The sequence below is a fragment of the Coregonus clupeaformis genome, chromosome 20 (genome assembly GCF_020615455.1).
Source record: "Coregonus clupeaformis isolate EN_2021a chromosome 20, ASM2061545v1, whole genome shotgun sequence".
NCBI classification, from domain to species: Eukaryota; Metazoa; Chordata; class Actinopteri; order Salmoniformes; family Salmonidae; genus Coregonus; species Coregonus clupeaformis.
In genome coordinates, this window is record NC_059211.1 from 19,733,752 (window position 1) to 19,855,647 (window position 121,896).

Consider the following 121,896-nt stretch of genomic DNA (forward strand, 5'->3'; position numbering starts at 1 on the left):
AAGGGTGAGTTTTCTCTCCACTTTGGGCTCTGGTCAGTTCGTGTGTCTGTGTGTGTCGGCGTTGAATGAATGCACCGTTAAAGAACTTGCGTGTGCGCTTTGCTGATATGCTGTGGGATAGGAGTCCGTTCTAAATTTGTTTGCGCTGGTAAACAATGCAAAAAGGGGGGAGTGTCTATAACTATTGAAGAATGAAGATAAGGCCAGGAACTAAGATAAATGTGTACAAATTAGGACATTGCGAATCTATGGAAAAGCCCTCTTAAAGGAGGCGATCATTATGATGGGCCAAAAATCCTAATAACACGTTAGGTGTAGTTAGGTGAGTCCAGGGGACTTGAGGCTGTGGTATATATATTCGATTGTAAGTTACCTCTCAACATGTGGTTGACGAATCATTTGATTGACGTGACCGCTCATTGAATTTCCGCGGAACTCGTGGTAGCAAAAATTTAGAGAACAAAGGAATTATACGGCGCAATGGAGGTAAGATGCTACATGCTACATGCTACATGTTACCTTAGGGGTCCATAGGTATGGATTGAGCCTCTTAAATTGTCTATAGAATAGTGTAGGATTTGTGTCCTATGGTTTGTGAGCTCTGTTAAGTGTTATTGTTTGTCTATGAGGGGTAAAAGAGAGAAAGTACAGCGGGACTGTTAACTTTCTGTTGTCTGGCTTGGAGAGAGCTGGGAGAGAGCTCCATCCACTGTGAAATCGTATTGATGTTTGAACTACGCATGCGTGGGATTTTATGAATAGAGTTACGTAGGGGTAAATATGTCACTCCCCTGCCTACACTCCTCTGCGGGGAGACGCAGACGAAGAGAGAGGAGAAGAGTTAGAGACTAATAGTGTATTCTGGTTGTTACATCGGCTGTTGTTTGAAGAGTAAACTGTTTTCTTGAGACCTATTGAATTGATAAACTAGAAATATGTCGACGGATTAAAACATTTAATAATTAAATAAATAAAATAAAATGTTATTGAGCTATTTATATTATTCCTGAGTTAATTCTTAGCGCGAATGTGACTAGAGAAATATTGAATGGTTGAAATAACTCAGTGACTGCATAAACTACTAAATTCTTGTCGGTTTCTTTGTTATTCTGTTATATGAGAGACGATAAGAGGAAGGAGGAGAGAGCGAGAGAGCGGAAGTGCTGACGTGTACATCACGCGACAGGGTGTGACGCGACAGTCTGCTGCAACAGGATCAAGTCAAGATCAAGGCTAGTACTGTTCTATTTACAAAAACCTACCTTCCCATACAGGATATTTTGTGTGCCTAGCATATTTGATGTTATGACAATTTGACAAGGACTTGGCAAAAGACTGATCAATTGATGAAAATAAGAATTGCATTTTGGAGTTTTTGTGCATGAGTGGGTTTGATTAGATATGAGGGGAATCGAGTACTGACATTATTCTGTACAATTAAGGTAATTGGGTGCTTATTAAGCAATTGGTTTGTGAGTACTGTAGTGTTGTAGGATTAGAGGTCTTTATTTTTTGGATTGCTCTGAAGTTGACTACTTTCATTTAATTTCCTGATTGGATGTGGTAAGATTGCCACTAATCAATAGTTTGGTAAAATAAAATGAACAAATAAATACATTGATGAATAAATAAATTGATTAATTAATTAATTTGGGGAAGAAAAAAATAGGGAGGAAGCCATAGGCTATATAGTCTAAAATAAAAACAATTCACAATAAAGGAATAAAAAAATAGTTGTTACAAGGGGGAAAAAGGACATCAGAACTATGAAAGTAATTACACCTGTTGATATAGTTGAAAATAGTAAACCTTGCAATACCATTAACTAAAGGTTATCTGGAAAAGGGAATAAAAGTTGGCCTGACATTGAACAACCATAGCTAGTGGAAGGGAATTTTAACCCTGACGTCATCAACATGATGAAAGTGATTGAATAATAGAGAGAGGAGAAGCAGAAAGGACCATAAAGATGAATCCAAAACTCCAAAAGTAGGAAGAAAATGAGATGTCTGGAAACTAAGAGTGGAGTGAGGTTCAGGAGGATGGAACTTGAAGATGAAGATGATGAAGAAGATGATGATGATGATGAGCAGAGTGATTGAGAAGAGATCATGGGTGGATATGACTCTGTGATTAGAAGGAAGTTGGCAAGAGAGGAAGGAAGAAGGATACTAGAGATTCGATCTCTGAGGAAAGTGAAGATGGAGAAAGTGATGAAGATTTGGAGATTAAAGGTGCTTCATATTCAAGAGGATTTTATCCTACAATGACTAGCACAGAAGAAATAGAAAGAGATATAGACTGATGTGTATCATGCCTGGATGAAGCGAATAATTTAGAAGAGACAACAAGAACTGGAACAACAACTCAAGAAGCTGAAGATACAGAAGAGAGGAAAAACTGCTGAGAAAAGGATCCCAAGAATTGGAGGAGAAGAATACATTGAGGCCAAGGAAAGAGGGCACCAGTAAGAAGATGATATCTCGAGGACAAAACCTAGAATATAAGCCTTTGAAGAATACCGATATGTCAACAACAAGAAAGAACAGGACCAAGAAACTCTCAGAAAACTTGATGAAATACAACTGGGGAGAATAAGAAGGAGAAGAAAAGCTTTGGTTATGAAGAATCAGTGTGCACTAAATCAACAATCACTGCTACAGCTTCAACTGAACAAGGTCAAGTGCAATTGTACCAGCCACAACTAGTGGTACAAGTTGTTTCATATCCATAGATAGTTTCTGGAAAGAAAGAATTTCAGAGGAAGATACAGGAGCAAGTGAAGATCATCTGGAGGACAGGTGAACCCTTATAGGGGCAAAGAGCAAGGATTCTAGGGGTGCCTAGAAGATCCGAAAGGGGGGTGTCAGCTGGTAGCACCAATTAGGGAAAAAGATCCAACAATTGAAGTGAAAACAAAGGACTATGAGAAGTGATGGTGAATAGCGGAACAGCTTTTATCTGTGTTCAGCCTGAAGAGGTTACACATCTCACTATGTAAAATCAACTAATTAGGATAGGGATTTGAGGGAGTGAAACAGTTGATTATTCTTAAGGAACCAATTGAGCTCTGCTATGAAAATGAAAAAATTACAATACCCATACTGGTATCAGAACATATACCTATTGCATTGTTGGAAAGAGATGCATTGTGTAAGTCGAACTGTACAATAAGATGTACACCAGACGGTTGTCTGGTAGAAGTGCCAAAGGAAAAGGTTTACCAATTGTTGATGATGACAGAGATGGATTTGTCTTTAGTATTCTGGATTGGAAATCTCAGTGAAGATTCTTTAAAGAAGGCTAAGGTTAGGAGAAAGATTATAAAGGAGTAGGGTTTTTGGAAATCATATTTGCTTGAAAAGGTTGATTATATCATAGGAAGGAGGACAATCTGTCTGAAAAATAATGTTTACAGGGGGTGACTGTTATTCTTGGTTACATTCCTACACCAAGAGGTGAATAAGATGTCAAACTAGGCTAAAAGATGCTCAATCGTTTGCCAAGTCTGTGTGTAAAGAAGTCATAAGCAGATGGGGACTTCCCGGTCACATATCCTAAAATTAGTGGGAAAGGATTTTGTGAATAAATCAGTAAAATGGTTTTTCTAAAATTAGTGGGAAAGGAATTTGTGGATAACTCAGTGAAATGGTTTTTGAAAAAGTTAGGAGAAAAGTCAGATTAAAAAGTTAAGAAAACTAGGGTTGAAGGAACTCTAGGACAGTCAGCTAAGCTTCAATGTTAGTAGTAAGAGAGAGAGAACAGTGGTGAAGGGAAATTTAGAGTTTAGTGGGAAGATAGATATGGTAGGAGTTTAGATCTGTTAGGAGCAGTTGCATTGAGAAAGTATGCGTTGCTGAATGATGAGAGAAGAATGAAGATTGAGGGTGATTGTAGTATCTATATTTACAATCCCCAGCAGGAAGATCAAGGTGATTATAAATGTATTTTTTATAATCAACAGTTTGAAAGTGAGGGATTAGAGTTAGGACTGAGAGTTAATGTAGTGACACTAGTGGTGATAGATGGAAATACAAGTAAAGAGTTCAAAGCCTTAGGGAGAATGGGTGAATTAACAACAATGACATCAACACTTCAGCATATTATAACAACAGTGAGAAGCAATTTAACTCTTTCAACATTGACAGTTATTAAAGCTATAAATATATCACATTTGATTACAAGGGAGCCAATCGCTCCAGCACCAATTTTAGAGGAAAAGACAGTTATTAGGGTTAGGATGGGTGATACAGCTCATCTTCCTTGTAGATGTGAGAGAAGGAATGTGTAGAGGTGAGGTTCCTCTCATATGGAGAGATAATTATGGAGAAGAAGTGTTGTTATGAGGATAAGAAGTAGAAGCTGTTTCACCTAGTGAAAGGAAGTATATTTTGTAGAACGATATGAAGTGCAAGAGGGTTATGAGTGATTGCTAACTTATTTTGAGTAATGTTATAGGGAGAATACTATCATGGAGGTACAGGATGAGTTGTTTGATTTTAATGGAAGACGAGAAGATATATCTGATCAATACAGTTCGTTAGGGAAGAGAGAAACTAAATGGAAGGCATATGGATTTAATTCTTCTGTTTTGGAAATTAAAGATGGATGGGCAGGTAGGAATCTTTAGTTCAAGGAGTTACCTCATTCTGTAAGATAAGTGAGGAATCTTGAGGGTAAATGTCTGTTGAGAATTTCAGCATAAGGAAAATGGGGTTGAATTTTAGAAGGGAGCTAAATTTCTGTCAAGTATGTGTCAATCTTATGTTTTATAAGGGATGTTGTATCAGCAACAATCATTAAGAGAGAAAATAATGTAGTTGTGGAAACATTTGTTTAGGCCTAGGTTTAAGTGTTATTGGTTAAATGAATTAACCTATGTGAATTTGTTGGATGGGAAGGAAAATCAGTGAACAGCGCTTCATGAAGCATTGGAGGTGAAACCAGTGAGGGCTAAAAGCTGTTTTTGTTCTAAGAAAACATATGATGGAAAGAGGATGTTTAGGGGAATATCAGATGGTGATGATTATATGATGATTTGGGGTAAGCAGGAACATAAGGTTAGTAATGAGAAATATAATGTAAATTTTGAGGTTTCATTTAGTAAGGAGAGAAGTTTTTGAATGGTAATGTGACTATTGGGGATTTTAGAGAAACATTAGGGGTTTGTGTGGTGAGAGAGAATATATTCTTACCTATGGATGGATAGGATGTTGTTACATGTTGAAGTTGAAGCTTCCATATGAGGTTTTAAAATTAAGAGAGGGGAAGAAAGGGACATAGATAAATCTGATTCTGAAAGAGAGAAGTTTCATAGTCTGGGAAGCCTACCATTGGAGGATAAGTCTAGGAGAGAAGTGGGGACTTTTTTCCATGGTGTGGTGTAAAATTTGGGAAGATAACATAGATAATAATACCTATAATTTGAAGGGTTTTGCAAATGAAACGATAAGAGGGTTTAACCTTCTGTCAAGACTCAAAGGAGTATTGATAGATAGATATCAATTTTGTATTTTTCAGAGGTTTTTCAATATTAGTGTGATTTTAGTATTTTGTTATGAATCAAAAGGGGGAAATAGAATGTGATTCATTTTATATATCATTTTTATAGTCTTAGTTGATATTGATGTTTTAATTTGAATGTGTTGTTTTGCAAAAGATACTGTTTGGTCTTTTCTTTTCTTCCAGAAGCATATGGGGGAATATGTAGAGATTCAAATACTCAAACAAGGACTATATGAAGGGACAATATGAAAGGAGAATATGAATGGACTGGAGGGTGGAACAAGGAAGGTGTGGAAATGTTCAGATTCCATCATCGACGATGCATTGGAAGTCGACACTGCTGAGGAGATGAAGTGTAGTGGACTACATTCCAGTGTCTGTAAGGATATATAGACATATTTGCATGTGTAATACATAATTTGTGTAATATTCTTTCTGTATTAATTTTTGTAGAATGATATTTGCTGTTATTGGGTACATGTGGGGATCTCAGATGTTTTTGTTTATTTCGTGAATGCTTAGGGATATTGGGTCTAGGTAGGGATAGAGAGAATCCACAGGAGGGTTCGATGGGTCGAGTGTGGACATTTTTTGATAGTATTTTGTTTGCTGAGGCTTTCATGTGTATTCAAATTGCATCATAGTTTAAAATGCATTGATAAAGATTCATGAATTGATCTGGAGTACTTAAGTGGTTGCCTGGGGCAGAGAGGCCGTGAGAGAATTTTACTGTCTTGATTGATGGATGGATATTTGGAAAGAAGGCTGCCAGACAGGTTTTTCGCTCTCACACGCCATAAAGATTTGTTCATATTTAATAGAAATGTATTCACATTCCATAGAGATTTGTTCATATTTCATAGAAATGTATTTACACTCAATAAAAAAATGTGTTTTTGGTTTATTGTTAAAGATACTCAATAAGAGAAATTGTTACTTGTCATAATCCTATTCTTTTTGTTTTCGAGACTTAATTTGTCTCGAAGGGGGGAAATATGTAGTATCTGAGGAGTTATGACTTTGCTAACGTTTTCAAATGGAACCTGAGAGGAGGTTTATTCAGCTTAGAGGGAGCATCTGGGGAGCAGTTTTAGAGGGGCACCCTAAAGCAGAGGAAGTCTGTTAGGTGTCCTCCTGGGATTGGTCTGTAGGGGAACACCCATATCAGATTACATAGGATATATACCACAGTTGGGACAAAGGACGACAGAATAATCAGATTTGAGATGGGGCGATTATTCTCCAGGTATCTGCAGGTATCTGTAAATCGACACTGTAACCCTTTGTTATGAATAAACCTTTATGATGAAAATACAGAGTCAGCGGGTTCTCCTTGGTCACACAGCATAATTAGCAACGTTTACTTGACACAACAAAACGATAATTGATAAAACAGCAGCTGATGCACTGAAGACTGTACCATTGTCAAAAAACACAGTGTGCTGTAGGATCGATTAAATGGGCATTGATATTGTTGAACAAGTGGTGAAAAAATAAAAATTCCGGTCCATTTTCTCTGCAGTTAGAAGAATCGACTGATGTCAGTGGGGAAGCCCAGTTGATTGCGTTTGCGGGATATAGAAACATATCGGAAATTAAATGAGCACATTCTGTTCTGCAAGAAGCTAATGGGGAGAACTACAGGTGAGGATGTGTTTCACGTTATTGACAGCTTTATCTCAGAGCACAATCTGGACTCTGAAAAACACCAAAAGAAAGATGCCCACGGTCCCTGCTCATCTGCGTGAACGTGCCTTAGGCATGCTGCAAGGATGCATGAGGACTGCAGATGTGGCCAGGGCAATAAATTGCAATGTCCGTACTGTGAGACGCCTAAGACAGCGCTACAGGGAGACAGGAGGGACAGATGATCGTCCTCGCAGTGGCAGACCACGTGTAATAACACCTGCACAGGATCGGTACAGCCGAACATCACACCTGCGGGACAGGTACAGGATGGCAACAACAACTGCCCGAGTTACACCAGGAACGCACAATCCCTCCATCAGTGCTCAGACTGTCCGCAATAGGCTGAGAGAGGCTGGACTTGTGTGTATTGTTAGTAATTACTGTACTTACTGTTGGAGCTAGAATCATAAGCATTTCACTGCACCTGCAATAACATCTCCAAAATATGTGTGCTCGACCAATAACATTTGATTTGATTTGACATTGAACTCAATACATCTGGTTGGCAAGCATGTAAATTGTTTGTGTACGGAATGTATGGTTGATGAAATAGTGAAACGTGTATTGTTGTAGGTACCAGTGTATGTAGAATAGAGGGAAAGATTAAGGTGTAGGGGGTGGAAGGAATTTTGGAGATGGGGGAGGGTTTGTTAGAAGTTAGTAGGGCTCTTTTTTAAATGTTATTAGTAGTACGATTAGGTAGGAAGGTTTAGTTTTTCTTAATGTTTGTTTCTTTATTCATTGAGTCTGTAAACTGTGATTGAGCACACTCCAGTACAGTAGGTGGCGGCATGCACCTCTAACGTTTGTTTGCAGACCGCCATAATACCATAGAAGTAGAAGCAGCAGCTAGCGTTGTTCTTTTAACTAGCTAACAGCAGATATTGAGGCAGATATTTCACAGGATGTATAAATGTGAAGCATCCGCTTGGCATTTCCACTCACTACCAAATATGATAGTGAGATGAAGCCCACTGGCCGGCATTGGGAGAAGATGGAACAAGAAGGATTTTGGCCGACCTTCTGCACATTTTCTCACCGATGAAACATTTGACTTCAATACAGTTTTCTGTTCCCAAAACGAGTATGTTATGAACAAAGTGGACTAAGTTCTGTAGACTTTATCCTTTGCAAAAGTGTTTAAAAAATCGCGTTGTTTAGAAGGAGTGAAAAGGCGAATTGCGTTATTGCACACGCGCACCTCACAGGTGGCGTTCCCTAACGGAAATATGCAGATGCTGTTAGAACGTGCCAATTGCATCTCGCTAGTTCGTACTTGGCTCTGCCCACCTCTTTGCTTGTTCTGCCCACTATGACTCATCTGTTCCCGTAGGAAACGACAGGCTGTGGTATATCTTGGTTTAGTTATACAAATCTTTGGTAACGTGCTAATGGCGGTGGGAATTCAATTGTGTAGCATTAGCTAGTGGAAATTATTGTTGTTTATGCTTGCTTGACAGCACAATTATATTTTACGTTCTTTAGATGCTAAATTAGCTGGGTTGTTACATCTAGCTGGACGTCTGTGCGTTTCAAATTTACATCTAGTCGTGGAAAATGACGCACGTTGTTCAGGTGACAAATGTCTCTCCGAGCACCACCTCCGAACAGATGAGAACTCTGTTCGGGTTTCTGGGGAATATTGAAGAACTCAAGTTATTTCCACCAGAGTGAGTATTCTGAATATGAAACAATTAGCTAGCTAGTAGCGACGTACATTTTTCATAAATTCTGCCAAATTTGGCCGTCGCACAGGTTGGGGCCTGTCAGGCCGCAGTCCACCCCTAGCTAATAGTAATTAGCTAGCTAACATTAGCTAGTTAGCATACACACGAGTGTGCTTGCTCATGCAACTGATACAGAGCAGGAGCCAAGCTCGCGCCTACTTGGCTGTGAGCTCGCAATTTAGCTAGATGGTTAACTTGATAGCTAGTTAGTAAATACTGCTTACAACAAGCTCATGGAGAAGGATATCTGCGAAGTCTTGGCCCTCAGTGCCTATATGAAACATCTACTTAACCAGCTAACTGTACTGAGAAACAAATGGCTAGTAAGCTAACGTTATCTTGTGCTACCGAATAACAAATCAGGCCTGCAGTCAATACTATAGTAATTATTTGACAAAACAAACTGTCTGGAATCAAACTGTTTTGAATTATCCTAATACTGTGAAAACAAATGGCTCCATTTGAATAACAGGGCAGGGTAGTAGGAGCTAATTAATCTGTGTTCTGTGCTTTGCTGTTTTTCACCTGTCGAATTACACCTGGCTGCACTGCAGTTAAGGTAGGAATTACAAGACGTCTTGATCATCCCTCTGAAGCTCTCGTGGCAAAGACAAGAAAAGACTGCAAGAGATGCAATGTTCTTTCATTGCTCTGTCTTCCCAATTGTAACTAAACCAGACATAAAATACGTTTCATTAGAAAAGTGATAAGTGAGCATTTGTTTTCAGGAAGAAAGTATACTAACAAAGTGTTAGTACCATGTTTCTAATACCCTATGTTGAGAATCTTTGTATTTCTTGCACAACAAATTTGTATTTTCTTCCAGTGAATCTCCCTTGCCTGTGACTTCACGTGTCTGTTTTGTAAAGTTCCTTGAATCTGAGTCGGTTGGAGTGTCCCAGCATCTGACCAACACTGTCTTTGTGGACAGAGCCCTGATTGTTGTCCCATTCGCAGAAGGTTGGTGATCTTTGTCCTATTTCCAATGTTTTCCAACATACTATATGAACTAACTCAAGCTCAACCAAACCCCATTGTTTATGAACATTTAATTTAAAGTAAGATTTAGTACACAAGTCTTACCAGAGATTGACAATATAATAGGGGTAAAAGGGAATACATGTGTAATCTTGCTGTTCTACTATAGCCTATTAATTAAAAAAATATATCTCTCTCATTTGTTTGTTGTGGTTTTCGACATGGACAAGGCATCTGCTGAGCCCCCTCCTTGCAGACTGAACAGGGTCCTCTACTGCCATCAGGAGATTAGACACATAGGCCCCTTCCCACTGTTGTTCTGCTGTAAAGATGAACTATCTTTATCTCCAAGGCATCTTTTCATTATTAGGATAACCACTCAATGAACCATAGCAATAGCAGGGACCAAGGGCCCTCCCTACCCCTCAAATAAAAAAAATCTTAAATCTGGAAACGAGATTAAAGTAATCCAAGTTTGAAGGCCACAATCAGTAGTAGGTATGCGTCTAATAAACTAAAGGAAGCATGCAAAGGTAAATTAACTGATTGCGGCAATGCATGCCTGAGTAAATTTGTATAGTACTCGGCCTACAACCATTTAGTTACTTTCAGCTACTGGCCTGGAAGTTTATGAACATAATTTTGGTTATGATTCACATGCTTATCTGTTATTTGGATTTAACCCACCCAATTTGAATAGCTTTGTTTCGCGGTCCTTTTATACATATGTGCATCTCCATCCCCACATTTTCACTAACTGCAGGTAAAAGTAAGACTGGTTGTTGTAGTGAAATGCTTTATAATGATCCTCTCCACTTGACTCTGAAAGGGTTTTAGTAAGTCACACATTTAACAGTGGTTTTTCTTTTTGTTGTTGTGTTTTACAGTTCTTTTTCCTGGTTCAGCCAGCCCTATATACCAGGCCCTGCTGAAAATGCCACCCAACAGTTTTGTCTTCTGCAGCTTATCCTGTTTCTCAAGTGTCCTTTGTTGTTTTTCTCTGAAAAGATGAAACGTCGTGTTATTTGAAATTAGCTTAATTTCAGATTGCACACCCATGGACCATCTCATAAAATTAGTTTTTATTTCACTATTGTATAATTTTTTTTCTTCAGCATTGGGCACATAGTTAACCATTCTATTCGGGCTTTTGCTGGCATTTTCCCTTATTTGTCAGAGCCTACTCAGTACTCTTCGGCAGGTAGCCTTGAGGTTAGCGTTTGGGCCAGTTCGAATACCAGAGCCGACAAGGTGAAATAAAAAATCTGCCACTGTGCCCTTGAGCACTTAATCCTAACTGCTCCAGGGGCGCTGTACAATGGCGACCCTGACCGTGACCCCACTTCCTGCAGGTGTCTCGGGGAGTTTGGATATGCAAAAAAAAAACATTTCCATTACACACTTGTGAGTAACAGGACGAATATAACCCCCCCCCCCCACCCCCCCAAAAAATATATATTATTCTTTCTGTTAGTTATAAGTTAAGTTAAACTTTACAACACTGTACATGAGTGGTATTCTATGAAGCGAGTTTAAGGAGTTGGCAAGGTAACTTTGGTCAACTCAAGATAACCAGTCATACGAAAGTGGCTTGCCTTTTAGCCAGGTACATTTCTATGGCAACGGATCCTTCGGAACTAACCTGCTCCAGGGCAGACTAACTCGCGGCTTACTCCACTTACCCTGAATGAAATGACTGTGTAACGAGTTGAGGCCCAATGGAATCAGATTCCCTCTTTCTTGCAAATATTGAAGAAGGCTGTTTATTTGAGGAAGATGATTGATTAAATATTTTATTAAATTAATGACAGAATGCATTTAAAACTTTAAACGCACAGTAACACTTTTGTATGTCTTAATACAATTATTTTATCGATAGGAGTGGGGGGGGGAGGTGGTTGTGCATTGATAAGCACACCAACCAAAGTCGGCATTAAAGATAAGTGATAAAATACAGACTTCTAAAAGCCTATTTCACCCCATAGCCTGCTGAATTTGCAATCTAACGTTTCTTTCATTTTCTTTTGTTTAAATAAAAAATGTGTCACCAACTCGCCCAATAGATTTATATTACGGCATTGTCTCAATGAAAAGTTCAGCATTTGCTTAGACATGTGCGACATGCACACACAGTTATAAACCTGCTGAAGTTAGAGGCAGGCGGACAAGCAATATCCACCGTCATAGTATGGATGAAGCCGGAGGTGGAATGTGACGCTAACTAAAGCTGGTTAGCTGTAGAAAACCTTGAGTAGATCTAGCTTGCTTCGTAGGATACCCCTCTGGTGAATACAGTAGCCAATCAACAGCGCTGTAGGCTCTTTGGAAGAAAGAAGCCACCAGCAAAAGCCCCGAAAACAGAATTTGATTGAGCCTTTTCTGTTTGTTTTGTAATGGTAAGTGTTTTAGGCAAAAGTAATGAACTGTTCCCTGCTGTTGACGCCAAAATCATGAACTTTGTTTTGTGTATCTTGATGTTTTTGTGTGCTTTATAGCGAAGCAGCCGTCGCGAGTCGCTTGTTCATAAAACATCTAATGAAACTTGAGAGCACATCCCACTGGACAACTGGCTGTGCTTGCTTACGTTTGGTTCATGACTTAAAAAACAAGTACAGGTGATAAAATCTTAGCAGTGTTGACCATAGTGTGTATTGTGACTTTATTCTCATAGTAGTATTCTGAAATCATACTTAGCAAATCAGGGACCAACATTTTCCGACAACACAACATGGAATGTATGTCTTGCTACATATCTATTGTGGTAAGAGTAGTTAGTTTGAGGTGGTTTGTTTGTTGCTCTGTTTGAGTGTGATGGATGTTTGCAAAGGCCTGTACTGATTCTGTGGTGTTTTTCTCCAGGAGTGATTCCTGATGAGTCTAAAGCTCTGTCACTGCTGGCACCAGCGAACGCTGTGGCAGGATGCATGCCTGGAGGAGGCCTTCTCCCCACTCCAAATCCTTTGGCGTCGGTAAGTATTCTGCAAGAAGTGTGTATCTATTGGTGTCGTATTGAGACCTATCAACTGTGTAACCATGTAAGGCCCCATTTTGACAACATAAAAAGTAGCTGGATGGAAGATTTGTCTGATGTGTATCCCTTGTCCTTGCAGATGGGAGGCGTACCTCTTTCAGCTCTCGGAAATCCGAACATGGATCACATGGCTGCCATGGGCATGTCTGGCAACATGAACCCCCAGGTTGGACATGGCTACTTTCTATTTCACAAATCTCTGTACTTTAAAACGGGTGTAGGTTATAGTATTAATTCTTAAGTAACATGATTTAAAAAATCCCCATCAAAATCTGTCAATTTAAGCTAGAGATGTCAGTTTTTTTGCATGGTCTGCGTCTCAATCCACCGCATCCGACTATGTGGGCCTTCCGCATCCTCGATGGAAGTGGCCGAGCTACAGCTGCCTTTGTCAGACCATGAGACATCCCAAAAATTGGTCCTCTCACTAACGTCTGTAGCTTCCAAACTGTTTGACCTACAAACTAATATAACCGCTGGAAAGATGAGATGCTTACGAACACAATGGTGTTCTCCGTTTTGCTCTCCGACACGTCTGAAGTCGGTAAAGATGATGTACCATCTTCTGTCTGTAGCGTCCGAATTGTTTGGGCTACAAACTAATGACTCCACTGTGGAATGAACATAACAAGATTCAACAACTGAGACATAAACTGAACAAGTTCCACAGACATGTGACTAACAGAAATTGAATAATGTGTCCCTGAACAAAGGGGGGGTCAAAATCAAAAGTAACAGTCAGTATCTGGTGTGGCCACCAGCTGCATTAAGTACTGCAGTGCATCTCCTCCTCATAGACTGCACCAGATTTGCCAGTTCTTGCTGTGAGATGTTACCCCACTCTTCCACCAAGGCACCTGCAAGTTACCTGACATTTCTGGTGGGAATGGCCCTAGCCCTCACCCTCACCCTCCGATCCGACAGGTCCCAGACGTGCTCAATGAGATTGAGATCCGGGCTCTTCGCTGGCCATGGCAGAACACTGACATTCCTGTCTTGCAAGAAATCACGCACAAAACGAGCAGTATGGCTGGTGGCATTGTCATGCTGGAGGGTCATGTCAGGATGAGCCTGCAGGAAGGGTACCACATGAGGGAGGAGGATGTCTTCCCTGTAACCCATAGCGTTGAGATTGCCTGCAATGACAACAAGCTCAGTCCGATGATGCTGTGACACACCGCCCCAGACCATGACGGACCCTCCACCTCCAAATCGATCCCGCTCCAGAGTACAGGCCTCGGTGTAACGCTCATTCCTTCGACGATTAACGCGAATCCGACCATCACTCCTGATGAGACAAAACCATGACTCGTCAGTGAAGAGCACTTTTTGCCAGTCCTGTCTGGTCCAGCGACGATGGGTTTGTGCCCATAGGCGACGTTGTTGCCGGTGATGTCTAGTGAGGACCTGCCTTACAACAGGCCTACAAGCCCTCAGTCCAGCCTCTCTCAGCCTATTGCGGACAGTCTGAGCACTGATGGAGGGATTGTGTGTTCCTGGTGTAACTCAGGCAGTTGTTGTTGCCATCCTGTACCTGTCCCGCAGGTGTGATGTTCGGATGTACCGATCCTGTGCAGGTGTTGTTACACGTGGTCTGCCACTGTGAGGACGATCAGCTGTCCGTCCTGTCTCCCTGTCTTAAGCGTCTCCCTGGCCTCATGCCTCCTTGCAGCATGCCTAAGGCACTTTCACACAGATGAGCAGGGACCCTGGGCATCTTTCTTTTGGTGTTTTTCAGAGTCAGTAGAAAGGCCTCTTTAGTGTCCTAAGTTTTGATAACTGTGACCTTAATTACATTTACATTTTACATTTTAGTCATTTAGCAGACGCTGTTATCCAGAGCGACTTACAGGAGCATTTAGGGTTAAGTGCCTTGCTTAAGGGCACATCAACAGATTTTTCACCTAGTCGGCTCGGGGATTAGAACCAGCGACCTTTCGGTTACTGGCACAACGCTCTTACCCACTAAGCTACCTGCCTACCGTCTGTAACCGGTTAGTGTCTTAACGACCGTTCCACAGGTGCATGTTCATTAATTGTTTATGGTTCACCGAACAAGCATGGGAAACAGTGTTTAAACCCTTTACAATGAAGATCTGTGAAGCTATTTGGATTTGTACAAATTCTTTGAAAGACAGGGGCCTGAAAAAGGGACGTTTCTTTTTTTGCTGAGTTTAGATATGCATTTTTGTGTTCTCTACTATTTCAGGCCCTCTCTGCTGACTTTCTGAAGCTTATTCAGTCCATGGATCCTACTAAGTAAGTATCACCCCCAATTCTGACCTAAAGAATGTTATTATTGAGTATGTGGTGAAGTCATCTGTATTATTTTTGGGTGACTAACTGGGGTTTGACCATTGCAGGATGAATCAAATGGCTGCTGGTGTGATGGTTAATCCTAGTATGAAGAATGACTCCAACAAGGAGATAGAGGAGGCCATGAAGCGGGTCAGAGAGGCCCAGTCACTCATCTCTGCTGCTATCGAGCCTGGAAGTGAGTTCTTGCTAATATAGACCACTTATATTTGCAGTATTACACTTGTATTTTGACTGAATTACTCATTCCTGTCTTCTATGGTGCTCTTCCTCACGTCTTCAGACATTGGCGGTTGTAATGTTAGTCAGTTCCCACAGATTTGTATTGTTACTTTGGAGTTTCCTGAGCTTTCATTCTTCCTCTTTGCAGATAAGAAAGACGAAAAGCGCAAACATTCCCGCTCCAGGTCCCGGTCGAGGCGGAAGAGGTCCAGGTCTCGTCACAGGTACGCCGCTGATGAGAAACGGTATACCTTAATTAAATCAGCAATTTTGGATGTGCTGAAGGTTAGCCCCACTTTACTTGTATATGTATATTCATGAGTAGATATTGGAAAACGTCATCAAACCAGTCATGATGCATCTTGAGTGGTTTGAGTGCATGGATTAGTTGGGACAGCTCTGAGTTCTGGTTAAAAGACCTGTCTAATCTGATTGCAGGCGATCAAAGAGCAGGTCTCGACGGAGGTCCCACTCGAGGAACAGGAGGCGGTCAAAGAGCCCCCGCAGAAGGAAGTCCCACTCCAGAGAGAGGGGTAGACGGAGTAAATCCAGGTGGGTGGCCATCTACAGTGTTTTATTCACAGCGGGGATCAGGGAAAATGTGGTGCATGATGTACCTGTTTCAGGATTCCTTCAAATCATTGTTTGCCTTCAATGTTTTTCCTGCTTTTAGGGATCGGAGAAAAGAGGAGAAATCCAAAAAGCGCTCCAGGACGCCACCTAAGAGCTACAGCAGTACCAGGAGGTCTCGAAGCATCAGTCGGTGAGTGGTTTAAATAAAGGAGGAGTCTGGTTAGATTGACCTAAATGCATTGACCCTCTTGATATTCTGAACATTTCAGGAACCCAAAGACAACCAGTGGAATGTAGGGTTAGATGTTTCCCTCACATCTTTAATTTCTGGTCTTCAACAGGAGACGTAGGAGAAGCCGCAGCGCCTCTCGGTCACCAAAGAAGTCCAGGTCCCCAAAGAGGAAACTGTCCAGGTCCCCTTCCCCTAGAAGGTGAGTGTGGTACATAAGAGGGTCGTCCTGGTTCAGAACCACACTGGGCTACACAGTGCAGTAATCTGTAGGTGTACCTGTCTGTATTTAAACAATCGTTTTTGTTCCCACAGGCACAAGAAGGACAAAAAGAAGGACAAAGAGCGAGAGAAGGACCGTGACAGGGATCGCGAGAGGAAAGACGACCGGAGCCGAGACGAAAGAGAACGATCCACCAGTAAGAAGAAGAGCAAAGACAAGGATAAGGACAGAGACCGCAAATCTGACAGCGAGAAAGGAGATGTCAAGGTGTGCAACCACTGACTTTCCCACATTAACGTCTCATTCTAATTGTATCTGTTATACAGTGGGGGGGAAAAGTATTTAGTCAGCCACCAATTGTGCAAGTTCTCCCACTTAAAAAGATGAGGCCTGTAATTTTCATCATAGGTGCACATCAACTATGACAGACAAATTGAGAGAGAAAAAAATCCAGGAAATCACATTGTAGGATTTTTTATGAATTTATTTGCAAATTATGGTGGAAAATAATTATTTGGTCACCTACAAACAAGCAAGATTTCTGTCTCTCACAGACCTGTAACTTCTTCTTTAAGAGGCTCCTCTGTCCTCCACTCGTTACCTGTATTAATGGCACCTGTTTTGAACTTGTTATCAGTATAAAAGACACCTGCCCACAACCTCAAACAGTCACACACCAAACTCCACTATGGCCAAGACCAAAGAGCTGTCAAAGGACACCAGAAACAACATTGTAGACCTGCACCAGGCTGGGAAGACTGAATCTGCAATAGGTAAGCAGCTTGGTTTGAAGAAATCAACTGTGGGAGCAATTATTAGGAAATGGAAGACATACAAGACCACTGATAATCTCCCTTGATCTGGTGCTCCACGCAAGATCTCACCCCGTGGGGTCAAAATGATCACAAGAACGGTGAGCAAAAATCCCAGAACCACACGGGGGGACCTAGTGAATGACCTGCAGAGAGCTGGGACCAAAGTAACAAAGCCTATCATCAGTAACACACTACGCCGCCAGGGACTCAAATCCTGCAGTGCCAGACGTGTCCCCCTGCTTAAGCCAGTACATGTCCAGGCCCGTCTGAAGTTTGCTAGAGTGCATTTGGATGATCCAGAAGAGGTTTGGGGAGAATGTCATATGGTCAGATGAAACCAAAATATAACTTTTTGGTAAAAACTCAACTCGTCGTGTTTGGAGGACAAAGAATGCTGAGTTGCATCCAAAGAACACCATACCTACTGTGAAGCATGGGGGTGGAAACATCATGCTTTGGGGCTGTTTTTCTGCAAAGGGACCAGGACGACTGACCCTGTAAAGGAAAGAATGAATGGGGCCATGTATCGTGAGATTTTGAGTGAAAACCTCCTTCCATCAGCAAGGGCATTGAAGATGAAACGTGGCTGGGTCTTTCAGCATGACAAAGATCCCAAACACACCGCCCGGGCAACGAAGGAGTGGCTTCGTAAGAAGCATTTCAAGGTCCTGGAGTGGCCTAGCCAGTCTCCAGATCTCAACCCCATAGAAAATCTTTGGAGGGAGTTGAAAGTCTGTATTGCCCAGCGACAGCCCCAAAACATCACTGCTCTAGAGGAGATCTGCATGGAGGAATGGGCCAAAATACCAGCAACGGCGTGTGAAGACTTTTTTTTTTTTTTTTTTTTTTTTTTTTTCACCTTTATTTAACCAGGTAAACCAGTTGAGAACAAGTTCTCATTTACAACTGCGACCTGGCCAAGATAAAGCATAGCAGTGCGATAAAAACAACAACACAGAGTTACATATGGGGTAAAAACAAAACAAAAATCAAAAAAATACAACAGAAATACAATTAATATACAGTGTGCAAATTTAGCAAGTTATGGAGGTAAGGCAATAAAATAGGCTATAGTGCAAAATAATTACAATTTAGTATTAACACTGGAATGATGTGCAAGAGATGATGTGCAAATAGAGATACTGGGGTACAGATGAGCAAAATAAATAACAATATAGGGATGAGGTAGTTGGGCGGGCTAATTTCAGATGGGCTGTGTACAGGTGCAGTGATCGGTAAGGTGCTCTGACAACTGATGCCTAAAGTTAGTGAGGGGAGATAAGCGTCTCCAGCTTCAGAGATTTTTGCAGTTTGTTCCAGTCATTGGCAGCAGAGAACTGGAAGGAATTGCGGCCAAAGGAGGTGTTGGCTTTGGGGATGACCAGTGAGATATACCCGCTGGAGCGCAGACTACGGGTGGGTGTTGCTATGGTGACCAATGAGCTAAGATAAGGCGGGGATTTGCCTAGCAGTGATTTATAGATGGCCTGGAGCCAGTGGGTTTGGCGACGAATATGTAGTGAGGACCAGCCAACAAGAGCGTACAGGTCACAGTGGTGGGTATTATATGGGGCTTTGGAGACAAAACGGATGGCACTGTGATAGACAACATCCAATTTGCTGAGTAGAGTGTTGGAGGCTATTTTGTAAATGACATCGCCGAAGTCAAGGATCGGTAGGATAGTCAGTTTTACAAGGGCATGTTTGGCAGCATGAGTGAAGGAGGCTTTGTTGCGAAACAGGAAACCGATTCTAGATTTAACTTTGGATTGGAGATTCTTAATGTGAGTCTGGAAGGAGAGTTTACAGTCTAACCAGACACCTAGATATTTGTAGTTGTCCACGTACTCTAGGTCAGACCCGTCTAGAGTAGTGATTCTAGTCGGGTGGGCGGGTGCAAGCAGCGTTCGGTTGAAGAGCATGCATTTTGTTTTACTAGTGTTTAAGAGCAGTTGGAGGCTACTGAAGGAGTGTTGTATGGAATTGAAGCTCGTTTGGAGGTTTGTTAACACAGTGTCCAATGAAGGGCCAGATGTATACAAAATGGTGTCGTCTGCGTAGAGGTGGATCTGAGAGTCACCAGCAGCAAGAGCGACGTCATTGATATACACAGAGAAAAGAGTTGGCCCAAGAATTGAACCCTGTGGCACCCCCATAGAGACTGCCATAGGTCCAGACAACAGGCCCTCCGATTTGACACATTGAACTCTATCTGAGAAGTAGTTGGTGAACCAGGCGAGGCAGTCATTAGAGAAACCAAGGCTATTTAGTCTGCCAATAAGAATGCGGTGGTTGACAGAGTCGAAAGCCTTGGCCAGGTCAATGAAAACGGCTGCACAGTACTGTCTATTATCGATCGCGGTTATAATATCATTTAGGACCTTGAGCGTGGCTGAAGTGCACCCATGACCAGCTCGGAAACCGGATTGCATAGCAGAGAAGGTACGGTGGGATTCGAAATGGTTGGTGATCTGTTTGTTGACTTGGCTTTCAAAAAACTTTTGAAAGGCAGGGCAGGATGGATATGGGTCTGTAACAGTTTGGATCTAGAGTGTCACCCCCTTTGAAGAGGGGGATGACCGCGGCAGCTTTCCAATCTCTGGGGATCTCAGACGTTACGAAAGAGAGGTTGAACAGGCTAGTAATAGGGGTTGCGACAATTTCGCGGCTAGTTTTAGAAAGAAAGGGTCCAGATTGTCTAGTCCAGATGATTTGTAGGGGTCCAGATTTTGCAGCTCTTTTAGAACATCAGCTGTCTGGATTTGTGTGAAGGAGAAGCGGGGGGGCATGGGCAAGTTGCAGCGGAGGGTGCAGAGCTGGTGGCCGGGGTAGTGGTAGCCAGGTGGAAAGCATGGCCAGCCGTAGCAAAATGCTTGTTGAAATTCTCGATTATTGTAGATTTATCGGTGGTGATAGTGTTTCCTAGCCTCAGTGCAGTGGGCAGCTGGGAGGAAGTGCTCTTATTTTCCATGGACTTTACAGTGTCCCAAAACTTTTTGGAGTTAGTGCTACAGGATGCAAATTTCTGTTTGAAAAAGTTAGCCTTTGCTTTCCTAACTGCTTGTGTATATTGGTTCCTAACTTCCCTGAAAAGTTGCATATCACGGGGGCTATTTGATGCTAATGCAGTACGCCACAGGATGTTTTTGTGCTGGTCAAGGGCAGTCAAGTCTGAGGAGAACCAGGGGCTGTATCTGTTCTTAGTTCTGTATTTTTGAATGGGGCATGTCTATTTAAGATTGAGAGGAAATTACTTTTAAAGAACAACCAGGCATCCTCTACTGACGGAATGAGATCTATATCCATCCAGGATACCTGGGCCAGGTCAATTAGGAAGGCCTGCTCGCTGAAGTGTTTTTGGGAGCGTTTGACAGTGATGAGGGGTGGTCGTTTGACCGCGGACCCGTTACGGACGCAGGCAATAAGGCAGTGATCGCTGAGATCCTGGTTGAAGACAGCGGAGGTGTATTTAGAGGGTAAGTTAGTCAGGATGATATCTATGAGGGTACCCATGTTTACGGATTTAGGGTTGTACCTGGTAGGTTCGTTGATAATTTGCGTGAGGTTGAGGGCATCTAGCTTGGATTGTAGGATGGCTGGGGTATTAAGCATATCCCAATTTAGGTCACCAAGCAGTACGAACTCTGAGGATAGATGGGGGCAATCAGTTCACATATGGTGTCCAGGGCACAGCTGGGGGCTGAGGGGGTCTGTAGCAAGCGGCAACAGTGAGAGATTTATTTCTGGAAAGGTGGATTTTTAGAACTAAAAGCTCAAACTGTTTGGGCACAGACCTGGATAGTATGATAGAGCTCTGCAGGCTATCTCTACAGTAGATTGCAACTCCACCCCCTTTGGCAGTTCTATCTAGACGGAAAATGTTATAGTTGGGGATGGAAATTTCAGAATTTTTGGTGGCCTTCCTAAGCCAGGATTCAGACACTGCTAGAACATCAGGGTTGGCGGAGTGTGCTAACGCAGTGAATAACTCAAACTTAGGAAGGAGGCTTCTGATATTTATGTGCAGAAAACCAAGACTTTTACGGTTACAGAAGTCAATAAATGATAGCTCCTGGGGAGTAGGAGTGATACTGGGGGCTGCAGGGCCTGGGTTAGCCTCTACATCACCAGAGGAACAGAGGAGGAGTAGAATAAGGATACGACTAAAGGCTTTAAGAACTGGTCTTCTAGTGCGTTGGGTACATAGAATAAAGGGGGCAGTTCTCCGGGCGTTGTAGAAAAGATTCAGGGCATTATGTACAGAAAAGGATATGGAAGGATATGAGTACAGTTCAGGTAATCCTAAGTGTTGGGTAACAATGAAAGAGATAGCATCATTGGAGGCATCGATTGAGCCGGTCTCGCGTGTATGGGGGGAACAAAGGAGCTATATGGAGACAGTTTGAGAGGGACTAGGGGTTCTACATTGAAATTGTATAATAAGAACTAACCCAAACAGCAATAGGCAAGGCATAATTGACATAGGAGAGAGGCATAAAGCAGTCACGTGTTATTAGAGAGAGCTAAGACACAACTGGAAATAGCGATAACGTTTGGGCTAAGACTAAACAGAAAAAAACAGGACAGAGTACCGTGTAAAGGAACAGTCCAGCAGGCATCAGCTGTGCAGCTGAGTGATCATAAGGTCCAGTGAACAGCAATATGTGAGTCCGAGAGCAGTTCAAATTGGTGCTTCAGCACAGCTAGCAGGGAGCTAGCAGGCTAGCTCAAGGCTAACTGGTGCTTGCTATATGGCATTGGTATCAGCCAGCAACAGGTTGCAGCTAGCTAGCTGGTTGTGATGATCCGGCGCTAGGGTCCAGTGATTCCGGCAGAAAGTCCAATAAGCTATGGGTCGATAGCACGCTGTGCAGACTGGCCGACGAATTGTCCAGGCTAGCTAGAGCTGGCTGGTGGATAGTGTAGGCCACGGACAGTGGTGGAGACGCTAACGGTAACTAATAGCAGGTAGCCAATTCAGATTGCGGCTACACACGTTTCAGCTTACGGTTCTTGATGAAAGTTATAAAGAAATAATAGAATCCTTTCCACGTTGGGTGAGGCGGGTTGCAGGAGAGTATATTTAGTTAAAGAGTGAAAGTAAAAAATTTAGAAATATAGACAAAAAAAACAAGAAACGGGATATTTACACAGGACGAAAAATAAAAGCGACCGTACTGCTACGCCATCTTGGATTAGAGGAGAGAGGCCTGTAATTTTACAGAAAACGTTTGACCTGTGTCATTGCCAACAATGGGTATATAACAAAGTATTGAGAAACTTTTGTTATTGACCAAAAACTTATTTTCCACCATAATTTCCAAATACATTTATTAAAAATCCTACAATGTGATTTTCTGGGAAAAAAAATCTAATTTTGTCTGTCATAGTTGACGTGTACCTATGATGAAAATTACAGGCCTCTCTCATCTTTTTAAGTGGGAGAACTTGCACAATTGGTGGCTGACTAAATACTTTTTTTCCCCACTGTATGTCTGTCAAAATAGCTTTTTTTTTTAAACCGACCCTGAATGTTTTTATGTCCTGACTGATCTGTTTCATGTGCCATTCATTCCTTTATTGCTCAGAGCGCTTTGCTCTTGCAGGTGACCAGGGATTATGACGAAGAGGAGCAAGGCTATGACAGTGGAAAAGAGGGAGAGGTAGAGGAGAGGAAGAGTGACTCCGATTCTGCATCCCCTCCGAAGCCCCAGGAGTCTGACGAGAAGCCTGTAGGAGAGAGCGGCAAGAAGTCCAAACAGAACGGAGATGACCACCATGATGAGGAAGACATGGAGATGAGCGACTGAGTGCCGCCCAGGGAGACCCAGCCAGATGACGTTACAGATCACTGAAAACCGCCATAGGCTCCATTCCCTACCGTTCTCTTTTTAAAGGCACCTAGATAACGTCTGATCTTTTAAATGAATACTTGTGGGAGTCGTGGGTTGTAGTCTTATTGGGGACGATGTACAGTTTTTAGCATTTTAGAGACACTTTCCATCTCTAGACTGGTTAGGGAAATTCTTGTTCCTGTTTGAAATAGCCAGTTTATTTCTATAGTGGACCGTGTCTAGTGAGCATGTGTAGGAATTCTGTCCCAAATTATTTTTGCAAAAGATAACAAAAAAATGTCACGTTGCTGTACTTTTAAATTGAAGGTCCTGTTGAATGTGAGGGATTTTGAAATTGGTTTCTATTTTTGTCCTAAAAGATTTTACTAATCTTGAACGTAGAGGAACTGTTTTCTCCTAAATGACTCACTGAAATGATGCATACTTAAACCTTTTACAGGGCAGGGGTTGGTCCCTCGGATACTCACTGTTAAATCATATTTAGCCTGGTACCGTTCTGGTGCAGTGCAGCTTTCTATTCTTTGTTGGAATCCTGACAGATTGACTCAATCTGTAAAGCACTTAATACTGTTGTCTGTAGACATGCCCTCCCACACCTGTGACGATATACTGTAAACTGTAGATCGAAATGAGTGTTTGGATTATTATGATGGAACACCTTGTACTGTCTACATGTTTTACAAAGGAAAGTATATAATAAAACTTGGTCGAAATGGCTATGTTCTGTGGTAGGATATGTTCGATAGCCTGCACCAGTTTTTAAACGCATGATAAACAAATGGTAGACAAGTTAATTTAGACGTGGACACTTTATTTTAGTAAAAATGTTTTTCATATGAAAATAGTGTCAGGCTTATACAAGGTTTCTTGCTGTACAACTGGCATGTAGATGCATGAAAACATAAGTGTTTACATCAGCTCCTGGCAGCTAAAGCCATGGTAAGGAGTAAAGTAACATTCAGCCCACAACAAAAAGTGAAGAAAGCACATTTCCATTTGCAGCACTAACCAGTAGTGTGGCATGGAAGCATGATGGAAAGGTTTATTATAACTACTTGCTACGTCAATAGGGCCCTGATCAACGTACAAAGAAAATGAGTCGGGAGTACAAAGCATTCTGCCATTTCTATTGCTTCTGGTGCTGTATTGATCACACTCCAGCTCAGCAAACCCAGTTGTACACCATACCCAGCGGAACCAATTGAGCACCACTTCAGAGAAGTCCTATTTCATTCCTGAAGCAAGGCATAGTTAAGCTTATTATTGGATTTGACCTTTTCCTTGAAAGTAAAGCCTTGTATATACCTGGCGCGAACATGCGTCCTTTGTCCTGATCTTGTCCACATTGAGTGCCCACATTTTCAGAAATATGTCAACATGTTATTAAAATGTCTAATATCCATCTTCTGTGTCTGCATTGTGACTAGAGTTCCAGATCCCTCCCTGTATGCAAATGATTTGACAGCTATTCTTTCAAAATAATATTGATTTGTTTTAAGACACATATCGATGCCATAAATCAATGGTGCCACCAGTCAATGATTTCAGAAGGGATGATGATGATTTAAATGGTTTCACTGTCCAGATCTGTCTACACTTGTAAGATATCCAGACTCACAATGAGTCTTTTAATTGTCTACACCCATCTGAAAATGTGGGCACAATCAGAATGTGGACAAGATCAGGACAAGGATGCATGTTAGAACCAGGTATAAACAGGGCTTAAAGGAAGAGCAACATTTTGCAATGTTCAGAAGCAAACAGGACTCAACTGAAACTGTTCTGAAGATGGCAACTCTGCTGAATAATCCAGTCCTTGTAAAACTCAAGGATGTAAGACCTCACAGTGCTTTGTACACTTGGCTCATACATAAGTCTGCAGGGGAGAGGTCAACAAAGACTTGACATATGTTTGACAATGAAGACAAAAAAACAAAGCAAAATTGGAGACTTACCAGCACAATATTAAATGTACAAAAATATCCATTGCCACCACGATACAAACCAATGACCTCTTGGGTGAACTCACGTCAACTAGGCTCGGCAACAAACTTCAGAAACTGTTCTTGTCATAGAAGACATCTACCCCCATATTAACAAAAAGAAAAAGAAAAAATACAAAATAAAACAAATATAAAACAGGTATTTACACCTTGCACAAGGAAAAGGCCTGATTTTTGCTACCTGTAAAAATTCCATTTAGGTCTATATTCAATCCGTATCGCTGAAGTTTAGCGCTATAGCGTGATTGAAATGTACAGGTAATTTTAGATTGAGCCGACATATGCAGCATTTACCGTGAATGCAGTCTCCGCTAACGCGGGAACATTGACTTTAAATTGCTATCGTGCTGTAGTGCTGAACTTCTGCGATACGGATTGATTCGAGCCCTTACATTGTACTTCATTCATACCTTATCATCTACAGACAACTTTCACTCCTGGTTAATTTCCTTTAACTGAATTGTACAGTTTGTTACATAGTTTAAAAAGGTAGAATATGAAAACAATTCTTATATGTAATACTTATAATGCCACGCTTGCTGCCAGTCAAATAGGATAAGACAACTTTGCTCTGGTACAATTCAATTTCCTAGCGTGTCTATCATTGCTTTCAGGTGGAGTACCAAAGAGTTGAGTATCGACTGGCGCAGTAGGTCCTCCCCTCTGCTGCCAAGGCCAACTCAGCCCAGTACTGACTGGCTGTAGTGCATCTAAACAGTGCCCAAAGTTCAGTGAAGCTACTCCAAACAAAGCTCTAGACAGTAGCTCCATCTTTTCACTTCCATTTAAAACCTTACACATACAACTTCCTTTTCTTGTCTTCTCCTAAGACAACTTGATGAAATATCAATGCCCTTTCATAGGTGACCCTTTCTGGTGTCCAGCCAAAGGGGTTAAAGGTCAGGGAAGCGGGTGGGGTCCTCTTTGTACTCATTGGCTATGGTGAAGATGGACTCCTCAAACTCGTCGTAGCGGAACTCTTGAAAAGTCACCGTGGCCGTGATGGTTGGAAAGACAGGGATATCTGTGTGGAGAAACGACAAATGTAAACATGTTATAACATCAGGGAATATAGCTGGTCAGCCAGTAGGCGTCCAACTAGATCTCTTATATTGTAGAATATGTTTCCCACTAACTAAGCAGTATACTATACATAGTACTTACCCAGTTTGACAGGGAAACCAGGAGGGAGTTTCATTTGAACAAACTCTCTGAGTTTATTAAAGTGCTTGAAGGGTGCTATCACCTCTAGAACGTTTAATAACCTAAAAATTAACAACAAAAAAGATCAGTCTTTCATTCTCACTCAATAAAGAATGGGTTTCATGCATCACTTCATGCCAGAGAGTACAGTAAGCTACAGTCACTAGCACATTCAATGAGTGATGGGGATAATCATGAGAAAATGAGGCCTCTGCACACCACAAAAGTGAGGTTTTCATTTTTTTTGTGTGTGATTACTGATCAATTAATTTATGTATTGTTGTCTGTCACTTGTTTTCTTTGGTGCAAATAAATACATGCACTGTGTCAATCAACCTTTTAAGCCCAGAATAAGTTAAAACTCCGATTTCAATACTTTATGGGGAAAAAATGAACGTTATTAAAATGTATCCTGTCTGGCAACTACTGCTGTCTGTCTAGACTTCAAGGTCGTCTGGGGGTAATAGAAGAGGAGACTTACGATTCAATGCCCAGAGGGAAGTCTTGACTCATGGCTACGGTCGCTTTGAAGTTTTTCTTGCTATCTTTGCATACCAGGTCTCTTCCTAGATGAGGCACTCTGAAGGAGAAGAATGTCAGTCAGAAAATGAGGTGAACACTTTTGAAGGAAAAAAAAGGAAAGAGAGAATCCCCCTGGGGAGGAGTACAAGTAGTGCAAGGTCTGACTAACTGTGTTCCTGAAAGTAAATTACTGATGGGAGAGAGTGAATAGATATTACATGATAGGGTGAATATGGCAGATCAGCTCAGTTCCTAGCTCTGCACCGTACTGCAGAGAAAATACTTTATGTCCACACAATTTTTAAAATGTGTTGTAATAAATGGTATGGATACGATGCAATTAATAATTTGAACAGGGGGAGGAGACGTGTGTCTCTTTGTTAACAACAGTTGGTGCGTGATCTCCAATGTTAAGGAAGTCTCAAGTTTTTGCTCGCCTGAGTTAGATTACCTCATGATGCAGACCATATTATTTACCAAGAGAGTTTTCATCTATATTTTTCGTAGCAGTCTATTTACCACCACAAAACAATTCTGGCACTAAGACCGCACTCAACAAACTGTATAGGGCTATAAGCAAACAAGAAAATGCACATTCAGAGGCAGTGTTTCTCGTGGTCAGTGATTTTAATGAAGGGAAACTGAAATCTGTTTAACCTCACTTTTACCAACATGTCACCTGTGCAACTAGAGGTGACAAAACTCTAGATCACCTTTACTCCAAACACAGAAACGCATACAAGGCCCTCCCTCGCCCTCCCTTTAGCAAATCAGACTATAACTCTAACCTCTCCCTTCCTGCTTACAATCAAAAACTCAAACAGAACGTACCACCCACATTAAAAAATACTACACTATGGTATGAATACTATAGTATTCACTGTAGTGTTTTTGCGAACAAAAGTCTGTAGGAAAAGTAGGAAAAGAAAACTGTAGTATATACTATAGTATTTACTGTGGTGTTTTTGGACTGTAGTATACTGTAGTATTTTTGCAGAAATTACTGTAGTATTTACTATAGTGTTTTTGTTTTATATTTTACATAAAGTAGAAGTGGAGACTTTCTCCTTGAGGAAACCTACTTGAGAAATAATATACTGAGTAATACAAACGCAACATGTAAAGTGTTGGTCCCATGTTTCATGAGCTGAATTAAAAGGTGCCAGAAAATGTTCATACGCACAAAAATATTAGTTATCTCAAATTTTGCTAAATAAATGTTTACATCAGTGTTAGTGAGCATTTCTCCTTTGCCAAGATAATCAATTCACCTGAAGGGTGTCTCATATCAAGAAGCTGGTTAAACAGCATGATAATTACACAGGTGCAACTTGTGCTGGGGACCATAAAAGGCCACTCTAAAATGTGCAGTTTTGTCACACAATGCCACAAATGTCTCAGGTTTTGAGGGAGCGTGCAATTGGCATGCTGTCTGCAGAAATGTCCACCAGAGCTGTTGCCAGAGAATTGAATGTTCATTTCTTTACCATAAGCCGCCTCCAACTTCGTTTTAGAGAATTTGGCAGTACGTCCAACCGCCCTCACAGCCGCAGACCACGTGTAACCACGCCAGCCCAGGACCTCCACATCCTGCGTCTTCACCTGCGTGATCTTCTGAGACCAGCCAACTGGACAGCTGATGAAACTGTGGGTTTGCACAACCGAAGAATTTCTGCACAAACTATCAGAAACCGTCTCAGGGAAGCTCATCTGCATGCTCGTCGTCCTCACCAGGGTCTTGACCTGACTGCAGTTCGGCGTCGTAACTGACTTCAGTGGGCAATTGCTCACTTTCGATGGCCACTGGCACGCTGTAAAAGTGTGCTCTTCACGGATGAATCTCAGTTTCAACTGTACCGGGCAGATGGCAGAGAGCCCGGTACAGATGGTTTGTTGATGTCAATATTGTGAACAGAGTGCCCCATGGTGGCGGTGGGGTAATGGTATGGGCAGGCATAATCTACGGACAAAGAAAACAACTGCATTTTATCGATTGCAATTTGAATGCACAGAGATACCGTGACGAGATCCTGAGGCCCATTGTCGTGCCATTCATCCGCCGCCATCACCTCATGTTTCAGCATGATATTGCACAGCCCCGTGTTGCAAGAATCTGTACACAATTCCTGGAAGCTGAAAATCTCCCAGTTCTTCCATGGCCTGCATACTCACCAGACATGTCACCCATTGAGCATTTTTGGGATGCTTTGGATCGACATGTACGACAGCGTGTTCCAGTTCCCGCCAATATCCAGCAACTTCGCACAGCCATTGAAGAGGAGTGGGACAACATTCCACAGGCCACAATGTCACGCTGCATGTGGCAAATGGTGGTCACACTAGATACTGACTGGTTTTCTGATTTACGCCCCTACTTTTTTTTGTAGGTATCTGTGACCAACAGATGCATATCTGTATTCCAGTCATGTGAAAACCATAGATTAGGGCCTGATTTCCTTATATGAACTGTAACTCAGTAAAATCTTTGAAATTGTTGCATGTTGTGTTTATATTTTTGTTCAGTGTAAAAAAAAAAGAGCACAACCTGTAGGTAGGTAGGTAGGTGCGTGCTCAGTCCTCTCCTGTACTCCCTGTTCACTCATGACTGCATGGCCAGGCACGACTCCAACACCATCATTAAGTTTGCCGATGACACAACAGTGGTAGGCCTGATCACCGACAATGACGAGACAGCCTATAGGGAGGAGGTCAGAGACCTGGCCGTGTGGTGCAACAGGTCAACAACCTCTCCCTAAACGTGATCAAGACAAAGGAGATGATTGTGGACTACAGGAAAAAGAAGAGGACAGAGCACGCCCCCATTCTCATCGACGGGGCTGTAGTGGAGCAGGTTGAGAGCTTCAAGTTCCTTGGTGTCCACATCACCAACAAACTAACATGGTCCAAGCACACCAAGACAGTCATGAAGAGGACACGACAAAACCTATTCCCCCTAAGGAGACTGAAAAGATTTGGCATGGGTCCTCAGATCCTCAAAAGGTTCTACAGCTGCACCATCGAGAGCATACTGCCTGGTATGGCAACTGCTCGGCCTCCGACCGCAAGGCACTACAGAGGGTAGTGCGTACGGCCCAGTACATCACTGGGGCCGAGCTCCCTGCCATCCAGGACCTCTATACCAGGCGGTGTTAGAGGAAGGCCCAAACATGCTTTATCTTGGCCAGGTCGCAGTTGTAAATGAGAACTTGTTCTCAACTGGTTTACCTGGTTAAATAAAGGTGAAATAAATAAAAAAATTAATAAAAAAAGACTCCAGCCACCCAAGCCATAGACTGTTCTCTCTGCTACCGCACGTCAAGCAGTACCAGTGCACCAAGTCTGGAACCAACAGGAACCTGAACAGCTTCTACCCCAAGCCATAAAACTGCTAAACAAGACTGCTAAATAGCTAATCAAATGGCTACCCGGACTACCTGCATTTACCGTTTTTTGCACTAACTCTCTTGCACTGACTCTATACACACACACTGGACTCTACCCACACACACTCACACATAATTACACTGACACCCCAACACACACATACACACACACACACACACACACACACACACACACACTGCATACGCCCACACACATATAACATGCACACACATGCATACTGACGCCACACACACATACTTTCACACTCACCACATACGCTGCTGCTACTGTCTGTTATCTATCCTGGTGCCTAGTCACTTAACCCTTACCTATATGTACATAGCTACCTCAATTACCTCGTACCCCTGGACATCAACTTGGTACAGGTACTCCCTGTATATCCAGTGCGAACCCCGATGGATCTTCTACTTAAAAACTACACCCCCAAGAGTTGAATGAGGAATTGGACCTTGTATGTTTCCTGTAGTGTTGTCTACACGCACCAGCAGTCCCAGCCGCTCTCTGAGCTTTTCAGCCTACTTGAGTATTTCATATCTATTGCTTCTGATATTGTTATGTAGCCCAGACGGTTGTCTCTTTCCAATTATGTGACATTCGAATTGTCCATTTTTGATACTCTTCTATATATTCCTTGTTAATATGCTTTGACTCCCTATTCACCAGTATCTAATCAACTATCTGCCTGCACCTGTTGCGCACAGCAGGTGTGTCTTCTTAAGTAGTTTGTACCTGGCACTTCCACTTTTTGTATTCTTTCGAGCATGGATTAAATTAATTACATTATTTTTGCATCTCGGCCTCCTTGGGTTATTCCTTTTGAGTGTGAGTACTTTCCGAACACTACAGATATTTTCTCTCCCACGCACCGGCCGCCATTCATTCTAGCCTGAGCGCTAACCCTCATACTGGCTTTCTACTCCCTATATCCATGTTATTTTTATTCTTTATTGTTATTCACTGTGTATTTTTAACTCTGCATTATTGGAAAAGGACCTTTAAGTAAGCATACACCTGTTCTAAAATGTGATTTGATTAGATGTATGTAGACATTTGAGATTAACAATGAGGAAGAGTGCACTCGTGAAAGGAAGCGTGTAAGAAGTGTACTTGTGAGAAGGTGATGGTCACACATACTTTCCGTTTTCTGCGTTGATGTAGTCCTCCCAGGAGATAGTGTTGGGTGAAGGGGCAGTTAGTGACTGTCGCCTCACAGGCTAAAGAGAGAGGGAACACACATGAGTGGCAAGAACAGACACCTGGCAATACAAAGCTACACAGAACAAAGTCAGACATCAAACTGAGCATGGGAGTACACAAATATCATAAAGTCAGACATCAAACTGACTACAAAGAAAACCAAAAACACATTCAGACATAAACAGCACACTAAAAGCAAAAAAATCCCAAGCTAATCACTTCAAAAGGGATTTTTTTAATGAGCTTCTCAAAATGGCTTTATGTTTTTGCTAAATTGTTTAAGATTTTGCCTGTATCCACCTGAGGTGAATGAAATGTAGGATGCACAACCACATTTGTGCCACTAGAGGGCCCAAATACATCACTAATACTGAGAGCGGGAGTGACCGCATGAACAACACACTGCCAGTGGTAAAAACAACTTGATGATTTTACAGCTGCACACAAACTGCATGAAAGAAAAGTGGTCATTTCATTAAAGCACAGACTCAGTCGTTAATTCTCGACACGTGCCTCGTCACCAGCACCTTGACCTTAGGTTATCATCTCTCTGGACATCAAAGTAGCCACGGTCATCGAAATTGTTAAAAGGTTTTAATAAATGCAACAGTTGGACAATGGATGAAGATACTCCAAACGTTTTGAATTTGTATAATCCATCAGATATTGACTGAATACTTACTGGCACCGACAATCAATGAATGGAATTCAGGGATTTGGTGGGAATTCAGCTATTAAATGTAATGTAAAATGTTCTCTTAGAATGCACTCATACATTTTCTTATTGTATCAACAAATAGTTGTTATTTTGTGTTAAAATAAAGAAAATTACATGTGCCTCATTTGCATAAATACACCATGTGTGTTTGCATATATGAATACATCAACATAAAGGTGTGGAACAGGGCAGCAACCACCAAACACTCGCTCTGTCTACCCTACCTGCACTCACCAGGGCTGCATTCAGTACGTTTTTACGTTCTCGAACGTTCAATTGAACGGAAAAGGTGCTGTACTGAACGACCAGTTGAAAAACGGGGAGGTTGGGGAACGCTGTCAGCATAGCAACTGCCCTTTAAAAACGTCACTCATTGCTTCAAGCCACACCTCACCACACCCACCAAACGTACCTCAAAGTCTGTTCAAGAACGTTTTGGGGAAACGTGTCGTTCAGTACAAACCGTTCCGTAAAGTAGCAAACGTTCAAGTGAACTGACCGCACCTCTGTGCTGCCTATACTGCCTCATTAATGACTGATGTTGTCACGTTCTCTTGCAACAAGGGTGTCAATAGCAGGATACCCTCGGATTAAAAATCAAGACGCTTGGCTCTAGCTTACACCTATCTAAACATACTTTACATTGTTTGCAAGATCAAACATAATATTATTATAATCAGTGTTCATTTTCGGAAGTTGCTTTCATTTCAGCGCATCTAATTTGTAAACATTTCAACTGTATTAAATGATTACTTTTTTAAATTCCACAAAAAAATGTACACCCATTAAAATAAAGTTATTGTTCTTCTCTTTCTTGTGATGTAGGTGTCGCGACGGTGCGTTAAATTCCCGACAAAGCTTTAACGTTCTTATAGATTCAATGGAAAGACAATGTTTGAACCCATTTCAGCCATTACCGGAGTGTTTGACAGGTCATTACAAACGTTAACGGGAAAAAAATAACTACAGGCACAAGCAAGAGTATGAAAGAGTTGCAGGAGTAACATGAAAGCACTCAATCCAGCGAGATTTATTAAGTGACAAGTGGCTGAAAAATACAGATCCTTGGGTGGGTGGGGCATGCGCGTTGCTAGCAATGGACACACACAGGCTTACTACCTCACATAGGTTAGCACACCTGGCTCCTCAACAGTAGGCTACTGCCAATACTGAGGCCTTGGCAACCTAGAGGATACCAACCAATGCACGTCCACATACAAACACACATGCACACCCACACTAATACTGAACTCTCTCTAACTGACCCCTCACTATGAGTGGCTGTGTTTTCTGAAACTTGAATTGAGAAGCATCCACTATAATGTACTATGGCCTACTTCAAAAGAAGAAAGACAGAACTGGCACCAGATGATACAGTCAGTATCCCATCATTCAAACGTAGGGTTCCCTTTACTTCAAACTGGACAATGTTATTATCCCTATGCAACCCTGAGCGGTGGTGGATCACAGTGTTTTGATACATTTGCTGTGGCCTCATGATGGGCGTTGGCTCGCACACCTCTCGCTCCCACCGCTCCTGTTGTTGTGACGGGGGCAGAGTACACACAGCCTCCGGCCCGTGATCTCCTGGTATGCCAGTCCGTCTGTCGGCCGTGCCCCCCGTCGCTCCGTGGCACCAGGGGTTTTAGCCTTCATCCACACAGTCAATAGTACAGAGCCCTGCTTTAAACCCCGCTATCTGTGTCCCCAGGCGCCACACTGACCCGCTCTGCTATGCCACCACCGCCGGAGTAAACAGAGGGGGACGTCAGTGCTGGGACGAACTCGGACTGTTATTTTTCCCTCAACCTACTTCTGCAAAACAGTTTACACTGAGCAGGGAAATACTTATACAAACATGGATGGATGCTAAATGGATTGTGTAAGCAGTTTTTCCCGTTCAATACTGTGCTGACCTGACCTTAACCTATATGCTCACAGGTTTTAATACTGGTTAAATACACAGTAAAAAGAAACTTTGGACAACCGATGAAAAATGCTTAAAAACATTTACCATCACAGTACAAGGACAACAATACTACAGGAAGTAAATACCATAGGACACATTGACAACACAAAACCCAGTTCATGACAGGACAGGACCAACGAAAACAACAGAGCCGCTAAAAAGCATATATTGAGCATTGTGAGACTGTGACTGTGCAGTGCTTAGACAAGGGCTCCCAAAGCAAACTCTAGAACGATCTAGAGGCCCAAAGAGAGGGAAAGCACTGGAACTGTGTGTAAAGTTCAGCTATGAGCTTCCATCACTAGAGGGGGCTGCTGTGCCTGGTATATATGCACTAGGGTGGAGGAAGGGGGTAAAAATGCCACAAACGAGGATCAGAAGTGTGGTTTTCATTCCGACAGACAGTATGTCCAAATAAAACTACAAATAAACCCAAGGGGGGGTGATGAGTCCAACTGAAGTATTTCCAAATAAACCATGCAGACGTGTTTTACATCAAAAGAGCCCTATGCTAAGGGATAAGATGTGACGCTCTCGTGGTCCATGTAGCATTGACATGTTTTGGTAGGAGTGACTGGAGGAGAGACGAGATCCCATAGGATGGTGATATAAGAGTGTCAAGCAGTGGGGTCAGAGGGCCTACCCCGAGGGTCCAGAGGGAGAGGAGATTTTCAGGACTGGACTCACAGTTTGGCTGCAGGTACAAGCAAACAGTACCTTCACTTAACACACAGCGCCTAGCTCACACCCCCAACAGGTGACATCATACCAGTAGGCTCCAGCAGAACGTTCTGGATATGAAAATATGGTTAAGAGTTGGATGAATGTTTACATTGTGGCCATATACACGTACTCTGCAGCCAGAGGACCTCACAGCGGAGCTCACCTCGTAGTTCTGCTCAATGAGGTTCCCTCCTTTGCTCAGGCTCTCCATGATGGCCTTGTTCCTCAGGATGTCCTCCTCGCTCAGGTGCTCCCGACGCTTCCGTGACTCCAGCACCAGCCCGTTCACCGAGTAGAAATCCGCCAGGAAATTTCCCACACGCTCCTGGAGCGACAAAGGTCAAGAAAATAAAACCTATTGAGTCATCAATTTCCCTTCAATAAACCTCAAAGGACCAAGACAGACAGCAATACCCCCCCCCCCACCACCACCACCACGTGAACCCTCCCCTCAGGTGAACACCTGTGGCTCTCCCAGGAGGCTTATCAAACACGACCACTATGTTTTGGTTACTCTGTTGCCTTTGAACTTTGTTTTGGGGAGATAGAACGCAGGAAATGTGAAAAGGACATGGGCGTCCTGTACTGCATTGAATAACAAGACTGTACTGTAGATTAGCAGAGGTCACATTTTGAGACGGAGAGGTTGTATTCGACAAAGTGATGTATAAACCAACCGTTTTGTCCTCTCGGAACAGCCAGCCAGTCTGGGCTCTGGAGAAGGTGATGGACTTGGTGGAGAGAGTGGCAGAGTAAACATCACTGCTCATAAGGATGTCCACCTCTTCCTCTGTCTCCATCTCTGACTCCTGGAACACAAGGAGCCACCGCCACGCTAGTAAGCAGGTACAGCCCTCTGATACACACTTCACAGACACAGGGATCATTTTGAAAGGCAGAATACAAGACAGCGAGGGTCATTAGCTAGACTTCTGCAAGCAGAAATGCAAGAGGGTATGTTTGTGTGCGTGTGTGTGTGTGTATTTGTGTGTCTGCGTGCGTACGTGTATGTGCACGTGTGTTTGTGTGTGTACGTGCATGTGTCTCACCTCGTGGTGTATCCGCTGGTACACCTTCTGTTCATTGTCCAGCACCACAAAAGACTCAGAGGGGTTGGCGTCGCCTTTGAAGATGAAACTAAGGTCACCACGCTGGCACTTCATATCTGTGAAGTTTATTAGGGTGGTATCCAGTCTAAGACCAAACAGACAGAAAGGGAAGGAGAGATAGAATTGAAATTCAAACCACTTCATGGGTCAATATAATGTCAATAGCACCAGCAACAGCACATTAAAACAGCACATATTGCCTATAGTTCATTTGTATGCTTATTGCTTAATCACATCTACATAATCCCTCCACACCCCTCAAAAACAAAAAGAAGATTGAAAGAAGCAATGAGAAATAGAGAAAGAGAGAGACACACAGTGAGGGAGACACACACACACCAAGTATAAGGACAAGTACACTTCCTTGTTACCAAGCAACATACAGCGTAAAAGTGAAGCTTTTTTCAATAAAACTAAAGAACTAAAACTTGGTTTCTAAAAGCTCGGAGACAGCTTTTGCGTTAATAGTTGTAGTTGCCATGAGCGACAACCCCCATTTCTATGTTTTCCGACAAAAGCTAGTTTCATGGAGTAGTGGAGGAATGAGGTGTGACAACAAAGAGAATAACTAAACTACTGTATGGGCTGCACATAGACACAAAGTGGAGAGTGAGAGGTACGACAGAGCTGAGAATTTCAACCATTGGAATGTAAATGAAGTTATGCCAAGGTCGGTCTCTCTCCCCACCTCTGGAATATCAAACAGACATTTTGAAAGCCTATTAGACAGCTTCCAACCCTGGTAAATAAATTATAACCCTTCACCACTTTCTCACCACCACACACAAACACTTTCATGTGTCAGAATGATTTGCCCTGAATCTCCAGTGTTGGATAGAGCATGGTAGAGGGGGTGGGGAGGAGGGGGGCAATTAGTGAGGCAGGTAACCTAGCAACGCTTTAAAACTCTTTCATTTGTCTGTGTGTGTGTGTTTGTTTGTGTGCTTCAGTGTGCATGTTTGTCACGTGTGTCAGTGCTGTGTGGGGTAAAATACAGGCCCTTTGAAGAACAACACAGCCTGAACCTGGCTTCTTCTCACTGAACACTGAAGCTTGTGAAGCTCAGCAGAACAGCATACATTAACCAGCCTGCTAACACCAGAGAAGCAATTCTAACTGTATTGTGTACTCCAACTGGTGAATAGTGTTTTGTTACTGGATGGGGGATAATTGAATGTGACTACTCGGCGCTGGTCCAATTATAATGGAGCCGGTAGGTGGGTAGAGTTAGGGCAAAGGTACGTGCTGGTTCTCTATCTAAGTGTAATTATTTGGAGAGGTGCGCAAAGGTAATAGATCTGCAAACAGATTCCGTGCTACTCAGTCACAGCAGTGCGAGAACGGATTTCACGCTCTAGTTAACCAAGCTTGTCGTTAGCCGCCCTGCTGGCGCTACACCATCCCATAAGCTGGGAGAGGGTGTAGTGTTCAAAGCCAGGGATTTCTAATCAACTGACAAGGGCCCTAAAAGCCTGAAAGTGCTTCAATAAAGGGCTTTGTCAAGGCATATTTACTTTTATTATCGTGGGTTTTACCATATCACATTGCCCTTTTCAGTATAATACTGAAGGCTGAGGACATCACTCCGGAGAAGCACCAGTCTAGTAAATGTTGTTGGACAGAGGTGGCTCCTCGGGTATGTCCATAGGGCAAACATCAGTACCTGACTCTTTTTGCATTCAATAAGACTGCATCTCTGCTCTGCCAACACTATGACCAGATGGCTGGGGCAGAAACAGACGGGCACCCAACCAAGACTAAAGATTGGTGATGATCAGTGTATCGACTCAGCAACATTGTGTATTGTGTTTGTGTGTGGACAAGCTGTACATAGCTGTAGCAGCTGAGACCAGTACAGACAGACCGATCTGTCCAAGGCATAGCCAAGGTCTGTCAGTGATACTGTGTTTATTCTTACATGTGTTGTGTTGTTATCTGTTTGGCATGCTTATTTCTTACAATGATATCATCTTATGTCTTATCTATTGGCTTCAAGCTAATTATTGCTTGTTACAACTTCATGAAAACAAGGGATTTGTAAAGGATTACTTGACTTACCTGATGTTGATGCCGTGTTTGTAGATCTTACACACGTCAGAGGGCAGGATTCGGGAGAGCAAAGGTACTGCAACATGGGAAAAAGACATGGGGATGTCGAAAGGCCTAAGTGTAGAAACTCCACTTAATAATGAAAATCACCAACCGCTTCAGAGCCCATGTCAGCAATATGTAGTTCTGCAGTTTAATATGTAATGCTCTTTACAAGCTATGTGCAAGTACGGTATGAGACCACTTCAAACCCTTGGAGGGCACCATCCATGTTCCAATCACCACACTAACATGCCATAATATATTGCTTCATTCTAATGTACAATATTCCGTTTGATCTGCGCTAGTACAGACTGGACAATGTGTCTGTTTGAGACCGTTCTACCCCCAGCATATTGAATAGGGCTGGTGGGGCCCTGGTCTCTCTCAATGTGTGTGCAGTGCGTAACACTTGGGGTGTATTCTGTGAGGCAAAACGTTCAGAACGTTGAAATGGAATGTATAGAGCTGGCACAATTCCCTATTATATCTCCTCTGCACTATACATTTCTATCTGAACGTTCTGTAAAGTTTCACCCTCCTGAACAGTCCTAATAGAAAGGCATCTCCCAATACATTCTTTGGATTTGAGCCCTTGCCACTCAGGGGCACTACATTCCCTGTCAAATACTACCAACTGACACTTACACAATCAACAACCATTTCTTTACTGTTGTGAACAGTCACTTAATCTTTACAAGCAGGTCAATATTTAATGGGACATGTTGACACACTGTTAGCTTGCTCTCTGGAGTCCACTAGACATTTAGCCAAAGAAATGTGGGACATTTGTAAGAGCATTTCTTCTATAATTAATTCAGTGAAATGGTAGGAAGATCAATGGATCTAAAAGATAAGCTTAATTGATGTAAACATTCATAGGCCTTAGTAATGCTGGTGGTGCGACGTTGTAATGACATATAGCCACCACCAGGGGGAGGGTCTGTCTGTGTGGGGATGGCAAGGCCACTCCCTACAGAGGATTACCTCAGTGTTGTAAACAATCTCTCAGCATCGCTTTGTTCCCAACCAGCTGAGCAGAGAGCCCTTACTGACACCCACATAACTGGGCTCCACATTAACACACACACTCTTTCTCTCTCTCTCTCTCTCTCTCTCACACTCACACACACACACACAGTTTAACAACGTCAACCATCCTAGTATTTCTAAATCAATTTTAATCTAGGTAGATGCACTTTGTGTAGTTAAAAATTGCAAAGAAACTGAACCGTTGTAGTGATTTGGCCTGATTGTGGGCAATTTTATCATATACTTATATAGAATGCAAAGCAAACTCACCCCAGCTTTGAAAGTCCCAGTGAAGCTCCAGATAAAAGTCTCCCAGCTGAAACCCCCACCCCCCCCAACAGAATAACAATATGATTATCAATCAAAATATACCAGAGGGAGTAACTGAGAGGAACAGTAGACCTGATAAACATTTCTGTATCAAACATATATTTTCTTGAATGAGTTTAGGATCCAATATGTAGTTCAAATGCTCTGAAATTACACAGCTGGCCCACCTAATCTCAGGGTACTACTGAGAAAAACCTCCAGTGATGTAATATGAATGATTGCGCATCTCTGAGAAATATAATCCCCTGCAGTCAGGAGAAAATCTATCTCTAACATCTACGCCTGCTGCATCACAGGAATTACAGTATAACATTCTCGCATCTAACACAGGAGAGGCTCCAAGGCCAAGCCTAGAGCTGCTCTTTTATCCCCTTCCTCCACCGCTCTCTCCTTCCCTTTATCACTCAGGTTCATCCCCTTGGGGAGTCACAGTTAACCTGGCAGTGGCCTATGCCCAGAGCACTAGATGTTTATGCCCACAGAGAACATCATGCCACCCACAGCGCTGCAAGGCTCCCCAAAGCCCAGACTATCAACTGTGTGTGTGCATGTGTGTGTGCATGTGTGTGTGGAGTGGAAGCATCTGCCTACCCCTGTGTCATGCCATCCAGGGAGGTTTGTGAGAATGTCACCTTTCCTGCAGGTTGACCCTCCCCCTCCCTCCCTTCCCCCAGGGCCCATGTTGCTGTCTGTCTGCATATTCCTTGAGCGTAGGTGGGCTGGGGGGTATGCTTACTGCATGCCGAGGGCTGTACTATGGGGCCGCTTTGTTGTGATTACCCTAGTTAGTGTGTGACTGAGTGACTGAGAGAGGGTCTGGGTCTGTGTGTCTGTGCGTGCCGCAGAGTGGCATTTCTGACTGGGAGCACTCTGCTGGCAGATGTGGAGTGAGTACACAGCCTGCCCCACAGCGCAATGGATCATGCTTCATTTTGGGAGAGGAGTAAGGCGGGGAGGGGAGAGGTGGGGAGCAGAGGATAGGGAAGAGGGTAGAGACGAGATGGGAATACACAATATATCAGCCTTCATGTCGGTATCAGATATGAGGGATCAGGGATATGAAACAAGAGGAGAGAGAGAGAGAGAGAGAGAGAGAGAGAGAGAGAGAGAGAGAGAGAGAGAGAGAGAATGTACCGTACCTCTTTGAGGGCGTTCAGTAGCTTTGGCCTCTTGTCCTCCACATTCTCTCTGGACTGCTGTTTGAGCTTCCTTAGCAGCGCTGTGACTGACAGAGAGAAGAGAGGAGGGAGGGAGGGGTGAGACCAAAACAACTACATACGGTTAGGGTACAGTATTGTTCCCGGGAGAACAAAGATATGGGCCCCGTGTAGCTCAGTTGGTAGAGCATGGCGCTTGCAACTCCAGGGTTGTGGGTTCGATTCCCACGGGGGGCCAGTATGATTATTATTTTTATGTATGCACTCACTAACTGTAAGTCACTCTGGATAAGAGCGTCTGCTAAATGACTAAAATGTAAAATATGAAAATGCACATAATGAACCTTCCGATGTACACATATAATCTCAAGTGATTTATATATACACTAGATGAATAACAGGGGGTGCTGTTTTGAAGCCACCGCAAATCTCCTCCCATCATTGTAAAACATATTTTGAAGCTATAGAAACACATTTTAAAAATACACTTAGCATGCTGTATTGCAGGTTGATTTTTAGAATTGTTTGTTTCAATATGTGTGTTTTTGGTTTCACATTGATTGATTGATCTTATGCTACACAAAGATAAATAACATACATTTTCAAAACGAATTCAATCTGTTAGTAGTTGGACTTATTGCACCCATTACTGAGATGTTTGTTCCCGTTTAGATGGTTTAGGTGGTCTCATTTATGCATTTTCCCTACCTTGGCAATCATTCTAAATGCAGGTTGCAGGTGATTAAAAGTTCACATTTTTGGATATCCTTACTCTGGCTGGATTTACTGTACATACAGTGCCTTCGGAAAGTATTCAGACCCCTTGACCTTTTCCACATTTTGTTACGTTACAGCCTTATTCTAAAATTGATTAAATTATTTTTTCCCTCATCAATCTACACACAATACCCATAATGACAAAGCGAAAACAGGTTTTTATACATTTTAACAATTACTCAGTACTTTGTTGAAGCACCTTTGGCAGCGATTACAGCATCGAGTCTTCTTGGGTATGACGCTTGGCACACCTGTATTTGGGGAGTTTCTCCCATTCTTCTCTGCAGATCCTCTCAAGCTCTGTCAGGTTGGATGGGGAGCGTTACTGCACAGCTATTTTGAAGTCTCTCTAGAGATGTTCTATTGGGTTCAAGTCCGGCCTCTGGCTGGGACACTCAAGGACATTCAGAGACTTGTCCCGAAGCCACTCCTGTGTTGTCTTGACTGGGTGCTTAGGGTCATTGTCCTGTTGGAAGGTGAACCTTCGGCACAGTCTGAGGTCCTGAGCGCTCTGGAGCAGGTTTTCATCAAGAATCTCGCTGTACTTTGCTCCGTTCATCTTTCCCTTGATCCTGACTAGTCTCCCAGTCCCTGCCGCTGAAAAACATCCCAACAGCATGATGCTGCCACCACCATGCTTCCCCGTAGGGATGGTGCCAGGTTTTCACCAGACGTGATGCTTGGCATTCAGGCCAAATAGTTCAATCTTGGTTTCATCAGACCAGAGAATCTTGTTTCTCATGGTCTGAGAGTCTTTAGGTGCCTTTTGGCAAACTCCAAGTGGGATGTCATGTGCCTTTTACTGAGGAGTGGCTTCCGTCTGTAAAGGCCTGATTGGTGGAGTGCTGCAGAGATGATTGTCCTTCTGGAAGGTTCTCCCATCTCCACAGAGGAAATCTAGAGCTCTGTCAGAGTGACCATCGGGTTCTTGGTCACCTCCCTGACCAATGCCCTTCTCCCATGATTGCTCAGTTTGGCCGGGCGGCCAGCTCTAGGAAGAGTATTGGTGGTTCCAAACTTCTTCCATTTAAGAATGATGGAGGCCACTGTGTTCTTGGGGACCTTCAATGCTGCAGACATTTTTGGTACCCTTCCCCAGATCTGTGCCTTGACACAATCCTGTCTCAGAGCTCTACGGACAATTCCTTCAAACTCATGGCTTGGGTTTTGCTCTGACATGCACTGTCAACTGTGGGACCTTATATAGACAGGTGTGTGCCTTTCCAAATCATGTCCAATCAATTACATTTACCACAGGTGGACCCAATCAAGTTGTAGAAACATCTCAAGGATGATCAATGGAAACAGGATGCACCTGAGCTCAATTTTCGAGTCTCATAGCAAAGGGTCTGAATACTTATGTAAATAAGGTATTTCTGTTTTAGATTTTTTATAAATTTGCAAACATTTCTAAAAACCTGTTTTCACTTTGTCATTATGGGTTATTGTGTGTAGATTCCTGAGAATTGTTATTTATTTAATCCATTTTAGAATAAGGCTATAACGTAACAAAATGTGGAAAAAGTCAAGGGGTCTGAATACTTTCCGAAAGCACTGTATCACTTTGCAAGCCAGCATAATTTTACTTGCCCGATGTGGCCTGCAAACCAGGAGTTTCAGACCACTGTGTTGGTGTAAAACTAGGCTGTCAAAGTATGGCCTGATGATATACAGTAGGGTCTGAAATGATAGACACCCTTGATAAAGATGAGCAAAACTTACTGTATAAAATAAATAATTCAAATACTGAGCTATATTGTATGGGAAAATTATATTATTTTATGATAATACAATTGCTCAGACAAAGAAATTATGTTTAAAAAGTAATTTAAAAAAATAAACTGGTAGGGTTCAAAATTATTGACACCTATTTTTAATAGTTTTCATTACCTCACCTTGCGAGGAGAACGGCACTGCGCCTTTTTCTTAAATGTTTTATGAGTTGGAGGACACATCGGGAGGGATCTTAGACCATTCCTCCATACAGAATCCATCCACATCCTTGATATCCTTCGTCTGCTTATGGACTGCCCTCTTTAATTCAAACCACAGGTTTTTAATGGGTTTCAAGTCCGGAGACTGAGATGGCAATTGCAAAATGATGATTTTGCGGCCAATTAACAATTTGTTTGTGGATGTTGATGTGTGCTTGGGGTTATTGTCTTGCTGGAAGATCCACTTGCAGTCAAGTTTCAGCCTCCTGGCAGAGACAACCAGGTTTTTGGCTAAAATGTCCTGGTACTGGGTAAAGGTCATGATGCTGTTGACCTTAACAAGGGCCCCAGGACCAGTGGAAGCAAAATAGCCCCATAACATCAAAGATTCACCACCATATTTTACAGTAGGTATGGGGTTATTTTCGGCATATGCATCTTTCTTTCGAGGCAAAACCCACCACTGGTGTGCATGGCCAAATAGCTATATTTTCATGTCATCCAACAAATGTAAATGCCTGGAGTTTGCTAAACGGCATTGGCACTTGGATTGGAACTGGTGCTTTGGTCAGATTTACATTTCTTTACATTTTAGTCATTTAGCAGACACTCTTATCCAGAGCGACTTACAGTTAGTGATGCATACATTTACTTGAATTCCATTTATTATATATAATTTTTTTCTGAGCCCAACGTGCCGTTTCTCTAGAGAGAAATCAAATCATTCACGAGATAAATCAAGTCAAGAACTGGTCTGAAGGGAGTATGTAATGTATTGTCATAAAGAGTTTGACTTAGGCACTCACTTGGTGAAGGCTACAGGACTGAAAGCCTTTGAATGCAACAACCACTAGCAAACACAGTCATAGATGGTATTGGTAAATCTACAATTCACTTGAAAGGCACCCTGGGAAACATGCAAACAATGCTTTACACCCTACAGTGTTAAAACAACATCCAAAAACCTTTTTAGAGGTACATTTCTGCCACTTAAATGGAAGAAACGGCTTTGCCACGGTGGTGGTCTACCTTTTCCAAAGGTACGCTTTGTACCTGTACTATCTTGACCTCTAAGGTACACTATTGGCTCTTTTAGGTACGAACTGCAAGGATACAATTATGTACCTATAACTAAAGGTACAAAGGACTAAAGGGTACCACTACAGTGACGAGTTTGTACCCCTTTAAGAAAAAATCTAAACCTTTATTTCTGAGAGTGTAGGTAAAGGTAATCAAGATAAAGTATCCAATGAACTGCATTGCGTATTGCTATATAGAGGACCACATTTCACCATGCAAACCCCACCCTATACTTTATGCGTGTAAGCTTAGTTGCGATGACTGAATCATTTGGGGGCCGGGTAACTAAATATCACGTCATGCAAAACTTGATCACACAGTCCAGTATTCTACAGTATCAAAGCACACACAGGACTGTCAATGAATGTCAATAATGGGAGAGGCATGCCTAGCGTGGTGAGACTGGTAGTTAGAGTTCCTGAGATACACTATATTGGCTTCCCGTAGTGAAATGGCATAACAAGACCCCGCCCACTACACTGCCGATGGATCAAATATATTCCATGAAGTTCAAAGAGGGGAAGAGTCTGGGAGATGAACTATAAAGTTGACCGTTAATGAGATACATCTGTAAGCGCTTTAATGACCCGAAGGAGGCCAAACAGAATAGACTTGATAAGATGACAGTTAGCTAGGTTAACTCCCAGACCAAGCTAAGCTAGCAGTCAGTCACAGACAGAGCATTGCAAGGCAGGCCAGGGTGCTCCAGTTTTCCAGTTCAGCTGCCACATCAGAGGCTATGGGACAAATCACTTCCATCTCCTGGCCTTTGATGGATACATTCCCCTGTTAGTCTCATCAAAGCACCCAGCAGGGCCCTGGACAGTAAAAGCCTCATAGACAATTAGCCACCATAGACCCCCCACCCCGGGGACCAGGGGCTGCTGGGTGCTTTTTCATAGGCCACATGGCGATTGATGTGAGCACAATGTGAGTCATTAACTAACGACTTTCATGCAATTATCATTAGCGAGAACATGATGTTTTTGTAATTATTGTTTTTCTTCACTTATTAGCAGGCCCGGCACCAGGATAAAGTGACTAAGGCGGCATTTGAAATCTGCAAGGGGGCACAATTAATTTGATGATATAGCCTTTAAGATAGATAGGCTGTTTGTAATAGGTGAATTACCCTATGTGAATGCGGCCGTACACACAGCTCTCTTACCAAAACAATGCAAACTAAATGCTGAAAGTAGTTATTCATGCAAACAAAAATACTGAATAGCAGTTTGGCTTAGAATACCGAAAGAATGAATGCGAACAGAACAAAACAGCGGTACTAAGTAGGCCTAGTAAACAAAACATCCGATCAATAAAGGCATGAAATAATCTATATTTAGATTATTATATTTATATTTAGTTACATTAACAGTAAACAAAAGGTGAATGGAAATCCAAATAACCAAAACATAGCCTACAGCCTACTACAGTGAGATGCAGCCATGCACAGCTATCTTACCAAATACAGTGCATTCGGAAAGTATTCAGACCCACATTTTGTTACGTTACAGCCTTATTATAAAATTGATTAAATAGTTTTTTATTTTTTTTGAAAATGTATAAAACATTTAAAACTGAAATATTGGGTATAACACTACAAGCTTGGCACACCTGTATTTGTGGAGTTTCTCCCATTTCTCTCTGCAGATCCTTTCAAACTCTGTCAGGTTGGATGGGGAGCGTTGCTGCACAGCTATTTCAAGTCTCTCCAGAGATGTTCTATTGGGTTCAAGTCCGGGCTCTGGCTGGGCCACTCAAGGATATTCAGAGAGTTGTCCTGAAGCCACTCTTGCATTGGCTGTGTGCTTTGGGTTGTTGTCCTGTTGGAAGGTGAACCTTTGCCCCAGTCTGAGGTCCTGAGTGCTCTGAAGCACATATATTCCAGGAAGTTCAAAGAGGGGAAGAGTCTGGGAGATGAACAATAAAGTTGACCGTTAATGAGATACGTCTGTAAGCGCTTTAATGACCCGAAGGAGGCAAAACAGAATATACTTTTAACCAGGACGGCCCAGCTTTCCTGACTGGCTGGCTAATATGAGCTCGCTTGTTTTCAAACAAATAAGATCAAGCTGAAACAGCCACATCCGACTAATGTTTATCCATGATTTTTGAGAGAGGTGGGAACAACAGCTAATTGCAGTTATGGAGGTGTCAGGGGATTAAACGACAATGGGGCAATCCACCTTTAATATGCTTTTAGAAGAAAACACAGCTTTTTTTACACAGGGAGGTGACTATCAGGTTTTTGGTCACCTCCCTGACCAAGGCCCTTCTCCCCCGATAGCTCAGTTTGGCCGGGTGGCCAGCTCTAGGAAGAGTCTTGGTGGTTCCAAACTTCTTCCATTTAAGAATGATGGAGACCACTGTGTTCTTGGGGACCTTCAATGTTGCAGACATTTTTTGGTACCCTTCCCAGATCCGTGCCTCGACACAATCCTGTCTCAGAGCTCTACGGACAATTCCTTCAACCTCATGGCTTGGTTTTTGCTCTGACATGCACTGCCAACTGTGGGACCTTATATAGACAGGTGTGTGCCATTCCAAATCATGTCCAATCAAGTACATTTACCACAGGTGGACTCCAATCAAGTTGTAGAAACATCTCAAGGATGATCAATGGAAACAGGATGCACCTGAGCTCAATTTCGAGTCTCATAGCAAAGGATCTGAATACTTATGTAAATAAGGTATTTCTGTTTTTTTTAAATTAAACATTTGTTAAAATTTATAAAAATCTGTTTTCGCATTGTCACTTTGGGGTATTGTGTGTAGATTGCTGAGAAGAAGAAAAACATATTTAATCCATTTTAGAATAAGGCTGTAATGTAACAAAATATGGAAAAAGTCAAGGGATCTGAATACTTTCCAAATGCGCTGTATGTCTTTGGGTTATCGAGGTACTTTACCTCACTTCTACCATCATGTCACCTGTACAACTAGAGGAGCCAAAACTCTAGATCAGCTTCACTCCACACACAGAAACGCATACAAAGCTCTGCCTCGCCCTGCACTGCACACTGCCCTATCCCATCTGGACAAGAGGAATACCTATGTAAGAATGCTGTTCATCGACTACAGCTTAGCCTTCCACACCATAGTACCCTCCAAGCTCATCATTAAGCTCGAGGACATGGGTCTGAACCCCGCCCTGTGCAACTGGGTCCTGGACTTCCTAACGAGCCACCCCCAGGTGGTGAAGGTTGGCAACAACACCTCCACTACGCTGATCCTCAACACAGGGGCCCCTCAGGGGTGCTTGCTCAGCCCCCTCCTGTACTCCCTGTTCACCCATGACTGCGTGGCCACGCACGTCTCCAACTCAATCATCAAGTTTGCAGACGACACAACAGTGGTAGGCCTGATCACCAACAACAACGAGACAGCCTACACGGAGGAGGTGAGGGCCCTGACAGAGTGGTGCCAGGAAAATAACCTCTCCCTCAATGTCAACAAAACGAAGGAGCTGATTGTGGACTTCAGGAGACAGCAGAGGGAGCACGCCCCCCATCCTCATCGACAGGGCCGCAGTGGAGAAGGTGAAAAGCTTCAAGTTCCTCAGCGTACATATCACTGACAATCTGAAATGGTCCACCCACATAGACAGTGTGGTCAAGAAGGCGCAACAGCGCCTCTTCAACCTCAGGAGGCTGAAGAAATTCAGCTTGGCCCCTAAGACCCTCGCAAACTTCTACAGATGCACCATTGAGAGCATCCAGTCGGGCTGTATCATCGCCTGGGCTTGCCAGAGGGTGGTGCGGTCTGCCCAACGCATCAAGGGGGGCACACTGCCTGCCCTCCAGGACATCTACAGAACCCGGTGTCACAGAAGGCCAAGAAGATCATCAAGGACATCAGCCACCTGAACCACGGCCTGTTCTCCCCGCTACCATCCAGAAGGTGAGGTCAGTACAGGTGCATCAAAGATGGGACCGAGAGACTGAAAAACAGCTTCTACCTCAAGGCCATAAGACTGCTAAATCGTCACCACTAGCCGGCCTCCGCCCAGTACCCTGCCCTGAACTTTAGTCACTGTCACTAGTCAGTGGTGGAAGTATTTTGTTTTAAATATACTTAAGTATCAAAAGTAAATGTAATTGCAGAAATGTACTTAAGTATCAAAAATGTAAAAGTACAAGTATAAATAATTTCAAATTCCTTATATTAAGCAAACCAGATGGCACAATTGTTCGTGTTTTTTAAATTACGGATAGCCAAGGGCACACTCCAACACTCAGACATCATTCAGAAACAAAGCAATTGTGTTTAGTGAGTCTCCAGATACAGAGGCAGTAGAGATGACCAGGGATATTCTCTTGATAAGTGCGTGAATTGGACCATTTCTGTCCTGCTAAGCATTCAAAATGTAACAAGTTGTTTTGGGTGTCAGGGAAAATGTATGGAGTAAAGAGTACATCATTTTATTTAGGAATATAAATGGTAAAGTACAGTACAGATACCCAAAAAAACTACTTAAGTAGTACTTTACACCACTGTCAATAGTTGGCTACCACCTGGTTACTCTACAATGCACCTTAGAGGCTTCTGCCCTATGTACTTAGTCATGGAACACTGGTCACTTTAATAATGTTTAGATACTGTTTTACCCACTTCATATGTATATACTGTATTCTAGTCAAGGCCTATCCTACTTAACTATTGCTGTACATATACAATTTTTCAGATACAGTGAGGGAAAAAAGTATTTGATCCCCTGCTGATTTTGTACGTTTTCCCACTGACAAAGAAATGATCAGTCTATAATTTTAATGGTAGATTTATTTGAACAGTGAGAGACAGAATAACAACAAAAAAATCCAGAAAAACGCATGTCAAAAATGTTATAAATGGATTTGCATTTTAATGAGGGAAATAAGTATTTGACCCCTCTGTAAAACATGACTTAGTACTTGGTGGCAAAACCCTTGTTGGCAATCACAGAGGTCAGACGTTTCTTGTAGTTGGCCACCAGGTTTGCACACATCTCAGGAGGGATTTTGTTCCCCTCCTCTTTGCAGATCTTCTCCAAGTCATTAAGGTTTCGAGGCTGACATTTGGCAACTCGAACCTTCAGCTCCCTCCACAGATTCTCTATGGGATTAAAGTCTGGAGACTGGCTAGGCCACTCCAGGACCTTAATGTGCTTCTTCTTGAGCCACTCCTTTGTTGCCTTGGCCGTGTGTTATGGGTCATTGTCATGCTGGAATACACATCCACGACCCATTTTCAATGCCCTGGCTGAGGGAAGGAGGTTCTCTCCCAAGATTTGACGGTACATGGCCCTGTCCATCGTCCCTTTGATGCGGTGAAGTTGTCCTGTCCCCTTAGCAGAAAAACACCCCCAAAGCATAATGTTTCCACCTCCATGTTTGACGGTGGGGATGGTGTTCTTGGAGTCATAGGCAGCATTCCTCCTCCTCCAAACACGGCGAGTTGAGTTGATGCCAAAGAGCTCGATTTTGGTCTCATCTGACCACAACACTTTCACCCAGTTCTCCTCTGAATCATTCAGATGTTCATTGGCAAATTTCAGACGGGCATGTATATGTGCTTTCTTGAGCAGGGGGACCTTGCGGGCGCTTCAGGATTTCAGTCCTTCACGGCGTAGTGTGTTACCAATTGTTTTCTTGGTGACTATGGTCCCAGCTGCCTTGAGATCATTGACAAGATCCTCCTGTGTAGTTCTGGGCTGATTCCTCACCGTTCTCATGATCATTGCAACTCCACGAGGTGAGATCTTGCATGGAGCCCCAGGCCGAGGGAGATTGACAGTTATTTTGTGTTTCTTCCATTTGCGAATAATCGCACCAACTGTTGTCACCTTCTCACCAAGCTGCTTGGCGATGGTCTTGTAGCCCATTCCAGCCTTGTGTAGGTCTACAATATTGTCCCTGACATCCTTGGAGAGCTCTTTGGTCTTGGCCATGGTGGAGAGTTTGGAATCTGATTGATTGATTGCTTCTGTGGACAGGTGTCTTTTATACAGGTAACAAGCTGAGATTAGGAGCACTCCCTTTAAGAGTGTGCTCCTAATCTCAGCTCGTTACCTGTATAAAAGACACCTGGGAGCCAGAAATCTTTCTGATTGAGAGGGGGTCAAATACTTATTTCCCTCATTAAAATGCAAATCAATTTATAACATTTTTGACATGCGTTTTTCTGGATTTCTTTGTTGTTATTCTGTCTCTCACTGTTCAAATATTTGTACTCCAGACTACAACATTTCTTGTCCTAATATTTCTATACTTCTTAATTCCATTCTTTTACTTTTTAGATTTGTGTGTATTGTTGTGTATTGTTAGATATTACTGCACTGGTGGAGCTAGGAACACAAGCATTTCGCTACACCCGCAATAACATATGCTAAATATGTTTATGCGACCAATACAATTTTATTTGAAGGCAAAACTGTCACGGTTTCGGCCAAGGCTGCCTCTCTCCCTTGTTCGGGCAGGTTTCGGCGTTCGTCGTCTCCGGAATTCTAGCTGCCACCGCTCTATGTTTCATGTTCGTTTGCTTTTGTCTGTTTGTTTCCACACCTGTTTCTGTTTTGGCGTAATTAGTGTCCTATAAGTTTCTCGTTGTGTTTGTCTAGTGTTGTGTGTAATTATTTTCCGTCAGTTGTGTGTATTGCTCGGTTGAGCTTCTCTCCACTACGCTGGAGTATTTTCGCACCTGTTTGTGCGCAGTTACTATTTGTCGCACCTGTTTGTGCGCTGTTACTCGCCTTCGTGCGTATTTTTGCCTTCGGGCAAAGTTGTCCTTTGCCTTAGTTTGGGCAGTAATACAAGCCTTTGGAATATCGTTCTGAGTCCTGCGTTTGATTCCACTATTGCACCTACAGCACGCCCTGACAGAATTACACACCACCAATGGAATCAGCAGGGGCCGAAGCAGCCCAGACGAGACTGGAGGCCCAGGTTCGGGACCAACGAGATCAGATCCAGCAGATGGGGACCGCCCTGCAGGAGGTGATTTCCACCATCCGAGGCTGGGGTACGCTCCACCGCCTCCCTCCCTGCCAGCACCATCGGCCAGCCCGCCCATTCCAGCGCCGGAACCTCGAGGAGTCCGACTATCTCTCCCGAGGGCCTACGACGGAACCGCGGCTGGGTGTCAGGGGATTCCTACTCCAGGTGGAGCTATACCTGGCCACAGTGCACCCGGCACCTTCGGGGCATGAGAGCGTGTCCGCCCTGATCTCCTGCCTGGCCGGAAAGCGTTGGAGTGGGCCAACGCGGAGTGGAGGAAGATCGACGCCACGACGATTACCTACGACGAGTTCTCCCGCCGCTTCAGGGCGGTATTTGACCATCCCCGAGGGGAAAGCGCGGGGTGCGTCTGGTCTTCCTCCGGCAGGGGAGGAGGAGTGCCCAGGAATTCGCTCTCGAATTCCGTACTCTAGCGGCAGATGCAGGGTGGAATGATCGGGCCCTCATCGATCTATACAGATGTAGCCTACGAGAGGACGTCCGTCGGGAGTTAGCTTGTAGGGACACCAGCCTCTCTTTCGACCAGCTGGTCGACATGTCCATCAGGCTGGATAACCTGCTGGCTACCCGCGGACGTCCTGCGGAGGGTCCGTCCATTTCACCCTCCAGCGCCTCCGAGCCGTGTCCTATGGAGCTCGGGGGCGCTGGCGCTAGAGAGAGGAGGAGTCGGCAGGCTAGGGGGTCCATCCACTGCACCAACTGTGGTCGGGGAGGACACACCGCGGCTAGGTGCTGGGGATGGCCTCCTGGGGGAGATGACGACAGGTCCCGCACTGGGGATTCCCTCCAGGTGAGTAGGCGCCCACTCACCCAGAGCTCACTGTTGCCCATTTTTGTATAACTGTCAGTTTTCCACAGGTAGCACCTCATTCCCAGCATAAGGCGCTGGTAGATTCAGGCGCGGCTGGGAATTTTATTGATAAAAAGTTTTGTTTAGCGTTAGGGATTCCCCTTATTCCTGTTGATGTTCCTTTCCCCGTTCATGCCCTAGATAGTCCGTCCGTTGGGTACGGGCTTGATCAGGGAAGTCACGGCGCCACTTAGGATGTGTGGCGCAGGGGGATCATCAGGAGATGATTCAGCTGTTCCTGATTGACTCTCCTGCGTATCCGGTGGTGCTGGGCATGCCCTGGTTGAGTACCCATAACCCAGCTATTTCGTGGCAGGAGAGGGCTCTGATGGAGTGGTCTGCTCAGTGTGTGGGTAGATGTTTGGGCGTTTCCGTAAGGGCTACCTCGGTGGAGAGTCCAAACCAGGTGCCCGCATTGCACGTTCCACCTGAGTATGGGGGATTTGGCTATTGCGTTTAGTAAGGCGAGGGCGACGCGGTTGCCACCCCATAGGCAGGGGGATTGTGCGATAGACCTCCAGGCAGGAGCTGCGCTCCCACGGAGCCATGTGTATCCTCTGTCTCAGGAGGAGAAGAAAGCTATGGAGATTTACATAGACGAATCTCTGAGACAAGGATACATACGGCCTTCCACTTCCCCTGCGTCCTCGAGTTTCTTTTTTGTGAAGAAAAAGGATGGTGGTTTGCGCCCGTGCATCGATTACCGTGGTCTCAATCAGATTACGGTGAAGTATAGTTATCCACTCCCGCTGATTGCGACCATGACTGAGTCGTTGCATGGGGCGCGTTTCTTCACGAAATTAGATCTCAGGAGCGCGTACAACTTGGTGCGCATTAGGGAGGGTGATGAATGGAAAACAGCCTTTAGTACCACCTCGGGCCATTACGCAGTATCTGGTCATGCCATACGGGTTGATGAACGCTCCGTCAGTTTTCCAATCATTCGTGGATGAGATCTTCAGGGACATGCAGGGGCAGGGAGTGGTGGTGTACATTGATGACATTCTCGTGTACTCGCCTACCCGTGTCGAGCATGTGGCCCTGGTGCGTAGAGTGTTGCGGAGGCTGGTGGAGCACGACCTGTATGTGAAGGCAGAGAAGTGTCTGTTTTTCCAGGAGTCGGTCTCCTTTTGGGTTATCAGTTGTCTGCGTCAGGGGTGAAGATGGAGGTAGACCGGGTGTCGGCCGTGCGTAATTGGCAAACACCAACTACTGTGAAGGAGGTGCAGCAGTTTTTGGGGTTTGCAAATTACTACAGGAGGTTTATCCGGGGTTTTGGACAGGTGGCAGCTCCCATCACGTCTCTGTTGAAGGGGGGTCCGGTGCGTCTGCAGTGGTCGGCCGAGGCGGACAGGGCGTTTGGGAGGCTGAAGGACCTGTTTACCTCGGCCCCGGTGCTGGCGCATCCGGATCCCTCTTTGCCGTTCCAGGTAGAGGTGGACGCGTCGGAGGCCATTTTTGGAGCCGTGCTGTCTCAACGGTCTGGCGCGCCACCTAAACTCCGCCCCTGTGCTTTTTATTCCAAGAAGCTCAGTCCGGCGGAGCGGAACTATGACGTAGGGGACAGGGAGCTGTTAGCCGTGGTACAGGCTCTAAAGGTGTGGAGGCACTGGCTTGAGGGGGCTCAACACCCTTTCCTCATTTTGACGGACCACCGTAACCTGGAGTACATCCGGGCGGCGAGGAGGCTGAACCCTCGCCAGGCAAGATGGAGTATGTTCTTGACCAGGTTTACTTTTAAGATCACGTACATCCCTGGGTCACAGAATGGCAAGGCAGATGCGCTGTCTCGGCGGTATGACACGGAGAGGTCCGTGGAGCCCACTCCCATACTGCCTGAGTCGTGTCTGGTGGCACCGGTAGTGTGGGAGGTCGATTCTGAACTCGAGCGGGCGTTACGCACCGACCCTAGTCCACCACAGTGCCCGGAGGGTCGGAAGTACGTTCCGCTCGAGGTTCGGGATCGATTGATCTATTGGGCTCACACGTCACCCTCCTCTGGACATCCGGGTATCGGCCGGACAGTGCACTGTCTTAGTGCCAAGTACTGGTGGCCCACGTTGGCAAGGGATGTGAGGGTTTATGTTTCCTCCTGCTCGGTGTGCGCCCAGTGTAAGGCGCCTAGACATCTACCTAGGGGTAAGTTGCTACCCCTGCCCGTTCCACAACGACCATGGTCCCACCTCTCAGTGGACTTTATAACAGACCTTCCCCTCTCCCAAGGGAATACTACCATCCTGGTCGTTGTGGACCGGTTCTCTAAGGCCTGTCGTTTGCTCCCCATGCCGGGTCTTCCTACTGCCCTACAAACTGCCGAGGCACTGTTTACCCATGTGTTCCGGCACTACGGGGTACCCGAGGACATTGTGGCTGATCGGGGTCCCCAATTCACCTCCAGAGTCTGGAGAGCGTTTATGGAGCGGTTGGGGGTCTCGGTAAGCCTCACCTCGGGTTACCACCCGGAGAGTAATGGGCAGGTGGAACGCGTAAACCAGGATGTGGGTAGGTTTCTCAGAACATACTGCCGGGACCGGCCGGAGGAGTGGTCAAGGTACGTTCCCTGGGCCGAGATGGCCCAGAATTCCCTACGCCATTCCTCCACTAACCTAACTCCATTTCAATGTGTGTTAGGTTACCAGCCGGTTCTGGCACCCTGGCAGCAGAGCCAGATCGAGGCTCCTGCGGTGGATGAGTGGGCGCGGCGCTCGGAGGAGACTTGGAACGCTGCACACGTCCACCTGCAGCGGGCCCTCCGACGTCAGAAGGCGAGCGCTGATCTCCACCGCAGTGAGGCACCGGTGTACGCACCTGGTGATCGAGTCTGGCTCTCTACCAGAAACCTGCCCCTCCGCCTGCCCTGTCGGAAACTGGGTCGGCGGTTTGTAGGGGCCATTTAAAGTCCTGAGAAGGTTGAACGAGGTATGTTATAGATTACAGCTACCTGTGGAGTATAAGTGTATTAACCCCTCGTTCCATGTGTCCCCTTCTCAGGCCGGGTGGTAGCGGGCCCACTCCAAGAAGATGAGATCTTGGAGACTCCTCCGCCCCGTTGGACATCGAGGGGGCACCGGCGTACTCCGTGAGATCCATCTTGGATTCGAGACGTCGGATGGGGGTCTCCAGTATCTAGTGGAGTGGGAGGGGTACGGTCCGGAGGAGCGGTGCTGGGTGCCGAGGAGAGACGTTTTGGACCCGTTGCTCTGACGGAATTCCATCGGGGCATCCGACGCGCCCTGCTCCGCGTCCCTCCTGGTCGTCCCCCGAGGCCGGAGTCGGCGCACGTCTGGAGCCGCGCGTCAAGGGGGGTACTGTCACGGTTTCGGCCGAGGCTGCCTCTCTCCCTTGTTCGGGCAGGTTTCGGCGTTCGTCGTCTCCGAATTCTAGCTGCCACCGCTCTATGTTTCAGGTTCGTTTGCTTTTGTCTGTTTGTTTCCACACCTGTTTCTGTTTTGGCGTAATTAGTGTCCTATACGTTTCGTTGTGTTTGTCTAGTGTTGTGTGTAATTATTTTCCGTCAGTTGTGTGTATTGCTCGGTTGAGCTTCTCTCCACTACGCTGGAGTATTTTCGCACCTGTTTGTGCGCAGTTACTATTTGTCGCACCTGTTTGTGCGCTGTTACTTTTCGCCTTCGTGCGTATTTTTGCCTTCGGGCAAAGTTGTCCTTTTGCCTTAGTTTGGGCAGTAATACAAGCCTTTGGAATATCGTTCTGAGTCCTGCGTTTGATTCCACTATTGCACCTACAGCACGCCCTGACAAAAACGCAGTAATTACTGCTCTTTGCCTTTGTATGGCAGACCGGGTAAATGCAGTCAAAACATGGTGGAACAAAGCCAAAGTGCAGTAACTTCAGTTACTTCAGCTTTGGTTTTTACTTGGATTTTGTTGTTACTGCAAATGTTACACTCTATTTTCTCTGAAACTGAACATAATTGAACCAGGACACTTTGTCACGAGATAAAACAGATACTATAAAGCCTGATTTCAGTCTTTAAAATGTAGTTACTGCATTTTGCCTTTGTAGGGCAGAGTACTGGTCTTGTCTTTTTAGAAATCAGAAAGGGCACTTTGAATATGGGATTTTAGAATCTCTAAAAATACCAAACCAGTACTTCCTGGAAAAGTGTGATATCAGCATCTTTCGGTGGCCTCATTCACTCAGATGTTTCCATCCTCACACAGACAGCTCTCACTTCCCTACCAGATCCAGAAAAGTGCTGAACCTGCTAATGTTCCAGAAACACTGGGCAGTGCATTGCTAGGCTAACCATGTTAGCTAGCTACTCCATGTTTATGACACTGAATAGGGGAAACAGCCACTGTTTCCTTCAGTGCTACTCTCCTGCCAGGTCATATCACCGGGCCAGGCTTATACGCCTACTGTAATCATTTACAATCTGTAACATTCGCAGGAACTGAGTCAACTGCCAGGAATAAAAGTGATTCATTTAAATGAGGATGGAGGTAATAACAATGCCCCATGATGCTTTGAAATTAGACAGTTAGTAAGATGGTAGGTACCAGTGGTGTAAATTAACTAAGTAAAAATTATTTGAAGTACTACTTAAGTAGTTTTATTTGGGTATCTGTACTTTACTTTACTATTTATATTTTTGACAACATTTACTCCACTACATTTTAAAAGAAAATATGTACTTTTTACTCACATACAATTTTCCTGACACACAAAAGTAGTTACATTTTGAATGCTCAGGCAGAACAGCAATATGGTCAAATTTACGCACTTATCAATGTAACACGTTGTCATCCCTACTGCCTATGACCTGGTGGACTCACTAAACATAAATACTCTGTAAATTATGTCTGAATGTTGGAGTGTGCCCCTGGCTGTCCGTACATTTTTTAAAAAAAGAAAAGAAAATCATGCCATCTGGTTTGCTTAATACAAGGAATTTGATGTATAGCGTTTACTTTTACTCAAGTATGACAATTGAGTACTTTTTCAACCACTGTACTTAAGTACATTTAAAACCAGATACCTTTAGACTTTTACTCAGGTATTATTTTACTGGGTGACTTTCACTTTTACTTGAGTCATTTTCTATTAAGGTATCTTTACTTTTACTCAAGTATGACAATTGAGTACTTTCTCCACCACTGGTAGGTGCGTGCATCAACCAACACAAGTCGAAGTGTAGACGAAAAAAGGGGGAGAAACATACAAAACCTCTGGCTTCTTACACACCCAAAAGACATCAAAGCCGGCCATAGAGGGAAGAAGTTGGGGCAGTGTGTTCTTGAAGAGTTAGAACAGTCAGTCAGAGAGAGTAAATTGATACTTCTGCTAACTCAGCTATCATTATTCTGACCAGCAGAAGTTCACAAGGCTAGAGAGACAGTGAAATAAGGGGAAGAAAAATGAACAGCTTTCCAAAGATACGCTATTCGTCCCTTTTTGAGTGCAATGTCTCTCACTCGCTTTAACACTTCAAAAGCCCCCTTTGTGCTGAGTGTCCATAACAGTGGCCGGTGGTTGGCCACGGTCAGTGTGACAGAATACGGTCAGAGTGACAGAATGCAGTCCCAGCCTGTGTCACCCCTGTGCAGCTGAATCAGTCTGGAGAAAAAAAACACTTGTTTTCACGGTTTTCCTATTCCCACAGCCAACATGCCCAGGGCTGTCAAAAGACCTCTTCAAAGGCATGTATTTTGATTCACAAACCAAGAGTAGGGTCAGGGTGACAACATGGGCACTTCACTGCAACAGCACAGAGGTTAGAAATAAAAATAAAAATATGGGGTAAAGATGAGAGACAGAAATATCTCTACAAGCTTGGGGGATTGACATACAGTGCCTTCAGAAAGTATTCGCATTATGTCAAAGTGGAATTATGTTTTTAGAAATGTTTACAAATGAATAAAAAATGAAAAGCTGAAATGTCTTGATTCAATTATTCAACCCCTTTGAAAATAGGCAAGCCTAAATAAGTTCAGGAGTAAAAATGTGCTTAACAAATCACATAATAAGTTGTATCGACACACTCTATTTGCAATAATAGTGTTTAACATGATTTTTGAATGACTACCTCATCTCTGTACCCCACACATACAATTACAGTATCTGTAAGGTCCCTAAATCGAGCAATGAATTTCAAACACAGATTCAACCACAAAGACCAGAGAGGTTTTCCAATGCCTTGTAAAGAAGGGCACCTATTGGTAGATGGGTAAAAATAAAAATAAAGCAGACATTGAATATCCCTTTGAGCATGGTGAAGTTATTAATTACACTTTGGTTGGTGCATCCATACACCCAGTCTCTACAACGATACAGGACTCCTTCCTAACTTAGTTGCCGGAGAGAAAGGAAACCGCTTAGGCATTTCACCATGATGCCAATGGTGACTTTAAAACAGTTACAGAGTTTAATGGCTGTGATAGGAGAAAACTGAGAATGGATCAAAAACATTGTAATTACTCCACAATACTAACCTAATTGACAGAGTGAAAAGAAGGAAGCCTGTACAGAATAAAAATATTCCAAACCATGTATCTTGTTTGCAACAAGGCACTAAAGTAATACTGCAAAAAATCAAATAAAACACATTACTGAGTACCACCATATTTTCTAGCCTAGTGGTGGCTGCATTATGTTATTGGTATGCTTGTAATCGTTAAGGACAAGGGAGATCTTCTGGATAAAAAAATTAATGGAATGGAGCTAAGCACAGGCAAAATCCTAGAGGAAAACCTGGTTCTGCTTTCCACCAGACACTGGGAGATTAATTTACCTTTCAGCAGGACAATAACCTAATACACAAGGCTAAATCTACACTGAAGTTGCTTACCAATAAGACAGTAAATGTTCCTGAGTGGCCGAGTTACAGTTTTGACTTAAATCTACTTGAAAATCTATGGCAAGATCTGAAAATTGTTGTCTAGCAATGATCAACAACCAATTTGACAGAGCTTGAACATTTTTGAAAAGAATAATGGGCAAATGTTGCACAATCCAGGTGTGGCAAGCTCTTAGAGACTTACCCAGAAAGACTCACAGCTGTAATCGCTGCCAAAGGTGCTCCTACAAAGTAATGACTCAGGGGTGTGAATACTAATTTGCAAAAATTGTCATTATGGGGTATTGTGTGTAGATGGGTGAGAAAAAAAAGCAATTTAATCCATTTTGAATTCAGGCTGTAACACAACAAAATGTGGAATAAATCAAGGGGTATGAATACTTTCTGCAGGCACTGTAACACTGCCAGGCCATGCCTGTGGGACACACAGGGCAGAGAAAGAGGCTTACATTTCCTAATGTATTATTTTTCATCTGAACACCAAAGCCTGAGACCCTTAAGGAATTTTCGCCTCTCTGACAGACAAAGTGGACAGCTTGGTGCCCACTCTGAGAGCCATGTGGAGGAATGCACAAAACATCTGTTGATCGGAAGTGGCACAGAAAATAAAATAAAAGATGCACAACTTCCGATACCAAAATCCTTTATGGAAACCAATTGAGGCCAAATCATTTTCATTAGGAAAGCAATAGACATTGGTGTGTTGATTGATAACCTGAACCAGGTTGCAGGCACTAATTACAGTTTGAAGCTTTCTCTTGAGTGGGCAGCCTGATGAAAGCCAGTCAATATTTAAATCACCCAGAAAGTATACCTCTCTTTCACATTATCAAGCATTTCACACATGTTATCCAGATACTGACTGTTAGCACTTGGTGGTCTATAGCAGCTTCCCACCAGAATGGGCTTTAGGTGAGGCAGGTGAACCTGTAGCCATATTACTTCAACAGTATTTAACATGAGATCCTCTCTAAGCTTTACAGGAATGTGGTTCTGAATATAGACCGCAACACCGCCCCCATTGGCATTTCTGAATTTTCTGTAAATATTATAACCTTGTATTGCTACCACTGTATCATCAAAGGTATTATCTAAGTGAGTTTCAGAGATTGTCAGAATATGAATGTCATCTGTTACTAGTAAAGTATTGATTTCATGAACCTTGTTTCTTAAGCTATATATGTTAATGTGGGCTATTTTTAACACTTTTCTGGGATGTTTGATTCTTTTTCTTGCTTTACTGGGAAGCTTGGCAGAGGTAGACATACTCAGGTTATTTTTATTAGTGCAGGGTGAGCTGCACACAGTGGACTTTCTACTAGGGCACACCACCTCAGTGCTAACAGTATTACTCTGGTTCATAGGCATATGATTACTGCATACAATAGCTGTAGGATCTGCAGAGGCATTCCGGGCAGTAAGAGGGACATAAATTAGGTTATTTACATTGTGTCTTCCAACGCCCCTAGGATAATGTACATTTGCTGAAGCATTATGACAACTCAGCGACACAATGGTAGGGATTAAATGAGCTGGACTTGGGTCATTGAAAAATCATGGTCTCAACGCAGCCTTATAATGCTGTGAAAGGATCCAGGAACCCAAATGATTTGGGTGGATCCCATTCTCCTTATAATACAAGCTTTGTTTCCCACCCACCCCATCTATGATAGGGGGAACAATTCTGGTCAGGATTTATGGTCTCAGTACAGTGACAATAGTTCCAGTATATGAGTCAGGGAGTAGTTGCTTACTCATTTGTCGATCGCCGTAGCTGATGGCTTCAGCGAGGGGACTCCATCCCTGAGCGTTCTTCACCTTCACTGGTGCATTGTGGGCCAGCAGCAGATGGGCACACTCTGTGGGAAAAAGAGACAAGCGGAAACAGTAATTGACTTACAGCTCATTACAGAGAGAGACAGAGCTAGTGGGGGAGAGCACTGCTTGTTGATTAATTGACAATTTGTCAATGGTTAATCTGATTTGCGCTCCTACATGGCCCAGTGTGGACCAACTAGAGGGGACAAGGGTCAAGCATGGAAAAGACATTCAATTATTGACCTCCAGAATCTTTAACAAGTGGGTTCTGTGTAACGGTTTCTTCATAGCCTAAAGCCTGGAACGAGCAAAGAATGACAAATCAATAGTACACCATGTTTCCCACCAAAGGCGTCCCACCAGCCCTCCATTGTGAAGTATTTCATTCAATCTCCACTGAGCTTTCCCATCAAACAGACAAAAGAGGCCCTGTAAGCTAATTTTAACTCCAACCTGACACCATACCCATGTCAGAACAAGCTCTAATTTAGACTTTTAACTTCCCTTCTCCAGGGGAAGTTTCCAAAAATGGAAGTCTGCAATAAAGTGACACATTGTGTATGCTTCACTTCAAATATGATTAACTTCAAATTCATATATTTACTGTAAAATGCAACATTTTGGTCACATAGACCTTCGGAAAGGCCTCCCAGTCCGACTATTTTATCAGGATTTTATAAAGGGAATGTATTATACTGTCATACATTCAACTGTGAGGCTATCTCTTTTCTGTGTACAACTTTTCATGTTGATTAATAAAGGAGCCAAATGCTTTGTAGTAATAGAGCATCATTTATCTAAACTTGAGAATGGTGGAGGGTCAGATAGGGAGTAAGAATGGGATGGAAATAGAAGGGTCATTCCACGAAATGAGTCCGTTTTGCATCCCTTTGATATTCTAAGTAGAAATTGTGCTCCAATATTGGATTTTAAAAGTCTGTATATTAAATGAAATGCTATTTAATATAGAGACCACATGGACAATTCAATACATCAGATGTTTTATATGAATAAAGACTTGGTAATGTGCCAGAATTCAGCATGTCCCTCTGTGCAGTCTTTGTGACTTCTTGGAAGAGTTTAACCCACTTAACCCCAAAGTTTCTCCAAGTTTTCACCGTCATTGTAAAGCCCTAGTTATTTTGTTGCTTTGACAAAGTCATTTCTGAAGATTATTATTTATTTCATGTGATTAGTGATTCATTTTAAGAAAAAAAAAGAAAGAAAGAAACTGTCCCTCATTTTATGGTCAACCCTGTGAACTAAACTCTTGTTTTAATATGGTGAAACTCAGTAGCGGTTAGTGGGTAAAATCATAGGGGAAGCCAAGCGAGAAAAAAAAGCCATATTACAACCTGTGTTGTGATAATTGCGTTGTTTGCTCTATAACCTGTTAGTTCGTATGCCTTGCCACAGTGATATATAGGCCTAAGGTCGAGACAATAAGAACACTAAATCATAACCACAACTTTGTTTCATCACAAAACCGGAGAGCAACCTCTGTCCGGTGAAGTACACCAAGCATATTGCATGTAACAAACAGTTACATGACCTACAGCATGGTAAAGTAAGTTAATGTTTCCGCCATTTTCGGACTACTAAACAACTATTGATTTACAACCACAGAGAGTTACCGCAAGTAGCAAAGAAAACAGGAGTAAAACCACAAGTCCAAATCCATGGCTAATTTAGGAAAGGGACAATTTTAGCTTAAAGGACAACGACACAACGAGATGCAACAATTCATGTTTTTTCTGTCAATTACGTTTTGCTTTTGATGTGATTGGTGTGAGGCCAATCACATCACATCACTTCCCTTGACACTTTTTTTTTGGTGCGCCCGGACCATTCACAGTTGAGCTCACTCAGTTTAGCTCAACACTGATTGGCTATTATTTTATACTTTTTATATCAAGGGAGGCCAAATGGTTGCTGGCTTCCCTTGCATTCAATGCTACAGGCGACAACAATGTCATACTCTTTTTGACCAGACAGCATCAAGTAGATGGGCTACACATACAGAGACAGAGGGGTGCTATTTTGCTCGCTCGGATGCTTTCTCCGGTGAGATACATTCAGCCTCTTGCGAATTGAAGGAAAATTATGAAACACTGAGAGACGAAAGATAAATGATTTCATATGTTTAAAAAACATTTTCTTGCTAAATTTTTTTGGGAAGCCTGGATTCTCTTGGCATCCATGAATACACGCCACTGGTGAAACGATTCATTTTTTATTATTATCAAAAGAAACATTGAACATCTAATAGTCAAATCATAGTGTAAAAGCAGGTGAGTTGGTTCTACTCTTTTTGGCCATTTTCTGGTGTTTTGTGGTGGCAAACTGAGTGGGTCGAGCAGAACACCTCAATCCTGTTGCCCATAGATAGCCAGGCTAGAAATGTTTTAACATTTTTGTGAAGCTTGCATTCAACTGCCCTTCCCTGTGGCATACAACAAGGGTCCACTTCCCCTGTCACGAGGGGATTTATGGCTTATTTAAGATGAAATCGTCAACCCTGTTACAGTCAACCCTGCTACTTTATTTGTCACTTAAATGGGAATAATGACACATTTCGGAAATGTGTCTAAGTGCCTAAACCTCTTTGACTCACTGTTGGACTGTCTGTCACAGTGCGCACCTCTCTCACTCAGGGAGAGCAGAGGCAGAGCTAGAGCTAGCTACGTCACAAGGTTATGTGCCCCCCTCCCCCTTATAGCCTTTTGTGCAATATATTAACAAATTTGAACAAAAAAACAGCGACACCATTTAGGAGAGGTTGTGAGCACAGTGTTTCTGATCAGATCGACAATTATCTTTTAATGTATTTGTGTGTCTACAATGCCATCTTTAGCGCACAGCATTTCTGCTTGGTTTTCAGATAAATGCATTGAAAGAGAGAAATGAAATAAGCTACTACCAAGGTCTGATGATGCTTCTGACAATATAGAAAATGACGTGTTGTGTTGGGTGATGTGCTAAAGTCTGATGTATTTTGAAAAAACGTCCGATTGGGCTTCCAAAATGTAGTATGATCGCTAAGTTAATTTTTTTCCGTAGATTTGCATTATTCCACAAAGTTCTATCTAGCGTTGCAATAACATAACCTAGTGACGTAGCTAGCTGTAGCTCTACCACCACTCTCCCTGAGTGAGAGAGGTGCGCACTGTGACAGACAGTCCAACAATGAGTCAAAGAGGTTTTGGCACTGTAACACCCTGGCTCTGGGACTCTATATGTTGAGCCAGGGTGTGTTCTTTCTATGTGGTGTATTTCTATGTTGGGAGTTCTAGTTTGTTTATTTCTATGTTGGCCTGAGTGACTCCCAATCAGAGGCAACGAGTGTCAGCTGTGGCTGGTTGTCTCTGATTGGGAGCCATATTTATACTGTCTGTTTTTCCCTTTGTGTTTGTGGGTTCTTGTTCCGTGTTGGTCTATGTTACCTAGGACGTTACGAGTCGTTTGTTGTTTTGTTCATTGTCAGTATTTATCACTATAGATAAATAAACATGTTCGTTCATCACGCTGCGCCTTGGTCCTCCTCTCTTAACGACGATCGTGACAGAAGAACCCACCATACAAGGACCAAGCAGCGTGTCCAGGAGCAGGCAGACTGGACATGGGAGGAAGCGCCGGGAAAGGAGATGGAGAGGTTGGCGATGGCCCAGGTGGGCAAATCGTGGTCCTGGGAGGACATGCTCGGGGGCAAAGGGCCATGGGCTAGGATTAAGGCCCTGGCGAGAGAGGAGCAGCGGTGTCAGCAGTGTCATCGTCGGACCGACGAGAGGCAACCCCAAAAATTTTTTAGGGGGGGGCACACGGCATGGGCGGCTGGGCAGCAGGAGGCTGCCACAAGGCGATTTGGAGAGGAGGCCACCGGGTTTGGGGGGCCAGAAGGCAGGTTGGCGGAGCCTGGATGGAGAGCGGAACCAACTTCCCGTACTCAGGCATGGCAGCATGGGACTGGGCAGGTTCCGCGGTATGCGGAGCGGCGTTCTGTGCCACGAGTGGTCCGGCATAGTCCTGTACGTCCTGTGCGAGCACCCCGCACGTGTCGTGCGAAGGTGGGTATGCAGCCAGGACGGAGTGTGCCGGCTCAACGCTCGTGGTCTCCAATGCCTCTCCGCGGTCCCGGATATCCTGTGCCAGTGTCACGTGCTGTTATGCCAGTACGGGTACACAGCCCTGTACGTCCTGTGCTGATGCCTCACACAGAGTGTGTGAAGGTAGGCATTCAGCCAGGACGGGTTGTGGCAGCTCTTCACTCCAGGTCTCCTATCCGTCTCCACAGCCCGGCCCGGCCTGTCCCTGCTCCTCGCACCAAGCCTACGGTGTGCGTCGCCAGCCCGGTCCGGCCTGTCCCTGCTCCTGCACCAAGCCTACGGTGTGCGTCGCCAGCCCGGTCCGGCCTGTCCCTGCTCCTCGCACCAAGCCTACGGTGTGCGTCGCCAGCCCGGTCCGGCCTGTCCCTGCTCCTCGCACCAAGCCTACGGTGTGCGTCGCCAGCCCGGTCCGGCCTGTTCCTGCTCCTCGCACCAAGCCTACGGTGTGCGTCGCCAGCCCGGTCCGGCCTGTCCCTGCTCCTCGCACCAAGCCTACGGTGTGCGTCGCCAGCCCGGTCCGGCCTGTTCCTACCCACGCACCAAGCCAGGGGTGCGCATCGTCAGCCCGGTCCGGCCTCGTTCTAATCCACGCACCAAGCCAGGGGTGCGAGTCGCCAGCCCGGTCCGGCCGCTCGCCCACGCACCAAGCCAGGGGTGCGCATCGTCAGCCCAGTCCGGCCCGTTCCTTACTCCACGCACCAAGTCAGGGGTGCGCATCGTCAGCCCGGTTCGGCCCGTTCTTACCCACGCACCCAAGCCAGGGGTGCGAGTCGTCAGCCCGGTCCGGCCCGTTCGGCTCCACGCACCAGCCAGGGGTGCGCGTCGTCAGTCCAGCACAACCCGTGCCTGGGTCACCGGGTGCCTGGTAAGGTACCGGTCAACTGCTCCACAACGGAGCTGAAGCTAACCGCTCCTGCTACGTCCAGTTCAGCTCCAGCCAGCGGGGCCAGACCGGACCAGGGGGCGCTATGGGGGATTATTGGAGGGTGGTGGGCAAGGCCGGAGCCAGAACCGCCGCCGAGGAGGAATGCCCACCCAGCCCTCCCCTGTTTTGCTCTAGTTGTGGCGCGGTCGCAGTCCGCGCCTTTAGGGGTAGCTGTAACACCCTGGCTCTGGGACTCTATATGTTGAGCCAGGGTGTGTTCTTTCTATGTGGTGTATTTCTATGTTGGGAGTTCTAGTTTGTTTATTTCTATGTTGGCCTGAGTGACTCCCAATCAGAGGCAACGAGTGTCAGCTGTGGCTGGTTGTCTCTGATTGGGAGCCATATTTATACTGTCTGTTTTTCCCTTTGTGTTTGTGGGTTCTTGTTCCGTGTTGGTCTATGTTACCTAGGACGTTACGAGTCGTTTGTTGTTTTGTTCATTGTCAGTATTTATCACTATAGATAAATAAACATGTTCGTTCATCACGCTGCGCCTTGGTCCTCCTCTCTTAACGACGATCGTGACAGGCACAAATTTCCGAAATGTTCCGTTATTCCCCTTACTATAATCCAGTTTTTATTTTACCTCTTAAAATGGGAAAACATGTTTTTTATTAAGTTGAACATGTGTTCGTCATGACAAAATGTTAAAATTAAGTGAATGTTTTTATTACGAAGTTGCACTACCCAAAAGGGACTCATTTTGTGGAACGACCCAGAACTGTTCTGTTAAACAACATGACCTCATGCATTCATACAGGCTTATAACTTTAAAGCTAGGATCCCTTCCGATGAGCCATACACAAACAACACATCTGGCTCTGCAATGTCAAACAACCATCCCACTTAGCATAGACGTCAGTTCAGAGTCTAGTTTTGATTTGCATTTGCTTGGGTTTACAACTAATGTGAATTCAACGTGAAATCAAGGTCACCATGTCATTGGATTTAGGTTCAAAGTTAGGTGAAAAAAAGACGAAATGCCCTTACGTTGATGACTTTTTGCAAATCCAATCAGTTTTCCACGTTGATTCAATGTCATCACATTGATTTTTGTGGGGTTGAAATAACATGGAAACAATGTTGATTCAACCAGTTTTTGCCCAGTGGGATGAAGTCTGTAGGAAATTAGATTTTTTATCTCTGGCTTGACCAGAACATATCCTAGGCCAGGAAGACAGACATCAATTCATATGTACTCTGATGGGACAATACAATAGCCCAAACCCCCAGGCCTTGCCTATATTTATACAGCAAGCAGCACAGCAGTGAGTGAATTACAGAAGTTCTCTACTTCCTGCGTTGGGCACCTTGTCAACAACAACAGAGAGACAAAATGGAGCCCGTTGTTCTGACTGTCAATATAATCTCTAATTAAAATGGTGGCCTCCATGCAACTCTGTTTCAGTTTTGGCTAATGCCATTTATAGCACCAAACAAGCAAGTCAAATGCATTGACGAGATTCACATACAAAAGATAAGCGGAAATTGTCAACAATCCGCTGAATGGAAAATATATAGGCCAGGCATTTCATGGGCAGGAACTGGGACTTTCATCACTCCTTGTTTGGCAACCTGTTACAATGGATGACTCTAATCATTGAACAAAAGCCACATGGATGCTCTTCCGTGTGGAACAATAATGTTATTCTTTATCCTGGGCACGTGGGTCAACCAGACAACCCTGTTACCCAACTAATTGAACCCTCTTTCATTCAAGTCTAAACGTATTGTTCTGCCTTGTTACTCTGCCAAACGTCACAGAAAATGCCCAAGACATGCCTCCCTTAGTCATGAGAATGGGAAATTATCCTCCTGACGGGCACAACAGTCAAACACACAGTTTGTATTTCTGGAGGTTGTGTCTTCCACACAATTAGATTGCAGAAAAAAATACACTCTCTGTGCATGAGAACATCTTAGTGATGCTCTCACAGCGAATGCCTCACCAGCCCTCTGATCTGCAGGTAATTACCAAAATAAAAGAAACACCAACATAAAGTGTCTTAATAGGACGTTGGGCCACCACGAGCCAGAAAAACTTAAATGTGCCTTGTCATAGTTTCTAGAAGTGTCTGGAACTCTACTGGAGGGATGCGACCCCATTCTTCCACAAGAAATTCCATAATTTGGTGTTTTGTTGATGGTGGTTGAAAACACTGTTTCAGGCACCACTCCAGAATCTCCCATAATTCTGAGATGGCCATGGCATATGGTTTACATCGTTTTCATGCTCATCAAACCATTCAGTGATCACTCATGCTCTGTGGATGGAGGCATTGTCATCCTATGGGGTCCTTGACACTCCTTGTCATTGCCAAAGAGACTGGCCTTTCTGCCATCTTCAGATATGAACATTCTATAATTCATGAGATCGAGGAGAACAGAGGAGTTGATCCTAATTTGATAACCCTCACAGCTATCCTCCAATCACAACAATTATCCAAATATTGGAACTCGTAACACTTTTTTTGTCTCCACAGAACACATTGGTATCCGGTTGCTAAGCAACCGTTTTTTGTTTGTCCAGACAAAACCAGTCAGTCAAAAGTTGCTAGCTGAAGTCTAAATTAGTGGTGCACGACTCCAGGATTTTTGTAGTCGACTCCGACTCCTGTGGTTGGAGTCGCTAGCTCACTCTTTCTTTGCTGTGAAAGATGCGAGAGTTTGTGTTCTCGAAGTAGACTACAGCAACTTGTTTCCTCCATTGCAAAAATACTGAATTTTAGGAGAAGGTTGACAGCCAGAAATGGGAGTCGAAGGTCACCACTAGTCTAAATTCTCAAACTAAAAACCTCTTTGCTTTGATTTTAAGCCTCAAAATACAATAACTTGCCTAGCTAACAGCTAAATGTTTGTTTTTGAGGCTCCACATGTTGTCATGAAAAATATTAATGTTATTTTCAACAACCATTGAGCAAATCCGCTGTAAATCCAGCTGCATATTGAATGTTGAGATTGCCGAAAGGCCAGTCTCTTTGGCAATGGCATGGAGTGGCAAGGAGTGGAATGTTAGTTAAAAAGACTGGTACCCAGACTAAAGAAATTCAATCCCCTACTGGATCAAGATTCCTGTTGCTTAAATTGTTTGGTGCGTCAAAACAAATAGTGCCCCTTGTGTGCACTTCCGGTAATACCGTAAACCCCCGGTATGGTACAGAAAATGGTATGACGGTATGAAAATCTGGATACCGCCCAACCCTATTTCTAGTCTATAAGAGCTGTGCACACCTGGATTGTGCAACATTTGCCATTATTCTTTTCAACATTCTTCAAGCTCTGTCAAATTGCTCATTCCATTAATTTTTTATCCTGAAAAACTCCCCAGCCCTTAACGGTTATAAGCATACCCATAACATGATGCAGCCACCCCTATGCTTGAAAATATGGAGAGTGGTACTCAGTAATGTGTTGTATTGGATTTGCCCCAAACATAACATTTTGTATTCAGGACAAAAAGTGAATTGAAGTTAATTGCTTTGCCATATTTTTGCAGGATTACTTTAGTGCCTTGTGCATGTTTGGAATATTTTTATTCTGTACAGCCTTCCTTCTTTTCACTTTGTCAATTAGGTTAGTATTGTGGATTTACTACAATGTTGTTGATCCATCCGAAGTTATTGTCCTATCACAGCCATTAAACTCTGTAACTATTTTAAAGTCGCCATTGGCCTCATGGTGGAATCCCTGAGCGGTTTCGTTCCTCCTCTTCGTTCCGGTTTCGTTAGGAAGGGCGCCTGTATCTTTGTATTGACTGGGTGTACTGATACACCATCCAAAGTGTAATTAATAACTTCACCATGCTCAAAGGGATATTCAATGTCTGCTTTCTTTTCTTTTTACCCATCTACCAATAGGTGCCCTTCTTTGCGAGGAATTGAAAACCTCACTGGTCTTTGTGGTTGAATCTGTGTTTGAAATTCATTGCTCGACTGAGGGACCTTACAGATAATTGTATGTGTGGGGTACAGAGATGTTGTAGTCATTAAAAAATCATGTTAAACACTATTATTGCACAAAGAGTGAGTCCATGCAACTTATGTGACTTGTTAAGCACATTTTTACTCCTGAATTTATTTAGGCTTGCCATAACAAAAGGGTTTAATACTCATTGACTTAAGACATTTCAGCTTTACATTTTGTAAACATTTTGAAATACATAATTCCACTTTGACATTATGGAGTATTGTGTGTAGGCCAGGGACAAAAAATCTAAATGTAATCAATTTTAATTTCAGACTGTAATGCAACAAAATGTGGAAAAAGTAAAGGGGTGTGAATTTCTGAAGGCACTGTACAGCAGAATATATACTGTATTACCGTGAGCTATGTCAAGAATCCAGTACATAAATACATGCGGTATAAACAGTGTAACAAAAATGCAACGTACAGTAGTAGATATATTAGAATGAGTTATGTGAAGAATACACTATATGAATACACAGTGTGAAAAACAGTATAAAAGAAATGGTCAAGTGTTGAATGTCTCTATATACAGTGGGGCAAAAAAGTATTTAGTCAGCCACCAATTGTGCAAGTTCTCCCACTTAAAAAGATGAGAGAGGCCTGTAATTTTCATCATAGGTACACGTCAACTATGACAGACAAATTGAGAAAAAAAAATCCAGAAAATCCCATTGTAGGATTTTTAATGAATTTATTTGCAAATTATGGTGGAAAATAAGTATTTGGTCACCTACAAACAAGCAAGATTTCTTGCTCTCACAGACCTGTAACTTCTTCTTTAAGAGGCTCCTCTGTCCTCCACTCGTTACCTGTATTAATGGCACCTGTTTGAACTTGTTATCAGTATAAAAGACACCTGTCCACAACCTCAAACAGTCACACTCCAAACTTCACAATGGCCAAGACCAAAGAGCTGTCAAAGGACACCAAAAACAAAATTGTAGACCTGCACCAGGCTGGGAAGACTGAATCTGCAACAGGTAAGCAGCTTGGTTTGAAGAAATCAACTGTGGGAGCAATTATTAGGAAATGGAAGACATACAAGACCACTGATAATCTCCCTCGATCTGGGGCTCCATGCAAGATCTCACCCCGTGGGGTCAAAATGATCACAAGAACGGTGAGCAAAAATCCCAGAACCACACGGGGGGACCTAGTGAATGACCTGCTGAGAGCTGGGACCAAAGTAACAAAGCCAACCATCAGTAACACACTACGCCGCCAGGGACTCAAATCGTGCAGTGCGAGACGTGTCCCCCTGCTTAAGCCAGTACATGTCCAGGCCCGTCTGAAGTGCATTTGGATGATCCAGAAGAGGATTGGGAGAATGTCATATGGTCAGATGAAACCAAAATATAACTTTTTGGTAAAAACTCAACTCGTCATGTTTGGAGGACAAAGAATGCTGAGTTGCATCCAAAGAACACCATACCTACTGTGAAGCATGGGGTTGGAAACATCATGCTTTGGGGCTGTTTTTCTGCAAAGGGACCAGGACGACTGATCCGTGTAAAGGAAAGAATGAATGGGGCCATGTATCGTGAGATTTTGAGTGAAACCCTCCTTCCATCAGCAAGGGCATTGAAGATGAAACGTGGCTGGGTCTTTCAGCATGACAATGATCCCAAACACACCGCCCGGGCAACGAAGGAGTGGCTTCGTAAGAAGCATTTCAAGGTCCTGGAGTGGCCTAGCCAGTCTCCAGATCTCAACCCCATAGAAAATATTTGGAGGGAGTTGAAAGTCTGTGTTGCCCAGCGACAGCCCCAAAACATCACTGCTCTAGAGGAGATCTGCATGGAGGAATGGGCCAAAATACCAGCAACAGTGTGTGAAAACCTTGTGAAGACTTACAGAAAACGTTTGACCTGTGTCATTGCCAACAAAGGGTATATAACAAAGTATTGAGAAACTTTTGTTATTGACCAAATACTTATTTTCCACCATCATATGCCAATAAATTCATTAAAAATCCTACAATGTGATTTTCTGGATTTTTTTTCTAATTTTGTCTGTCATAGTTGACGTGTACCTATGATGAAAATTACAGGCCTCTCTCATCTTTTTAAGTGGGAGAACTTGCACAATTGGTGGCTGACTAAATACTTTTTTCCCCCACTGTACACTACCGGTCAAAAGTTTTAGAACACCTACTCATTTAAGGGTTTTCCTTTACTTTTACTGTTTTCTACATTGTAGAATAATAGTGAAGACATTAAAACTATGAAATAACACATATGGAATCATGTAGTAACCAGAAAAAATGTGTTAAACAAATCAAAATATATTTTATATTTGAGATTCTTCAAAGTAGCGCCCTTTGCCTTGATGACAGCTTTGCACACTCTTGGCATTTGCACAGGGAGGGGTTCAGAACACTGAGCTTAGTAACAAGCTAGGCGGGCACTATGGTGTTGAAAGCAGAGCTGTAGTTGATGAACAGCATTCTCACATAGGTATTCCTATTGTCCAGGTGGAATAGGGTAATGTGCAGTGCAATGGCGATTGCGTCGTCCTTATATCTGTTGGGGTGGTATGCAAATTGTAGTGGGTCTAGGGTGTGGGGCAAGGTAGAGGTGATATGGTCCTTGATTAGCCTCTCAAAGCACTTCATGATAACAGAGGTGAGTGCTACGGGGTGATAGTCATTTAGTTCAGTTACCGTAGCTTGCTTGGGTACATGAAAAATGCTGGATATCTTGAAGCAAGTGGGGACAACAGACTGGTCTGCGCCTGCACTGAGGACGCAGCTTGGTATGTCGTCTGGGCCGGCAGCCTTGCGAGGGTTAACATGCTTGAAAGTCCTATAATCGGGAAGCCTCAGTCCTCTTGAGCAGCGGGGACCCATGATGGCGGCTCTGTGTTGTTTTCCTTGTAGCTGGCGAAGAATGTGTTAAGTTTGTCTGGGAGTGAGGCATCGGTGTCTGCGACGTGGCTGGTTTTCCCTTTATTGTCCGTGATTGTCTGAAGTCCCTGCCACATGCGTCTCGTGTCTGAGCCACTGAATTGTGACTGCACCTTTAATATATTTTTGCCTCTTTGATTGACTTACAAAGGTCGTAGCTGGTCTGTTTGTACTTGTCCATGTTCCTAGTCACCTTGCCGTGGTTATGATCCTGAGTGGCACAGTGGTCTAAGGCACTGCATCGCAGTGCTAGCTATGCCACTAGAGATCCTGGTTCGAATCCAGGCTCTGTCATAGCCGGTCGCGACCGGGAGACCCATGGGGCAGCGCACAATTGGCCCAGCGTCGTCCAAGGTAGGGGAGGGAATGACCGGCAGGGATGTAGCTCAGTTGGAAGAGCATGGCGTTTGCAACGCCAGGGTTGTGGGTTTGATTCCCATGAGGGGTATGAAAAAAAAAAACTAACTGTAAGTCGCTCTGGATAAGAGCGTCTGCTAGATGACTTAAATGTGGTGGTTTGTGCTTTCAGTTTTGCTCGAATGCTGCCATTAATCCACGGTTTCGGTTTTGTACAGTAAGGGAAAAAAGTATTTGATCCCCTGCTGATTTTGTACGTTTGCCCACTGACAAAGAAATGATCAGTCTATAATTTTAATGGTAGGTTTATTTGAACAGTGAGAGACAGAATGACAACAAAATAAATCCAGAAAAACGCATGTCAAAAATGTTATAAATTGATTTGCATTTTAATGAGGGAAATAAGTCATTGACCCCCTCTCAATCAGAGATTAGGAGCACACTCTTAAAGGGTGTGCTCCTAATCTCAGCTTGTTAACTGTATAAAAGACACCTGTCCACAGAAGCAATCAATCAATCAGATTCCAAACTCTCCACCATGGCCAAGACCAAAGAGCTCTCCAAGGATGTCAGGGACAAGATTGTAGACCTACACAAGGCTGGAATGGGCTACAAGACCATCGCCAAGCAGCTTGGTGAGAAGGTGACAACAGTTGGTGCGATTATTCGCAAATGGAAGAAACACAAAATAACTGTCAATCTCCCTCGGCCTGGGGCTCCATGCAAGATCTCACCTCGTGGAGTTGTAATGATCATGAGAACAGTGAGGAATCAGCCCAGAACTACACGGGAGGATCTTGTCAATGATCTCAAGGCAGCTGGGACCATAGTCACCAAGAAAACAATTGGTAACACACTACGCCGTGAAGGACTGAAATCCTGCAGCGTCCGCAAGGTCACCCTGCTCAAGAAAGCACATATACAGGGCCGTCTGAAGTTTGCCAATGAACATCTGAATGATTCAGAGGAGAACTGGGTGAAAGTGTTGTGGTCAGATGAGACCAAAATTGAGCTCTTTGGCATCAACTCAACTCGCTGTGTTTGGAGGAGGAGGAATGCTGCCTATGACCCCAAGAACACCATCCCCACCGTCAAACATGGAGGTGGAAACATGCTTTGGGGGTGTTTTTCTGCTAAGGGGACAGGACAACTTCACCGCATCAAAGGGACGATGGACGGGGCCATGTACCGTCAAATCTTGGGTGAGAACCTCCTTCCCTCAGCCAGGGCATTGAAAATGGGTCGTGGATGGGTATTCCAGCATGACAATGACCCAAAACACACGGCCAAGGCAACAAAGGAGTGGCTCAAGAAGAAGCACAATAAGGTCCTGGAGTGTTAAACCAGTCTCCAGACCTTAATCCCATAGTAAATCTGTGGAGGGAGCTGAAGGTTCGAGTTGCCAAACGTCAGCCTCGAAACCTTAATGACTTGGAGAAGATCTGCAAAGAGGAGTGGAACAAAATCCCTCCTGAGATGTGTGCAAACCTGTTGGCCAACTACAAGAAACGTCTGACCTCTGTGATTGCCAACAAGGGTTTTGCCACCAAGTACTAAGTCATGTTTTGCAGAGGGGTCAAATACTTATTTCCCTCATTAAAATGCAAATCAATTTCTAACATTTTTGACATGCTTTTTTTCTGTTGTTTTTTTGTTGTTATTCTGTCTCTCACAGTTCAAATAAACCTACCATTAAAATTATAGACTGATCATGTCTTTGTCAGTGTGCAAACGTACAAAATCAGCAGGGGATCAAATACTTTTTTCCCTCACTGTATATGTTCTAATCGTCACTGTAGGAACCACATCCTCTATGCACTTCCTGGTGAAACAAGTGACAGAGACAGTGTCGATGTTATTCCCAGAGGCGACTCAGAACATATCCCAGTCCATGTGATCAAAACAATCTTGTAGCATGGATTCGGATTGGTCAGACCAAAGTTGCACAGACCTTTCCATGGGTGCTTCCTGCTTTAATTTCTGCCTATAGGCGGGGAGGAGCAAAATGGAGGCGTGATCTGATTTGCCAAGGGAGGGCGGGGGTGGGCCTTGTAACCATCCCAGAAGGGAGAATAACATAACAGTGATCAAGCGTCTTCTCTCACCGTGTGTCACAGGACATTTCAGGAGAATTTTCCTCAGATTTCCTTTATTAAAATCCCCAGCTACAACAAATGTGGCCTCAGGATGTGTGGTTTCCAGTTTGCTAAAAGTCTTGTATTATCACTGTGATATGTATTTTCAATAACAAAAAATATATTTTTTACAGCTGTTTGAAGCTGGTTGACCAAAATACATTTTACTTTTGGTTTTGGTCCACCAGCTTCAAACAGCTGTAAAAATTATATTTTTTGTTATTGAAAATATATGTTACAGCGATTTAGATGGTACAATGATTCCCTACATTATTCAGTGCTTGTTTTCTCACATAAACTAAAATTAAGCAAACAATGTAGAATTTTAGCAACCAGGAAATGAGCGATTTCCATTAGATAACACAGGCACAAAGTCAGAACAGTTTTCCCAGTTTGACAACAGACGCCCCTCTATCGGGAGAAATCAATAGGCGAATATCATAGCCAATCACAACACTGGCGGGTAAGTAATACTGTGAAACACTAGTATCATTCCACTATTAGCACCATATATACAGTATATATTATGGACATTTTCATAGATTACAATGCAAACATTTTCACAAATCCTACGTGTAGCACCTTTAACATTAGGCTATTTACTGTCTTACAAAAGTAATATTGAATTGTGTTTCTTTGACAACACAACCAAATATCAACTTTAAAGGAGATGTATTCTGCTTGGATAGTTCCATATGAGCCACTGGCTTAATCCTATCCCAGCTAGCACATAACGTTCTGAGAACCATACGTTTCTTAGAGCTTGGTGAGAGCGTGGTTGTCCTATGGTTATTTTGCATACAACCTTCCCACAACTATCTGGGAATGGTGCAGGATAGTTGCTTGGCTTTGGAACATTCAAATCAAATCAAATTTTATTTGCCACATGCGCCGAATACAACAGGTGTACACATTACCGTGAAATGCTTACTTAACCAACAATGCATATATTTCTTAATAAAAATGTCAAATAAAACAACAACAACAAAAAAGTGTTGAGAAAAAAAGAGCAGAAGTAAAATAAAATAACAGTAGGGAGGCTATATACAGGGTGGGGTACTGATGCAGAGTCAATGTGCGGGGGCACCGGCTAGTTGAGGTAGTTGAGGTAATATGTACATGTGGGTAGAGTTAAAGTGACTATGCATAAATAATTAACAGAGTAGCAGCAGCGTAAAAAGATGGGGTGGGGGTGCAAATAGTCCGGGTAGCCATGATTAGCTGTTCAGGAGTCTTATGGCTTGGGGGTAGAAGCTGTTGAGAAGCCTTTTGGACCTAGACTTGGCGCTCCGGTACCGCTTGCCGTGCGGTAGCAGAGAGAACAGTCTATGACTAGGGTGGCTGGAGTCTTTGACAATTTTGAGGGCCTTCCTCTGACACCGCCTGGTATAGGGGTCCTGGATGGCAGGAATCTTAGCCCAAGTGATGTACTGGGCCGTACGCACTACCCTCTGTAGTGCCTTGCGGTCGGAGGCCGAGCAGTTGCCATACCAGGCGGTGATACAACCAGTCAGGATGCTCTCGATGGTGCAGCTGTAGAACCTTTTGAGGATCTGAGGACCCATGCCAAATATTTTCAGTCTCCTGAGGGATAATAGGCTTTGTCGTGCCCTCTTCATGACTGTCTTGTGTGTTTGGACCATGATAGTTTGTTGGTGATGTGGACACCAAGGAACTTGAAGCTCTCAACCTGCTCCACTACAGCCCCATCGATGAGAATGGGGGCGTGCTCGGTCCTCTTCTTTTTCCTGTAGTCCACAATCATCTCCTTTGTCTTGATCACGTTTAGCTAGAGGTTGTTGACCTGGCACCACATCATTGTCGCTGATCAGGCCTACCACTGTTGTGTCGTCTGCAAACTTAATGATGGTGTTGGAGTCGTGCCTGGCCATGCAGTCATGGGTGAACAGGGAGTACAGGAGGGGACTGAGCATGCACCCCTGGGGGGCCCCCGTGTTGAAGATCAGCGTGGCTTCCCTTCAGGAAGTCCAGGATCCAGTTGCAGAGGGAGGTGTTTAGTCCCAGGGTCCTTAGCTTAGTGATGAGCTTTGAGGGCACTATGGTGTTGAACGCTGAACTGTAGTCAATGAACAGCATTCTCACGTAGGTGTTCCTTTTGTCCAGGTGGGAAAGGGCAGTGTGGAGTGCAGTAGAGATTGCATCATCTGTGGATCTGTTGGGGCGGTATGCAAATTGGAGTGGGTCTAGGGTTTCTGGGATAATGGTGTTGATGTGAGCCATGACCAGCCTTTCAAAGCACTTCATGGCTACAGACGTGAGTGCTATGGGTCTGTCTTCATTTAGGCAGGTTACCTTAGTGTTCTTGGGCACAGGGACTATGGTGGTCTGCTTGAAACATTTTGGTATTACAGACTCAGTCAGTGACAGGTTGAGAATGTCAGTGAAGACACTTGGAAGTTGGTCAGCGCATGCTCGGAGTACACGTCCTGGTAATCCGCCTTGTGAATGTTGACCTGTTTAAAGGTCTTACTCACATCGGCTATGGAGAGCATGACACACAGTCGTCCGGAGCAGCTGATGCTCTCATGCATGCTTCAGTGTTGCTTGCCTCGAAGCAAGCATAGAAGTAATTTAGCTTGTCTGGCAGCTGTGCTTCCCTTTGTAGTCTGTAATAGTTTGCAAGCCCTGCCACATCCGACGAGCGTCGGAGCCGGTGTAGTACAATTCAATCTTAGTCCTGTATTGACGCTTTGCCTATTTGATGGTTCGTCGGAGGGCATAGCGGGATTTCTTATAAGCGTCCAGGTTAGAGTCCTGCTCCTTGAAAGCGGCAGCTCTACCCTTTAGCTCAGCGTGGATGTTGCCTGTAATCCATGGCTTATGGTTAGGGTATGTACGTACAGTCAATGTGGGGACGACGTCATCGATGCACTTATTGATGAAGCCAGTGACTGATGTGGTGTACTCCTCAATGCCATCGGAAGAATCCCGGAACATATTCCAGTCTGTGCTAGCAAAACAGTCCTGTAGCTGACCACTTCTTTATTGACTGAGTCACTGGTGCTTCCTGCTTTAGTTTTTGCTTGTAAGCAGGAATCAGGAGGATAGTCCCCGGCCACTAGGAGCGCCACCTTTGGATGAGCGTTTTCCTGTTTGCTTATGGCCTTATACAGCTCATTAAGTGCGGTCTTAGTGCCAGCATCGGTTTGTGGTGGTAAATAGACAGCTATGAAAAATATAGATGAAAACTCTCTTGGTAAATAGTGTGGTCTACAGCTTATCATGAGATACTCTATTTCAGGCAAACAAAACCTAGAGACTTCCTTAATATTAGATTTTGTGCACCAGCTGTTGTTTACAAATTTACACAGACCGCAACCACTTATCTTACCGGAAGCGGCTGTTCTATCTTGCCGATGCAGCGTAAACCCCGCCAGCTGTATGTTATCCATGTCGTTGTTCAGCCACTACTCGGTGAAACATAAGATATTACCGTTTTTAATGTCCCGTTGGTAGGATAGTCATGATCGTAGCTCGTCTATTTTGTCATCCAATGATTGTACGTTGGCTAATAGGACTGACGGTAAAGGCAGATTACTCACTCGCCGTCGGATCCTTACAAGGCACCCCGACCTACGTCCCCGATATCTCCGTCTCTTTCTCTTGCGAATGACGGGGATTTGGGCCTTGTCGGGTGTCTGAAGTAAATCCTTCGCGTCTGACTTGTAAAAAAACATATTCGTCCAGTACGAGGTGAGTAATCGCTGTCCTGATATCCAGAACCTCTTATCAGTCATAAGAGACGGTGGCAGAAACATTAAGTACAAAAAAACAGACACAATAGCACAATTGGTTAGGAGCCCATAAAACGGCAGCCATCTCCTCCGGCGCCATTATTAGGTGGGGCGGGGCCGAGTGCCGGTGGATTTTTTCAAATCCAATGTATTTTCCACGTTAATTCAACGTCACAATATATTGACAATTTACGTTGAAACAACATTGATTTAATCAGTTTGTGCCCAGTGGGTTGGGTGTCCCCCTTGAGTGCAATTACAACCTAATAAAGTGATAAGATGGGTTGGAATGCTGTTCTATCAGATTTTTAAAGGCTATTTAATGATGACTACTGAATGTAGGCTAGAGTGTGGGCGAAGGAAAATGGAAATGATAAATTCAGAATAATTGGACAAATGGGAGGTATTAGGTACAGAGGACAGTTGGGAGCTCAGCTTCCACATACTTAGAGAGAATTAGAGCAGCATGTCTAGTCAATTCCTCTTGAAGAGGTCAGTAAGTGTGAGGAAAGAGCGAAAAATGAGAAAGGAAGAAAACATTTTAACAAGAAGGGGAACATACTGCTTGTGTCCGAATACCCATACTGGCGTACTACATACTATTTACTCATCGTCGCATACTATTTAGCACGTACTGTTTTGTAAAAAGTATGCAATATTCCACCGTCGCAACGCAGTAGAAGCTCCTGATTGGCTGAGTAGGTTGGGTGGGATTTTTCCAAATTCAACAGACATGCATAGCATTAACCAGCCTGATAATAGCTCATTTTCAATTCCAAATCAGAAGATGGTTTAGTATTTAGTTTAAAAGCTCTGACGAAGGCCAAGAGAACAAGAAACACTTTCAGTGAGAAAACAGAAATCCACTGTGGGTAAAACATTTTTTTAAAAGACTTTTCAATAGAATTAAACATTCTATTTTCGCATGCTGAGAATGATTCATGATTGCGTTGCTTCCCGCTATTCATTGATTTTGGTAGCGCATTCCCATATCTAACTGATCAGCTGTTGTCAAAGCCGAAATGAGTATGACATCCGGGCATTTAAAGTATACTTGATTTTCCAAATGTCGCATACTATTAAACTTTATTTTTTCGCATACTCAAACAGCCTACTATTTAAAATGCAAGTATAGGTATTCGGACACGGCCACTTTTTTTATGAAAGTGGGTAATATAGCCTATTGCATGATTAAATCAAATGAAGCATAATAATAAAGTTGTCCTCCGCTGATGGGGTGATGTTGGGTCACAAAAGGTATTGCATCCATCTCCAAACTGAAAAGCAAAATCTGCATGATCTGTGCTTAGCCTCTTCTTTGCCCAGGGCCAGCTGATAAGAGTAGTTAATGTAGAGCACGTGTCAAACTCATTCCATGGAGGGCCGAGTCTCTGCGGGTTTTGCTCCACCTTTGTAATTGATCGATGAATTAAGGTCACTAATTAGTAAGGAACCTTCCTCACCTGGTTATCTAGGTCTTAATTGAATGGAAAAAATCTAAAACCCGCAGACACTCAGCCCCACGTGGAATGAGTTTGACATCTCCCTCACTAATTTTAAGCATCAGTTGTCAGAGCACTTTACCGATCACTGCACCTGTACACAGCCCATCTGAAATTAGCCCACCCAACTACCTCATCCCCATATTGTTATTTATTTTGCTCATTTGCACCCCAGTATCTCTATTTGCACATCATCTCTTGCACATCTATCATTCCAGTGTTAATACTAATTGTAATTATTTTGCACTATGGCCTATTTATTGCCTTACCTCCATAACTTGCTACATTTGCACACACTGTATATATATTTTCTGTTGTATTTTTGACTTTATGTTTTGTTTTACCCAATATGTAACTCTGTGTTGTTGTTTTTTATCACACTGCTTTGCTTTATCTTGGCCAGGTCGCAGTTGTAAATCAGAACTTGTTCTCAACTGGCTTACCTGGTTAAATAAAAGTATTTTTAAAAGGTTCGGGAATGTGGAGGCCAGGTAATCTCATGCAGCACTCCATCACTCTCCTTCTTGGTAAAATAGCCCTTACACAGCCTGGAGGTGTGTTGGGTCATTGTCCTGTTGAAAAACAAATGATAGTCCCAATAAACCCAAACCAGATGGGATGGCATATCGCTGCAGAATGCTGTGGTAGCCATGCTGGTTAAGTGTGCCTTGAATTCTAAATAAATCACAGACAGTGTCACCAGCTAAGCAACCCCTCACCATAACACGTCCTCCTCCATGCTTTACGGTGGGAAATACACATGCGGAGAGCATCCGTTCACCCAGACTGCGTCTCACAAAGACACAGCGGTTGGAACCAAAAATCTCAAATTTGGACTCCAGACCAAAGGACAAATTTCCACCGGTCTAATGTCCATTGCTCGTGTTTCTTGGCCCAAGCAAGTCTCTTCTTATTATTGGTGTCCTTTAGTAGTGGTTTCTTTGCAGCAATTCGACCATGAAGGCCTGATTCACACAGTCTCCTCTGAACAGTTGATGTTGAGATGTGTCTGTTACTTGAAGTCTGTGATGCATTTATTTGGGCTGCAATTTCTGAGGCTGGTAACTCTAATGAACTTATCCCCTGCAGCAGAGGTAACTCTGGGTATACCTTTCCTGTGGCGGTTCTGCACTTGAAGAAACGTTCAAAGTTCTTGAAATGTTCCGTATTGACTGACCTTCATGTCTTAAAGTAATGATGGACTGTTGTTTCTCTTTGCTTATTTGAGCTGTTCTTGCCATAATATGGACTTGGTATTTTATCAAATAGGGCTATCTTCTGTATACCCCCGTACCTTGTCACAACACAACTGATTGGCTTAAGAAGGAAAGAAATTCCACAAATTAACTTTTAAAAAAGGCAAACCTGTTAATTGAAATGCATTCCAGGTGACTACCTCCTGGAGCAAGGCAAAGGGTGGCTATTTGAAGATTCTCAAATATAAAATATATTTTGATTTGTTTAACACTTTTTTGGGTTACTACATGATTCCATATGTGTTATTTCATAGTTTTGATGTCTTCACTATTATTCTACAATGTAGAAAATAGTCAAATTAAAAAAGAAAACCCTTGAATGAGTAGGTGTTCTAAAACTTTTGACCGGTGGTGTAGAGGAAACAGAGTTCGCCTGCCCGGCCACCGTGGTCCAGGTGGCCGAGTGCACGACTAGCATCCTCCTGGGTGACGTAAGCCAGCCAGCCCTCACCCCCTCTGGCCTATATTTCCTGCCTATTCCCTGATTGTGTAATAAGCACAGCATTTAGCAGAAATGCTTTACGTAAGCCTGAGCAAGCAAGCAGACTGGCTAGACAGGGCAGGGCAGGGCATGGCAGATCATGTCTCTCTGGCAATGCCCCAAGAGCAGGGCTTGGCATTTCAGGGAATAGGAGCATTAGGCTAGGGTGGTCTAGTCCTACTGAGTGGACCACTGCTGTACAACCTCATCGGTAAGACCAGATGGAATTTGCAGATAAATGATCTTATCGCAGTCTCTACAGCACAGGTGTCAAACCCATTCCACGGAGGGCTGAGTGTCTGCGGGTTTCTGATCCTCCCTTGTACTTGATTGATGAATTAAGGTCACTAATTAGTAAGGAACTCCCCACACCTGGTTGTCTAGGGCTTAATTGAAAGGAAAAACCAAAACCCTGCAGACACTAGGCCCTACATGGAATGAGTTTGACACCCCTGCTCTACAGCATTTAATCATGAAAGACATTTGATTTGACATAATAATAATAATAATGCAGGAAGAAGAGAGGTCAGGGCAATTCCACGATAACGGAATTCACTTTAAAATGTATGCCAAACAAAAACCATTGATTTTAAAGTTTAACAAACCATACCCCAGCTAGCACATTTGATTCCTTGGAAGATGTGGGAATGTACGTTTTTGGTTTCCCATTAGCTCTGGGAACGAAGCCATACGTTTCCTGACCGGTAGAACGGAAAGTTTACTAAACGTTCTGAGAACATACATTTTTAGGTTACAGGGAGGTTCTGAGAACTTTTACCATGGTTCCCTGAAAGTTTTCCTGGGAGGTTTTATTGATGTTCTGAGAACAGAAATTATAGGTTATTTGAAGGTAATTAAATAACATTCTGAGAACATTCTCTAAATGTTGTGAATGTTTTGAATGAAATGTAAAGGTTATTTGGAGGTTTTTGAATAACTTTCTTACAACTTTCACAAAATGTTTAATAAGACTTTTAATAACACTGCTAGCTTAGTTTGGGTTAACTACAATTTTTGCAACAATGTCAAAGATTTTACTGAGTTACAGTTCATATAAGGAAATCAGTCAATTTAAATAAATTCATTGGGCCCTAATCTATGGTTTTCAAATGACTGGGAATACAGATATGCATCTGTTGGTCACAGATACCTTTTTAAAAAAGAGGTAGGGGCGTAGATCAGAAAACCAGTCAGTATCTGATGTGACCACCATTTGACACATCTCCTTCGCATAGAGTTGATCAGGCTGTTGATTGAGGCCTTTGGAATGTTGTCCCACTCCTCTTCAATGGCTGTGCGAGTTGCTGGATATTGGCGGGGAACTGGAACACGCTGTCGTACACGCCAATCCAGAGTATCCAAAGCATGCTCAATGGGTGACATGTCTGGTGAGTATGCAGGCCATGGAAGAACTTGGACATTTTCAGCGTCCAGGAATTGTGTACAGATCCTTGCGACATGGGGACGTGCATTATCATGCTGAAACATGAGGTAATGGCGGCGGATAAATGGCATGACAATAGTCCTCAGGATCTCGTCACACTATCTCTGTGCATTCAAATTGCAATCAATAAAATGCAATTGTGTTCATTGTCCGTGGCTTATGCCTGCCCACACCATAACCCCACCACCACCATGGGGCACTGTTCACAAAGTTGACATCAGCAAACCGCTCACCCACACAACGCCAGTTCCTGTCATCTGCCCGGTACAGTTGAAACCAGGATTATCCGTGAAGAGCACACTTCTCCAGCGTGTCAGTGGCCATCGAAGGTGAGCATTTGCCTACTGAAGTCAGTTACGATGCCGAACTGCAGTCATGAGCAAGACCCTGGTGAGGATGCTGAGCACGCAGATGAGCTTCCCTGAGACGGTTTCTGACAGTTTGTGCAGAAATTCTTCCGTTGCAAACCCACAGTTTCATCAGCTGTCCGGGTGGCTGGTCTCAGATGATCCCACAGGTGAAGAAGCCGGATGTGGAGGTCCTGGGCTGGCAAGGTTACATGTGGTCGGCAGTTGGGAGGCCGGTTGGACGTACTGCCAAATTCTCTAAAATGACGTTGGAGGCGGCTTATGGTAGAGAAATGAACATTGAATTCTCTGACAACAGCTCTGGTGGACATTCCTGCAATCAGCATGCCAATTGCACACTCCCTCAACACTTGAGACATCTGTGGCATTGTGTTGTGTGACAAAACTGAGTGGCCTTTTATTGTCCCCAACACAAGGTGCACCTGTGTAATGATCATGCTGTTTAATCAGCTTCTTGATATGCCACACCTGTCAGGTGGATGGATTATCTTGGCAAAGGAGAAATGCTCACTAACACGGATGTAAACAAATTTGTGCACAAAAAGCGTATGGACAATTTCTGGGATCTTTTATTTCAGCTGATAAAACATGGGACCAATACTTTACATGTTGTGTCTATATTTATGTTTAGTGTATTTTGAACTCCATAGATAGTACACATGGAAATTAATTTGCTTTGGCATTAATCATGCAAACACATTTCTTTTTTATTGTGGCACAGCGTCAGTGAGATTCAAACCTTTAAATAGAACCAGGAGGAAACTGAAGTAAAAGTTATGCTGAAGTACTGAAATTCCCAAAGAAGAATGTTGTTTGTTAACGTTCTTGGAACAATTTGAGAACATGACTTTAAATAGAACAATGAGGAAACCTGTAGGAAACTTTATGCTGAAGGATCAAATCTGAACCAATCATAGACGTCTATGTTTTACAAGTTTGGACATCAAAGTACAGCAGAGCACAGTAGAGTAGAGTACGGTAGAGTACAGTACAGTAATGTAGAGTATAGTTCAGTACAGTACAGTACAATACAGTACATTATAGTGTACTCATCTTCAGTGTGCTCTACTGTGTACTGTACTTAAGCAATAAGGCACAAAAGGCAGTGCTGTATCATGAATACGGTCACAGGTAAATGGTGTTGTTCAGCCCGACGCGATAAAAGTGAAAATATAAATGTTTTTTTTTATTTATACCGGTAAATGTGTGCTTTAGTATTGTTTTCATCGGCAACTGTGGTATAAGCGGGATAAAAAACCTCAGTTCTGTACATTACCTTGGAAAAATTTACTCCACAAAGGGACTAGGCTCCGCCTCGTCCCCGCTAAGTCATCATTATTTCCAAGGTAATGTACAGAACTTCTGTGTTTATCCCTTACATACACTATACATTTTTTTTGTTTTACTTGACTTTACTGTACTGTACTGTACTCTAATATGCTCTACTGTACTGTACTGTGCTCTCTAAACTTGTGAAACATAGACGTCTATGATTGGTTCAGATTCGGACAGGACCAAATCTGAAACAATCATGGACGTCTATGTTTGGGCCAAGTCAAGGCCGGTCCGGACCAAAAATCAACATCTATGGACGTTGAAATCAAGGTCAGGGTGGACTGACCACAGAAGAGAAGAGAGAGAGGCAGAGAGAGAGAGGGAGGGAGGGGTTGTCCAGACTGTCTTCACACTTGCTTTGACCACCAGATGACAGAAAGAGAAAGAAAAATAACAGTATGCCAGTGGAAGGGGAGCACCGTAGCAAATCAAATCAAATCCAATTTTATTTGCCACATGCGCCGAATACAACAGGTGTAGGTGTCCCAACTGTGGTTTGTGACTATTATGATTTCTCATTGTAGCCAATTCAATTGCAGTAATTCTGTTACAGATTTTTCTGAAATTCTATTACCAATTTGGTAACAGAATTTTGAGTTTTAATCATTTATTAATTCATAAACCAAATAGAACTAATTTACCTGTTACTTCTGTGAACTTTCATTATCCTCCCTCCACATGAGGGAGAGAAATTAGAAAATATCTTAAAGATATGTGGGTTTTTGGTAATGGAATTTCAAGGCACAGGGCAATGTTTCTTAAACTTCCACAAGGAAAATAATTTATTCAAAACTAAATATAAGTGTTAATATTAGTTGGCAGGGGTCTTTACTTCAACATTATTGTGTTTTGATGTATTTCTAATTCCTTTTAAGACATTTTCTGGACCTAAGACCCCTTTTCCATCTGTTTGACCAGAAATCAAAGCAATTTCTTATTCCTAACAAAAATATAGACTCTTAGGTTTCATTTGACACCAGATTTGACATGCTCCTATGAACTTCACATGTTGGTGCTCATGGGTTCTTTTACATGGAAATACCCGTCACACTCTCCATGTATTTGTATTTTATTATGGATCCTCATTAGCTGCTATCAAGGCAGCAGCTACTCTTCCTGGGGTCCAGCAATATTAAGGCAATTTACATTCAGTTAAAACATTACACTTCACAACACATTATTACACACTACTACAACATATCTACAATACCAAATCCACATGTACACTACCTGTCAAAAGTTTGGACACACCTACTCATTCAATGGTTTTTCTTTATTTTTACTATTTTTTACATTGTAGAATAATAGCGAAGAAATAAATAACACATATGGAATCATGTAGTAACCATCAGTTGTCAGAGCACTTTACCGATCACTGCACCTGTACACAGCCCATCTGAAATTAGCCCACCCAACTACCTCATCCCCATATTGTTATTTATTTTGCTCATTTGCACCCCAGTATCTCTATTTGCACATCATCTCTTGCACATCTATCATTCCAGTGTTAATACTAATTGTAATTATTTTGCACTATGGCCTATTTATTGCCTTACCTCCATAACTTGCTACATTTGCACACACTGTATATATATTTTCTGTTGTATTTTTGACTTTATGTTTTGTTTTACCCAATATGTAACTCTGTGTTGTTGTTTTTTATCACACTGCTTTGCTTTATCTTGGCCAGGTCGCAGTTGTAAATCAGAACTTGTTCTCAACTGGCTTACCTGGTTAAATAAAAGTATTTTTAAAAGGTTCGGGGGAATGTGGAGGCCAGGTAATCTCATGCAGCACTCCATCACTCTCCTTCTTGGTAAAATAGCCCTTACACAGCCTGGAGGTGTGTTGGGTCATTGTCCTGTTGAAAAACAAATGATAGTCCCAATAAACCCAAACCAGATGGGATGGCATATCGCTGCAGAATGCTGTGGTAGCCATGCTGGTTAAGTGTGCCTTGAATTCTAAATAAATCACAGACAGTGTCACCAGCTAAGCAACCCCTCACCATAACACGTCCTCCTCCATGCTTTACGGTGGGAAATACACATGCGGAGAGCATCCGTTCACCCAGACTGCGTCTCACAAAGACACAGCGGTTGGAACCAAAAATCTCAAATTTGGACTCCAGACCAAAGGACAAATTTCCACCGGTCTAATGTCCATTGCTCGTGTTTCTTGGCCCAAGCAAGTCTCTTCTTATTATTGGTGTCCTTTAGTAGTGGTTTCTTTGCAGCAATTCGACCATGAAGGCCTGATTCACACAGTCTCCTCTGAACAGTTGATGTTGAGATGTGTCTGTTACTTGAAGTCTGTGATGCATTTATTTGGGCTGCAATTTCTGAGGCTGGTAACTCTAATGAACTTATCCCCTGCAGCAGAGGTAACTCTGGGTATACCTTTCCTGTGGCGGTTCTGCACTTGAAGAAACGTTCAAAGTTCTTGAAATGTTCCGTATTGACTGACCTTCATGTCTTAAAGTAATGATGGACTGTTGTTTCTCTTTGCTTATTTGAGCTGTTCTTGCCATAATATGGACTTGGTATTTTATCAAATAGGGCTATCTTCTGTATACCCCCCGTACCTTGTCACAACACAACTGATTGGCTTAAGAAGGAAAGAAATTCCACAAATTAACTTTTAAAAAGGCAAACCTGTTAATTGAAATGCATTCCAGGTGACTACCTCCTGGAGCAAGGCAAAGGGTGGCTATTTGAAGATTCTCAAATATAAAATATATTTTGATTTGTTTAACACTTTTTTGGTTACTACATGATTCCATATGTGTTATTTCATAGTTTTGATGTCTTCACTATTATTCTACAATGTAGAAAATAGTCAAATTAAAAAGAAAACCCTTGAATGAGTAGGTGTTCTAAAACCTTTGACCGGTGGTGTAGAGGAAACAGAGTTCGCCTGCCCGGCCACCGTGGTCCAGGTGGCCGAGTGCACGACTAGCATCCTCCTGGGTGACGTAAGCCAGCCAGCCCTCACCCCTCTGGCCTATATTTCCCTGCCTATTCCCTGATTGTGTAATAAGCACAGCATTTAGCAGAAATGCTTTACGTAAGCCTGAGCAAGCAAGCAGACTGGCTAGACAGGGCAGGGCAGGGCATGGCAGATCATGTCTCTCTGGCAATGCCCCAAGAGCAGGGCTTGGCATTTCAGGGAATAGGAGCATTAGGCTAGGGTGGTCTAGTCCTACTGAGTGGACCACTGCTGTACAACCTCATCGGTAAGACCAGATGGAATTTGCAGATAAATGATCTTATCGCAATCTCTACAGCACAGGTGTCAAACCCATTCCACGGAGGGCTGAGTGTCTGCGGGTTTCTGATCCTCCCTTGTACTTGATTGATGAATTAAGGTCACTAATTAGTAAGGAACTCCCCACACCTGGTTGTCTAGGGCTTAATTGAAAGGAAAAACCAAAACCCTGCAGACACTAGGCCCTACATGGAATGAGTTTGACACCCCTGCTCTACAGCATTTAATCATGAAAGACATTTGATTTGACATAATAATAATAATAATGCAGGAAGAAGAGAGGTCAGGGCAATTCCACGATAACGGAATTCACTTTAAAATGTATGCCAAACAAAAACCATTGATTTTAAAGTTTAACAAACCATACCCCAGCTAGCACATTTGATTCCTTGGAAGATGTGGGAATGTACGTTTTTGGTTTCCCATTAGCTCTGGGAACGAAGCCATACGTTTCCTGACCGGTAGAACGGAAAGTTTACTAAACGTTCTGAGAACATACATTTTTAGGTTACAGGGAGGTTCTGAGAACTTTTTACCATGGTTCCCTGAAAGTTTTCCTGGGAGGTTTTATTGATGTTCTGAGAACAGAAATTATAGGTTATTTGAAGGTAATTAAATAACATTCTGAGAACATTCTCTAAATGTTGTGAATGTTTTGAATGAAATGTAAAGGTTATTTGGAGGTTTTTGAATAACTTTCTTACAACTTTCACAAAAATGTTTAATAAGACTTTTAATAACACTGCTAGCTTAGTTTGGGTTAACTACAATTTTTGCAACAATGTCAAAGATTTTACTGAGTTACAGTTCATATAAGGAAATCAGTCAATTTAAATAAATTCATTGGGCCCTAATCTATGGTTTTCAAATGACTGGGAATACAGATATGCATCTGTTGGTCACAGATACCTTTTTAAAAAAGAGGTAGGGGCGTAGATCAGAAAACCAGTCAGTATCTGATGTGACCACCATTTGACACATCTCCTTCGCATAGAGTTGATCAGGCTGTTGATTGAGGCCTTTGGAATGTTGTCCCACTCCTCTTCAATGGCTGTGCGAAGTTGCTGGATATTGGCGGGAACTGGAACACGCTGTCGTACACGTCAATCCAGAGTATCCAAAGCATGCTCAATGGGTGACATGTCTGGTGAGTATGCAGGCCATGGAAGAACTTGGACATTTTCAGCGTCCAGGAATTGTGTACAGATCCTTGCGACATGGGGACGTGCATTATCATGCTGAAACATGAGGTAATGGCGGCGGATAAATGGCATGACAATAGTCCTCAGGATCTCGTCACACTATCTCTGTGCATTCAAATTGCAATCAATAAAATGCAATTGTGTTCATTGTCCGTGGCTTATGCCTGCCCACACCATAACCCCACCACCACCATGGGGCACTGTTCACAAAGTTGACATCAGCAAACCGCTCACCCACACAACGCCAGTTCCTGTCATCTGCCCGGTACAGTTGAAACCAGGATTATCCGTGAAGAGCACACTTCTCCAGCGTGTCAGTGGCCATCGAAGGTGAGCATTTGCCTACTGAAGTCAGTTACGATGCCGAACTGCAGTCATGAGCAAGACCCTGGTGAGGATGCTGAGCACGCAGATGAGCTTCCCTGAGACGGTTTCTGACAGTTTGTGCAGAAATTCTTCCGTTGCAAACCCACAGTTTCATCAGCTGTCCGGGTGGCTGGTCTCAGATGATCCCACAGGTGAAGAAGCCGGATGTGGAGGTCCTGGGCTGGCAAGGTTACATGTGGTCGGCAGTTGGGAGGCCGGTTGGACGTACTGCCAAATTCTCTAAAATGACGTTGGAGGCGGCTTATGGTAGAGAAATGAACATTGAATTCTCTGACAACAGCTCTGGTGGACATTCCTGCAATCAGCATGCCAATTGCACACTCCCTCAACACTTGAGACATCTGTGGCATTGTGTTGTGTGACAAAACTGAGTGGCCTTTTATTGTCCCCAACACAAGGTGCACCTGTGTAATGATCATGCTGTTTAATCAGCTTCTTGATATGCCACACCTGTCAGGTGGATGGATTATCTTGGCAAAGGAGAAATGCTCACTAACACGGATGTAAACAAATTTGTGCACAAAAAGCGTATGGACAATTTCTGGGATCTTTTATTTCAGCTGATAAAACATGGGACCAATACTTTACATGTTGTGTCTATATTTATGTTTAGTGTATTTTGAACTCCATAGATAGTACACATGGAAATTAATTTGCTTTGGCATTAATCATGCAAACACATTTCTTTTTTATTGTGGCACAGCGTCAGTGAGATTCAAACCTTTAAATAGAACCAGGAGGAAACTGAAGTAAAAGTTATGCTGAAGTACTGAAATTCCCAAAGAAGAACGTTGTTTGTTAACGTTCTTGGAACAATTTGAGAACATGACTTTAAATAGAACAATGAGGAAACCTGTAGGAAACTTTATGCTGAAGGATCAAATCTGAACCAATCATAGACGTCTATGTTTTACAAGTTTGGACATCAAAGTACAGCAGAGCACAGTAGAGTAGAGTACGGTAGAGTACAGTACAGTAATGTAGAGTATAGTTCAGTACAGTACAGTACAATACAGTACATTATAGTGTACTCATCTTCAGTGTGCTCTACTGTGTACTGTACTTAAGCAATAAGGCACAAAAGGCAGTGCTGTATCATGAATACGGTCACAGGTAAATGGTGTTGTTCAGCCCGACGCGATAAAAGTGAAAATATAAATGTTTTTTTTTATTTATACCGGTAAATGTGTGCTTTAGTATTGTTTTCATCGGCAACTGTGGTATAAGCGGGATAAAAAACCTCAGTTCTGTACATTACCTTGGAAAAATTTACTCCACAAAGGGACTAGGCTCCGCCTCGTCCCGCTGCGTCGTACATTATTTCCAAGGTAATGTACAGAACTTCTGTGTTTATCCCTTACATACACTATACATTTTTTTTGTTTTACTTGACTTTACTGTACTGTACTGTACTCTAATATGCTCTACTGTACTGTACTGTGCTCTCTAAACTTGTGAAACATAGACGTCTATGATTGGTTCAGATTCGGACAGGACCAAATCTGAAACAATCATGGACGTCTATGTTTGGGCCAAGTCAAGGCCGGTCCGGACCAAAAATCAACATCTATGGACGTTGAAATCAAGGTCAGGGTGGACTGACCACAGAAGAGAAGAGAGAGAGGCAGAGAGAGAGAGGGAGGGAGGGGTTGTCCAGACTGTCTTCACACTTGCACCAGATTTGACATGCTCCTATGAACTTCACATGTTGGTGCTCATGGGTTCTTTTACATGGAAATACCCGTCACACTCTCCATGTATTTGTATTTTATTATGGATCCTCATTAGCTGCTATCAAGGCAGCAGCTACTCTTCCTGGGGTCCAGCAATATTAAGGCAATTTACATTCAGTTAAAACATTACACTTCACAACACATTATTACACACTACTACAACATATCTACAATACCAAATCCACATGTACACTACCTGTCAAAAGTTTGGACACACCTACTCATTCAACGGTTTTTCTTTATTTTTACTATTTTTTACATTGTAGAATAATAGCGAAGAAATAAATAACACATATGGAATCATGTAGTAACCAAAGTGTTAAACAAATCAAAATATATGTTATATTTGAGTTTCTTCAAACAGCCACCCTTTGCCTTGATGACAGCTTTGCACACTCTTGGCATTCTCTCAACCAGCTTCATGAGGTAGTCACCTGGAATGCATTTCAATTAACAGGTTTGCCTTCTTAAAAGTTAAATTGTGGAATTTCTTTCCTTCTTAATGCGTTTGAGCCAATCAGTTGTGTTGTGACAAGGTAGGGGGAGTATACAGAAGACAGCCCTATTTGGTAAAAGACCAAGTCAATATTATGGCAAGAACAGCTCAAATAAGCAAAGAGAAACAACAGTCCATCATTACTTTAAGACATGAAGGTCAGTCAATACGGAACATTACAAGAACTTTGAAAGTTTCTTGAAGTGCAGTCGCAAAAACCATCAAGCGCTATGATGAAACTGGCTCTCATGAGGACCGCCACAGGAATGGAAAACCCAGAGTTACCTCTGCTGCAGAGGATAAGTTCATTAGAGTTACCAGCCTCAGAAATTGCAGAGTTCAAGTCACAGACACATCTCAACATCAACTGTTCAGAGGGGACTGCGTGAATCAGGCCTTCATGGTTGAATTGCTGCAAAGAAACCACTAATAAAGGACACCAATAAGAAGAAAAGACCTGATTGGGCCAAGAAACACGAGCAATGGACATTAGACCGGTGGAAATGTGTCCTTTGGTCTGGAGTCCAAATTTGAGACTTTTGGTTCCAACCGCCGTGTCTTTGTGAGACGCGGTGTGGGTGAACGGATGATCTCTGCATGTGTAGTTCCCTCCGTAAAGCATGGAGGAGGAGGTGTTATGGTGTGGGGGTGCTTTGGGGGTGCTTTGCTGGAGACACTGTCTGTGATTTATTTAGAATTCAAAGCACACTTAACCAGCATGGCTACCACAGCATTCTGCAGTGATACTATTTCATAGTTTTGATGTCTTCACTATTATTCTCCAATGTAGAAAATAGTAAAAATAAAGAAAAACCCTTGAATGAGTAGGTGTGTCCAAACTTTTGACTGGTACTGTACGTGAGTGTAGAGTATGTGTATTGGTGTCAACATCCAGCGCCTCATCACAAACAAGACACATCCCTCACTGTATGCTACAGAGGCAAGCACACATACACACATACACACAAAGCAGTGCAGTGTCTCCTTCCAAACAGAAATCCCAATAGGAGGACCACACCCACAATATGAGATGTTGTTGCTATCGCCTGTCTAGCCGGAGGAATCTCCAGAGAATAGGGTAGTGTCATTAGCTAGGGCTAGGCTCATTACAACAATCAATTCAACCACTATACATACTTAGTTGGCTAGAAAGCACTAACCAATATCTACAGTGCCTTCAGAAAGTATTCACACCCATTGACTTTTCACACATTTTGTTGTGTTACAGTCTGAATTTAAAATTAATTCAATTGAGATTTTCTGTCACTGGTCTACACACAATACCCCATAACGCAAAAGTGGAATTATGTTTTTCAAAATGTTTACAAATTAATTAAAAATGAAAAGCAAAATGTATTGAGTCAATAAGTATTCATCCCCTTTGTTATGGCAAGCCTAAATAAGTTCAGGAGTCGACATTTGCTTAACAAGTCACATAATAAGTTGCATGGACTCTGTGTGCTCTGAATAGTGTTTAACATGATTTTTGAATGACTAGCTCATCTCTGTACCCCACACATACAATTATATGTAAGGTCCTTCAGTCAAGCTGTGAATTTCAAACACAGATTCAACCACAAAGACCAGGGAGTTTTTCCAATGCCTCGCCAAGAAGGGCACCTATTGGAAGATCAGTAAAAAAATAACAAATATCCCTTTGAGCATGGTGAAGTTATTAATTACAATTTGGATGGTGTATCAATACACCCAGTCACTACAAAGATACAAGCGTCCTTTCTAACTCAGTTGTTGGAGAGGAACAAAACCTCTCAGGGATTTCCCCATGATGCCATTGGTGACTTTAAAACAGTTACATAGTTTAATGGCTGTGATAGGAAAAAACTGAGGATGGATCAATACATTGTATTCCAAAACATAAATCCTGTTTGCAACAAGGCCCTAAAGTAATACTGCAAAATAATTGGTAAAGCAATTCACTTTTTGTCCTGAATACAAAGTGTTATGTTTGGGGCAAATCCAACACAACACATTACTGAGTACCACTCTCCATATTTTCAAGCATAGTGGTGGCTGCATCATGTTATGGGTATGCTTGTAACCGTTAAGGACTGGGGAGTTTTCCATGATAAAAAATTCATGGAATGAAGCTAAGTACAGGCAAAATCCTAGAGGAAAACCTGGTTCAGTCTGCTTTCCACCAGACACTGGGAGATGAATTCACCTTTCAGCAGGACAATAACCTAAAAGACAAGTCCAAATCTACACTGGTGTTGCTTACCAAGAAGACAGTGAATGTTCCTGAGTTTTGACTTAAATCTGCTTGAAAATCTATGGCAAGACTTGAAAATGGTTGTCTAGCAATGATCAACAACCAATTTGACAGAGCTTGAAGAATTTTGAAAAGAATAATGGGCAAATGTTGCACAATCCAGGTGTGGAAAATTCTTAGAAACTTACATTTACATTTTAGTCATTTAGCAAACGCTCTTATCCAGAGCGACTTACAGTTAGTGAGTGCATAAATGTTTCATACTGCCCCCCGTGGGAAACAAACACACACACAACCCTGGCGTTGCAAGCGCCATGCTCTACCAACAGAGCTGCAGGGGACTAAACTACTTGAAGCCCATTAATGCTTGTTCCGCAAGGTGGTCCGGAGGCTCCGTATGGAGGGTGTGACGCAATTGCGGAGCCTTAGGAGTCCAAATCAAGCTCCGTACCGCATTGCTGTGTGCCTCTCAAATTTTGTAGCAATGCGGAGAGCACCGTTTAGCTCCGATGATTGGTTGACGGTAGGTGGGGGGCAGTACGTCCTGTATAAACACAAACTCACTTCCTTGACAACTTCCTTCACACTAGCTCTGCTCCGCTAGGCGCAAGAAGTATGAATGCCCTGACGGCTGCGGAAGCCACATCGCAGTAATTGCTGTACGGCAGTGGTCACCAACTGGTCAATCGCGATCGACTGGTTGATCGTCAAGGCATTCCTAGTCGATCACCAAACATTTCTGTAAAAAACCCAACGATCATATCTTGCGTTCCTATTTTTTTAAATTCATTTCGTGCTGTTGGCGGTTGGTGCTCTTGATTCAGCAGCCCTAGCGCCGGGAAGGCAAAGTGTTCCCATTTTGAACCATTTCATGTGTCTGAAGGTACCACTCCGCCTATCCGGCAGGCCCAGAGAGCAATTTAAGTGCACCTATAGGCCTACCGCTGGCCAATCAGATAGCTCAGATCACCGTGTCTGCACAGTTTCATCGAGCCATAGACTATAAAAAGGAAACTCAAACTCAACGCAAATTGATACTGTGAGATTTCAAAATGTTTAAAACCATGACTAGAGAGAGACTCAAAGAATACAGCAAAGAGCTGCTGTTTTTATGAGTAAGTTCATGTTTAAGTTTGTTATTCAGCACGTTCAACACTTCTATAAGCCATTAAATGCACGTTCTCCCTACAGCCAGCACTGCAGCTGGAATTAATGAGTATAGCAAAGTGTTCCGATAAGCTTGCGTTGTTATTATTAGCGGCTTGGGTCTTTTTAATATCAAGGAATATTTCACTTTCTCTGATCATAAGAGTAACAACATGAATTGGTGCATGAGGCAGAAATAATGCAGTGCGAGTTTCGCCATCAGCTGGAAGACTGTGTCCCATTTTCTCAGTGGAGGGAGGGAGGGAGAGCAGAGGGACAGTGTCGGTGAGAGGCAGCCTCACCGCTGCGCCCTCCCTCCCCTCAGACTGACCATCAGATGCAGGCCATCAGTCCAGTAAAAAAAAAAAACTCAGCCTACTTATGCCTTAAGTAATACAACAAATTATTTATTACCATTGTGATCATATACCTAATTAAAAATATATATATTTGAAGACTTTCTGAAGGCACTGTATACTGTAGTGGGAATGAGATTTCCATGTACTTTCAATCCGGTTGTGTTTACATCTGACGAACCCAAAGCAGTGAACAAGGAACATAAGCCTAGGTTGTTCACTGAAAGCCCACTGCAAAAATTCATAAATCTTTCAGTAGCATGTACTTTAGTCTCCCAGTGAAATTAAATGTAGGCATCTAGTAAACGGGTATGCCATGAATATTTTACGCAGAAGTATGTTTCCGGTCGAGCCAATATAACTTAACTCAACACAAAAATATGGATGTACTAAAGGATTCCACAAAGCCTTGTAGCAGTCGTGGTGATATTTATTTGTGTTCAAACTACCCACATAGGCTATATATTATCCCACAGTGTCAATAAATAAACAAAAATATGTAACTTCCGTAATATGCAACCTGCCAGAACTGATGAAACAGGGTGTGGTCTCTGCCTGGATATTTCTGGGATGAGGCCAATGATGTACACTACCAGTCAAAAGTTTGGACACACCTACTCATTCAATGGTTTTTCATTATGTTTACTATTTTTTACATTGAAGAGTAATAGTAAAGACATCAAACTATGAAATAACACATATGGAATAATGTAGTAAACAGAAAAATGTGTTAAACAAATCAAAATATATGTTATATTTGAGATTCTTCAAATAGCCACCCTTTGCCTTGATGAGAGCTTTGCACACTCTTGGCATTCTCTCAACCAGCTTCACCTGGAATGCTTTTCCAACAGTCTTGAAGGAGTTCCCATATATGCTGAGCACTTGTTGGCTGCTTTTCCTTCACTCTGCAGTCTGACGTATCCCAAACCATCTCAATTGGGTTGAGGTCAGGGGATTGTGGAGGCCAGGTCATCTGATGCAGCACTCCATCACTCTCCTTCTTGGTAAAATAGCCTTACACAGCCTGGAGGTGTGTTGGGTCATTGTCCTGTTGAAAAACAAATGATAGTCCCACTAAGCCCAAACCAGATGGGATGGCGTATCGCTGCAGAATGCTGTGGTAGCCATGCTGGTTAAGTGTGCCTTGAATTCTAAATAAATCACAGACAGTGTCACCAGCAAAGCAACCCCTCACCATAACATGTCCTCCTCCATGCTTTACGGTGGGAAATACACATGCGGAGAGCATCCGTTCACTCACACTGCATCTCACAAAGACACGGCGGTTGGAACCAAAAATCTCAAATTTGGACTCCAGACCAAAGGACAAATTTCCACCGGTCTAATGTCCATTGCTCGTGTTTCTTGGCCCAAGCAGGTCTCTTCTTCTTATTGGTGTCCTTTAGGTTGGTTTCTTTGCAGCAATTCGACCATGAAGGCCTGATTCACACAGTCCCCTCTGAACAGTTGATGTTGAGATGTGTCTGTTACTTGAACTCTGTGAAGCATTTATTTGGGCTGCAATTTCTGAAGCTGGTAACGCTAATTAACTTATCCTCTGCAGCAGAGGTAACTCTGGGTCTTCCATTCCTGTGGTGGTCCTCATGAGAGCAAATTTCATCATAGCGCTTCATGGTTTTTGCGACTGCACTTGAAGAAACTTTCAAAGTTCTTGAAATTTTCCGGATTTACTAACCTTCATGTCTTAAAGTAACGATGGACTACTGTTTCTCTTTGCTTATTTGAGCTGTTCCTGGTCTTTTACCAAATAGGGCTATCTTCTGTATACCCCCCTACCTTGTCACAAGGCAACTGATTGGCTCAAACGCATTAAGAAGGAAAGAAATTCCACAAATGAACTTTTAAGAAGGCACACCTGTTAATTGAAATGTATTCCAGGTGACTACCTCATGAAGCTGGTTGAGAGAATGCCAAGAGTGTGCAAAGCTGTCATCAAGGCAAATGGTGGCTATTTGAAGAATCTCAAATATATTATGATTTGTTTAACACTTTTTGGGTTACTACATGATTCCATATGTGTTATTTAATCGTTTTGATGTCTTCGCTATTATTCTGCAATGTAGAAAATAGTAAAAATTAAGAAAAACCCTTGAATGAGTAGGTGTGTCCAAACTTTTGACTGTATATACTGTATAAATCATTGGATGTGACTAGCTACCTTTTGAACAGTCTAACTTTGAACAAAAGCCCATCTCTATATCTTCCTTGATCCAGAGAGATGATCACTAACATGAATGATCTGCAAAAGTCATAGCAGACTACATTTAGGAAATAAAAATCATTAATACAGCTAGGTTAATCATCATTGCCAAGTTCCATCTGTCAGGGTATGTGTGTGCCAACTGTGCCACATTTATCCATCTCAATCATAGACAAGCAGCAATGGCGAGTCTCTGTTTTGTGCAGCCTTAGATTCAATAGTAGGCTAATTATGCAATCTTCACTATTCTCGAGACAGTCCGTTCTAGCAAGGGAGTCCACTCTAGAGATTTTAGTCTGAAGGCAATTCCATTAAAAGGGGTTGCCAGTGCAAACCTATTTTGGTCAGTTATAAATCCATAAGATCAACCTGTTTAGAAATGCATGAGCATCCTGCCTTTTGGAGTTTGCCTCAGAGAGGACATACCAGGCACACACATGCCAGACACAACACACACTCACCACACACACTCACCACACACACACACACACACACACACACACACACACACACACACACACACACACACACACACACACACACACACAAACACCCTAATGAACTCAGTGCACTACTTACCTTTGTGACCCATCATGACAGCGAGGTGTAGGGGTGTGTTTCCTGAAGAGGTCAAAGAAAAAACAGAGTTTAGACTGTGCATTACAGTTAGGCCTGCATACAGACACTCTAAGGGCTCTATTTTCGGCTGCCTTTAAGGCGGCGCTAGTGTCAAACGCGCCGTAGTTTGCAATTTAATCACTTAAGAACTGGTGCACTGGCATTTTCCAGCACCAACGCCATGTTCGGCAATTTACCTGTCTAACATCAGCAAGCTTCTGCTCAGATGGGAGGGGAATAATGGTCTGAGGCTGTTTTTCATGGTGCAGGCTTGGCCCCTTAGTTCCAGTGAAGGATATCTTAACGCTACAGCATGGGAGGGGTGTAAATATTTGAGGTGTCATTAAAAACATGATCCAAAGTGCTAATTTCAGGCAGTGTTGGTAGGGATATTTAAGACCAACCAAAATATGGTTCTAGCGGTAACGCAGTTACACACTGCCCATATGCGCTTGGGACAAGATGTGATTTGGTGCCTGTATACTTCATATTTAGAAACATAAATTATAAAGTTTGAGAGGAGCAAAACTGTGAGCTGACATTCCCTTTTTATCTATGTATTGTAGGCAGGCCTACATTATGTTAGCCATGCTTTGGAAGTGCGTAAAACCCCCTCCATGATGTAGGCTACATGTGTCCATGCCCATCAAGAAACGAGAGATGAGAACCTCGGTGTATACCGCGGTGAACCTCGTATTTAGAAGTTATTTTCCTGTAACAATTGTTTGTTTTCTGTTTCATTTTTTTTCTCTCCATCAAGCCCTCCGTAGGCTGCCCTTACCCGATGCCTATGATAATGAAGGCTGGTTCAACAGCAATGGGCGATTTTATGATGTCATTACATTTTACATGTATTAGTTGTTGTTTGAAAAACGAATAGATTGCTTTTTTTTGTTGAATTTTATTCAAACCAAACTTTTTAGAATGATTCACTGTCCTGGTTTTATGGTGAGAATGTCAGTGGCACGCATGCAATGCAACTTCAAGAGAAGTGTAAATGCGATCTTTAAGATGGTTCCAATATGTATATAAAACATAGGCCTATTTGGGAGCAGTATAACGGTGAGTGGACAATCTCCTTTTCTCTTTATATTGGATTTTGTCCAGCTACTGTGAAATGTTTAGTTGTGCATCAAACCATGCCCACTGGAAGCAATTATGGTGCCTGTAAGTGTATTTAGACATAGTCTATTTAAAACGAGTTGTTGTTTCATCCTGTTTTATTAGAATTATCCACTCTCTTTTTAGGCCTTATCAATAATGAATGTAATCATGCTCACCCATAATGCAATTTACAGTAGGCCTAGCCCCTATATCAGTACAAATGCTATGTATATACACTAGATTTTATTTTTAATCAATTATAGCATAAGGCTGTAACAAAATGTGTAAAAAGTCAAGGGGTCTGAATACTTTCCTAATGCACTGTATATACAAAAGTATGTGGACACCCCTTCAAATGAGTGGATTCGGCTATTTCAGCCACACTCGTTGCTGACAGGTGTATAAAATCGAGCACACCTCCATGCAATCTCCATAGACAAACATAGGCAGTAGAATGGCCTTACTGAAGAGCTCAGTGACTTCCAACATGGCACCGTCATAGGATGCCACCTTTCCAACAAGTCAGTTCGTCAAATTTCTGCCCTACTAGAGCTGCCCCGGTCAACTGTAAGTGCCGTTATTGTGAAGTGGAAACGTCTAGGAGCAACAACGGCTTAGCCGCGAAGTGGTAGGCCACACAAGCTCACAGAATGGGACCGCCGAGTGCTGAAGCGTGCAGCGCGTAAAGATCTTCTGTCCTCGGTTGCAACACTCACTACTGAGTTCCAAACTGTCTCTGGAAGCAACATCAGCACAATAACTGTTTGTCGGGAGCTGTTCGTCTTGAAATGGGTTTCCATGGCCGAGCAGCCGCACACAAGCCTAAGATCACCATGTGCAATGCCAAGCGTCGGCTGGAGTGGTGTTTATCTCGCCGCCATTGGACTCTGGAGCAGTGGAAACGTGTTCTCTGGAGTGATGAATCACACTTCACCATCTGGCAGTCCGACAGACAAATCTGGGTTTGGGGGATGCCAGGAGAACGCTATCTGCCTGAATGCATAGTGCCAACTCTAAAGTTTGGTGGAGGAGGAATAATGGTCTGAGGCTGTTTTTCATGGTGCAGGCTTGGCCCCTTAGTTCCAGTGAAGGATATCTTAACGCTACAGCATACAATTACATTCTAGACCATTCTGTGCTTCCAACTTTGTGGCAACAGTTTGGGGAAGGCCCTTTCCTGTTTCAGCATGACAATGCCCCCGTGCACAAAGTGAGGTCCAAACAGAAATGGTTTGTCGAGATCAGTGTGGAAGAACTTGACTGGCCTGCACAGAGCCCTGACCTCAACCGCATCGAACACCTTTGGGATGAATTGGAACGCCGATAATTTCAAACATTTTACTGAGTTACCGTTCATATAAGGAAATCAGTCAATTGAAATAAATAAATTAGGCCCTAATCTATGGATTTCACATGACTGGGAATACAGATATGCTTCTGTTGGTCACACATACCTTTTAAAAAAGGTAGGGGCGTGGATCAGAAAAACAGTCAGTATCTGGTGTGACAACCATTTGCCTCATGCAGCGCAACACATCTCCTTTGCATAGAGTTGATCAGGCTGTTGATTGTGGCCTGTGGAATGTTGTCCCACTCCTCTTCAATGCCTGTGCGAAGTTGCTGGATATTGGCGGTAACTGGAACACGCTGTCATACGCGTCGATCCAGAGCATCCCAAACATGCTCAATGGGTGACATGTCTGGTGAGTATGCAGGCCATGAAAGAACTGGGACATTTTCAGCTTCCAGGAATTGTGTACAGATCCTTGCGACATGGGGCTGTGCATTATCATGCTGAAACATGAGGTGATGGTACAACAATGGGCTTCAGAATCTCGTCACGGTATCTATGTGCATCACAGGTTGGTGGCACCTTAATTTGGGAGAACAGGCTCATGGTAATGACTGGAGTGAAATCAGTGGAATGGTATCAAATACATCAAACACATAGTTTCCAGGTGTTTGATGCCATTTCATTTGCTCCGTTCCGGCCATTATTATGAGCCGTTCTCCCATCAGCAGCCTCCACTGTTGTGATAAAATGCAATTGTGTTCGTTGCCTGCCGATACATAACCCCTTGGGGCACGCTGTTCACAACGTTGACATCCGCAAACCGCTCGCCCACACGACACCATTCACGCTGTCTGCCATCTGCACGGTACAGTTGAAACCGCCATTCATCCGTGAACAGCACACTTCTCCAGCATGCCAGTGGCAATCGAAGGTGAGCATTTGCCCACTGAAGTCGGTTACGGAGCAGAACTGCAGTCAGGTCAAGACCCTGGTGAGGATGAAGAGCATGCAGATGAGCTTCACTGAGACGGTTTCTGACAGTATGTGCAGAAATTCTTTGGTTGTGAAAACCCACAGTTTTATTAGCTGTCCGGGTGGCTCGTCTCAGACCATCCCGCAGGTGAAGAAGCCGGATGTGGAGGTCCTGGGCTGGCGTGGTTACACGTGGTCTGCGGTTGTGAGGCCGGTTGGTGTACTGCCAAATTCTTTAAAACGACGTTGGAGGCTGCTTATGGTAGAGAAATGAACATTAAATTATCTGGCAACGGCTCTGGTGTACATTCCTGCAGTCAGCTTTCCAATTGCAGGCTCCCTCAAAACTTGAGATATATGTGGCCTTGTGTTGTGTGACAAAACTGCACATTTTAGAGTTGCCTTTTATTGTCCCCAGCACAAGGTGCACCTGTGTAATGATCATGCTGTTTAATCAGCTTCTTGATATGCCACACCTGTCAGGTGGATGGATTATCTGGGCAAAGGAGAAATGCTCACTGACAGGGATGTAAACTAATTTGTGCACAACATTTGAGAGAAATAAGCTTTTAGTTTGTTTGGAACATGTCAGGGATCTTTTATTTTAACTCATGAAACATGGGACCAACACTTTACATGTTGCGTTTATATTTTTGTTCAGTGTAGTTTCTTACTTATTTTTTCTCTGATTGAAAAGTTCTGTTACCGAAATCCTTCATTTGTTTAGGAAGAACATTCCCTCTTTATGTGACACATATGCATCGCATGTACGTGACCAATAGGGCTTGACTTATAGCATATCATAATCACATCAATAAATTGTTTATAACAAACTCTGAACATTGTAAAACATGCAGCACCATAATGGATGCAGAGGACGTGACAAATAAACTTGAAAAGGGGGACATTTTAGTGGTTGCTCAGGAGGGAAAGGGGAAGTCCGATGTGTGGATGACATTTTACTTAGTTGTGGAAGCTTACAATATTTTTAAAAATGAGGACCGTTTGGAGCAGTGTAAATGACACTAAATTAATTTAATAAAAAACTAAAATGCTTGATTTCAAAGCATGAATGACTCTTATGCTGTGTGATGACATGAACAAATGAATTATTGATTGATTAATACAGTAGCCTATAGGCTTTATCTGACATTTTGCAGTTGCATGAGGCTTAGAGATCACGGAATCAGTAGACTTTTAAACAAACTCTCAAACAGGCAACAGAAGCATGATCTGTCTTATTTCTGTAGATATACATTTACATTTTAGTCATTTAGCAGACGCTCTTATCCAGAGCGACTTACAGTTAGTGAGTGCATACATTATTTTTTTATTTTTCATACTGGCCCCCCGTGGGAATCAAACCCACAACCCTGGCGTTGCAAACGCCATGCTCTACCAACTGAGCTACATCCCTGCCGGCCATTCCCTCCCCTATCCTGGACGACGCTGGGCCAATTGTGCGCCGCCCCATGGGTCCATATATATGGATGATTTATAAAGCCAGGCACATTTAACAGTTAGGCTATTGATTACAGACCTAATTAAGTTGGGGTTTCCTCTCTCATCACTTTTCTTAGACAATTAAGGCAAGGGCTGTTTTCTCATCTCCTCACTCCACTGCTGCCTCCGCCACATTGTTCTCAACACCAATATGCTGGTTAACTTTGCTATTATACATATAGAAACATGGTCTAGAAAAAGGCGCTAATTCAATGCCGCACTGAAGATTATGTTTCAGAACCGCAGACAGCGACCGCTATCCAACACAGGAGAAAGCACATTTTTTATAAAATAATATTATCTTGATTAGGTGTGGAGGATTGCGGATTTCCTGCTTATTCCATCCTAATTCTGTTAATCCTCCCACCGGGATTTCGGGAAAACCAGGGAATTTATTGAAAGTTCCAGGAATTTTGCAACCCTAGTTGCACAATTGTTCTTACATAATATAACCATATACAATATCTGTAGCACATGTATTAGAGTGATGGACTGTCCCATCCCCGCGGCTTCAGCAATGGATTAGTCCACTGAGACAGGCGCATTCAGATGGGTTTCTTGTGCACCATGAAAAAAAGTATATATTTGCGACTGCTCAACTAAAGAAACCTGAGTCGACCAAAATGGGGTCAGCCCTAGTAGGGAGGGATGTGTTTTCTGTTTGTCGAGATTGTCTATTATTGTGGTGTTGAACACACAAGCCATGATATTTAAGTACCCAAAGTCAGTTTGCTTTATTAATTGGTTGTGTGGTGGTGCATTGGCACAGAAACCTGTTGGTGGACAATTCATTGCATATATTTTATATATTTATGAATATGGCATCAGAATGTATAAAATCTCATTTCCCCCTAGCTGATCATTGTCTGCAGCTGGCTCTGATCATAGCGTAATTAAACAAGCAGGGAGAGTGAGCTCATCTGTGGTGGTCGGCGAACCCTCAACCTTCTGGCCTGTTGCCCTGCGTGGCATTGACTGTGCCAAAAAAGTACGCTGAAGTGGCAAAGTTGATATCAACGTTTATAAACACAGGGGAGGGTCATGTAAAAATATTTTTTATGTTGGGGAGGGGGGTCCAATTTTTTATGACACTTTGAGTTGGACCAGCCCCTTCTCTACCAGCCACTTCGCTACCATTTCCCTCAGGCCAACACCTTGGGATGCCCATTGCATAAACAACCTATGCCATGACAGAAGTGCAATTAACTGTTTCTGATTATAATCAAAAAGCATTCATGAATCTGGATATGAGGTTATTGACAGCTTCCCTGAAATATGCCCAATCTTACTTCAGCTCAAAGGCCAACTGCAATCTGACCCATGCACACCTAATGTAAACCAAACAGCAATTTCTGAACGTTGGCCTACATGAGTATACTGCTTTCATTGAGGCCCTGCAAGATATCTGAATTTATCCAGGTGTGCTGTTATTCAGTTTTGCCTACTGTAGTAGTCTGTATGGTCTTAATGGAGTTACATGTATTTAAGTATTTTTGTTGTTGTATTGGGGACAGTAAAATTAGAACTGTAAAAAAAGATATACTTTAAGGGAAATGTTTTTAGTTATTTTTCTTTACAAAAAATGTTGCTCACATAATACAATTTAAAGGTATGCATTAAGGTGTCTGTAATAGAATAGAAATTGCTAAAACAACTGTCGACATTAATATATTCATTTCTAAAGCTTCCAAAATATGTTTTACAATGGTAGGGGAGTACCAAGATGGAGGCGCGGTGGCCTCAAAACAGCGCCCCATGATAGTCATCCAGAGTTGTTTGTGGCTTTTCTTCATTCCTTTACCACACAAGGGTACTTTCTGCCTGTCTACATGGTCATTTCTTGGGTGTAGGCTATATGGAGACCTTTCAAGTGTACAGTATTATTATAGTTTTATTAGGCCTTTTAAGTATGTGCCTGTACACACTATATTTTCTGAGATTAACCACACACACACACACACACACCCACACGTTTGTTTTACTATCCTTGTGGGGACCAAAAAAATTATTGATTCCCATTCAAAATCCTATTTTCCCTAACACTAATTCTAACCCTAAACCTGAGCCTAAAATAGCCTTTTACCTTGTGGGGACTGGTCCCCACTTGTCAAAATGTCATTTTTTTACTGTCCTTGTGGGGACTTCTGGGGGGGCACTCTAAAATGTGCAGTTTTGTCACACAAGACAATGCCACAGATGTCTAAAGTCAGCATGCTGACTGCAGGAATGTCCAACAGAGCTGTTGCCAGGGAATGTAATGTTCATTTCTCTACCATTAGCAGCCTCCAACGTCGTTTTAGAGAATTTGGCAGTACGTCCAACCGGCCTCATAACCACAGACCACGTGTATGGTGTCGTGTGGGCGAGCGGTTTGCTGATGTGAACAGAGTACCCCATTTTGGCGGTGTGGTTATGGTATGGGCAGGCATAAGCTACGGACAACGAACACAATTGCATTTTATCGATGGCAATTTGAATGCACAGAGATACCATAACGAGATGCTGAGGTTCATCCGCTGCCATCACCTCATGTTTCAGCATGATAATGCATGGCCCCATGTTGGAAGGATCTGTACATAATTCCTGGAAGCTGAAGATGTCCCAGTTCTTCCATGGCCTGCATACTCACCAGACATGTCACTCACTGAGCATGTTTGGGATGCTCTGGATCGACGTGTACGACAACGTGTTCCAGTTCCTGTTAATATCCAGCAACTTTGCGCAGCCATTGAAGAGGAGTGGGACAACATTCCACAGGCCACAATCAACAGCCTGATCAACCCTATACGAAGGAGATGTGTTGCACTGCATGAAGCAAATGGTGGTCACACCAGATACTGACTGGTTTTCTGATCCACGCCCCTACTTTTTTTTAAAGGTATCTGTGACCAACAGATGCATATCTGTATTCCCAGTCATGTGAAATCCATAGATTAGGGCCTAATGAATGTATTTCAATTGACTGATTTGCTTTTATGAACTGTAACTCAGTAAAATCTTTGAAATTGTTACATGTTGCGTTTATATTTTTGTTCAGTATAGAAATGGCTATAATTATGTTGCAGCTTCAGCACCAAGACAGCGCGATAAACACTGTTGCTATGCTATGGTCCCTGGTCGCTGCAGGAGGGAGGAGAGAGAGTGAACGTGCGCCAGTCACACAGGCACTCGCTGTTTTCTTTTTAAGTCCGAGCCCGGCCCAAAACAATTGCTGTCGGGCTCCCTCTTGAGTCATTTGTGTGTCTTAATTATTTCATCAAACAGTGTGCTTAAAGTATCAGACAAGCTCAGTGCATATAGTTGATTTTATTAAAAAACATAGGGTGTTTTTTATAGGCCTATGGAAAAATACGTGTTTTAAAATGTGATTGGTCGAAAGAACAGACAACTCTTGGTCGACCAAGACGGGGACAGCCCTACTCCCTACCTTGTAGGCTTACCCAGTATCAAAGGCTTGGCTTGACAATCTCCAAATGTCATTTAACTTTTAGGTGTTTTGTAACAGATTTCTCTTTCCATTCATCAAATGGCCGCTGCTCAGTTTGGATTGATTGATTTTATCAGTAAAAAATATATATACAGTGGGGAGAACAAGTATTTGATACACTGCCGATTTTGCAGGTTTTCCTACTTACAAAGCATGTAGAGGTCTGTAATTTCTATCATAGGTACACTTCAACTATGAGAGACGGAATCTAAAACAAAAATCCAGAAAATCACATTGTATGATTTTTAAGTAATTAATTTGCATTTTATTGCATGACATAAGTATTTGATCACCTACCAACCAGTAAGAATTCCGGCTCTCACAGACCTGTTAGTTTTTCTTTAAGAAGCACACCTATTCTCCACTCATTACCTGTATTAACTGCACCTGTTTGAACTCGTTACCTGTATAAAAGACATCTGTCCACACACTCAATCAAACAGAATCCAACCTCTCCACAATGGCCAAGTCCAGAGAGCTGTGTAAGGATATCAGGGATACAATTGTAGACCTGCACAAGGCTGGGATGGGCTACAGGACAATAGGCAAGCAGCTTGGTGAGAAGGCAACAACTGTTGGCGCAATTATTAGAAAATGGAAGAAGTTCAAGATGACGGTCAATCACCCTCGGTCTGGGGCTCCATGCAAGATCTCACCTCGTGGGGCATCAATGATCATGAGGAAGGTGAGGGATCAGCCCAGAACTACACGGCAGGACCTGGTCAATGACCTGAAGAGAGCTGGGACCACAGTCTCAAAGAAAACCATTAGTAACACACTACGCCGTCATGGATTAAAATCCTGCAGCGCACGCAAGGTCCCCCTGCTCAAGCCAGCGCATGTCCAGGCCCGTCTGAAGTTTGCCAATGACCATCTGGATGATCCAGAGGAGGAATGGGAGAAGGTCATGTGGTCTGATGAGACAAAATAGAGCTTTTTGGTCTAAACTCCACTCGCCGTGTTTGGAGGAAGAAGAAGGATGAGTACAACCCCAAGAACACCATCCCAACCGTGAAGCATGGAGGTGGAAACATCATTCTTTGGGGATGCTTTTCTGCAAAGGGGACAGGACGACTGCACCGTATTGAGGGGAGGATGGATGGGGCCATGTATCGCGAGATCTTGGCCAACAACCTCCTTCCCTCAGTAAGAGCATTGAAGACGGGTCGTGGCTGGGTCTTCCAGCATGACAACGACCCGAAACACACAGCCAGGGCAACTAAGGAGTGGCTCCGTAAGAAGCATCTCAAGGTCCTGGAGTGGCCTAGCCAGTCTCCAGACCTGAACCGAATAGAAAATCTTTGGAGGGAGCTGAAAGTCCGTATTGCCCAGCGACAGCCCCGAAACCTCAAGGATCTGGAGAAGGTATGGAGGAGTGGGCCAAAATCCCTGCTGCAGTGTGTGCAAACCTGGTCAAGACCTACAGGAAACGTATGATCTCTGTAATTGCAAACAAAGGTTTCTGTACCAAATATTAAGTTCTGCTTTTCTGATGTATCAAATACCTATGTCATGCAATAAAATGCAAATTAATTACTTAAAAATCATACAATGTGATTTTCTGGATTTTTGTTTTAGATTCCGTCTCTCACAGTTGAAGTGTACCTATGATAAAAACTACAGACCTCTACATGCTTTGTAAGTAGGAAAACCTGCAAAATCGGCAGTGTATCAAATACTTGTTCTCCACACTGTATATACACAAAGATTTTTTAAAGTGACTGAAATTGCACAATAATGTCGGTGACTTATTTATATTGTGGTCCCAATTTTTACATAAATACATAAACAATTACATAGATATAGCCACATTACAGAGATACAGACAAAAAATGGTCAACCTCCAGATGAGTATGGGGGGAGTTTAAGTACAAATCTTACACGCTTGCTTGGCTGGTCTTTAGCTTATTCTTTAGATGTTTGGGGCTGCTGGTGAACCATGATATGCAGGCATAATCAAAGTGAAACTAGACTAGCGCACTTGCCAGAGTCTTAGGGGTATCTATAGCTAGGTTTCCATCCAATTGGCGACAGTTTTTCATGCAAATATTCCTACATTTGCATTAAAACAATATGTGCATTTCAGAGTTTCCTTTAGGAAAATTTGGTACAGGAAAACGTGACCATGAAGATTTAAATTTACCAGAGTTTGAGAAATATACCAGACATCCATATGCATTCAGATCCGACCAGTTCTTAAAAACAGCCTATAACAAATTACAAAAACACTATTCCTTGGGTTTGGGTAGCATATGTAAAAAAAAAAAAAATATTGGTTTGTAGGCTAATTTCCTAAAACTATAATTGTCCATCTCATGGTTAGCTCCTGAGTGGCGCAGTGGTCTAAGGCACTGCATCGCAGTGCTAACTGTGCCACTAGAGATCCTGGTTCGAATCCAGGCTCTGTCGCAGCCGGCCGCGACCGGGAGACTCATGGGCGGCGCACAATTGGCCCAGCGTCGTCCAGGGAAGGGGAGGGAATGGCTGGCAGGGATGTAGCTCAGTTGATAGAGCATGGCGTTTGCAATGCCAGGGTTGTGGGTTTGATTCCCACGGGGGGCCAGTATAAAAAAAAAAAAGATGTATTCACTAACTGTAAGTCGCTCTGGATAAGAGCGTCTGCTAAATGACTAAAATGTAAAATGTTCAGCTGTCGGAGATTTGAGCACAAAATGCATCAGGGCTTTGCATGCTTAGGCCTATAGGCTTAGGTGTCCACTGTATGATATTTGTATATAAATATAGGCTCTTCCTTTACAGTTGAAGTCGGAAGTTTACATATACCTTAGCCAAATACATTTAAACTCAGTTTTTTTTTTTACAATTCCTTACATTTTATCCTAGTAAAAATTCCCTGTCTTAGGTCAGTTAGGATCACCACTTTATTTGAATAATGTGAAATGTCAGAATAATAGTAGAGAGAATGATTTATTTGAGCTTTTATTTATTTCATCACATTCCCAGTGGGTCAGAAGTTTACATACACTCAATTAGTATTTGGTAGCATTGCCTTTAAATTGTTTAACTTGGGTCAAACGTTTCGGGTAGCCTTCCACTAGCTTCCCACAATAAGTTGGGTGAATTTTGGCCCATTCCTCCTGACAGAGCTGGTGTAACTGAGTCAGGTTTGTAGGCCTCTGTGCTCGCACACGCTCTTTCAGTTCTGCCCATAGGATTGAGGTCAGGGATTTTGTGATGGCCACTCTAATACCTTGACTTTGTTGTCCTTAAGCCATTTTGCCACAACTTTGGAAGTATGCTTGGGGTCATTGTCCATTTGGAAGACCCATTTGCGACCAAGCTTTAACTTCCTGACTGATGTCTTGAGATGTTGCTTCAATATATCCACATACTTTTCCTTCCTCATGATGCCATCTATTTTGTGAAGTGCACCAGTCTCTCCTGCAGCAAAGCACCCCCACAGCATGATGCTGCAACCCCCGTGCTTCACGGTTGGGATGGTGTTCTTCAGCTTGCAAGTTACCCCCTTTTTCCTCCAAACTTAACGATGGTCATTATGGCCAAACAGTTCTATTTTTGTTTAATCAGACCAGAGGACATTTCTCCAAAAAGTACGATCTTTGACCCCATGTGCAGTTGCAAACCGTAGTCTGGCTTTTTTATGGCAGTTTTGGAGCAGTGGTTTCTTCCTTTCTGAGCGGCCATTCAGGTTATGTTGATATAGGACTTGTTTTACTTTGGATATAGATACTTTTGTACCTTTTCCTCCAGCATCTTCACAAGGTCCTTTGCTGTTGTTCTGGGATTTATTTGCACTTTTCGCACCAAAGTATGTTCATCTCTAGGAGACAGAACGCGTCTCCTTCCTGAGAGGTATGACGCTGCGTGGTCCCATGGTGTTTATACTTGCGTATTATTGTTCGTACAGATGAACGTGGTACCTTCAGGCATTTGGAAATTGCTCCCAAGGATGAACCAGACTTGTGGAGGTCTACAATTTTTTTTCTGAGGTCTTGGATGATTTCTTTAGATTTTCCCATGATATCAAGCAAAGAGGCACTGAGATTGAAGGTAGGCCTTGAAATAAATCCACAGGTACACCTCCAATTGACTCAAATTATGTCAATTAGTCTATCAGAAGCTTCAAAAGCCATGACATCATTTTCTGGAATTTTCCAAGCTGTTTAAAGGCACAGTCAACTTAGTGTATGTAAACTTCTGACCCACTGGAATTGTGATACAGTGAATTATAAGTATGAAATAATCTGTCTGTAAACAATTGTTGGAAAAATTACTTGTGTCATGCACAAAGTAGATGTCCTAACCGACTTGCCAAAACTATAGTTTGTTAACAAGAAATTTGTGGAGTGGTTGAAAAACAGGTTTTAATGACTCCAACCTAAGCGTATGTAAACTTCAGACTTCAACTGTATATAGCCTATATAAAGGAAGAGAAACTCAGGCCTAGCCCCAGAGAGAGAGAGAGAGAGATATGCCGGTGGCATGCTACGACACCGACATGCATTTCTTTATGTCAGATGGCTCCTGTGTCTGCTATACAGATATAGACATACAGAAGGAGGCTAATTCGTTAATTTTCTGTCCGAATATTTTGTATAAAGATAAGCATTATTTTGTTAGATTATAGGAGTAACTTTGGTAGGCCTGAAACATTCTTCCTCACCTCAAATTCAACTGTTGGAGTCAGTTGGAGCACCGGTGCGCACTACCTTCATATCATAGGCCTGCATTAGCTAAAGCTTTATAATAGCCACACCACACCAAACCTTCACTAAAGTTTCTAAACTTTATTCGGGTAATATCAAAAGTAAGTCAAGCCATTGTTTATATGGAAAATACGAGCAGGCTATCATATTGTGGCAAACACAGCGTTAGGCCTACAGTTGGAACTTAATTTGGCCAAAGAAAATGGCTCAACAGAATGAAACAATACACTTGTGAACTGGTTTAAACCTTCACAAAAGTTCTGAACAAACTATATTGCAGCAATTACCAACAAAGGCAAGTGCCTATGGTACCCAACAAATAACAGAAATAGGCTAATGTTATTTATTTTACAACAGACCTACTGTACTTTTAACCTATCTTTAAACTAAATACAGATCACACAATTAAAAAGACAGATCGAATTTAATTTCCCCAATGAAAATGTCTCAACAGAATTAAACAAAACAGGTTTTGCATATTTAAAGAACTGGTTTTGATAAATAAATGTACGTTTAAAAATTGCATCCTACTTTAATGCACTGTAGCCTGCATTTGCCTGCGCCAACGTTCTTCTCATCTTAGTCCACTACAATATTAAAACTTATATTAAATTCCCCTTGTAGGCTTTTCACTATAGGCATACTCTTTTTCCTCTAACTTTTGTTTTACTTCAATGAAAAAGGCCTCCATCTTCGCAATCAACACTAGCCTAGGCCATGTATGCACAAGGCATGAAAGAATGGTGCTGAAGTTCAAATTCGGGTTGTAGGCTATGATAGACAGCCTCTCCTGGACAATTTGGCCCACTACCATTTTGTAAAATCAGGCTTTTCATTTTATTTTCATCCAAAAGCTGGTAATTAGGCCTACAGGCTAAGGGAAACCACTGGCTCATTTTCCCATCAGAGTTGTGTTTACATCAAATTGACTTGTTGCAGATAAAAGTCTGTGCGTAAATATGTAGTGCACATTTTAAAAAACTTCTGCGGTTAAATTCCCATGTACCAAATAAAAAATACAAGTGAAATGGGTTTCCATCGCATTTTCAACTCTACTGATGGGTATGTCACAATAAATGTTGCATGTAGCGAATGTGCCCACTCTGGTATTGGCACGTGCGCTCTAGCCAACAGCTTGCAGATACAGCGCAGGTATAGCCTACTACATGATGAGATTATTATGGATAAAAGTGCGAGATATATTTTTTTGTAAATTGGCAGCCAAGCATTGATCATCATGTCACCAGAATAAGACCCTCGATATTTATTGTAAATGAGAATCAAGCGTATCACTGTGCACTTTCACCACCCTGTGAAGTTCATCATAATTTATTTAATCTGTAGCCTAATAAACTGCATGCTTTGTCATGATGTCATGAAAAAAAAATCTGACATGTAGGCTACTTTACTCGCATAAAAAGGTTCAATGGAAACCTGCTTAATGTCAAGCCATTTTGAGGATGCTGGAATTATATTTTGGATGAACATGTGCAGGCCTACAGGAGACTTTTGAAGTAGCCGAATCAGATTAAAACATTGTGACTGGTTGTGTTTCTGCCACATATAAAAGGTCATACAATTTAAAAGTTAAATGATAAATATTTAGGCTATATTGAAGCCTTCCAGAGTAGATCCACAACTGATCCAAATCGAATGAAACATTCAAATCACAGGGCTTTTGAGACGTTATTCAAATGACATTTTCACTGCAGCCTAGATTAGAATTGTATTGTCCCTAAACAAGATCAATAGGGGGAGCTTTTTTGAGCTGTGTGTCATGTCTTCACTGTTCATTCACACAGTACCTGGCCTCTCTGCTGCCTATCAGCTATTCCTATTTATTATTGTGGGTTAATATTAAAAATTGATGCAGCTTTGAATGCTTTTATGTGTGGTATGATTGTTAGTTAGCCTATTGCAGATCTGGACAAACTATCCAACAAGCACTATTGTCACTATGAATGGTGGATAGAGGGCAGGATGGACCGTTCGACTGGTAGACTATACTGACCTGTGGTATAGTTAAGCAATAAGGCCAGAGGGGGTGTGGTATATGGCTGATATACCACTGCTAAGGGTTGTTCTTATGTCCGACGCAACGCAGAGTGCCTGGATACAGCCCTTAGTCGTGGTATATTGGCAATCTACCACAAACCCCTGAGGTGCCTTATTGCTATTATAAACTGGTTACCAACGTAATTAGAGCAGTAAAAAGATATGTTTTGTCATACTTGTGATATATGGTCTGATATACCATGGCTTCAGACAATCAGCATTCAGGGCTCGAACCACCCAGTTTATAATACAAGTTTGCACACTGAAAAGGAAAAGCATAGTGCATAAGGGAAGTACCAAAACACCTTGATATAGGGGAGGCGCATGCGAGCAGATGAAGAAATGTAGCTAGGATTGAAGAAATGATATAGTAAAACCTGCAACTAGCGAATGTAAACCAGGGGGGAAAATACACTACCCTTCCCTGTGCCCAATAAAAAAAAAACACACAAACCTCCCCAAAGCAAAAAAAAAAGTTTGCCAACCAGCAGTTACAGAGCAGTATAACTGCGATCCTTTTTTGTAGGGTTTGACAATTTAATCACCTGGAAAGTTCAAACGAAACGATATTACCGACGGTATCGGTACTGGTATCGTCCGGGTCAAGTATGCTAGTTTGAAACATGGAGATAAGGAGCAATTCGATTCTTACCATGGCTATCTTTCTGAGCGATATTCTGAGTTCGAATGAGCGAGGACAAGCGTCGGACATCTCCCTTGAATACACATTCATGGACTGGAAAGTCTTCGCCGGTTCGTATGATAGGGTTTTTGTTGTTATCATCGATAACGTCCTCCGTTGATAATGTGTTAGTGTTTGCATTTATCTGTGATTGCTGATTCTGATGTTGTTGCTGTGTCGATGGAGATTTGACCAACTTGTGATTGTTAAAGATTTTACTTGCTTTGTCTTTATTATTAGTCTTGGTTAAAGTAAATGTCCCAGTTGCAGCCTCCTCGTCCGGTTCCAGTAAATCCTCTTCTTTCCTCGGTTTATGATCCTTGCGCATGGAGCGGATCTTTTCTCCGGTCATTTTCTGAACAATTGACAGTGGAGCAGAGGGTGTCGTTGACGATGACCCTCTGGGCAAATAGATGTATTTCGCTGGCAGGTATGCCAGTTGTAGATCACCTAAAAACTGTAGATTGCATAACATGAAAACCCCAAATTATTCAACGAATACACTGAAATAACAATGCAATTTAAAGTGGTAGCAAATTCTCCGTAATAACTAAGTAACTACCAGAACTCTGTCCCCTTCTTCTCATTACCGAAACTGTCCATGCCTAAGCGGCTCCTACAGAGTGCATCTGCCATCTTCTGCCAGTAGTATCGCGAGAGTTTACAACGGTTACAGTACCAGGGATTTTACATTATTGATTTTCTGGTTGTTACATTGTGTCAGGGGATATTACAACCCATTGTGGCTACAATGTTACAACCCAATAGCTACAGTGTTCAGGCCTACTCATCATGAAATGGATTGGCTACTATTATGCACACTAAGCAGCAATAAGTTATCAACATTATTTGTAAAAAATATGTTGCAAAGCAAACTAGGACACTAGCAACTACAAGTCAAATTCTAGTGTTCTCCATGAAAGTAAATGGTTACAACACTTGAGTGACAGACACGCACAGTCAGTGGATTTCAATGTATTTTATGTAAGATTTGACAATAACAACATCGTGCTGGGTGTGAGGGCCCCCACCGACCCAGAAGATTGGGTGATTTCGCTCTCCAAGGACAACGTCAGTAAAGTATTTGATCAGGACTATACCGCAAGGCCGCGGGGCTGATGGTATTCCAGGGCGCGTTCTCAGAACATGCACAGAACAGCTGGCAGGTATATTCACGGTAATTTTCAACCTTTCCTTGTCCCAGTATGTAATCCCCACATGTTTTAAGATGACAACCATCATTCCTGTTCCCAAGGAAATTACGTTTCAGATAAGTGGACAGTCCAGTACTCACTGTTCACCTGCCCGACAGCTAGCAGTGAGGATCTGAGATGGTGGTTGCCTTGCCTGTCATGAATAAAGTAACGTATTGTAGAGTACCTTAGGAAAGTATTCACACCCCTTGACTTTTTCCACATTTTGTTATGTAACAGCCTGAATTTAAAACTGATCAAATTGAGATTTTGTGTCACTGGCCTACACACAATACCCATATGTCAAAGTGGAATTATGTTTTTAGAAATGTTACCTAGCAATACAAAACAATACACATGTCATCCAAAAAGTAAATATGAATTAATTAAGAAATATCAGAACAAGCAATATCAGAACGAGCAATGTCAGAGTACAGAATATATATATATATATATATATATATATATATATATATATATTTGTTTGTTTGTTTGTTTGTTTGTTTGTTACATTACAGCCTTATTCTAAAATTGATTAAAATGTTTTTTTCCCCTCATCAATCAACACACAATACCCCATAATGACAAAGCAAAAACAGGTTTATTATTACATTTACATTTACATAAGTATTCAGACCCTTTACTCAGTACTTTGTTGAAGCACCCTTGGCAGCGATTACAGCCTCGAGTCTTCTTCGGTATGACGCTACAAGCTTGGCACACCTGTATTAGGGCAGTTTCTCCCATTATTTTCTGCAGATCCTCTCGAGTACAACTATTTTCAGGTCTCTCCAGAGATGTTCGATCGGGTTCAAGTCCAGGCTCTGGTTGGGCCACTCAAGAACATTCAGAGATGTGTCCCGAGGCCACTCCTGCGTTGTCTTGGCTGTGTGCTTAGGGTTGTTGTCCTGTTGGAAGGTGAACTTTCGCCCTAGTCTGAGGTCCTGAGTGCTCTGGAGCAGGTTTTCATCAAGGATCTCTCTGTACTTTGCTCCGTTAATTTTTCCCTCGATCCTGACTAGTCTCCCAGTCCCTGCCGCTGAAAAACATCCCCACAGCATAATGCTGCCACCACCATGCTTCACCGTAGGGATGGTGCCAGGTTTCCTCCAGACGTGACGTTTGGCATTCAGGCCAAAGAGTTCAATCTTGGTTTCATCAGACTAGAGAATCTTGTTTCTAATGGTCTGTGAGTCCTTTAGGTGCCTTTTGGCAAACTTCAAGCGGGCTGTCCTGTGCCTTTTACTGAGGAGTGGCTTTCGTCTGGCCACTCTACCATAAAGGCCTGATTGGTGGAGTGCTGGAAGGTTCTCCCAATTCCACAGAGGAGCTCTGGAGCTCTGTCAGAGTGACCATCGGGTTCTTGGTCTCCTCCCTGACCAACGCCCTTCTCCCATGATTGCTCAGTTTGGCTGGGCGGCCAGCTCTAGGAAGAGACTTGGTGGTTCCAAACTTCTTCCATTTAAGAATGATGGAGGCCACTGTGTTCTTGGGGACCTTCAATGCTGCAGACATTTTTTGGTACCCTTCCCCAAATCTGTGCCTTGACACAATCCTGTCTCGGAGCTCTACGGACAATTCCTTCAACCTCATGGCTTGGATGTTGCTCTGACATGCACTGTCAACTGTAAGACCTTATATACAGTTGAAGTCGGAAGTTTACAAACACTTAGGTTGGAGTCATTAAAACTCGTTTTCAACCACTCCACAAATTTCATGTTAACAAACCATAGTTTTGGCAAGTCGGTTAGGACTTTGTGCATGACACAAGTCATTTTTCCAATAATTGTTTACAGACAGATTATTTCCCTTATAATTCACTGTATCACAATTCCAGTGGGTCAGAAGTTTACATACACTAAGTTGACTGTGCCTTTAAACAGCTTGGACAATTCCAGAAAATGTCATGGCTTTAGAAGCTTCTGATAGGCTAATTGACATAATTTGAGTCAATTGGAGGTGTACCTGTGGATGTATTTCAAGGCCTACCTTCAAACTCAGTGCCTCTTTGCTTGACATCATGGGAAAAATCAAAAGAAATCAGCCAAGACCTCAGAAAAGAAATTGTAGACCTCCACAAGTCTGGTTCATCCTTGGGAGCAATTTCAAACGCCTGAAGGTACCACGTTCATCTGTACAAACAATAGTACGCAAATATAAACACCATGGGACCACGCAGCCGTCATGCCGCTCAGGAAGGAGACGCGTTCTGTCTCCTAGAGATGAACGTACGGAAAGTGCAAATCAATCCCAGAACAACAGCAAAGGACCTTGTGAAGATGCTGGAGGAAACAGGTACAAAAGTATCTATATCCACAGTAAAACGAGTCCTATATCGACATAACCTGAAAGGCCACTCAGCAAGGAAAAAGCCACTGCTCCAAAACCGCCATAAAACAGCCAGACTACGGTTTGCAACTGCACATGGGGACAAAGATCATACTTTTTTGAGAAATGTCCTCTGGTCTGATGAAACAAAAATAGAACTGTTTGGCCATAATGACCATCGTTATGTTTGGAGGAAAAAGGGGGTTGCTTGCAAGCCGAAGAACACCATCCCAACTGTGAAGCACGGGGGTGGCAGCATCATGCTGTGGAGGTGCTTTGCTGCAGGAGGGACTGGTGCACTTCACAAAATAGATGACATCATGAGGAAGGAAAATTATGTGGATATATTGAAGCAACATCTCAAGACATCAGTCAGGAAGTTAAAGCTTGGTCGGAAATGGGTCTTCCAAATGGACAATGACCCCAAGCATACTTCCAAAGTTGTGGCAAAATGGCTTAAGGGCAACAATGTCAAGGTATTGTAGTGGCCATCACAAAGCCCTGACCTCAATCCTATAGAAAATGTGTGGGCAAAACTGAAAAAGCGTGTGCGAGCAAGGAGGCCTACAAACCTGACTCAGTTACACCAGCTCTGTCAGGAGGAATGGGCCAAAATTCACCCAACTTATTGTGAGAAGCTAGTGGAAGGCTACCCGAAACGTTTGACCCAAGTTAAACAATTTAAAGGCAATGCTACCAAATACTAATTGAGTGTATGTAAACTTCTGACCCACTGGGAATGTGATGAAATAAATAAAAGCTCAAATAAATCATTCTCTCTACTATTATTCTGACATTTCACATTCTTAAAATAAAGTGGGGATCCTAACTGACCTAAGACAGGGAATTTTTACTAGGATAAAATGTCAGGAATTGTAAAAAAAACTGAGTTTAAATGTATTTGGCAAAGGTGTATGTAAACTTCCGACTTCAACTGTAGACAGGTGTGTGCCTTTCCAAATCATGTCCAATCAATTGAATTTACCACAAGTGGACTAGAAACATCTCATGGATGATCGATGGAAACAGGATGCACCTGAGCTAAATTCTGAGTCTCATAGCAAAGGGTCTGAATACCTACTTAAATAAGGTATTTCTGTTTTGTACACTCAGTGTATATATACAGTACCAGTCCAAAGTTTGGACACACCTACTCATTCAAGGGTTTTTCTTTATTGTAGAATAATAGTGAAAACATCACAACTATGAAATAACACATATGGAATCATGTAGTAACCAAAAAAGTGTTAAACAAATGTTTTAAATAAATAATAAATAATATGCCATTTAGCAGACGCTTTTATCCAAAGCGACTTACAGTCATGCGTGCATACATTTTTGTGTATGGGTGGTCCCGGGGAAAGAAATTCCACAAATTAACATTTAACAAGGCACACCTGTTAATTGAAATGCATTCCAGGTGACTACCTCATGAAGCTGGTTGAGAGAATGTCAAGGGTGTGCAAAGCTGTCATCAAGGCTAAGGGTGGCTACTTTGAAGAATCTCAAATATAAAATATATTTTGATTTTTTTAACACTTTTTGGTTACTACATGATTCCATATGTGTTATTTCATAGTTTTGATGTCTTCACTATTATTGTATAATGTAGAAAATTAAGAAAATTAAGAAAAACCCTGGAATGAGTAGCTGTGTCCAAACGTTTGACTGGTACTGTATATATAATGGTGTGTATAGACAGTATGAACAGTATATGAATAGGAAAGGTTTGTACAGCAGTAGTTATATAGGATGAGCCATGGCTAAAATACATTACATACTGTGCATATGAAGTGGGTAAAGCAGTATGTAAACATTAAAGTCACGTGTTCAATGACTCTATGTACAGTTGAAGTCGGAGGTTTACATACACCTTAGCCAAATACATTTAAACTCAGTTTTTCACAATTCCTGACATTTAATCCTAGTAAAAATTCCCTGTCATAGGTCAGTTAGGATCCCCACTTTATTTTAAGAATGTGAAATGTCAGAATAATAGTAGAGAGAATGATTTATTTCAGCTTTTATTTATTTCATCACATTCCCAGTGGGTCAGAAGTTTGCATACACTCAATTAGTATTTGGTAGCATTGCCTTTGAATTGTTTAACTTGGGTCAAACGTTTTGGGTAGCCTTCCACAAGCTTCCCACAATAAGTTGGGTGAATTTTGGCCCATTCCCCCTGACAGAGCTGGTGTAACTGAGTCAGGTTTGTAGGCCTCCTTGCTCGCACACGCCTTTTCAGTTCTGCCCACAAATGTTCAATAGGATTGAGGACAGGGCTTTGTGATGGCCACTCCAATACCTTGACTTTGTTGTCCTTAAGCCATTTTGCCACAACTTTGGAAGTATGCTTGGGGTCATTGTCCATTTGGAAGACCCATTTGCGACCAAGTTTAAGTTCCTGACTGATGTCTTGAAATGTTGTTTCAATATATCCACATAATTTTCCTTCCTCATGATGCCATCTATTTTGTGAAGTGCACCAGTCCCTCCTGCAGCAAAGCACCCCCACAGCATGATGCTGTCACCCCCGTGCTTCACGTTTGGGATGGTGTTCTTCGGCTTGCAAGCAACCCCCTTTTCCCTCCAAACATAACGATGGCCATTATGGGCAAACAGTTCTATTTTTGTTTCATCAGACCAGAGGACATTTCTCCAAAAAGTACGATCTTTGTCCCCATATGCAGTTGCAAACCGTAGTCTGGCTTTTTTATGGCGGTTTTGGAGCAGTGCCTTCTTCCTTGCTGAGCGGCCTTTCAGGTTATGTCGATATAGGACTTGTTTTACTGTGGATATAGATACTTTTGTTCCTGTTTCCTCCAGCATCTTCACAAGGTCCTTTGCTGTTGTTCTGGGATTGATTTGCACTTTTCGCACCAAAGTACGTTCATCTCTAGGAGACAGAACGCGTCTCCTTCCTGAGCGGTAATGCGGCTGCGTGGTCCCATGGTGTTTATACTTGCGTACTATTGTTTGTACAGATGAACGTGGTACCTTCAGGCGTTTGGAAATTGCTCCCAAGGATGAACCAGACTTGTGGAGGTCTACAATTTTCTTTCTGAGGTCTTGACTGATTTCTTTTGATTTTCCCATAATGTCAAGCAAAGAGGCGCTGAGTTTGAAGGTAGGCCTTGAAATACATCCACAGGTACACCTCCAATTGACTCAAATTATGTCAATTAGCCTATCAGAAGCTTCTAAAGCCATGACATAATTTTCCTGAATTGTCCAAGCTGTTTAAAGGCACAGTCAACTTAGTGTATGTAAACTTCTGACCCACTTGAATTGTGATACAGTGAATTATAAGTGAAATAATCTGTCTGTAAACAATTGTTGGAAAAATGTATTGTGTCATGCATAAAGAAGATGTCCTAACCGACTTGCCAAAACTATAGTTTGTTAACAAGAAATGTGTGGAGTGGTTGAAAAATGAGTTTTAATGACTCCAACCTAAGTGTATGTAAACTTCTGACTAAAATGTGCATAGGGTAGCAGTCTTTAAGGTGCAG

General features: G+C 42.9%; 2 protein-coding genes across 6 annotated transcripts; one reads left to right on the top strand and one right to left on the bottom strand.

Moving 5' to 3' along the window:
• The first annotated feature begins 8,547 nt into the window (after nt 1-8,547).
• Nucleotides 8,548-23,880, top strand: LOC121533630 (serine/arginine-rich splicing factor 11). Of its 3 annotated transcripts, XM_041839752.1 has the most exons (13): nt 8,778-8,864; nt 9,476-9,586; nt 9,748-9,881; nt 12,759-12,868; nt 13,010-13,096; nt 15,140-15,189; nt 15,294-15,424; nt 15,617-15,692; nt 15,907-16,020; nt 16,142-16,231; nt 16,383-16,472; nt 16,586-16,760; nt 22,897-23,880. In XM_041839752.1, exons 2-13 carry the CDS (start codon nt 9,552-9,554, stop codon nt 23,116-23,118), a joined length of 1,314 nt encoding a protein of 437 aa, XP_041695686.1. In that variant the 5' UTR covers nt 8,778-8,864; nt 9,476-9,551; the 3' UTR covers nt 23,119-23,880. The 3 variants fall into 3 exon arrangements, with proteins under 3 accessions (XP_041695685.1, XP_041695686.1, XP_041695687.1); XM_041839751.2 differs by lacking the exon at nt 9,476-9,586 and having other exon boundaries at nt 8,548-8,864; XM_041839753.2 differs by lacking the exons at nt 8,778-8,864; nt 9,476-9,586; nt 9,748-9,881 and adding an exon at nt 11,357-12,514.
• Nucleotides 23,881-23,953: 73 nt separating this feature from the next.
• Nucleotides 23,954-115,503, bottom strand: LOC121533632 (ankyrin repeat domain-containing protein 13C-like). 3 transcript variants are annotated; one of them, XM_045205366.1, is made up of 14 exons: nt 115,426-115,503; nt 114,834-115,320; nt 99,040-99,081; nt 60,824-60,928; nt 40,602-40,687; nt 39,403-39,448; nt 38,071-38,137; nt 35,953-36,097; nt 35,581-35,712; nt 35,067-35,228; nt 31,431-31,510; nt 26,851-26,949; nt 26,331-26,431; nt 23,954-26,190 (listed from the first exon to the last, which is right to left on the bottom strand). In XM_045205366.1, the coding sequence occupies exons 2-14, from the start codon at nt 115,213-115,215 to the stop codon at nt 26,060-26,062; spliced, it is 1,578 nt and encodes a 525-aa protein (XP_045061301.1). In that variant the 5' UTR covers nt 115,216-115,320; nt 115,426-115,503; the 3' UTR covers nt 23,954-26,059. The 3 variants fall into 3 exon arrangements, with proteins under 3 accessions (XP_045061301.1, XP_045061302.1, XP_045061300.1); XM_045205367.1 differs by having other exon boundaries at nt 115,454-115,485; XM_045205365.1 differs by having other exon boundaries at nt 114,834-115,491.
• Between the last annotated feature and the right edge of the window lie 6,393 nt (nt 115,504-121,896).

What these genes read in the sequence shown, in the direction of transcription:
- LOC121533630 (XM_041839751.2), top strand. Translation starts at nt 8,752, where the DNA reads ATGACGCACGTTGTTCAGGTGACAAATGTCTCTCCGAGCACCACCTCC. An exon ending in TGTTGTCCCATTCGCAGAAG is followed by an intron (nt 9,882 to 12,758) that starts GTTGGTGATCTT and finishes GTTTTTCTCCAG; the next exon opens with GAGTGATTCCTGATGAGTCT. An exon ending in GCGAGAAAGGAGATGTCAAG is followed by an intron (nt 16,761 to 22,896) that starts GTGTGCAACCAC and finishes TTTATTGCTCAG; the next exon opens with AGCGCTTTGCTCTTGCAGGT.
- LOC121533632 (XM_045205365.1), bottom strand. Translation starts at nt 115,338, where the DNA reads ATGTTATGCAATCTACAGTTTTTAGGTGATCTACAACTGGCATACCTG. An exon ending in CTGGGACTTTCAAAGCTGGG is followed by an intron (nt 38,138 to 39,402) that starts GTGAGTTTGCTT and finishes CCCATGTTGCAG; the next exon opens with TACCTTTGCTCTCCCGAATC. An exon ending in TGGTTTCCCTGTCAAACTGG is followed by an intron (nt 26,191 to 26,330) that starts GTAAGTACTATG and finishes TTCTCCACACAG; the next exon opens with ATATCCCTGTCTTTCCAACC.